We start from the raw sequence: 137,105 nt of genomic DNA, 5'->3' as shown, positions 1-137,105 counted from the left end.
TTGATTGAGCTTTACAAAATTGGACCCTTGATTTTTGCTTGATTTTTGCTCCAAAATGATTATGGTGTTGCATATATTATTATGGGGCAGGCTAAATGCACTACCAATCCAAAATGGAGGGCACAATTGTGTACTCCAAAAATATTGGAGTGTACAACACTTCACTCCATGAATTACTGGAGTAAGAGCATCTCCAACGGTCCGGGGGGCAGTTGGCCTGCGTTCCCCGGCCCGCGAGCACATGTCACAGCAGTCGCGGCTCAGCTCCAATTATGGACTGGCAGTTCAACCCGCAATCCGAGCAGCAGATCACTCCTCCAGCACCACCCACCACCCTCGTTCCGGTCATCAATACGAACTTAACTAAGCCCCCGTCCCCACTGCGGCTTGGCCGGGGAGAGATGTGAGCACTTTTGATCTCTCCGGTGTGGAGGGGACTTATGAATTATCGGCACATGTTGGTGTGAGAGCATTTACCATTTTTGGTGGTGAAGGATGTTATTCCACCACAGCGCTCACAGTTTGAACCAAGTTCATTTTTCCTCCTGGCCAGTGGTTCTTGAGTATAGTCTTGTGAATTTTGCCAACTCAGAATTTATCCACTCCCTCTCCATCATTCCCAATTGAGCTTTCCAAGCTTTGTATTTTGGTTTTTCAGCTGGTTGGCAGTGGTCAGTTACCTCAACTTTCTGCCAAATCCCTAGGTGCAAAAAGCAAAAAAATGGTAAAGGGCCTACAAGACTTGAAGAAGTCGTTGATTTCAAAAAAAGATAGAAAAAATACAAAAAGGGTTAGAGAGAAACTGAGCAGACAAAAGATAGCCGAGATGCCAGCGCTTAGCTGGTGTAGAGTAAAACCAAAGTACATATAAGGGTGAGGTGTGAGCTGGAAACCAAGAATCTTCACAGTTATTTTTGAGATTGCCTCATGCAAACTCTTTCCTTTTGGTCACAAGCCCTGCTTGCACCTACACGACCTGCGGTGCTTGCGGGCTTCTTTCTGGTCATCAGGATGCATGTACATCGATGACCAGAAAGATCTGGTCACCGGGACGCATGTATCTCGATGACCAGAATGTTCTGGTCATTGGGACGCATGTATATCAATGAACGGAGCAAACAAAGGCAATACTCCTCTTGATGACCCAAGCGGATCAGTCATTGAGAGGAGTTATCTCATATTATACACCTCTCAATGGCCGGAGAGAACCGTCCAGTCATTGAGCGGAGGTGTTTACTCCTCTCAATGACTGGAGAGGACCACCCACGTATCTTGATGACCGGAACGGGCCCAGTCAGAGGAGAGTGTTTACTCCTCTCAATGACCGGAGAGAACCGGTCAATGAGGTGATTGTTTGCTGCTCTCAATGACTGGCCGAGAGAGCCGGTAATTGAGAGGAGTATTTGCTCCTCTCAGTGACCGGACCCGGTTATCATTGCATACATTCTTTCTTGGCAACCTTTGAGTAGGAGGTGGTGCATGTGTTGATACCGTGTCGAGTGTCTTTGCCAATGAAGTTGAGTGGATGGAGGTGTGTCTGGTCAATTGCGGCTGGGAGGCAACCCACAGAAGTCAGCAGGTGATTGCGGGTTTGACTGCCCCCGGCAATGTTCCCAGGGTTGTTCTGCGGGTCCGTTAGCGCGCAAGAAAGGAACCCGGGCGGCCAAAGTTCGCCCCCAAGCACCCAGTCGCGGCTCCGTTAGAGATGCTCTAAACATATGGCTACTCCAAAATATGTTCAATTTTTGGAGTGTGTAATCCTTGCACTAATAATATTTTGGAGTGCACTATTGTGCACTCCTTTTTCAACCTTTTTTTTCTATTTTTTGCTCAGGGAAATGGAGTGCAACACAATGCACTCCTATACTAAACATAAGGTCAACCTCCAAGACCTTCCAGGGTTGCTTGAACTTGTTAAAAAATGGCCGGACTTGAGTCTATATGTATAATGATTTGGAGTCCCAAGTTTCTTGATCCCTTGTCTATTTTTTCTGTTTGGTTTCCTTATCCATACAGAATATTTATTTTTATTTATTTTATTTTTATTTTGGTTATTTTCTTGTTTTAGTTCTTAGTTGATTTGTCAAAGAAATTCATTTTCAAATTTTTCTGGATCTTATTTGATGAAATCCAAGTTCTTGAGATGCAAAGTTGTGCACTCCAAAAATTTTGGAGTGCACAGGATCAACATTGGAGTGCACAGGTGGTCCACTCCAAAATTTACCACATTTTTGGAGTAAAAATTGGTCCACTCCAATGATTTTGGAAGATGTTCACTCCAATGATTTTGGAGGATGTTCACTCCAAAATTATTGGAGTAGACTAATTTCCACTCCAATATTTTGAAGTACATATAGTAAAAGTTGGTAGTGCATTTAGCCTGCCCCTATTATTATACATATATTTATAGGGTCTTGGAAAAACGACTCCCAAGTTTTGGGAAAACGACTCCCATACGTCCGCGCGACTATTTTTCGACCAGCGCTGGACGTCGACCTAGACCCTTTTTTTGGGTACGGCTTTTTTGGGAGTCGTCGACCCAAAAAAATTATTTTTTGGGAGTCGTCCCCACTAATTTTTCGTATTATTTTTTATTATTTTTAACATGTATAACTTTTTTGTTCCAAGTACTAGAGCCATAAAAATTTGATAGCACAGAGAAAAATACACAAAAAGACAATACTGAAAGTTTCAGCAGTATTGTCCCATCAGAAAATGAGATATAAGGGATGTGCACCAAAATTAGTAGGAAAATAACTGCTGACTGTGTAACTTTTGTGTTACACACCCAAAATGTCCACAAATTTCAGGGATATCTTAAGACTGCATAAACTCTGTGATATAAAATTTCTGGCATTATTTTTCCATCAGAACATGACACATAAGGGGCGTGCCAAATGCTCAGTAGGAAATGACTGCTAACTGTTTAACTTTTGTGTTACACAACCAAACAGTCTAAAATTTTCAGGGATATTTCAAGACTGTAACTCCTCTGCGCTATAAGGTTTGTGGCATTAGTGTGCCATCAGAACATGAGATATGAGGGGTGCAGCTCCACAATAGACATGCTCCCTACCAGCGCACAATTTGTACCTCATGTTTGATGACACAAACTCTCAGAGCTGCCAGAAATAATGAGGAAAAGAAAATATAAAAAGTGTTTATTCAAAAAATACTAGAGAGGAATAATAACAATATTTATTCAAAAAAGACTAGAACAATCACCAATACATGAAAACTACAAATGGAAATACTAGTAAAATTTACCACTCTTATCAGGAAAGAGGAGCTTTCTTCCACCTGTTTGAGCAAAACAATCAGAGTATCTTGCCTCCCAACCTCGTGCCTCTGGGTTGGCATTTAGCTTCCAGCTCTTTTGTAGGGAAGGGGCAGGGAAGACGTCAGGGGAGGATAGTTCTAGAGCCACAAAGTGATCAAGTCACCGGATGAAAGCCAAGAAGATTGGGGGGTTTTGGTTAGGAGGGCAGAAGGAGGGAAGGAAAGTTTGAGACCACTCTTCAGTGAAATAAAAAACTGGCCGTTGGAAAGTGTTGGCCAGTGCTTCGCCATCCAATGAGCCATACCGCAACCTTTGGTACCAGAAAAGTTTATTCTGGCCAGAGTCGACTTGATGTTGTGAAAATGTCCCAACTTCACGTACCACTCGCCTCGTTTGCTGATTTCGTCGGCTAGAGCTTCTCAGACTGCACTCCAAGCGCCCTGACCATTCCCCAAGCACCATGCCACCGCGCGGAATCCACAATGGCCATCTGACTCGACATCAAGTATCCGCTTGACCGAGGATCTGATGATGACTGGGAGTTGATTGAGCCAATTCGGTCGGTCAACTGGTTCTTCGGATGGGGGTGGGGGGACAGGTGCTGTTGGTGGTGGAGGGACTGGAGCTGTTGGCGGTGGAGGGACTCGCGTGGCTCGCGCGGCTCGCGGCGGAGGTACCCGGCTAGATTTCGGCGGAGGGGCGGGGGAAGACGAGGTTGATTGAGCAGGAGCGGAAGGTGGGGCTGGCTTCTTAGCGGTGGCGCGGGTCGGACGTTGCGGCGGAGGCGCGGGGGCAGAAGAGGTTGATTGCAAAGGAGGGGAAGGGGAAGGCGGAGCTCGCATCTTCCCAGCGGCGCGGGACGTACGTTGCTGCGGAGGGGCGGCGGCAGACGAGGCGGAGTTCACAGGAGGGGAAGGGGAAGCTGGCTTCTTAGGTGCGACGCGGACCGGTTTGAAGCGCTTTGTTGGGACTTGGGCTTTCGGCGGCGGAGGAGGAGGAAGCGCAGGTGAGGAGGGTGGTGGTGATGGAGACGGCGACGGAGAAGGAGTTGGAGAAGGAGACTGAGCGACTTTCTTGGCGGTCTTTGACTTTCGTGCCGGGAGTTTCCTCTTCTTGGGCGCTGGTTTGTTCTTCTTCTCTTCTTGCTTCTTCTTCTTCTCCTCTTCTTTCTTCCTTTTTTGTTGCTCCTTCTCTTCTTTCTTCATTTGTTTCATTTCTTCCTTCTCCGCTAGCCTCTGTTTCTTGGACTTCATCATTGCTCCTTCTTCATTCTTCCTTTTATTTTCAACGTGTTCGAAGGCGGAGGGGTCCCTTTTCGTAGTTTTTGGTTTGTTTGGCGCGCCTTTTGGACGTCCACGGGTGGTCTGAGCTTGTGTTGGTTCCTGGATCGTCACGACGGTTCCAGAGCCTTCCAATAGGCTGTTGATAGCTTGTAACTGGGCCGCCATCTGTGCGGGATTCATCTGCAGGAGCCTTTCGCGGATCCGGTCGACTTGCTCGATTTGGGTGAGATCAGCGTTGGTGCCAAGAGCATGTAGATCCTGGGGGGAATGAAAAGACTCAAATTAGTAAGGGAATGGCGCAGGGGAGGTTTAAAATTGGAGGGAGGGGTGGCAGAGGGGCGGTGGCAATGGCCGGACGAATGGGAGTCGGCGGGAGTCGTTCTTCCAATCGAGGCTCCGCGGCTGGGGGATTTGGGAGTCGTTGGGAGTCGTTATCCCAATTGGCAAGCCGCACGGACGGAAAATGGGAGTCTTTCCTGTCCCTGGTGCGCGCAGGGGTAAAAGGGAGTCGTTGGAAAAAAATGGGAGTCGTCCGCCGAGAAATGGGAGTCGTCCGCTGAGAAACGGGAGTCGTCACAGGAAAAATGGGAGTCGTCCACAAATCCCGGCCATCCAAGGCCCCCCCACATGACAAAAAGATAAAAAAAGACCCAGATCTTACCTTCATGTGCCACTGGACATGAAAATCCTCGGGAAGTATCTTCTCGCCATCCATTGCGCGCTGCCGGAGTGTATGCTTACAAGGAATTCCCATCCGGTTTTCGTAACACCCGTTGCACCTGTGCCAATTCTCCAGGTCAACACTTGCTCTGAGATTATCCTGCGCCTTCCGGAGAGCAAAGTGGGTGATCCGGCCGTGACAGAGCAAGAAAATCTTCCCTATTGATCGAAGGCTTCTAATCTTCTCCTTGTGATGCGCCGCGGAGATTTTGTGGGATTGAGCTTCAAGCGCATTCGTGATTAACTTGATGACGGCGGCAAAAGAATTGTTGGGGCCCAGGAGATAAGATTTGATAAAAGCATGCGATGATTCAATTCGAGACGTCGTCCAATGGTCAAAATGAGGTATATCCTTTGTCCAAGCGTTAGCATACTTTTCACACACCGGAAGCCATGTCTCAATCATATAATCTCCAAAAGCTTCGCCGTATTTTGCGCAAAACCGACTGAAGCTTGAACGGAAATCGCCAGGACTAGTCATCTTGATTAAGTTGCTCCAGTGTTGAAGCATTTCGAACTCCTTCGCCTTGTTCTTGATGTGTTTCGCGCCATTGGAGACCAAGTTCTTCTGTATGTGCCAAGTGCAAAGCATGTGGGTCAAATCGGGAAAATTGGACTGGAGAGAGGAGATGAGAGCTTCTTCTCGGTCGGTCAGAACAACAGCAGGAAGGGGAATCTTGTTCGAGGTGAAAACAGTCAGGAGGGATTCGAGCGCCCAGTCGTAATAATCTTGTGTCTCTTTGGCAAGAAAGCAGAATGCCAAACTGAAAGACTTGTTGGCTCCAGTGACACCGGTGATGTGGAGGAGAGGCATCCGATACTTATTTGTCTTGTACGTACAGTCAAGGAAAAGGATCGAATGGTACTGATGGAGAAGCTTCACAGAGAGGGAATGGCAGAAAAAAAGGCCCTTGAGCTCGCCAGATTCGTCGACCTTCGTCAGAGTCGTGAAATTGGTTCCAGCCAAAATTTCATTCAGGTGAATGATGGGACTGATTCCTTGCAACATCTCTTGCGCAGCCCGCTTTCGTGCAGAGTAAATCGTATCAATTGTGGCCAGGATAGTCTCGTCAGGGTGCAGCTTCTTGAGGCATTCAAGTATTTGTGCCGGTCGCAATCCGGCCTCGCCAAGTCTTTTCATTTCTTCGTAGAGAGTGTCTCTGAGCTTACGGTGAACAGTGTGGGCAACAGCGGCGGTGGGGCGGTGATTATGAGTCGAGTTGGAGACTGTGAATTTCCAGTGGCCCTTCTTCTTCTGGTTGTATACGGCAGCGGCAAACGGACAGCCAATCAATCGAGATGATATATTTTCACGAGTATCACCTTTACGTTTGTTTTTCGCAGGATCACCTCCTCTGTATCATTTCAATGTGGATTTAATGTCAGTCAATACTAACAGAAGAATGAAAAAGAAGTGGGAAATAACAGACCTGACACATTTAAAATGGACACTCTTTCCAGGAACAGAGCGTTTGACCGATATCCCATAGCCATGCGCACGAGCAAATTCTTGGATGGCCTCCTTAACCGATTCAACGTCGTCATAATTTCCAGCTGGCGGCGCAGGAATGTTGCCGTAGATCGTCCTTTCTCCTTCTTCATTAACTGAGTCTTCATCATCCGGTTGATTCTTGTTCTCCAGCTCCATTTCTTCAAGCTCCTTCTCAGTTCTCTCTTCAGCAATTTTCTCGAGTATTTTCTCGATTTCTTCTGGGTTTTTTTCAGGTGGAACAGTCCCAGAGTTTGGATCATTGTTAGTAGTATTATCTTCATCTAATTCTAACATTACAATACAATCTTCAATAGTTTTCTCTTCTCTAGCTAGCTCTACATATTCCTCGAGTGTCTTCTTCTCTTCTGGATTATCTAAGCTATAATCTTCATCTTCTTCCTCAATTTCTTTGTGGATTTGATCTTCTAGTTTTTTTTTGGCGATTTCTTGAGTAAGTTGAAGGAGGAGGGGGTCTAGGGTGACGTCTTGAAGGGCTTCAGTGGTCTGAATGCAGGCTTCGACGGCGGCAATGGCCTGGGAGTCGGCGGCTGCGGTTTGGGAGTCGGCGGCGAAATGGGAGTCGGCGGCTGCGGGAGGCTGGGAGTCGGCGGCTGCGGGACGTTGGGTGTCGACGTGGTCACGGGAGTCGGCAGCGTAGGCGGGCCCTAGACCTTGAGCACCGGCTGCGGTTTGGGAGTCGGCGGCTGCGGGAGGCTGGGAGTTGGCGGCTGCGGGACGTTGAGTGTCGACGGGGTCACGGGAGTCGGCAGCGTAGGCGGGCGCTAGACCTTGAGCCCCGCTGGCTAGGACGGCTCCTTGGCGCTCTAGAGTGGCCAGGGTGGCTGCGTGGTCCTGGGCCGCAAGGCCTTCGGCGGCGTCTTGATTTGCACCTGGATCAGGGGCAGGAACAGGGTGTTGGGGGCTCAATGCCTCCAGTTTGGATGGGAGGGAGTCGGCAGGGGAGAGGGGGCTTACCTGGCCCTGCGGCTTGGGTTTCCTCGGCGTGCTCCTCGTGCTCGCCAGCCACTGGGGGCTTGGTGTGCTCGCCAGGCAATGAGGCCTTCGCGTACTTGATGGCGGCGACAGGGGGCTCGGCGTGGTCGACGGCGGCCATTGGGGGCTCAGCGTGCTCCATGGCGGCGACAGGGGCCTGGGATTCCTGGTCGTGGTCGACGGCGGCCATTGGGGGCTCGGCGTGCTCCATGGCGGCAACAGGGGCCTGGGATTCCTGGTCCTGGACGGCGGCGGGGGCGGCAGGGTTAAACATCTTCTCTGTTCGTTTGATCGATCGGGCGGTTGGGGTGGACGGGTGGGGGTGATCGGGCGGTTGGTGTGGCGGTTGTGGTGTCTGACTTGTGTGATGGGTGGGGGGCTCGAAGGGGAGTCGGCAAGGGGAGTCGTCACGACTCCCTGGGGGCTTCCGTGGCCCCTGCGGCCGACTCCCAAAATAACGCGGGGGGCACTCCTTTTGGGTGAACGACTCCCAAACCCCCTGGCAAGAAAATATTAAAAATATTCTGAAAAATTGGTGGGGACGACTCCCAAAAAATAATTTTTTTGGGACGACGACTCCCAAAACAGCCGTACCCAAAAAAAGGGTCTAGGTCGACGTCCAGCGCGGGTCGAAAAATAGTCGCGCGGACGTATGGGAGTCGTTTTCCCAAAACTTGGGAGTCGTTTTTCCAAGACCCTATTTATATACCTAACTTAACACCAGTACCCCCCCCCCCCCCCTTTTTTTAAAAAAAAAGCAAGTTTTACCTTTGACATTGCACAATATGAATATCATGATATCTACCTACAAGAATTTTTTTTATTTTTATGTTTGTAGTTTGTTCTTTCCAGTACTTGTTTCTATGGGGCCAAGTTCTGTAGAGGATGTGGTAATCTTAACAACTAGGGACAATGCGTTGTGATGTGGGTTTGTGGGGTGCAACCATTTTTCAGGTTGATTCAATTTGGGTAACAGGTATTGAAATTGAAGAGTTTTTATACATGTAAAGAGGACAATTAATAAGCGGGTTGAAGGTTGAATGGGTGGTGTGTGGTTGTCCAAGGGTGGAAGTGGTAGCAGCCAGGGGATGGGTCCACCGGCTGTAAGAGGAATGTACTATAATGATAAATGGATTTAAATGAGTGTTGTAACTAATGAAGACTGTAGGTTTTCTGTAAATCTTATATCCTTTATAACTATTGAACCATTGAAGATAAAGGGGTACTATGTGTGGTTGACTATAGGTGAAATGGGGCATAGAATCTAAATATGCAATAATAATGAAGTATTTGTGAAGGTTTATGGGGTAATGGCCGCAAATATAATGTTGAAGATATGTAAAAGAAGATACTAAAATAATACTTGTGGCTTGGGATGGAGCACCACACCAGCAGACTGGTGGTGGCTTGACCTAGGTCAGTCCGCCGTACATCTTGACCAAAAGAAGATTGGCGGACTGACCCTTGCAAGAGCCTGACAATGGGCTGCCCTGTATTCACACGGTAGCCCAACGTGTGCCCCTTTGGTGTTGGGTTGTCGGTCCAAGGGAGCCAAAATCACTCTTGTGGTGTATTTGAGAGTCAAAGATGGAGAGGTTTGAGTAGGGTTACATGGGATTGGCTCATTACTTTAAATCGACTGTTGCACAACATTATGCCACTTGAAAAGGCGGAGAGCATACTTCACAAGCAAGAACCATATTTCCAAGATTTTTATCTGCTTTACCTCCAGCAAGCGGTATTCAGGATCGTTGAATTCCTTTACAAGAACAACATGATCCCTCTCAAACATCTCAAGAAATTTTTAGAAGTCTATAAAAACATTTGCTAGAATCAATTTCGATGGAGCTGACAAAATAGTGAACAATGTGGCTGCTCAATGCCATTCCTGCTTGTGGCTCCTCACCCACTGAGATTCATTAATTGTTTTTTTTGTTGTTGATTGAGCTACAAAGTGATGCCCTTGATTTTTGCTCCAAAATGATTATGGTGTTGCATATTCTTAGTGTACCTTAAACCACAAAATGAGCCGCAGGGAAAGCGCAGACCACCCCGTGAGGACCATGGATCCCCACTCAATCTGCGCGGGGGAAAAACCTCAAGGGGGTGGCTTGAAAGCCCAATTCATACCTGCCTGAGGTCTCGCTGAAATTTTCTCACAAGCGTCGGGTATTCTCAGCATACACCGCCCCTTTGACTTGTGTTTTTGCCTCCATCCCTCCTGCTATTGTAAGCAGCATCAGCCCTTTGCCAACCCTTTGGCTATCCGGACACTATGAAAAAAAAAAAACTCAAGGAAGTGCTGTCAGTTGACATGCAGCATACTCAAGTTCATACCTAGTTCATACTAGGCTCATACAAATTAATCCCAGGTGGTACACCCTGGAGTGTCTAGAAGTTCCTCAGCTTTAGTTTACAGTGCACAACACACTAGACTGAGGTGCATATCCTTCCTGAGGGAAATGCTAAGCTGGGTGCTCTACACATCCTTGTCCCTCCTGCGCATCAAGGTCATCCATGCTGGCTTGTTGACCAGCCCCTGTGAAGAATGCCCCCTATGTCGGCAAGAATACACGTTCTTGTTGACTAGCAGGAATCCCCCCTGGTCGACTGCAAGGGCATACTTTTACGCGCGTCCCGGTCAACAACACAACAAACACAACCGTGTCGACCGGGAGGAAGTCCTCCGCATCATCAACACAATACAACCTGTCAGCCGGGAGGAAGCCTTCCCCGTCATCAACACACGTGTTGAGTGGGAGGAAGCCCTCCCGGTCAACAACACAACAAACACAACCGTGTCAACCGGGAGGAAGCCCTCCCGGTCATCAACACAATACAACCTGTCAACCGGTGTAGTGAGCAAAATGGTACAGATGGTCTACGGTTCAAGATCAAGATGAAGACTCAAGATTCAAGTGACCAGTTATCAAGACTTCAAGATTATCCATCTCAAATCTCAAGCTCAAGATTCAAGATGTTATGATTGATATTGATGATTGTTGTTGATTTTTCTCTCTGTTCTTTTTGATCCATTGCACCCATCCTCTTATGTTACTCTCCTCATTTTTCTATGTATGTGGTTGATCTTTTCTTTGTGTGTGTTTTGTTTTGTTTGTGTTGTGCAGAGCTTGTTTGTAGTTAGGGATGTGATGAACATGTCTGTGACATGTTCACTTCCTGGAGTCTGAGTTCAAATTTTGAACTCAGATGATGGGGAGGCATGGCAGTCTTCTGATCCACGAAATACACCATCAAGATTCTCAGATCCTTATCCTCATCCCCTCATCAGATCCTTATCAACCATCAAGATCCTCATCAGCATCCCTTTCCAGATCCTCAACCCCCAAACCCGCCAACAAGTCTCACTGACATTGTTGTTCAACCCCCTTTATCTGGTTTTTCTCAGATCTCATTCATCCTAGGACCTTACAGGAAGGCAGGCTCATCACCACTTTCCCTTCCAAGCACTGCCTACCGCCTGGCACGGTAGGAGTTCCACACTGGGAGGAGTCCCTCCCGGTTGACTGCTGTATATAGTTGTTGACCGGGAGGGAATCTCCCGGTTGACAGGTTTATATTGTGGTCAACCAGGAGGGACTCCTCCCGGTCAACAGTCACATATATCAGTCAATTGGGAGGAGTCCCTCCCGGTCGACCCCAACATAAACCAGCTGACCGGGAGGAGTCCCTCCCGGTCAACAGCGATATTGAGCAGTCGACCGGGAGGAGTCCCTCCCAGTCAACAACTATATACAGCAGTTGACCGGGGGGGAATCTCCCGGTTGACAGTTTTATATTGTGGTTGACTGGGAGGGACTCCTCCCGGTCAACAGTCACATATATCAGTCAATTGGGAGGAGTCCCTCCTGGTTGACCCCAACATAAACCAGCCAACCGGTGTGGTAGACGGAAAAGTGTAAAAATAAAAAGTTTTTCCTATGCCACATAATTACTCATACTAGGCCTCAAGATACCACCAAAATGGACCCCATAAATGGATTCCACGGCCAATTTCACCCTTAGTCACCACTGGAAGCACCCCTGAGCCCCCTCTAGTGTGGAAGTTACACCTCATGGACACCTATCACACGGCCAGCCCCAGTAACCCAGCTGTCACCTGCCTCAACCCAAGTTTCACAGTAGTACACTTACACATATCACAGGATACAAACATACATCTCCCTGTCAGGCTACACTCATTACATATTAACTACATACACTCCTTTATATACATAGGATGACATCATTTACACTGTTTCTGCAGCCTCAGACTTTGGTTATACACTAATTCCCCCTGTATGACAGCTCATGCAGTCTACTGTCACCTCATGCATGCGTTAGAATGTTCTTTTGTATATTCTGACATCATGTATGCACCCCTGGCATGTTTAGAATGTTCTGTTGTATATTCTGACACCATTCATGCGCCCCTGAGGGGTTATGACATCATTTGTATCTACTCCCACCAGCTAAAATCCCTCACCCTGCTGTCTAGATTAGCTGAAACCCTAACCCCCAAGCCCCTTTGGGGCTCCACTTTTGTCTATAAAAGGAGCTCTCTCCACCCCCAGTTCCTCACCCAGAACTCACAAGTCACCCCACACTCATCCACACTCAAATCCTAAAACCCTTATAACAATAAATCAACCCTTATAACAACAATTCAACCCTTATAACAAAGTAATTAAAACACTTACACGTTGCCAATCAAACAGATTTCATCTGTAACAGACCAGACCTATCACTTAATAAAACTTGCCAAGCTGAGCTTGGTGGGTCTTGTTGACTGATAACAGAAGGGCAGAGCTTGCAACTCCATCATACCCTTCACCGTTCAGCAAAAGGGTTTCATTACCACTTTTGAGTCTTACACTGGGAACATTCCCTCCTGGTCAACAGCCATGTCAAGCAGTTGACCGGGAGGAGTCCCTCCCGGTCAACAACTATATACAGCAGTCGACCGGGAGGGACTCTCCCGGTTGACAGCCATATCAAGCAGTCAACCAGGAGGGACTCAGCAGTGGGCCGGGAGGAGTCACAGCCATATTGAGCAGCCGACCGGGAGGTGTCCCTCCTGGTCAACAACTATATACAGCAGTTGACCGGGAGGGACTCTCCCGGTCGACAGCCATATTGAGCAGCCGACTGGGAGGGACTCCTCCTGGTCAACAGTCACATATATCAGTCAATTGGGAGGAGTCCCTCCTGGTCGACCCCAATATGAACCAGCCAACCGGGAGGAGGCCCTCCCGGTTGACAGCCATATCAAGCAGTCAACCGGGAGAGTCCCTCCCGGTTGACAACTATATACAGCAGTCAACCGTGAGAGACTCTCCCGATCAACTGATATACGTGACTGTCAACCGGGAGGGACTCCTCCCGGTTGACTGCTCGATATGGCTGTCGACCGGGAGAGTCCCTCCTGGTCGGCTGCTGTATATAGTTGTTGACTGGGAGGGACTCCTCCCGGTCAACCGCTCAATATGGCTGTTGACTGGGAGGGACTCCTCCCGGTCAACAGGTTGTATTGTATTGATGATGCGGAGGACTTCCTCCCGGTCAACACGGTTGTGTTTGTTGTGTTGTTGACCAAGAAGCGCGTGAAGGAAGTCAACCAGGGGGGATTCCTGCTATTCAACAAGGGCGTGTATTCTTGCTGACATAGGGGGCATTCTTCCCAGGGGCTTGTCGACAAGCCAGTATGGATTTGTGTGGATTTGTATGGATGACCAGTCAGCACCAGTACTGTGCAGGTGTTGAGGTGTATGGCTCAGGACACACTTAGCACATGCAAATACTGTGCCAAGTCCAAAGCTGAGCTACAGATATTCTTTTGACGCTGAGCTAACCTGTGATTAAACTTGGAATGACCATGGATGTACAGTGGGTCATCTAATGTTTTTGGCACCACATTTTTGAATGCAGAAGCTCAGGCCACAGCCGTTAAGTCATGAGATTGGCTACAGGGGTGGAAAATAAGTTCCTAAGAATGATTATGAAACAAAAAAAAGTAAAAATAAAAAAAATGAAAAAATGAAAAATGAAAAAATGAAAAATGAAAAATGTGGAAATTTTTCAATTTCTTGCAAATTTCTCAGAATGTTCATTACTGTTCAAACCAAGGGGGGGAAGTTAGAGAGCAAAGTATGGCATACAACAAGAATGATAAAAAATGAAAAATTTTGAAACCATTGCCAATGATTTTTATTGGATAAAATAAATTGAGTCAAATTAGTGGTGATTTGGGCTACAGTCCCTGAGTTCAAATGAAATTGGTTAATAACCCATCCACCCAAAAAATCATTGAAAATGGGTTCAAAAATTTTCATTTTTTATCATCCTTGTTGTATGCCATACTTTGCTCTCTAATTTTCCCCCCGTGGTTTGAACAGTAATGAACATTCTGAATTTGCAAGAAATTGAAAAATTTCCACATTTTTCATTCTTTTCTTTTTACTTTTTTTATTTCATAATCATTCTCAGGAAATTATTTTCCACCCCTGTAGCCAATATCATGACTTAAAGGCTGTGGCCTGAGCTTCTGCATTCAAAAATGTGGTGCCGAAAACATTAGATGACCCACTGTACTTGAAGTTTCAACCTGGAATGCGCATGTCAACTGACAGCACTTTCTTGAGTTTTTTTCATAGTGGGATTCAGCCTGTGGTTTCAACGGCTTGCAATTGCTATTGTGTGGCACACTACCAGAAATTCTCAATTCACCTGTGGCTTTTGTCATGGCTAGCACCTCTAGTGAATCCCCTCTGGCCTAAAGACTGGAATTGCATAGAGGCCTGTACAATAGTCCTGTTTTGCAACAGCTGAATCCCCCCGGCAATTAAATATTTCTCCTCCTTTGGGCGCTGCTTTTGCTCAGCTCCTCACATTTGGAAGGGGTTCACCTATTGCCCTGTTTCTGAACAACTTCTGTTTCCGTGCATCTACAAAGATACTACCACACCACCCCAAAGCTCATCTCCAAAAGTCCTTTCATCATGAGCATTCAACAATTGCGCTTCTGTTGAAGCACCTTCCACTTTTGTGCATTTGTACAAAACCTCCCAACCAATTGCAATGCTCCTGTCTGTTGCCCCCAACTGCCCACAATCCTCCTTCAACACTCCATTGCTACTCCAGTTGCAAAATTACTCTCAGCATTTCCTCAGCCTCTTTCATAAAGGCTCTTCTTAAAAATCAATTTGTCTCTCAAAAGTCTATTGGCAATGCCATTTACCAAACTAACCGTCTGCTCACTCACCTATGTTGCTGACAGTCCCCGGTTTGGTCAAAATAATTTATTCAAGATCCTCCCTGTTCTTGGGTGGGTTTTTTGTGATGGGGAACCACAACCTCATTACAATTTAAATTTCAATATTTATACTCCTGCCCCTATGGAGTCAGGTCCCAACCCTGTGTCTTGGCTTGTTTTTGAGGGACTGATCTTGCCACTTGGCATCACATAAACAGGCTAACATTAGTGTCACAACTCACGCCTCCAGTTTTCACCAATCAATTCCTGCCTCCTTTGCCAGTCACACTTACCCCCAGTTGACAGGTGTTCTGATTGTCTTCAACAATCATGGGACTGTCTGAGCCGTTGACCCTGACACTTATAAATTGTCTGTATTCATCTCAGGGGTCAATTGAACAACAGCTAGATAAATTATCCATTGGGGACTCATTCTGAGTGGCTGTGTGACGCCCGCGCCAAGTGCAGTGACGCGAGGTTCACACAACAGTGCTGGATGATTACATCAGCAACCACCACCGCGACCTTTTAGACTCAACACCTCCGCGCCTTCCTAGCTCAGTAGAGAATATATGATTCACCTCTACTGAGCTAGGTATGTTTTCCCATTTCCCTCTCTCTCTCATTTTCTCTCTCCTCTCTTCTTTCCCTATTTCATCCTTGTAGATAGAGAGAATAGTTGATTCACCTCTACTGAGCTAGATTGTGCAATTTATACTGCTGGGTTCTAGAAATTCTCTCCAAGACACAAGGTCTTGTCTAGCCCCAAAACCATCACTGGATACTTCTGGATCATACTCCACTGGACTGTAGTGAAGGACCTAACAGAGGTCCTTACAGGCTGCTGATGTTGAATCTTGGTTTGAATCTGTTATAAACATCAAGGTGAGTTTCTCATGATCTGTAAGATTTTCATATATCAAACAATTCTTCTCAACATCTTGAAATGTTTTGCAGTATCTGGAGATGGAAGTTTAATAATTTCTAGCTTTTGTGTAGTGTACAAAAAAGAGTATCAGTGTTGAGCCAATGATATAGTTTGGCTGCCATTTTTGCCTGCAACTTTGAAGCACAACTGTAGGAGCCCCTAGATAGCATTTTGTTAGGTGCAGCCTTGAGACAATACTGTTGCACAACAAATTCATATTGGCATAACAACCCTAACCTCATTCTTGAGGAGAGACTGCTGTGTACTTGTGTTCTCCCTCCATTTAAAGGGGTTTTTTGCACTGATTTGGCTCTTCTGTTGCAAGTTTTATGAAATTAGATGACTTTGAAGGATGCCCTATATAGAAATTGAATCTCCCCTGTAGCTGATGTTGCGCACCATCTGTTGATACACACATTTGATACAGTCCTGTACAGTAATGAAATCATCCCTTGACTCAGCTCTTAAGCACATTCTCAAGTGGAACGTGTTGTGGATTTGTGTTGCCCCTATTATCTGGTACCCAAAATAACACTGTTGCACAAGGGAGATTCTCATGTTAAAGTTTCATTTTATACACCAGGGGAGAAAGTGTGGCACTCTCTAGAGAGTGCCAGGCCTACTTACATGCAATAGTTTCCAATGAGTTATAAAAACAATCAAACAAAAGTTGTGGACTGACATTGAACTGACTTCAGACCATTTGAATGATAAAGGCTGGTCATTGGAGGGAGTAACAACTCCTCCAAAGGGCTGGTACACACCAGTCATCAGGAGGAGTTGTGAATCCTCTTGATGACCTCCTGTGCTGGTAATTGAGGGGAGTTACAACTCACCCCAACGACCGGTCACCCAGGGCAAACCAGGGTCATGACAGGCATACAGGTTGCACAGTCCTGCATGTCACATAAAAAATTCCCGCGCCCTGTGTCATGCATCATTTGCAGGACTGGCTTTCATGTATGTGAACTGTAGCTGACAGGTCTGTGAAAGCCTCTGCACAGTCACTGTGCATGTGACATGTTGGAGATGTGAGCTGCATGTCATGATCCAGACAGCTTGTCATGTATATGCGACAGGACCTGCATGACCTGACATGCATACAGGACCATGCAACCTGTACAGCTCTCATGACCCCAATTGCCCCGGGTGGGTACAGTTGGTCATCAAGAGGAATTGTTACCCCGCTTGATGACCAGTACAGGAGTTCATCAAGGGGAGTTACAACTCTTCCCAATGGCCGGTCATCAATCTAGAGAGTGCCACACTTTCTCTCCTGGTGATAGGTATCAATTTCCAGTTGCCTTAGCCTTTGCCATGAAAATAAACAAATGTCAGGGGCAAAGCATGAAGAAAGTGGTGTTGGTCTTGGCACTCTTGCGCAGTCAAGTTTTTGTGCATGGGCAGTTATACGTAGGACTTTCCGTGTACGTGATGTGTGTAACCTTTTAGTTGTACAGTCACTGGACAGATACATTGGTACCCCCAAAATCTCATTCCAGAAGGCCAACCCACAAAATTGAAGTCATGAGGATTCAAGAATGAGTGTGTAAAATGACTTCAGAAGAATGAATATAACAAAACAAAAAGTATTTGGGAAACCAAAAAATTTACAAAATTCCTTGCATCAAATGATGATTTTGGAAAATCTTCAATACTATTCCAAGAAAATAATGAACAATCAGAATCAATAGACTGAAATCTGAAATTAATGATAATAAATGAAAAAAATGAAGTCCAAAATTCAATTGGGATTTTGTGGGCAGTGGAAACCCACCAAAAAGTACAAAACTGCACTGCAGGCAACAAAAAACCAGTGTTGGATGTGTTTTCAGTGTTCACTGCCCACTGGCACAAAATCCCAATTGAATTTTGGACTTCATTTTTTTCATTTATTATCATTCATTTCACATGTCAGTCTATTGATTCTGATTGTTCATTATTTTTTTGGAATAGTATTGAAGATTTTCCAAAATCATCAAGGAATTTTGTAAATTTTTTAGTTTTCCAAATACTTTTTATTTTGTTACATTCATTCTTCTGAAGTCATTTTTGTTGAAATGTTGTAATCCTCAGTGGTCAAAATCAACACATCAGGCATGGACTTGGTAGCCTACACTACAGGCATGTAGCTGTCGCTGCGGGATGCAGCGTCACCCTGTTGTTGCAAGCCCGCGTGACTGCGCAGGTAGGCGCAGTCACTGCGGCCGCGACCCCAAATGCAACGTCAGGTGACGCTGCGGGCCGCAACGACACCTATTTGCCCGTAGTGCTAGTTGGTAAAGGCAGCACTTCTAGTATAGTGTCTTAGCTTCAAGCTAAGGTTGCTGGTTTGAATCCTGCCCAAGTCAATCATTTTCTGCTAAGCATCTGCAAAATGCATTGTTAGTTTTAACAATTTTACACATTTGTTCTTGAATCCTCATGTGTGTAAAATGACTTCAAGTTTGTGGGTTGGCCTTCTGGAATGAGATTTTGGGGGGTACCAATGTATCTGTCCAGTGAATGTACAAATAGGCAAAAGAGATGAATGACAAGTTCTAAATGTTGTAAAAAATAGTTTTTAGATAGGTATTTTTGTGGTAATGCATAAAATTCATAATGTCTTGAGGACCTTGGAGCGGGTGGCGTAGCCGCCCTGTGCTCTAGTACATATATATACCATCAGTTTTAATACTTTGGTTGACTTTCAATTCACGCCAATTTCTTATCTATGCAAATTGTCCAACTTGACCTCACCAGTTATGAACTGGAACATATAAAAACCGCGCAAAACTTGACCATCTGTATTCTTGTCTGATTTTTACGCATGCTGGTTTTTACCCCGCTCTCTCACATGTGAAAAGAACCCACTGATCAAATTCGTCTGTAGAACAGATTTGGACTTGGCAGCATCACCATTACTTAACGTTGTCATAGCATAGACGCTTAAAAATTGCTTCAACAGCGACATGTGATGGTTTGAGGGGAGGCAAAGGCGAGATCAGACGCAAACACGACCAGGAATTGAATGAATGAATTGGTTACACAACAAGAATCATTCCCCATAAGATCTTAGAATCAACTACCAATACAGCAATGGGGAAGCAGCAAAACAAGAAAAAATAACAACATTTCAGATTAGGAAGAAGTATTAACCTCAGATTGGAGTTGACAAGTGTAGCAGAGTATATGAGAAATCATAGTGTTGGAAAATAGAAGAGAAGATCTGATGAATCTGTTTCTTTTTTTGTGAAAACCCATGGGGGATTAACATACACTGCCAGGATGATTCTGCAATTTCCTCTCATGGACGAATCCATCTGTCATTGGTGAAATCTCTTCGGTCCTGTCAACATTTTCGTGGTGCTCGATGTGAGCCCCATTTTGGGAAAATCCTTTAGGATGCAGTTGTCTTGCTGATGCGATCGTGCTCATTGCTAATATTGTGCAGGTTGATGGAGTAATTGACTTTCAGTATTCTTGCTCGATCTCTTGGCGACTGAAAGATGAAACCAACTGACCACCACTAATAGACGGCGCGCCATTACGTGCTCTCAGTGCTGGACTCTGTGGCCTACTGGCACTGCTTCCGTAAGGTAATGGGTTGACGGGTGCGCAGACCTCATTCGTGTTACCGTGATATATCGAGGCAGGAAATGGCGCCGAAACCAGTCCAAAGTTTGCAGGCATAGGGTTCTGCGCCATGCCGATTGGATAGCCGAATTCGTTGGTTTTCTCGAACTGTGTATTGCGTCGACGCATTTTGACCTCGATGCCTTGTAGGTCCGGCGAGTCGTGTACTTGGTCGGAATCTTGCTTCGGGTTAAAAGTCTCGTAGTCGACGCTCTTCAAGCTATACCAGAGAAGTATTGTCAGTGGGTTTGGCACTTGGAAAATCTGAGGAGGCCATCTAAACTAACAAAAGATATATCATCGCAGCGACGATGGATCCAATCGAAGGCCCAATCCAGTAGACTGAAACGAAGAATCCCCGTTGGTTTGAAGCTAAAAATAATTTATTCAGAAGAACTGCTCACTCCAATGATAGGATTTGAATCCCGTGATCTAAATCCGGGCAATGAAATCATATTAAGTTTGCAGAAGAAGGGGTATAAGAACGTGATTGATGTGAGACTGACCACATCAGGCCCGAATGCACGTGCAGAATTCATCTGGATGGCAAGCGGATTTAGTTTCCTGCTTAAGAATGAAAACTGTGATCGATTTTGGTATACTGACAGCTGCACCAGTGAATATGACGCCGAACATGTGAGTGGCAAAGAGTACCAGGCCGATTGCCACCGGGGCGAATGGAGTAGCACGGTGCTTTTCGACGGCGACTGAATAACGAACCGAATTTAGCATTTGTCTGCAAGTGGGTGGAGGTAATGAGTGATTGAACTCACGAAATAAGACGGTAATGGTGAGGATACCAGTGAGAATTGCTTCAATCACCAAGCCTTGCCAAACTTTTGTTTCGACTCCCAGGCCGCACCCGACTGCCAAAGAGCCTGGTAGGATAGCATTCAAAATCGCAGATGCGGTGATGCCAGCTAAGATCTAAAACCAGGGCGTGGCGAGTTTAGCCTTTTAAGGTTTTCTGGATCAATAGAACTTCAAAGACGCTACCTCAGCAACCACGTAGAGGAAGAAACGGCTGTAAAGAATCGAGGTATTGATAAGCTTCAAGAGGTCCAATATTGCGACTGAGGAGCTGTCCTCATCTGCTGGAAAGTACTCCATTGACACTCACATTGGCTTCAGGGCTCCCGTCATAGCCAATGCAATCGCAACATTGGGGTTGAATACACTTCCACTGATCCGGAAAAATGTCCATGCTGAAGCCAGTAAAGCCAGTGCCATGCTATAACGCCCGAGAGTTTTTGGTTACTACTCTGTTAATATCTTTTCAAGCCTCAGGAAACCGGCAGGATGGATGCCTATTTGGGCTTACCTTGTTGAAATATAGAGCAATTGGCTGACACTTGCCACTTCGTTTATGATTGAACTCCTGCTGGCCTCTTTGGCAGCTTCGTTAGATGTTGCAGCCGCCTGGATACCTCCCATACCCATCAGCAGGAAAACGGTTGTCCCTGTTATTCGCCAACAAAACGAGGAATTTAAAATCCAAGTAAAGCTTAAGTGAAAATCTGAGAGATCATACCTATGTATTCGGCCACAGCCGCAAGTAGATCACCTATGTTTTTTCGGGATGTATGAATCAGTCAGAATTCAAATGACGTTTCGATAAAGTTTACACCCACGTTTTATTTCCACTAGAAAGGCTTCCATAGAGCCCGAGTTTTCTGCCATTGTGAGGATATGAAAGCTAGGGGAGCTGTTTTATGGGGAATGTAAGGTGATGTCTGTTGAGTAGGTCGGTGTCGAAGATGAAGAAGGTGTGATTTTTTGAAAATTTCGAAAAACGAATGGTTCAGCTTTATATTAGACACCAAATATAAACAGCTTTTGGGATTTTTTGGGAATGTGCAATAACGGATGGTGTAGCTTATTGAGCAGCAATTATAAACAGCTTTAAAATTTTGATAACAGGGACAGCGAGGTCATCGTTTTCCATGGACACAGCATGAAGCAACAGAGTCGTCCCCTGAAGACGTCAAGGCAACTGCAGATGAAGGGTTTTGGGTGGCTTTCTAGACCTCACTTACACGGAATCCGGATCAAGTCGGTATGATTGATTCTGTTGCTAAACCCTTGGATTGGAACTCGCCAGATTTCGGGGTGAGCGCAGGATAGTCTCGGCGTCCTTCAAATAATGACTGCAGAGGCGGTCAGGATGATTGATTGTTGGGACCAAAAGGTATGATAGTATACTGCCACTTGAACCCTTAATTAGGAGACCACGGAGGGTTTCCTTTACGGCAAGGATTTGGTGGGAAATACTTCTGTATCCTGATAATCGTGGCGCCTGGCAACGATCAAGAGGTGGCATCCAACAGCGGGAGCAAGTTGTAGTTCCGAAGGAAGCTTCGGACTTTCTCATCATGGGCTTGACTTTTGGGTAACCGGCCGGCTCGGGACATACATATTTTTAACCTGTATATTTGGCCACTTGGCTATCGTAGCTTGATTTGCGGTTTCGTTGCCTACGTCGTACGTAGTCCAACCTCTCACTTTCAATCATCCAGGCTACAACTGATTTAGGTTACCAAAGGTTCAGGGTTACCACGACTGAAATAGCGAGCCGCTGGGTCACCATCTCCATAATGATCTAAATATTGATGTACAAAAAAGTGCACAATGCCGGCATGGTAGCCAAGGGGTCTATGGGTGCTCAGCCTCTGATTGCAAAATTTCGAATTTTTGAACTCGCGAAGCGAGCAGGAGACTGGCTCAGCGAGCTCAAACTCCTCTCAATTTCGATGGATATGAGTTGATACTCAACTTTTTTGAACTACTTTCAAGTTTTATTGATGGAAAATGATTGGAGGTTCCCGTCGAGAACTGCAAGTCTCTCAGAAATGATTTTTAGAGACCCAAAAGCTAGATTTCCCCTGCAAAAATCTAGACTGATTGGGTCTAAAGCAACATCTGCAAGGGTTCCAGATTGCACTATGTAGAAGTCCTCCATTGGAGGACTTCCCGCCAATCTGGAAACCCAGATTTTCCCAGATTTCGCAGGGAAATCTGGGAAGATCTAGGATTTGGGAAGATCGAGCCCAGATTTCTCCGCAAAATCTGGAAAAATCTGGGTTCCCAGATTGACGGGAAGTCCTCCATTATTTGGTTTGTTACTTCAAAACTGACAAAACCTATTGGGAGATCATTCAATTCTGGGAGGTGATTGGGGCAATATGATGGGATTTTTGGTTGGAAAGAATATTAATGTTGGCCAAGAATACCTTCCATTGATCTAATAAATATTTTTAGGGGGTTGAGAAATTGACTCCCATAAATTAAAAAATCGACTCCCAAATGGAGTTTACGTCGCGCGGACCGCTTCGCGACGTCTCCCCCGGGTCATCATGACCGAATTTTGACCCGGGGGCGTTTTGGAAGTCGGAATTGTAATTCCGTGATCCCAAACGGGAGTCGGGATTTTAATTTGACAAAAAAACCCAGAAAATAGAGAAATTGTCATATCTCCTCACTGGGGCACCCAAATTTTACACCCATCTAGATACACTTTCTAGACAATATTTTTAGATTTACAGCAGTAGAAAACATCAGGAAAGCCTTGTGGAACAGGGGGTTAATTTGGCGGATATCCTTAATAGGAAATCCCCCAAAACCTTGGCTACAGTGCTCCAAACACTCCAAAAGTTTTTTTTTGCAATAATAATACACTCTCTAGAACACATTTTTAGCTTCACAGCATCAGCACACCTCAGGGACACCTTGTGTAGCCAGGGGGGTGATTTGGCGGATTTCCTACAAAGGCAATCCGCCAAAACCTTATCTATGGTGCTCCAAACTGCCCCAAATTTTTTCCGTCATGAGAATACACTTTTTAAAACATATTTTGAGCTTCACTGCATTATCACAACTCAGGGACACCTTGTGTAGCCAGGGGCTGATTTGGCGGATTTCCTACAAAGGCAATCCACCAAATCCTTAGCTACGGTGCTCCAAACACCCCCAGAGTTTTTTTACCATATGGATACACTCTCTATAAAATATGTTGAGCTCCAAGGAGGTATCACACATCAGGAACACCTTCTATAAGCGGGGAGCTAATTATAGTAGGAAATCAAATTAGCCCCCCGCTTATAGAAGGTGTTCCTGATGTGTAATACCTCTATGGAGCTCAAATTATTTTCTAAATGTTGTATTCATATGGCAAAAAAAACTGGGGGTGTTTGGAGCACCATAGATAAGGATTTGGTGGATTGCCTTTGTACAAAATCCGCCAAATCAGCCCCTGGCTACACAAGGTGTCCATGAGGTGTGCTAATTCTGTGAAGCTCAAAATATGTTTTAAAAAGTGTATTCTTATGGCGGAAAAAATTTGGGGCAGTTTGGAGCACCATAGATAAGGTTTTGGCGGATTGCCTTTGTAGGAAATCCGCCAAATCACCCCCCTGGCTACACAAGGTGTCCCTGAGGTGTGCTAATGCTGTGAAGCTAAAAATGTGTTCTAGAGAGTGCATTATTATTGCAAAAAAAACTTTTGGAGTGTTTGGAGCACTGTAGCTAAGGTTTTGGGGGATTTCCTATTAAGGATATCCACCAAATTAACCCCCTGTTCCACAAGGCTTTCCTGATGTTTTCAACTGCTGTAAATCTAAAAATATTGTCTAGAAAGTGTATCTAGATGGGTGTAAAATTTGGGTGCCCCAGTGAGGAGATATGACAATTTCTCTATTTTCTGGGTTTTTTTGTCAAATCAAAATCCCGACTCCCGTTTGGGATCACGGAATTACAATTCCGACTCCCAAAACACCCCCGGGTCAAAATTTTGTCATGATGTCCCGGGGGGGACGTCGCGAAGCGGTCCGCGCGACGTAAACTCCATTTGGGAGTCGATTTTTTAATTTATGGGAGTCGATTTCTCAACCCCCTATTTTTAATTGGGTCAAAATTTGATGGCGAAGGTACCTCACTTGTAAATTTCTCAAATGTGCAACGAGGGGATACTTTCCACCTCGTGGCTAGAGCATGACCTCAGAGACCCACTCAGAAAAAGTGCTGTGCGCATTTTTAATCGGCTTGATCTTATGCAACTGAGGTTAGATAACTAGTAGGTGCAAGTGACACGATTGCAAATGAAAGAACAAATATTCAAACTTCGGGACCAAGTCGTCCATCATCATATTCTTACACTTTCTCACAGAGAATCTTCCCGGTAGGCCCTGATGAACAGTTCTGATTTGATTGAAACCGGAAGACTTGCCACATTTTTTTCTCGCTGGCGAGATACGTGGGTTTTTGTTCTGTAAGCTTTCAAAATCAAGGCTTTATGTTCACCCAGACTGGCTGGTTGATTACCTCCAGACGTTGGTGGTAAAAGCAGACGTGGGCAAATGTTCAAGCCAGGAGAATGGAACTTGTTTGATAAGATGCCCGGTTTATTTGTTCAACACTCTGTGGGGTGATGCCCCATTATCATCTTGAGTCTTCCGCAGTGAAGTCTGATACCAGTGATTTTAGAAGTGAAATCAAACCCGTTCATCAACCGGTAGGTCTGTGTGTGAGCCGTTAGGAGTTCTGTTCCAAGCCCGAAAAATTGAAACAGAGGCCTTGGCGTAGTTTTTTAGGGAGGTTATCATAATCGACCCAAGAGGAGGAAGTAGAGGTGAGGTGGTCCTCGCTAAGATGGTGTGGCTTGGGATGGAAATTTTTGAACCCAACTCATAAATTTTAAGTACGATAAGGCAAGCTTAACAAGACATATTATCCTGCCTTACAATCAGTATCCTGGTGGTTCTTCATGTTGTGTAAGCTCACTTGCATGAAGTTAGATGGTATGCCTTGAGGATAGTTCTGCTCGGCTGGCTCATTATGATTGGTGCAGTCCTTTAGTCGATCTTGTGGCTATGGCATCAAGTGGCCCTCATCAACATGGTATCGGTCCGCGCGGCTCGGGAGGAAAGATGGCCAAGTAAAATCGTCAATCGGGGCTGAAGAAGTGAAGTGGGGGAGTATTTCAACAGCAATCACGCGAAATAGCAAGTATACTCGAGTATAATGACTGACCATATGTCTGCCCGTGGCTATAGCCGGAGTCGTGGCTGAGGTAGGAAGCTGATGAAGTCTCCCAAGCTAGATCGCAGTCATAAAATCAATTTCAAGAGAAAGAGCAGCATAAATATCCTTGAATGTTTTGACTTACCGGTGGTGTCCTGGTCCGCGGAAGATTCTGGCGGTGGATCCAGAACATGAGATGGTCTCCCCAGCCGTTGTTCTAAGACTTGATCAGAGCCTTGTGGCACACCATAGGCTTCAAATACGGTTGGCCGCAAGCGCGAGGTCGCATCCGAATGCTCGCTGCTTGAGCCAACCTGATGATTCGACGGAGAAGGAAGATGAGGTTCTGATCCTGGCAAAGTTAGGTGATGCCCCTTTGGAAATCCATCAACTCCTGCCGCGAGGTATGCGGTCTCGTACGAAACCGGGGAGGAAGAGTGCGATGACTGGCTGGGAGACGATGGGTCTATTGAAAGCTGATAGTCTGTAGCGCTCCGTTGCATTTTTTGTCGTTTTCCTACATTCACTACTAGTTTTTTGTCATAAGGAATGCCTGAGGGCATATTGTCAGTTGCCTCATTACCGCAATATTAGCATTGATAGAAATTCCGCATACCATTCTGCTCGCCATTCTGAGTGCTCGATCCAGTGTCGGCTTCCATAGTCGAGAGGTGTTCCGGTGGTTGTCGATTCTGGCCCGACAGTCGTTTTCGACTCAATCTTCCCTCTTGCAAGCTGGGACTCGGAGGTGCCTCTGGCCCAAGCAGACAATGGTTTCCTAAGCCTTCGACATGACTGTTTGAATCAAGGAGAAGGTGAATGGTGCCATCATTATTTTGTAAACCATCAAGGAACGGCCTGGCCAGAGCCTTGGAGCCGATTAGGAGCCACCCCACTTTAAGAAAGAGAGAGGCAAACATCGCCGGAAATTTTCTACTTCACTCTGCAAGAGTCTGCAACAGGATAAATATGTACCTTGGCCCGCTTGAAAGTATGGCGTATAGGAACCCACTGGCTTATATGTACCGAACTTAACACAAACACAAGTCTCCCTCGGAGGTCCCGCTCGGAGGTCCGAGGCGCGAAGCCTCCATACAGCCCTCCTGCGGAAGGGTCGCTCCGCCCGGCCGCCCGCCCCCTCTTCGCAGTACAGCCTGACGCCGGAAGGGGAGATATCTCGCCGCCTGAAGCCCCACCGTAAACACAAACATGAGAAGTTCTTCCTTTCAACTCCAGAAAACTCCAGCATAGATACAGATAGAACTCAGCCCACCACCCCCCAATACAGAACAACTATTACAGAAACAGTTCTTCAGAAGAATTTGGTTTTTTTTGAGGGTCTTCCCCAGAAGCTGGAAGGACTTTGGGGTTGTGCACCCTCATCCATTGACATGCAAGTGAAACCAACCGAAGTTACTGATCGATCAGGCAGTGTGACATAACCTGAGATAGGACCAACTGTTTTTGCTTGGATGGAAACTTTGAAACAGCTGAACTCATCTCGACATGTTGAAGAGGTAAACTTAAGGAACAAAATTATCTATTGAGAAAAAACCATGTAGCTTAGGCTATCATGAGATACGTTCAGTTCCAGAAGCAACGAAAAAGGTTACTATTTGAGAGGTTGCAATGTAAGAAACAGAGCAGAAAAAGAGTCTGAATGTTCAACGGGCCGAGTGATATTTCATTTGTCCATCATAATACTTTGCTCAGTCGGCCTTCCTTTATGACTGCGGATTCGCATGAAGGGACGGATTTGGTCGGACAGTCATTGTAGCTTTTGACACTGGCCACTCCCGCTGAATCGCTACATTTGATGACGCCAGGTTGACCACTTCCTCGACCAGAGCAAGTTACACTCCCGACAGTACATGCCACCACTTTATCTGCTACGATTCTACTTTTCCCCGGACAATTAGCAAAGACAACCACTTCAGACCCCACGCTAATGCAGTATCCAGCGAGCATGGAGTTCAAAACGACAAAAATTGTTACTGGGCGGAAGAAGTGAAATCGCATGGTGGTTGTGTTCGGTGGACTGGATGTAGAACTGCCGGTTCCTACGCTACCTAGATATTTGCTGAGCTGCTTCCAAAAGGTCAGCTGATCAACCAATACAAAGGAAGTAACAGTTAATTCATACCTGGTTGAGAACGAAGATAAACACGTTGGAGCCTCGAAGTTATATTAAAAATTGACAAGTCCTGACAACGCTTGTCTTAAGTTGGAGATGGCGGAATAAAAACGTAGACCTTGGTCAATAGTCCGAATGCTTTTTAATGAAGTTGAGCCAGACCGCTTGAAGGCCTTCTGGAGCCGACAGAGCAGGTGACAAAATTGACTTGTTCTATATATAGCTGTCGGGAAAGAGCGTTCCTTTTCAAGTAGGAGACCGAGTGAACTCAGAGTTCGGTTTGACGCTTGTTCCAGCGGTCGACGAATCTAAAATTGGTTTGCTTGGAGTCAGCCGACATTTGTAAGACTCCAAGAGAGTGCCCTGATGGTGATTGAAACAAGTTGTCGTCAGCTCGGCCTCACCTTAATCACGAGGGGCTAGACGACCGGACTACTCTTCCCCTGGAACGGTAGGACTTCGGGCCGGCCGGCGTGAAGTTGGAAGAATTAAACAAATTTTCCACCAGGGATAATCCCCCGCTGGGTTCAGTTTCAACTTTCAACCCCAGAAACTGGCCCCATGTTGCCCAGGCCATAGAGCATTGCCCGGCCCTCGGCTGCATTTGTCGCAGACAGGGTCTACTATCATGACACACTTGTCTCAAGACTCATGTTAGCGAAGATTGGTTCAAATTTTCTGGTTGTGACTCGAGCAATCCAGCGTTCGCTGCTCTGGCTGTGTTTAGCTTCGCTCGAGAGGGGATTTTTATTTCCCTCTTTCTCCATCTGGGTGGAAGTTGTTTTACTTTGTGTGCCTATTCGTGAACCTGGCCACAATCCTTTTGACATAGCCAGCCCACCAGCCGGGCATGACTTAGTCAATAGAATTTACAGCCCCAAAAGATTCTATCATGAGCGAACATTGGTATTCTGCCCTGTCGAAGTCGAAGGAGGCTGGCAGTGGGTGTTTATCAATGAGTGTGCCTGTAAGAGAAGGCAGGGTAGTGCGAGTGAGATGTGACCTGCCAGTCAAATAGACGATACGAGGAACAATTCAGCCATCTGATCAGTTTAGGACAGAATCCGGTTTGTCTGAAGAGAAATCGCTCTCTCTCCCGGAGCCCTGTCTTACTCGCACAAACGGGGTATAAATAAGACTCTCTTCAACCCCATTTCCATCCCTTTCCATCATCCACCCATCCTTCTCCAGGTCCCCTTGCTATCTCAAAGAACAAACAAAAGAGCAGTGCTCTCCATCGTTCAACCACCACCCAAAGTACTCCCTCTACTGGTACACTTGAGCGAAAAACCATTCCCTTCAAACTAATAACCTGAGCTTATTCCTTATCGCACTCGTGTCAACATCACTATCCAACCTAGTCATAAAATTTCCCGGCATACATCTCTCAAATCTATCCGCTTCTCATCATGAAGGTTTCTCAATCTTTCGTCGTTGTGTCTCTTTCTGTGGCTGCGCAAACTCAACTGAGCATGGCCACTCCGGTACCAGATGCCGGTGACCTGAGGTGAGCCTATCTCTATCTCGCTGTATGACTTCAGGCCGGATACAAAAAAAAAAAACTGACAGATATTACTTACTTACAGTTTTGATTGCAGTTTTGATTCGCCGCTCGTCAGCGAAGCTGTCCTTACCGAAGAACTTCCAACCCGCCTAGTTCCCAAAGGATTCGGCAAACGTGCCCACCCATCTTTGTTATCACTTAACCCTCGCGCGCGGGCAGTCTCCCTGAGTTTGAACTCCAATGGACGCGTGAATCAACGCGCCCACGCCCAGGCAGACCGCTCAAAGCTTCAAAATTCCATTCACATCGGTGATGGTAACATTCTCAACGCCAGCTTGGGCGCACATCGACCTCTCCATCCTCTCCTGTCATCCGACGAGCATGGTCTACGAACGAGCCTCCTGGATTTGTCTCTCAAAATGAAGCGGTCTGCTGGTATGCTCTCATTTGATCCCTCTATCTTCGTTTGAGTGGAAATATTGATATTCACTCTTCACACTCACTTTGATGGAACAGATGAGCCATCAATCCCGGGTATCATCCAGGTGGTAACTGGAGATGTTAACAAGCCAGTATCCGACACCTTATCGAACCTGCCCGGCGTGGTAAACGATTTGTCAGCATTGAAGAAAGTCCTGCCTGTGGAACCCGGGGTAACCAAGCAGCTTACAGGAATACTCGGTGCACGTGCTCTTCCGACGGAAGCCGCACCGGCCTTATCGGCCCTTCCGCTATCTAGCCTTCCGCTATCCAGCCTTCCACTATCCAGCCTTCCACTATCCAGCCTTCCACTATCCAGTCTTCCGCTTTCCGGTCTTCCGCTGTCCGGTCTCCCGCTTTCCAGCCTTCCCCTTGTCAGTGAGCTGTCTAAAAGCTTGCCTGCAGGCAGCCCTTTGTCTGCACTTCCTGTCGCCGCCCCCTCAACTGGACTTCCTATCGTGGGCTCCCTTCCTATCTTGGGCTCAATCCTCAGTGCTCGCTCCGAGCTAGCCGATCCTTCAATGGCCGTGCTTGGAGGATTGAGCCCGCCTGAGTCTCTTCCAACAAACCATTTCAACCCTGAGTGAGTAGTCTTTCTTTGAGATCACAGTTGTAATTTAAATCTGACACTTTGCGGACAAACCCAGTTTACTCAGCGCGTCGGATATCATGGCAGCCGGCGGGGCATTTCCCATCCAACCGTCGCACTCTCTCGACGGCCAGACGCTCCCGAACGAGCCGAGTATTCCGAATTTCTCCCAGCTGTTTGCGGATGCCCAGGCTATCCAATCCAGCGGTGGCGCGGTTTCCCCCGACGCCGTGCTTCGTAGTGTCAAAGCGCCCAAGAAGCACAAAGGCTCAAAAAGTCATCATGAAGACAAGACCGATGATGACAGCTCAAAGGATGAAAGCTCGAAAGGCAATCATGAAGACGCGGAAGATGAGGATAGCTCAAAGGCCCATCATGAAGACAAGGAAGTCACCGACAGCCCAAAGTCCCAAACTCAAGACAAGGAAGATGACGAGGCTGCCCTCATGAAGAAACTCCTTGAGAAGCTTAACGTCAAGGCTCTTGTCCCAGCACCCTCCGTCACAACCATCGAGGCTCAGGTGCCAGCCGTCCAGGCCGTCGATGCCAAGGCTACCGACCTCACATCCAACCAGCTCCCCGACACACTCTCCCCTCTCACCAAAAAAATCCCGAAGACTCTCAAGACCCCTCTAGATGACTCTCAGGAAGATGACATCGATTATATCCCCGGACCTAAACTCCATCGAACACGTACCGTCATCAACTTTCCTCATCGGAAATAATCCCCGCGCTTCGTAGTTAAAGGTTTACGAACCTTATCATGCCCCCCACACAAAACACCTAATTCTCTCCATAATATACTCGGTATCACATCATAATTTCTTGCGATATTTATGTCTTTCTATCTGTCTCTCTTCTTTCCTATCTGTTTAATTCTCTGTCTCTCTTCTCTCAATGCAAACTTCTACTCTCAAGAATGTAACAACTCTTCAAATCCAAAGAGAACCTATGATTGGTTCACTTCGCAAAAGTGCTATATGCCAAAAATTTCAAACGGACTTCTCTTGAATTGCCCTTGACTTGCTTTGTTTCAGAAAACACCTTACGTGTCCCCCAAAAAACACCTTGATTGATTCATGGCTACAATGTTCCACAAATGTTCTTCAAGGGCTCCACAATCTGTCTTCATCAGTTCTGTCTGTTGAATTATGTGAACTTTCTCATCTGTTCCTTTCTTGTTTTTTACAGCACAACTTTCTGCCTCATTAATCGGCGTGAACTGGTTCTTAAGCGGTAAGAAAATGAATCACTTGGATTGACGAAAGTGATAATGAAGATTGTGATTGTACATCTTCACGCTAATTAGATCAAAACAGCTTTTGTACCCAGAGAGAATGGATCAATTGACTTGATTATGACAGAAATTTTATTGTGACTTTTGATTATCATTATTTTTCAAAAAACAGAGGTATCATCGAAGGTCGTGTGTGTGGCGGAGCATCAAATGTTCTAATCAACCTGATACATCGCCGGCCCTTAGAAAACAGACAAAGATTCCGATGAGCTGTTTATATGGAAGACGTATTTGAAAAGCAGACTGACCAGCAACGATATGTTTATTGAGCGCGGTGATATTCGACGGCGTGACGTGCAGATCAGTCTGCGTGCGTTCGAAGAAAGGTAAGCACAAGGAAGCCCCAAAGATAATTTAGGAAACAGATCATGAGCTAAATGAAGAGAGACACGCACATCGGTGAGGAGGACGAAGACGGTGCCGTTGATCACCGGGTAGTCTACCTGGCCGGGGAAAAGCACGCCGTAAGGCTGCACGGTCGTCGCGGAGTCCTCATCTACCTGCTCCAGCTTTGAATACGTCACATTGTATTCTTCGGGTCGGGGTCACCAGGTCAGTGAAACACCAGGGTAAATTTGATACGCTGTTTGTTTGTTTTTTTTCTAATCACTCACGAGAAGTCCAAGCTGCAAACTGCAGAAATCATAATATATGCTTAGTGGGATGATTAGATTAAGGAGATATCAGACGGAGAAGTGGACAGAATGACGGACCTTAGGGCGAGCCGATTTAGAGTGAGTGAGGGTCTTGTAATCGCCGTTGGGACCGACGACCTTACCGGGCTTCTCGAATCTGAACCTGACCTGGCGGCCGGGGAGGGAGAGGGATGTGCGGTTATGGGTGATTGCCGGCGGGCGGGGGTCGATCTGGAAGGGGTCTGGGTTGTTGAGGATCTCGAGGCGGGGAAATATGTCGAACTCGATGTACGGGTTCGTCCGTGGACAGCTGACTAGATACGGGTGGAGTAGCGTCCTGCTCGGCGCGCCGGTCCACAGCCTCGCTCGTTAGAGCTACCGTATCTTTTTGCTCTTCTTTGGAAAACCAAGTTATTTATAATAGGCTTGCTCACCATGCCCAGCTCTGCGGGATGCCAGCCACGTGGTAGATTGGCATGGGGAAGAGGCCTTCAAACTGTCTAAAGATCTAGTCATACGATGATACCGGATGAAGATTGCTCAGCTCGATCGGGATTTTTTTTTTTTCCTTCTAAGACTTTCTAGTATCATGGGGATCTTTATCCTGCATACCATCTGTTGTCGCGCCTCGGTCACGATCGACTGCAATAAGATCTGGGCCGAGTTCGGGTTTTGCAAGAAAGACAAGAATCCATAGACCCCGGATTCTCCCCACCTTGTCAATCTGGAAGGACCACATTTTTTTTGTGTTTGGAAAAGAACACGGCAGATCCGGCAACGCCAGCAAGGATATGGTTTGTGTCAGGTCAACTTTTATATCCGTGCAAGAGCTTGGAGTCCGGATACAAACTTTTGACAGAAATCAAGGAACTCCTTGACCGTCTTGAAAGGGTATTTATACTGGCACGGTTTGGCGGCTCGGGCTATGATGGTTTGGGCGGTGAAGCAGGACAGTCAGATGATCAGGTAGGATTGCCGTAATCACAGAGTGTGGACTGACGGCCGAGCATGTTGGACAAGCTTAAAACAAGAGGCAGAGCATGAAAGAGTGATAAGCAACGGTGTCTGTGATTTGTGAATTATGTTGTTATACTCACACCGTCGCATGGGAGACTTCCTGGTCAGCCATGAACTGGATCAAGTACCGGTCCTCGGCGTTCAAGCCGGCCTGCTCGAACTCCTTGGCCGAGAACTTGGCCAGGCCGTATCGGAACCTGCGTGCTCCTCGAGGTCAGCGCACAGATCGATGGTAATGTATTCTGGATGTACTCACAAATCGAGCTCGATCCATTCTTGGTTCAAGGCCAGGTTGACCGATTGGAAGTCGAACCTGGCTTTGATTTGGTAGCTCGGAAGTTTGGATTGGAGGTACGAGGAAGGCTGGATGTGGGATTGGGAGTCAGCTTAACTGTTCTTGAGCCGAGAGGGAGACGGCTGACTTGGGTGATGTTGAAGAGGTGGCTGGATTGGGGCGCGGGGGTGTAAGGGGGTGGTCTCTGGCATGATTGGTGGCAGAGCAGGCCGACGAGGATGAGGATGGGGAGCAGCATTATTGGAATATGGGGACAGCCTGTTGGGAATGGATGGCTGTCCGGTCGTCTTATATAAAACGGCGGCCGGCCATGGCCATTGGGCTGTTCGAGTGGTACAGCAGTGGCGATGGTGGATGGCCAAGAGGCTCTCCCAGATCTCCTGCTGGCCAGAACCCACACAGCAGCAGCCATCGGCCATCCTGAGGCTTCCCCATGCCCCATCTTGTCTCGGATAGGCCCATTCCCAATCTGGATAGAGTCAGCCGACCCTCCAGCCCAGCCAAATCCTCGCATCGATCATCGTCAGAGCGATTTCAGTCCGCGACCACTATCAGAGATCCCCAGATAGCTTCGGGCATTGTCTATCACTCTTTTTGTATTGTAGAAGGAACGGCCACCGCCCACACCCATCTGGAAAAAGGGGCCAGCCAAGGAAGCTGGGTAGAGCTTTGGTCCGACTGCGCCGGCTCTCTGCTGCGGGATCTGACCCCTTCCGACTCTCGGACGAGTCACGAGGCGGTGCGTTGACCGGGATGGAATCATGCTTGGTGTTGGTAGAGGAGCTCGGTTGATAGGATTGCTTGATCCTAAAAATTTTGTAAATGTTTCTTGCCTGCTGTTGATCAGAGCATCCGATCGTCAGCACAGAAGACGAGAAAATGATACTGGCCCCGGGACATTGACCACCCTCCGTCCGGGCCAACAACACCCGCAACCACATTCCTAGTTGGCCTTGACTGCAACACCCTTCAGCCGACCCCGCCATGTCATTGTCGGTTGAGCAGACTGGGCTGGGGGCCATCCCGCCAGACTGGCACGTCCTGTGAGTAGCGATGCCCTCAGCAGTACTGCCCCTCCTCGCTTCTCGGAGATCAATCATCAGCAGCAGACTGACCAATATCGTAAATAAATATGTATCCAGTTCACTCGAGCTGCCCGTGCCGACGGAGCATCAAGCTCAGATGATCCTCAAATCGATCGCGCCCGACAAGCCGGTCAAGTCACCCCACTTCATCCGTCGCTCGATCTCCATCAAACCCCATCCACCAGCACCTGCAACCGCCCAGCACCCGCCCACAACCACCTTCATCCAAATCACTATTGCTGCACTAACACTCCGACAGGCACGTGTCTCCATCGACCATCTTCTCAACGACCTCGAGCTCGTCATCGAGACCATGGCTGCCTTCTCCCCCTCCCCCTAATGTGTTTGTTGCCTATTCCAATCCGCTGCATCGTATTTCATTTACCAATGAAGAGTCCCGGACTCCCTGCTGCCCTTAACATACCTACTCTCCCCTTATTCTGCACTAGTGATCATGAGTATCACTCCAATAAAAAATAAAAAAATAGAAACAAAATGTGTCTAACAAGCCACCCACCCGAGAATACAAGAGAGAAATATTCCTATGTAAGCAAGTTGGGACAAAATAGGGCAAGGAAGGAATGGTCGGATTGATTCTCAACTACTTAGAAACCCAAGAAGAGCATGCAAAAACAAAGTAAATCATTACCATGGTCATTATCATCAATCAATCAAAAAAAAAAAAAAAAAAAAGAGCTCTATGTATCCAGTCCGATTCGGTCGAAAAAGATGGGTAAAAGTCCACTGTTGTATAGAAACCAAGCAGGAATTGAAGTGACGAAAGCAAAAGAGAAAATGAAAATCAGTTCCAGCATTAGTAATCATTAGGAATGGATCGATGCTGACCTAGACAGCATTCCGATCCCAACATAAACGATCAATCTCATCAGGACATCGACATCGTAATGTTTGGAGGGCGGGGCTGGAGGCAGTTTGGAGTCAAGGGTAGAGGGCTTCTGAGCGTCGACCAGGGGGTCGATTTCGATGGCGTTGGGCGTGCGGTTGTGGAGGGCAGGATGGAGGGCTTGGGCGGGATGGGCGACGGGCGAATCGGCCGGAGGAGATTCAGGCGCGAACCTGTTCCTGAGCGTGCGCGTCATGTTGGGCAGGTCGACGACGGAGGGGATCAGTCTGGCACTCAGGCCCGTCCGTCGACCCCGCTCTCGGAGCTCATCTCGGTACCGGCCATAGTCCTTCGTCGGCGCATAATGCTTCCGAGGGAGCTCGAGAAGCGGCGCAAACAGTCTGAAGAGCGGCGGGAGAAGACGGGAGAGGAGCTCCTTCATCAGGAACCGCCAGCCGAAGATGACCGCCAAGCCCAAGAACAACTTGATCAACGCTTGGGGGAAGCGTAATCCGGATAGGGCTGGGTCTTTCATCTGATGGAGGATGAGATCGTTGGCGATCCGGTGTCCGATCATCACTCCCACCGAGACAGCAACGAAGGCCGTGCTGTCCTCAAAACAGGGACAATCGTCTACCGGTTGTGGATGGGCAGCCGTGAGGATCAGACCGCAGACAATCAAAACGAGGGGGACTGATGCTTGCGTGCTCGTCGCCCATCGTTCGACAACTTCACCAAAGACTCGATGGATCGTCCATGCGAAAACGCCGATCGTCCAGCCGCAGGCCACATCCTGGATCGAATGCATCCCGCAGTATACCCTCCCAAAGACCAACAAGAATCCATAGAGGATCAGGCCAAGAAAGAGAGCCAACTGCTGGACGATCGACTGGACATGAAGGGCGTATTGGAGTCCCATGAGAAACGTGGATGCAGAAATGGCAGAATGACTGGACGGGAATCCGTATTCGGAAGCGTGATTGCTGATAGCGAGTCTTTGGATCGGGGGCGAATAGGGGCGAGGAATACAGAACAGATCCTTGAGGATCCCGGTGAAGTAGACGGACATGCCGAGGATATATACTTGGGAGCGTCCGAAGTGGTGGTCGCCGAGCCAGAAGATCAGGGGTAAGGCGAGGATGAAGAACTGGTGAGAGCCGAGCCACGAGGAATGGACCATCAGTCGATCGAGCGGGCCGGAGCGGTAGCTACGCTGGATCGACTCTAGAATCGTCATCTCCTTGTTCAGTGTCACTAACAACGCCGACCGGATCTTGAACCGCCAGGGTGACAACTGAGAACGGTAGACGTGATCTGGCTGGAGGCCGACTGGGCCCGATGAGCTCGGTGGACTACTGACATGGGCGGGTTGGCTGCGGAGCTTGGTGGATGATGCTACTGAAGAAGAGCGATTGCCGGGGGATGGGCTGAGTGGACTGAGTGGGTTGTTAATTTAGATGAGTCGCAATGATGTCGAATGATGCCAAAAATGATGCACTCAAAAAAAAAATGAATAGGTACGCGGCTCAACTGACGAGTGTGATTGGTTGAGGCCGTCTTTAGACGAATCTGTCCGTTTCAATTGATCACCAGTAGCTAATTTTTCCTGGAAAAAAAAAACAGAAAAGGAGAAATCGACCATCAATAAGCAAGAAAAAAGAACCAAAATGATCAGCCACAAAAAAACTCGAGATGGTGAGTACACGGATGGTACGGACATTGATGATTGTCGAAGCCAGCTCTCCCGGGGGGCCAAGTGGGCCACCATGTTCAGAAGTTTTCACGTTGTTGATTGGTTGGCTTGAGGAGCGATTGGTTGGGTCTGGCATTTGATAGTTGTAGGCACATCCACGGGGTCCACGAGGCAACAATCCGACGTAATATTTCGCTGCTTGCTAGAAGTTTGCAGTCAAACGTGGTCGATTCCGGGTCGAAAACCTCTACTCGAAACACGCACGGATGAGGAGGGTAGTAATGCTGTTGGAGGTGATGGCTTTGGGAGGAAATTGGTGGGAGTCGGTGTACGCTGTATCTTGAGCACCTGGTGAAAATACGATACGAATCCTGTCAATCGGCAAACGGAGGACCACGTCACTTCATCAGTCCATACACATAATGTCACAAAAGAAAAACATGAACAACAAACACATGAAAGTTGAGATGATCGAGATTGGAGAGCTGGGCTGAGACGGCGATTGATCGAGGTGTTCACGCTGGTGGTTTGATCCGTATGTAACAGGTCTCCTCTCGTCCTGATATCCTTGTTGGGGTGAGTGTGTTGTGCTTCGAGTGTCTGCGTAGGTCTGCGTGGTCGTCTCTGGGGAGAGAACGTACACAGGGTCTCACTTCAGGGCTGGCTGTATGCGGCAGATTATTTAAGCCACACCCCGCACTCCGCGCTCTCAGATTGACCACGCGCGGGCAGTTGGGGATAGATTATGCTACACCACCGCTCAAATCTAAATTCAGATTTGTGTTGGCCCCGAACTTATATAACCAGTCCCTCCCCTGCCTGAGGCTTTGCCGGAGGGACTTGCACCGTATCAGGAATTCTTGGAGCAATATTTTGAGTTTTGGTGGTACTCAACTTTGAGTGCCCAGAACTGAACCTAGATGATTTGCTACCAATTCAAAAATATCTACATATAATAGGCCTACATCTTGTCTTTCTACTGATACAATTTGGGACCATTGCCTCCTGGTCTTCATGCTAATTTTATTTTTTGAAAACTTTGCAAAACATGATTTCCCAGGTTCGGAGCGGATCACAAAACAACCAAACCGGTGACGGTGTGTGTTTGCCAGATGTGATACAATGTGATATGAGCATGTGCACCCTTCTTTTTTCAGTTTCTCTCTGCCTCAATCAGTTCTCAGAATGGGTGAGGCTTTGGTGTTGAGGGGAACTTGGGTGACATGAAGACTAAGTGAGAGATGACAAGATGTCAAGGACATAGTCCAGGAGCATTGAGTCAATGTATAATGATCATTCAGTAAAGTGAAAGAGAAAAAAACTGAGACAGGGACTGGAATACATAAGATGGTACATGATATGGGCCAGCTTGTGGGTGTATGGAGTAGAAGCATACAACTCTGTAAGAATATGATACACTATCTTAAAATTTGGTGCTCTGTAACAAATGTGTCTGGGCCTATTGATCCCAGTGGTATGCTGGAGTTATTTTAATTTGATTGCAAATTTTCCAAATATTTTCATCACAAATTTTGAGTAGCAATGTAAATGATTCAAAAGAAATCAAAATTTGGGGAATGTGGAAGTGCTTCAGGAAAAATTGGTCTCAAGATTTCAGAGTGAGAGTTGCGTGAGTGATGACAAATATAATGAAATCCAGGGAAATATATCCAAAAGTCTCACACAGGAATTCCTGATAGGGCATAAGTCCCTCCTGCAAAGCCTCAGGCAGGACTTAGTTAAGTTTGCGTTGGCCTGGCTGTGAGGTCAAAAAGCAGTCTGGTTTGACCTGCCTGCCTGCCACAAGCTTGACTAGGCCTGCACAGATGGGGAGCCAGAGAAATCAGGGGAGCTGTCCATACCAGTGGAGGCCTATGTATTATTTTGATGTGAGCACGTGATGAGTTTTTGGATTTGAGCCAAAAACCTGTTTTTTTGACTTCATCCTCCTGTAACCGCTTTGTTGCTTTTATTGACTTATTTACTTTTCTTGGCCGTAAAGGCCTGCTTCTTGTCTTTCTTTTGATGTTCTTCAGTTTTTTTACCACTCCTCATTACTTTCATAATGATATTTGGAAAGTATGAATTTTCTGTTTGAGGACTTGTTTTTGGCATGCACAGGTTGCTCAAACCGCTCTTTTGAGCATAAAAAGGTTCAGAATTAGATATTAGAAGATCTGTATAAAATCAGAAGGTCATGTACTCACTCTGAGTTTGGGTTGGATCCACTTGGATTATGGTATTCAAAATTGCATATTTCACTATTTGCATAAAATCATAAAATCAATTTTGGCTGGGAGATGTCAGCGTGCATAAAACTTTAAGTGACATCTCCCAGCCAAAATTGCAGTTTATGATTTCATGTAAAAAAATCTTATGCAATTTTGAATACCATAGATGAACAGGAAGATACAGCTCTTTCAAAAACCCTGAGCAAACATCCTCAAAGTTTTGAGAAAACTGTGTGACTGCAAGGTGGAGTTTTCTGCCACCAAAAGGGTGGAACTTCATCAACCCAGTTTGCCGTCCTAAGGCAGAAGTCTCCCCTGTGGGGACTTTGCTTCACAAACAAACCAGCTACGCTTTGCTGGCTGGCGCCCCCTGCAGCAGCAGACTTGTGTTAAGTTTGCTCCTGCCACAAATTTGACTGAGGAGGCAGGTTAAAACCAGGGATTCAAACACTGCCAACAAATTGTGTTGGCATGAAAGTTGGGTCAGCTGAGTGTCATCAACGGTGCAACAAATACAATACATGTATTTCTTTATGGCATGTATGGTATTTTTTGCATAGCATATAAATTTTTTATCCAATACAATACAACATATTTATTGCATAATTTATTGCCCTCCCCAAATGTAATATCTTGCGGATTGGGATGGTCAATGCATTTTTTGTGGAATGTATTGTATTGCATTGGGTGTACAATGCAATATATATGCCTATACAATACATGTATTGCATTCTTTGCACTGTTGGTGTCATGGCCCACCCAGCTGGCCACATTGGGTCCTAGTTAATTTTAGCTACATTAATTCAAGCCTGTAGGAAACCTTGTACCATTTTAACTTTTTCTCTTCATTCAACAACTTGATTCTCATCATCATACTGATCAATGATATCTTGTGTATCAGGTTTGTCTTTCACTTTCTATCATCACATCTTTTTCCTCACTTCAACACTGGGTTGCTACGCTAACCATAGCGGTTAGCGTAGCGTAGCGCAGCGCAAATGCGCTATTTTTTAGCGTAGCGTTAGCGCAATTGCACGCATATGCGCTAACGCTACGCGCACGCGGTGCGCAGCTATTTTAGCTGATAGCGCAGCGTTAGCGCAGATGCGCGCAATTGCGCTAACGCTACGAATGCAGGGCGCAAAAGAGCGCGCGCTACGCTGCGCTACAGCGCCTTTAGCGGGAAAAAAGGGCTTTTTTTCCACTAAAAGCGCTGTAGCGCAGCGCAGCGTAGCGACTGTAGCGGCGCGCTAACGCTAACAAAGATTTGGCGCGCTGTTAGCGCCGCTGAAAATTAGCGCAGCGTAGCGGCGCTAACAGCGCGCTAACGCTATGCAAAATAGATGGGCGCTTTTTGCCGCTACGCTAACGCGTAGCGCTGAAATAGCGTAGCGTAGCGTAGCAACCCAGTGTTGCTCACTTGCAGTTTTTTTCTTAGTTTGGATCTTTGTTTTTCTTGCTTTTTGTAGTCCAAGATTTTTTGGCTCAAGTCACAAGACTACAAGTATTGCTTGTCTAAAAGGTGTGCTTGAAGTAATTGATTCAATTACTTGGTTCTAATCATGAGTTTTTCAGGTGGATATTTGTTTGCCTTGCTTTTTGTGCTTGATCTGTTGGCTCACAATTATTGCTTGTCTTAAAAGAAAAAATAAATTAAAATCTTGCTAGTCAAAGCCCAACGTGAACCGGGCTATTAAATATTTTCCAAAACTGTGATCATTTAATGAAATAAAATTTATAAATTTCTTGATTTTCCAAATACTTTTTATTTTGTGGTATTCATTATTCTACAGTCATTTTACCCACCCATGTCCAATCCGCATGACTTCAAGTCTGTTGGATGGGCTTATGGAAGGAGCTTTTGGGGGTTCAGAAATATCTGTCAAGTGACTGTACATAAGGGAGTTTTAAAATTGAAATTTGCCTTTCCCGGACCTTGTGCAGGTCCAATTTCAAGGAAATTTTTCACTTCCAAAAACATGGGGGCTCTATAAGTTTGAATTCCCCCAAATTGAAAAAAAAACTCCTGATCTTGCACTCAGGAGTTGCCAACATGGAGAATCTTGGGCAAGTCCAGACCCAACCAGCCATGAAGTGTTCAATGTTGTGTTACTCTAAGGCCAGTACAGACCCCACAGGCCATTGAGCTGATGACCCGTTCTGAGTGTGTTTACTGGCTCACACTTGATGACCAGTATGTGCCAACTTCAGTGCCGGCCCTTTGGGAGAGAAGTGTCAAACAGGTGTTCCATGTGTGATTGGGGATGGGTGAAAACACCTTTGAGGGAATTTTTCTGACCTTTTTCCTGCTCCTGGACCTTATCTGCTACTGCTGAAAGTAGCCGGTCACCACTTTTTATCCAACCCAAAAAGTGGTAGTGCAATGGGTGGGGCTAATTTCAGCGCAGCGCAGCGGCCACCAAAAGCGCAGCGCTGCACTTTCTGCAGGAAAGCAATTACTTCTATTAGAGCTCCATGCCCAAAACAGTGTAACCGCTGCACTTTGCTGAAAAAATCAGTCATTCAGCCCAGCACGGCAGGGGACCAGTATGCGGCCAGCCCAAATAGCGGTAGTGCCGCAGGACCACTACTGCGCTACTGCTGAAAGTAGTGGGTCCCTGCTTCTTCTCCAACCCAAAAAGCAGTAGCACAGCGGGTGGGGCCGCTACTTTGAGCGCAGCAAAGCAGACACCAAAACTGCTGCGCTGCACTTTCTGCAGCGCAGCGGTTGCACTTTTGGCACATACCATCTCAACCCCAATACTCCCCCTCTTACCTTGGGTACAGTATTCAAGCTCATGGGTACTACTCAGTCTAAGATTAAGTAAAAATTAGCCACACCTATTTAATAGAGATGGCATATGGCACCCGGGTGCGGGTACCCCCCTGTTTTTTTACAAATTCCTCACACCCGCACCCGCACCCGGCACCCGCCCTGGGAGGTACCTGGGTGCAGAGGGGGAGGTACCCGGGTGCCAGGCACAGGTACCTAGGTACCCGGGTATCACCTTTGATGGCCGGCTGACCGGTCATCAAGAGGTTTTATCCTCTTTGATGGCCGGCTGTCCGGTCATCAAGAGTTTTTATCCCTTTTGATGACCGGTCAGCTGGTCATCAAGAGGTTGTATCCCTTTCGATGATATTGAGGCACAGCTCGGAGCTGCGGACCTGGATCATCTAGGTTAGGGTTAGATGATGATACAGCAGAGATGTATATAGTTCAAACACTTCCGCCCCCACGTTGTTTTCTCCATTCATCTCATTACTCATATTATCATCCTCGTAACTCATTCCATTCTCACTCCGCGGTCCTCCAGGTATGCCTCATATATTCCTCTCATTGTCTTTCCTCACTTGTTTCTCACCACACTCCACTTGATTGTCCCTTAGGTGTGCCTCCACCATCTCCGCTGTCTCTGTTCGTCGTGTCACTCACACAGCATCGTCGCTGTTATAGGTTAGTATCGCTGCTTTGTTTTCTCCATTCATCTCATTACTCATATTATCATCCTTGTAACTCATTCCATTCTCACTCCGCGGTCCTCCAGGTGTGCCTCCACCATCTCCGCTGTCTCTGTTCGTCGTGTCACTCACACAGCATCGTCGCTGTTATAGGTGTGCCTCCACCATCTCCGCTGTCTCTGTTCGTCGTGTCACTCACACAGCATCGTCGCTGTTATAGGTTCCTCCAGGTCCCCCACTTTGGTGTCCATTAGATGAGTCATGACCGGTCAGCCGGTCATTGAGAGTGTAGCCTCTTCGATGACCGGCTGACCGGTCATTGAGAGGTTTTATCCTCCTTATGGCCGGTCAGCGGCTCATCAAGAGGTTGTATCCCTTTCAATGACCGGCAGTCGGTCATCAAGAGGTATTGAAGCAGGGCTCTTCAGATGACAGAGGCTCAGCGGAATAGACGCGCGCTCAGATGAGGAAAACTAGCTATGTCTAGGATTCCGACTAAAAAAAGGAACTGGGGAAGAAAACCCTACGACTAAAGAGAGGCCACTTTATATAGTGGCCTCGAGAATGAAACAAAATAACAACTGCCCTGAATACAGGGGCACAAAAAAAATCTACAGCCGTACAGGACAGACCCCTGCGGCTGTATCAAGATGGAAGGAAACGAGGTGCTTAGCCTATCTCCGGTCCTAGACCGAACTAGGCGAGGGAGGCGGGTGACGCCTCCTGCGTCTTGCCTCTGGAACGGGTGGTAACCCGTCCAACAACTGTAGCCCGGCTACAGTATCCTCTTCAATGACCGGCTGACTGGCGGGTACCCGTCCAGGTACCCGCCGTCCTTCCCACCAGAATTCTGGACACCGGCACCCGCCGGCGGGTACCTGTAGGGCCAAACGGGTACCCGGCAACGAGTAACCGTTTGCCATCTCTACTATTTAAGTGTGACAGCTTCTCATAGTACTCATCATTGTAACCAATCATTGATTCAGAGCACATTCCTCTGTTGACCACCCTGAAGGAGTCATCAAGAGAAACAGGTTCCCAGATCCTCTTTCAAAATTTCCTCCTCATCCTCCCTCAACCATGACAACTGTTCTGAAAATCTAACACCCCTCAGTTATGCAACCAACACTCATGGCCCCTGGGCAATCATATATTGTCAGCTACCTAACAGCGCCAGCACAGGCGGCGCAGTATCTGACAGAGCCGCGGGCAATTGCGGCTCATAGAGACCTTTCACTAGGTGATATGTATGTGGATCACCACTGCGCAACCGCAGCAGGTGATCGACAGATCTACGTAGTATAAGTAATGAGGAATCCTCCGAGTGCGGAGATTCCTCAGATTTAGATATACCACGCCCGCCGAGATTGTAGTCTTCGAAACCGTTCGAACACTGCGATTGGGGCTATTATCCATCTCGTTTCCTTTCATATTCATTCGACTTCAACTCCGCCGCTCGACCTCGCCGATACCGGGTAAGTCGAGCTCTCCCTTTTCTCTCTTCCTTCACTAGTTCCTCGGGAGTCTATCGAGACTCCGGTTGACAGGTAGTCAACAGCCCCTCCATAGGGAGGCGTGGTTTCAGTCCTCCCGCAGAGTCGGTCGAGTTGAGATCCGACGTGAGCGTCGTGACTGCTGTTTTCAGCTGAGTTTATTCAGAGCGTTGTCACTTAAGAGACACGCCCTGACATTTGGGGGCCTCATCGCGTGCTTACCCCGAGATAGTTTATCTCATTAAGTTCAACCTTATCGTTCCGCTATCTGCAGTATACAGGCAATTAACCCCTGCATACTATCTCACCTTCACCCCGGATTTTCTTGGGTGAAAATCTTACAGTGTTCCGACCGATCATAGCGGTACACTTCCTCAGTAGTCCATTCTACTTCCCTTTCTAACCATCTCTTCTCCTCAAGACACATACCGAACCTTAGTGAAGTCTGACGCCAATACCGTCTTTTGTCTGGTTACCTTCTAGGGTCGCACACAGGGCTCTAAGGACGAATACCGTTGCGAAAGTCGATCGGCCGATCTGATCAATAGGTTTATAAGCTAGTAAGCTGTTCCTTACAGCTATTTCTTCTGTATCGAATCTCTATTCCTTATATAAAGTCTCATTCCTCTCAAACTCTGATCCTCTTTTCCTTATACTTCTTGCTAGTGGCGTCCAGGCAGACATTGCTACACAGCTTTTTCCAGCCAGACCGCCCGAGCGTCCCTCAAACGTCTAGGACGGATCAAACTAGACGTAACTCAGCGCCTCCAGACAACGGAGTGGCGGACCTGTTCGACAGCCTGTTTCGTCGCACAGGAAATACAGCCAATAATCGTCCAGCTGCGACAGGTGCTACAGCCAGTACTAGCCCAGCCGTTCCAAATTGAGCGAAGCAGGCCGGCACATCCTCTGCCACGCTCATAGACCCGGCTCTAGCTAGTCCAAACATCAACTCAGCAATCGATCCGGTGTTATCCGGCCCCACTCGTAGGACTCACCCAGTAGTAGGCCGTCTGATCGCAGATATTAGGTCGAGAGATTCTGTGGCGAGCGAAGGAGCGTCAACAGTTGATATCCAACAACGTTTGACTAGACCGGGACCGTCTACGATTGGAGTGGAACGGATCCTGACTGGAGACGATAGAGCCGAGACCATTACCGGGGATAACAACTCGGTTCGTAGACCAGCCTCAGACTCTGGCTCTAGTATTGAGATCACAGGTACCGGTTAGTAGTCCGTATTTGTCATGACTCCTCCTAAGAAAACAGAACCTAAAATTGGTTCCCAATCTTCATCCACTAGGTCAGCAAAACCGCCGCTCGTTCCCCCTGGGGAATTTAAGTGCGGAGGAAATAAGACTAAACTTCAACCCGACGACAGCAATACTCCTGCAATCTCACCTGAATTTCAGGAGGGGATACTTGGAGGCGCAGGCGGGGAACAATCAAGAGGCGATGGCTCTCTTGTTGGATCAGGCGGTGGCGAGTCACAGCAGCCTCGAGAGGCTGATCGGCAGGGATCGTTTGTTGTCCATAGCGGAGGGATGGAACCCGCACACACTTCGACGTCCCCGCGCTCAACACCAGCCGCCGAACCGTCGCACAGCCAATCAACCCCGAGATCAACATCGGCACCAGGAGTACGAGCGACCGGCGGCGAATCAGCAGAGAACGCAAGCGGCGGCTCAAGAACCGGAGGAGCAAGGGCAGCCTGGTCGGAACAGAAGGATGCGGCGAAGCTCGAACTTCAGGCAATCGATTTACGACGAGGTCTTCCGAGTGGGCCGAACCCTCCAAGGGAGCTACCAGTCGATCGAGCAATCCAGATCGCGAAACCAAGGGAACTGGAACCGCTAACGCTAGCAGATGCCAGCAGACTTTTGAGCAAAATGTTCAGCGAGATCGAACAGGTAGTGGATGGTAATAGCAAACAAGCTATGTGTTGTACTGAGTCTTTCCGTGCGGCTCTTTCGAAGTATATGCAGAAGGACCTTACTACCCCTATGGCGAACAACTTTCATTTAATCAAAGATGTGCTGAATGAAAACTTTAAATCGGTTAAATTCTCATGATTGAACGGACTTTCCTCTATTTGTACTAACTTGCCTACCTCAGTTGGTAATATTAAGAAAGATATTGATCATTTAAATGATAAGTTGGTAAAATTGCAATTGCCTTCAAAGTTGGAGTCCCCAGTCAATCAAGATGAGATTGCAGCTTTAGAAAGCAGATTAAGAGAGTGCATACAAACCTCCTGCAATCTGTCTACGGCGAAAATTGTGAGCATGGACCATAGTGACCCCAAACTGATAAGCGAGGTGCAGGAGCTCAGCGCTCGAGTATTTCAGCTTGAGCAAAAGCTGTCCCAGCGAGTGGATCAGCAAAAGAGGAATACAGAAGCTGTTAATCCGGACATGATTGCAAAAGAGCTAGCCAATCAGTTGCAAGATCGGTTCGCAACTCTAGAGCTAAAACTGATCGGTGAGATCCGCAAATTGCGCACCTCTTCGGGTGAGTCACAAGCCAGCGGAGAAGTAGAGCAAAAGCTGGAGGAGCATAGCGAGAATCAAAGACTGGACTTTCTCAATCTTAACGACAAAATAGACCGTATGATGAGCCAATACCGAGCCGAAGGAGCCAGATTAAGGGAAGAGATTGCTGGGTTATCCGCAACGGTTCATACCCTTGGAAAGCGGGGAGAAGACTTTCCTCAAGCACCTCCACATAATTCTCCAGCCCATAGCCAGCGCACTGACTTCCCCCTCGGAGCAGGAGGCGCGGATTATGAGCTAAAAAAGCGGCTCAATAACGCCATAGCAAAAGCCGATTGGCCGACGTTCTCCGGCGACGGCAAATATGACCATTTGAAGTTTGTGAACTGGATTGACACGGCTAGGAAAGATGGCCAGGTTGACGACGAAGCTGTAGTATTGAAGCTTCTCAATATGTTCACAGGTTCAGCGCTTGGTTGGTACAAGACAATGAGGTTGACCAACAAAGGGCGAAATTGGGCGTTTTGGCGAGCAGAAATCTGTAAGAAGTTCGGCACGTCCGCTTGGAAGAGAAAGAAACAGACCGCATTTGACCTAGACAGATTTATACCGGGCGAGACTGCTCCGTCGCAGTGGGTTACACGTCAGTATCAACGGCTGAAGTGTTTCGCACCTGCAATAGATCAGGAATCTATTAACTTTAAGCTTCTGAGTCTGATGGACGGCGAAGTGGAGTACGCCGCGAAAAGCGCCATGAAGGGTCCGGAGGCAGACCTCAGTGAGTTTATCAATATCTTGGAGGACATCGTTGAGAAAACTCGCATTGGGAGGCGGCGAGTTCCGGCCAGAACAGGCGCACAAACAGGTGGGAAACCGTCTAATCACTCCACAGATAAGTCGAAGGAAGCCCCTGCGGAAATTAAGTGTTACACTTGTAAGCTTACTGGGCACACTTCCCGGACGTGCCCAAAGAATGTCAACGCAGTAGACAAAGACGATTCTCTTACAGAGGCCGGAAGTGAGCCTGATACTAGTGAGCCAATTATTGGAGCCATCACGGGTAGCTTGGACACTGTTCCAGCGCGTAATAATTTGGTCCGGATGAAATGCTGCGATGAAGACTGTTTAGTCCTGCTGGATAGCGGGGCGGTGAGGTCAGTGGTGGGCAAAGATTACTTGGCTAGATTTTGCCCGGGTTGGAAGAACTTTATCTTACCAATGAAACCAGGTAGGTTCAACAGCGCCTCAGGGACTCTGATTCCCCTGGGGGTGGTCAATATTAAGCTGTTTATGGATACGATTAAGCTGGTGATGAGGTTCGTTGTTATGGAAAACATGCCTGCAAAGTATTTTATAGTCGGAAATGACTATTTAGCTAAGTATCAGATCTCGTTGTTGAACGAAGACGCGCGCCGGTTCACGATAGGGAAGCGAATTTTCAACTTTGATGAGTCCATTAATGCGGTATCAATCCAAGACAACGGTCAGCTGCCTTTTAAGGATGAAGTTGGCCGTGACGCCAAGATTAACCCTTCCTTGCTGGCTGCGCAGGAAGCGGAGCTACTGCAGGTTTTGGGTGAGTTCAAGGGAGCGTTCGCAACGGCAGATCAGCCTTTTGGTGCAATTAGAGGGCACGAGGTGAAAATTACGCTGACAGTGGAAAAGCCATATCCGCCGGCTCTCCGCAAGCCGCCGTACCCGGCGAGTCCCAGGAACAGGGAAGCTATAGAGCAGCATATTTCAATGTTAATGAAAATGGGTATTTTACGGAAAGTTGGCTCGAATGAAGGGGTGGACATAACTACCCCAGTGATTATTGCTTGGAATAATGGCAAGTCCCGGTTGGTAGGGGACTTTCGAGCGCTTAACACGTACACCACGCCAGATCGGTACCCTATGCCAAAGATTACGGAGTCGCTGACCAAACTGCACGGAGCCAAGTTTATCACTTGTATGGACGTTTTAAAGGGCTTCCATCAGAACCAAGTGGAAAAAGAAAGCCGTCAGTTCCTCAGGATTATATCACATATGGGGATTCACGAATACCTTTGCATGCCATTTGGGATAAAGAATGCACCTTCGCATTTTCAACGGATGATGGACTCCGAGTTCAGGAGGGAACTGAGTGAGATGTGGTTGATCATCTACATCGATGATATTATTATATTCACCGAGACTTGGGAGGATCACGTACAGAAGCTAGGGATAGTCCTGGGTCGAGTCCAGCGGATGAATATGAAAATCTCACTGACCAAATGTTCCTTTGCGTTTTCGGAGCTCAAGGCGTTAGGGCACATTGTGAACGGGCTGTCCTTGGCGGTAGATCAAAACCGGGTAGCAGCCGTCTTGCTGAAGCCGATACCGAGTACCATCAAAGAACTCCAGTCCTTTTTGGGTTTTGCAGGGTACTATCGGTTGCACATCAAAGATTTTAATCTGATGGCCTCGTGTTTGTACAAGATATGCAGTCCAAATGTTGGCTTTGAAATGACTCAAGAGAGGGTTGAAGCGTACAAAGCGCTTAGGGTAGCTCTAACTACGGCGCCATTGTTGTTCCATCCAGACCCAAAGAGGCCCTTTAGGCTATATGTGGATGCGTGTATGGAAGGGTTAGGCGCTGCGCTACACCAGATCCAAATGATCAATGGGCAAGAGATAGAAGGTCCTATATGTTTTATATCGAGACAGCTGAAGGATTCCGAGAAAAAATACGGCGCTTCGCAGCTGGAGTGTCTATGCCTGGTGTGGGCGTTGGAAAAGCTCTATTATTACTTAGACGGTTGCGTGTTTGAAGTTATTACAGATTGTATAGCGTTGAAATCCTTGCTCAACATGAAGACGCCGAGCCATCACATGATGAGGTGGCAGATTTCCATACAGGAATGGAGGGGATCTATGACCATAGTGCATCGGGACGGCCTCATTCATAAAAATGCGGACGGGCTTTCCAGGTGGGCGTTGCCGAACGACCAGGACAATCCTGCGGCAGATGAGGAGGAGGTTGTGCGAGAGATACCTATCATGGCAATTACTATCGTTGGCCTAGCGGTTGAATTCTGGGACTCAGTGGAGGCGAGCTATGAGAGCAATAAGAACACAGCCGCCCTGATAGCAATCTTGCGCTCGAAACACGCACAACCCGACCTCATTAACCAGCTGGAGGAACCATGGAAGGCGAATTTTCTGGCTGGGCGATTTGTTCTACTGGACGGATTGTTGTACCACCGAGCAGCAAACCAATGCGCAATAGTTTTGGTCGACAACGATCATATTAACACTGTGCTGCACGAATGCCATGACAACGTCGCGGCCGGCCATTTCTCTAAAGAAAGAACCATTGAGCGCCTTCGTGTTCTGGCATGGTGGCCAGGATGGTCCTCTAGGGTGGAGGAGTATTGTGGCAGCTGCGATAGGTGTCAGAAAGCTAACCGGCCTACAGGAAAGCGGTTTGGACTGTTACAAACCATCGAAGAGCCAAAGGAACGTTGGGAAGTCGTCAATATGGACTTCGTAACAGCCTTGCCAACGGCCGGTAAGGATAGTTTCAATGCTGTGCTAGTGGTTGTCGACCGGTTTTCCAAAAGGGCTAGGTTCTTGCCCTGTTACAAGGAAAACACCGCGCTAGATGTTGCCTTGCTGTTTTGGAACTCGATAATCCACGACGTAGGTTGTCCACGAGTGATCATAACTGACCGCGACCCAAAATTCACGTCGGAGTTTTGGCAGAGTCTTTTTCAATTGTTAGGTTCAAAGCTGTCCTTCTCAACGGCGTACCACCCTCAAACCAATGGGTTGGCCGAGCGTATGATACAGACCTTGGAGGATATGATCAGGCAGTACTGCGCTTTCGGCCTTCAGTTTAAGGACGCGGAGGGCTATACGCATGATTGGGTGTCTCTGTTGCCCGCTTTGGAATATGCCTACAACTCTAGTATACATTCGACGACAGGAAAAACCCCTTTCGAGCTAGAGAGAGGTTGGATTCCGCACATGCCGAGGGACTTGCTACTAAGCAAAACGGTGACCTTGCACCCTTCAGCAGAGCGATTTCAGACTATGATGCTGAAAGCCGAGCAGCATGCGAGCAAGTGCCTGGAGGAAGCTGTGCAGTATAATAAAGAGAGGTGGGATAAGTCCCATCGTGACCACAACATAAAAGTAGGAGACCGAGTTCTAGTCTCCACGGTCAACTTTCAGAATCTCGGAGGAAACAAGAAACTTAAAGATGCTTTTGTAGGGCCATTCTTTGTGAAGGCGCTACATGGGCGGAACGCCGTGGAGGTCATTTTGACCGAAGGGTACGACCTCAAACACCCGACTTTCCCGGTGGGGCTTTTGAAAAAGTACGTCGCGCCCGGCGACCACCGCGAAGAGCCGGTACCAGAAGTCCCGAAGCTGGATTCCACCCTTTCAGAAGGTCTGATTGCTGCAAAAATCCTAGATGAGAAGTTGACGCGGGCTCAAGGGCAGGACTGCCGCCTATACCTTGTCCGCTTTAAAGGAAAGCCTGCGGACTATGATAAATGGCTGACGCGTGAGCAAATCCAAGAAGCCAATACTCTCTTGCGAAGGTATCGTGCATCAAAAAGGCACAGTGGAACGACTCAGATTCGAGCCGTCCTTTTTTGGGGTGGCGAGTGTCAGCTACCTAACAGCGCCAGCACAGGCGGCGCAGTATCTGACAGAGCCGCGGGCAATCGCGGCTCATAGAGACCTTTCACTAGGTGATATGTATGTGGATCACCACTGCGCAACCGCAGCAGGTGATTGACAGATCTACGTAGTATAAGTAATGAGGAATCCTCCGAGTGCGGAGATTCCTCAGATTTAGATATACCACGCCCGCCAAGATTGTAGTCTTCGAAACCGTTCGAACACTGCGATTGGGGCTATTATCCATCTCGTTTCCTTTCATATTCATTCGACTTCAACTCCGCCGCTCGACCTCGCCGATACCGGGTAAGTCGAGCTCTCCCTTTTCTCTCTTCCTTCACTAGTTCCTCGGGAGTCTATCGAGACTCCGGTTGACAGGTAGTCAACAGCCCCTCCATAGGGAGGCGTGGTTTCAGTCCTCCCGCAGAGTCGGTCGAGTTGAGATCCGACGTGAGCGTCGTGACTGCTGTTTTCAGCTGAGTTTATTCAGAGTGTTGTCACTTAAGAGACACGCCCTGACATATATATTCAACCTATCCCCTCTAGTACCATTTTTTTTCTTCGTCCAATCAATTTCCTACTCCTTCAGAACAACCATCCACAGTCACCCCAAGTCCACACAAGTAAACCAATCTAGCTAAAAAGGAAAATCAAGTATGGGACCTCCTCTTTCAATATTGGTACAGCTCAATTTCAATGATAAATCATCTGACACAAACAAAATCCTAGTTGCTCCAACTAGTTGCAGCAAGGACAGTGAAGGTCCCCAGTGGATTACCATTCCAAGCAGCTTCAATTACAAGAGTGAGGGTAAGTAAATTTTCATTTATTTGTGTAAGGATTTTGCGAGAAGACCGCAGCATGAATAAGGCACAGAGATGAGCCTTTGGGCTTGAGAGGGGACAGTGAGGGGAAGAATGCTCACCGGATTGGCTCAGATGGGAGGCGCGGAAAAATACAGGAAGAACCAATGAGTTGATTGCAGTGGACTAGGCTATGTATATATAGGCAACAAATTGTGGGTGAGATCAATAATGAATGTAGAAGAGAAATGAATAGAATAATCTAGAACTCTGAGACATATTTCACAAGGTACAATAACTGTCACCAGCAAAGAACGCGCACACATTGATATAAGCAGTAACAAGATGAAAGTGGAACACTAATCTAATCAGGGATCAAAGTCAACAAGATAGTAAGTGGGACACATGACCAATGATAACAGCAGAAACAATGTGAGGGGGAACATGAGTGTATGACTGTAATGATCAAGGAAAATGAGGCAGAGGGAAGATGAAAACCCAACAATTTGATTGTACTAAACACCATCTAACTTCCTCTGGTATGCAGTACCTCTTTATCCCCCTCCTGCTTAGTTCTTATTGGTAGAGTACCTTTCTAAGTTCTGTAAAACCTGGGCAATGAACCATGGATACACAGTGGCTAAAGCAAACTTGGCTCCATGATAAAACATGTTTACAATTAGGGATGGCAATCAGGCAAGCCCACCAATGGGCGGCCCAAACCCGGCCAGGTTTGGGCCAGGCATGAGCCGGCAATTTGGGTAAAATGAAATATTTGGCCCGGCCTGCCAGACCCGCAACAGAAATTGGGTGGGTCTGGGTAGCCCGATAGGTGCCCAATGGGCTACCCCCGTATCCCCGCTGTGGTGCTCCATTCCAAACCAAGCAGTATTTTAGTATCTTCTTTTTACATATATTCATCATTAAATTGCCCATTAACCCATAATCCTTCACAAATAATTCATTATTATTGCATATTTGGATTCTACACCTCATTTTACCTATAGTCACTTATACATAGTACCCCTTTATCTTTAATGGTTCAATAGTTATAAAGGATATAAGATTTACAGAAAACCTACAGTCTTCATTAGTTACAACACTCATTTCATTAGTAAATGACTTAAATCATTATAGTACTTTCCTCTTACAGTTATTTCTCACATATTAAACCCTTTATAGACATTGCTCATTATGTACTATCCCTATTTGTACACATTGCATGATTGGCTCTGTGCTCACCTCTTTCAGTAGTGCTCATCATTACAAGCTGTTACTATGTTCACATCACCTTCCCCATTTGTACAGTCTTTCTTCCCATAGCCAGAATTCCCATGTCTGTGCTCATCCTTGTAACCCCCTGTGGTTTCTTTCACTTATAAACTCCCCTCAGCTGCTGTACTTCCCCCTCATGCTGGTTTTATTTTGGATTGTCCCCTCCATAGTATAGCTCTCATCACTTGCATACTTTGCTCTTACCCTTCTCCTCAGATTTTACTCTTTACTAGACTATCATCACTTGCATATTTTGCTATCACATCCCATATTGAACTCAGAATTGAACCCCATTGCATACTTTGCTCTCAACCTCTCATCCTTTGCATATTTTGCTCATAACCCTCATTTCCCCTCACCTCATCCTCAAGCTTGTGATATTCCAACTAGACATTGATTGATATACATAAACTCCTTATTCTAGACCTCACTAAGGATTAGTAGAACTCAAGCCACACCCTTTTCTTTCTTCTTTTTCTTAGTGTAACTCTCACCAACGCAAGCATTAGATAGGAGGGCAGCCTCAACAGCACCCTTAGCTTCAACATAAATTATTACTAGTGTAGTTGTCTATTTCCCCTCCAAGCTCTATTCCGTTTGTTCAGTAGTTCCACACCGCCCACCAGGATCCCCCGGAGCAGATATACTAGAAATTCACTCCAATTGGCCGGATATCTGACTTTGTGCAACCGCCAAAAACCATAGAGTCTCCGACTATGGCGCTGCAACTTCTCAGAACAAAGAAGTCATTGAGGTTCCTCCTAGTACCAACCTGGAAAGAAATGAAGAAACACCTGAGCCTCAAACTCCAGCACCTAGCAAATCCCAAGACAATAATCCAACCAAGCAGCACAAACTTAACAGCAGGGTTTGGAATCATTTTAACAAGATTGTTGGTTAGTGATCATGTATTTGGACTGGTCCTTGACCCGCTGTGTTAGACGGAAAAGTGGAAAAATAAAACGTTTTTTCTATGCCACATAATTACTCATACTTGTAGGAATACAGACCAAAGCCCCGTCCAGGAAGCTCGCGCGGCCAGACAAAGGCGCAAGCCCAAGCCCAGCCGCAAAGAAAGGTTAGCCCTCCTTTGCGGTCCAGACATAAGCCCTAACCACGGCCAAAAGCTAACGCAAAGTATCGCCTTGCCAATTACAGAAGCGCAGACAGCGAGAACCTTGAAGGTCGAAGCACAAAGACAAGAACAGACAAGCTCAAGAACCTTGTACGTCCCAAGACTAAACGAGAAGTAGACTTAGCAATAAGACTGACCTGATCGTGTTCTTTCCACAGAACTCTCGCGGAACGACTTGGTCTCAAGAACCAAACAGACCTCCTAGCCAGACTATCGGAAGCTCCCGCTACCCGTAAGTAAAGATCAGCTCTTATAGAGTCCAAACCAAGACAAGCTAACTGGGATGAACTTTGTTCAATCAGTGCAAGACACGTCAGAACTCTTCAGACAAGAGAACACAAAGTTGATGCGTTGACACGGTTCATACTCGTGAGTAGAAAGACAAAACTAAAGACAAGAAACAGAGAGCACAGCCACTGAAGCCAAGACTACGGTCGACTGGCCAAATGAAGCTCGTACTGTAGATCGCACAACTAGCAAAGCCGTCGTAAGAGCCTTACATCCCCGCAATACTCCCACTCACTCAGAACAGACCCAGGGCATTTCCAGCCCTGCTTTCAGGTTCATCTCACTGCTATTGCTTGAACCCTTAAACTTGTAATTAGGAATATAATCTGATCTTAGCAATAAACTTTCAGTTGTCCAAATTCTTTTAATACTAGGCCTAAAGATACCATAGAATGGACCCCAGAAATGGATTCTACGGTCAATTTCACCCCTAGTCACCACTGGAAGCACCCCTGACCCCCCTCTAGTGTGGAAGTTACACCTCATGGACACCTATCACACGGCCAGCTCCAGTAACCCGGCTGTCAACTGCCTCAACCCAAGTGTCACAGTAGTACACTTATGCATATCACAGGATACAAACATACATCTCCCTGTCAGGCTACAATCATTACATACTAGCTAAATACACTCCTTTATATACATAGTATGACATCATTTACACTTTTTCGGCAGCCTCAGACTTTGTGTATACACTAATTACCCCTGTATGACAGCTCATGCAGTCTACTGTCACCTTATGCATGTGTTAGAATGTTTTGTTGTATATTCTGACATCATGTATGCACCCCTGAGGGGTTATGACATCATTTGTATCTACTCCCACCAGCTAAAATCTCTCACCCTGTTGTCTATTTTAGCTGAAAGCCTAACCCACAAGCCCCTCTGGGGCTCCACTTTTGTCTATAAAAGGAGCTCTCTCCACCCCCAGTGGTCTGCTCCCCAGTTCCTCAACCAGAACTTGCAAGTCACCCAACACTCATCCACACTCAAATCCTAAAACCCTTATAACAACCCTTATCACCAGGAGTTCTTTTGACGCACTCTCCAGAGAGTGCCATACCGTACCCTTTTTACAGAACTGTGCTGGATGCTTTTGGTGAAAGGAGTGTAAGAAATAATGAAAAATGCTTGAACTCATCCACAAATGTTCTGAAAATGATCATGGATTCATCCATAAATCATCAAGAAGTCATGCAGAACTCAACTGGAACTCAATCAGAACACAGTTGAAACCACTAAGACACAATGACCTCAATTAAATCATAACTCAATTTGACCTGTTTGTTGATTTGGATGATTTCTTGGGGTTCAATTCATATTATTCACATACATAAAGGTGTTCATTGTTTTCACTTTGCTAATTTTTCTCTCATGTGCGCTCATAAAAGGTTGTTCCAAATTGCAGGCTGGGCCTCTTTCAGATCAACAACAAGTACACACAGGTAAGAATGATGTGAAAGGCCCGCCTTAATTGTCATATTTCCATAAAAAAAGGCAGGTATCATCTATAATTGAGTCAAAAAAGGATGAAAATAGGGTGAAAGTATGTTTCAAGTGAAGCTTGGAGGTTTGTGGTACCAGATTTCAGCCAAACAGCTTGGCTTCTTAACACATATAAGCTTGTGAGTTGTTTTTATGGTTTTTTGTTTTGCAATGTCTCCATGCACATGCATGTGAGCTGTTTTGCATTTTGACAATGTCACCTTCGTGTACGCGCGTACATTGGGGTGACAGATCACCAGAGGGGACCTTCACAGCTCCATGACAAGTAAAAATGGTCAGAAAGCCATTGAAGCGCCAGCTAGTCACATTTATGTTGTGTGAAACCCCTTGCACATAGAGAAATTGATCAACATAGATTCACCAGCAATGATTGATAATTAGGCATTGAGTAAATATCATTTCATTCTAGGTTATAATTGAGTTATCCTTAAAGAATGAAACATTTCTATACAACATTGCATGAGGTCCTGTGATACTTCCTCATAAATTATGACAGACTTCCCATTGACTTCTGAATAATTTATCAATAATTTCCTAATACACATCTGGCTGACATCAGACCCAGAACAACATAAAATTAAAGTCAGGCACTCTCTGGAGAGTGCGTCAAATTCTCCCCTGGTGTATAATAAAGGAATTCAACCCTTATAACAAATTAATTAAAACACTTACATGTTGTCAGTCAAACAGATTTCATCTGGAACAGACCAGACCTATCACTTAATAAAACTTGCCAAGCTGAGCTTGGTGGGTCTTGTTGACTGATAACAGAAGGGCAGAGCTTGAAACTCCATCATACCCTTTGAAATTCAGCATGAGGTTTGATTACCACTTTTGAGTCTTACACTGCGCTACAAGGTGCACTACGTTTGCTACAACTTTGTATATTACTGTGATGCATATGGTGTAGACATCACTGCATCAACCCTTCCCCCTACCAAAATACAAGATTTTTTTAATATATCATTTCTGGCTGGGGCCCGTCGGCGGCCCACAGGCAAACCAATTCACAAACAGGATCAGATTGGGCAGCCATTTCAGCAAAAATGACCTGGCCCAAACCGCCCAATAATATTGTGGCCCAAGCCCGCCTGATTGCCATCCCTATCTAAAATTTTTATCTCAATATAAGGTCAGGTACAAAAATCTATGGAGGATTTGATCCTATCTACTTTCTTTTTGTCAATGATAACCATTAGGGTTCACCTTGTTTCAATGGTAAATGTGGGTTCAAACCAATCCCCCCCATCATACTTGAAAAAAAATTATCTTCTAAAGAAGCCAAATGCTGGTTGATATGTATACAGGACTTCCTTACGCTATACAAAAAGGCCCTTTTTGGAGGAATGGTTTGATCTCACTTATTTATTTAGTTTTCTTCCTTCTCCTTATTTTTTTGCTTTCTTTCTTGACTCACATTAATAAGAATTGATGTGATTAATTTTCCCTCCTTTTTTGATTGGTTTTGGAGTGGGTATTAGTGCAATCCAAAGTTTTGGGAGTAAACTTCTCTGCCCTCTGCAATCTTGGAGTCTGAATTTGTGCACTGGAACTTCTGATTTTGTCAAATGAAATGGTAGTGCCAGTGCACTCCAAGAATTCTTGGAGTGCACTATACTCCACAAAAAAGATTGGAGTGGCAAATCAGCAACTTCAGAGCAATGGTTTTTTGGAGTGGCCAACCAGACACTTCATTTTCCTTTAAATGGAGCACTGTGTAATTCAAGAACTCTTGGAGTGCACTACACTGCAAAAAAAAACTTGGTCAACTGCTTGCAGTTGACATGCAGGATACTCAAGCCAAGCTACCATTGTAACTCCACCTGAATGCACAAGTGCCTTTGTTGGCACAGTCACTGTGCAAGGTGCACAGTGACTGTGCATTGACGCTTTGGTTGAGTCAAACCTTGGGTAAGGCTGGTGTAACACCACAAGCTTCCTCAGAGTTACCGCATGTCAACTGCTCACAGTTGACACAGTTTTTTTTGCAGTGCTATGTTTTTGGAGTGCACATGGTAACTATTGGTAGCGCATAAAGAATTCCCCTAAAACAATGGGCTTTACCTAGTCATCTCATTCAAAAACTAGTAGGCACAAGAGAGAAGAGATATTTGAGAAATTTCTCTTAAGCACTGCATCCCATGCAATTTTGTGAAATAATCAACCCAAATATTCATGCTTGAAGAAGTACTGCCTGACTGCTAAATGTGATGATCTACATATCAGTTGCACTATATTTTCTTGATAAAAGTGATTTCAAAAGAATTTATTGATTAAACCACTAGAGCTGATTCAAAACACAATTTGTTAAAATCTCAGACCTGTTATTGGAACGGTGAGAGGCTGTGGAGGAATGTTGATCAAGGAGTGAAGAGAATGCCTTCTCTTGATGAAAATTGATGGTGGTAAAGAGAAGATAAACTCTGACTTGATGATTGATTACAAATGATGTCAGAGGAATATTAGAACTAGGATAAAATGTCACATCAGTGAAAGATAGATACAACTTGAGAACTGCACATCTCAGCCACAGAAAAATATTTTTGGGATCCTAATGTATAAAAATAAAAAGAAGAATGTGACTTTTTCTATGATAATCATGATGATATGAATTTGAGATTGGAGGTTTTCAGAAATCTAACACATCTGTTTCATGAATTTTCTACTTCACAATTGGTAATTTAATGGTTTCAATTGTCAGTATGTGTTTTCACAATAAATAGCTATTTTTCATTCCGTTCTGACATTCCACAATATCCCAAACGGTTAATCCATTAACATCCATACCTGATATTTCAAATTTACCAAGAGGTGTCGTGTTCAAACCCAGCCCTTGGATTAACTTCCTCTGTAACATCAGTCAACATGTGTCTCACCGCCCCCATGATACTCCTGTATCTCTCCAGCTTGTCAATGATGCTTACAGAACTGTCACAAAGGTCTGCAGGTTTTGAAAACCTCATCAAGCATTCTAATTCTGAGTGCTACGGCATATTGTCCTTGGATGCCCAATATGTACAATGCCAAGCCCTGGGCTGTGATGGAACTGTATACAACCTCATACATCGCTGCTCAAATTGCAACCAGCAACACATGGAACCATTAGAAAGTTGTACAAAATGCAATCTCCCTGAAATTGACAGCACACTGCATGAACCAGACTGTTCAGATGCCAATTATGTAATCTTCACACATGGTTCAAAGTGCACCCAATGTCAAAGCAGGCGCACATGTAATTTCAAGATGGAGTGCAGCACATGCAAATGTGTCAATGAAAGGATGACTGCTCGTAATGAAAAATGTGGTGATTGCTCCAAAAGGCCTGAGGAGCACATCTCCAGATGCTTCCGACCTGCAGTAAATAAAACATGGTTCAGGGTGCTTCTGGCATTATTCCAAGAAAGCTTCAGAATTCTGGAGGGGCGCTGGACAGTTCAATGATCTCCAACCTCCTCCAACTGGTTCAAAGAGATTTGGCAAGGTGTATTCAAATAATCTTACATCAAGGATCTTAGAAAACAGCAAAAAAAATAAGACAAAAAAACGGAAAAAAACAGTTAAAAACACTTTGAAAAACAAGAAAAATACAGAATAAACCAAACAGTAAAATGAAACTAAATTAGAGGGCTAAAAATTGAAAATTAAAAACACCTAATCATGTAAAAAATATGTAGGCACTGAACCACCACTTCTTCAAAAGAAAAAAAACTAGAAAATGTGTCAAATTAGCAAACCATTCATCAGAAAGAAGTGTTACTCCCTGAAATGACTTCTTTCTATGGCTGAATTGAAAAAAATCTGCTCTCTCCTAATGCCCAGTGCTGGCCATTCACAGAGTCATGTGGTGCTCTCCTGATGGCCAGTAAATTGGATGTATCTCAAATGGGACTTCTCAGCCTCCTCAAACTCAGTTGAGAGCAGTTGAGCATTGAAATAAGGAAGGTACACTGTGATAGCTAATCAAGTATGCATTTACACTGTTAGCTCAAATTCTACCAACACTTGTGAAGGGGGTCCTGTGGGTACACTCTCATGCTTTACTTCAGTTCAAGCTTTAGTATGCCTTAAGATATCACATGTCAACTTTGACCAGTTCAACCAGATTATTTGAAGTGAAGGGTTTCCCCCCTACAAATTCCAAAGAAAAAAACATTACAATAACTAGCCATGGCTATCAGGCAGGCTGGAACCTCCCACGGGCCATCCTGGCTTGGGCTGGATAACAATCAGGCAGGTTGGGCCGGGCCAGTTTGACTCAAATTGCCGCCCACCACAAACCCAATTAGCTCTCAGGCTGCCCGCAGGCCGCCTGCGGACTCAAGTCAGAGAATTAAAAAATCATTTCCTTTAAATTGGAGCATGGTTTAGGCTATTTTGAGACTAAAAAAACTTATGAGAACCTTCTAGAGGGGGTGGCTGGTCATAAGCAAAAGAAAAACAAAACTAAGAAGAATATCTGATTGATTCTAATGTTCTTCATGTAGTCTTGGGCGCAAATCAGGGACTTGACTTCTTGTTTGCTCAAGTGCACCCAATAATTGTCAAGAACACACCCACTCACAAGTTCCAGTTGGCCTTTAGATATTTGAACTACACATTTGCACTGGTTACCATTGGGGGACCAACAACAGGCAACCGGAGGGCTAACCGCACACGTCCAACTTCTTTCACGGGTCTGAAGGGCCGGGCCAAATTTGGGAATTCCCCCAAAAAGCCAACCCATGCCCAGCCCAAACCCCAACAAATAGCCATGCCTAACAAGAGCCACCAATAGAAAAACAACCCTTACCCAGCAGCCTGATGCACCGTGGCCCACTTTCCATCCCTGTCTATCAGGGTCAAAAACATTGAGAGGATAGCCCTCAGCTTGCCGCATATGCATTATGCAAAATCAGACTAAAAAGTATTGCCCCCCCAGACTGTGTGAATGCAACAGCAGAGGGGGAGGAGAACAACCAGCCAGCTGGAATTAAAGCTTGAGGGGTTGCATGAGGCTAGATTAGCACAATACCCTTGTCTCAGGGGCTGGCTGGGGACCTGGTGCACCAAATGCAACTTGCAAAGCATGCCTCTGAAAGAGGGGTTTTTGAGTTGAGTTCCTGTAGTGGCCTGAGAGATGTGGCTTTTTGTGCCAGAGGCTACATGAGATTACCCAGGACTACTAAACCACAGAGTGCCTTTCTGGAAAGGCGCTAAATCCCGCGGATGTTCCTGATTGAGAAGCATTCAGAGGATGCCCAGGGAACATCCAGTGGATGTAGGTGCGCTGAGAATCACTTGGACACTTGCAGGAGCGTCCAAGTGATACTTGGCACTCAAAAATGTCAACTGGACATCAAAAAACACCGTCCAGCAGACACTCCCAATTGAGAGTGTCCAATGGGCATTTTGACAGTCCTGAAAGTTCAGCATCCATCAGATACTCCAGCCAGAGTGTCCAAAGGATATTTGGGCCCAATTCTAGTGGATTAGGGTACTGTGCAGGGCCCTCCAGTATTGTTGTCATGGCATTCTGGTAAGCCCCCCGTTCTCCCTGAGCCCCTGCACACCTTGGAGGTTGTGTGTTTGACTTGCAGGCTGCTCACCCCCCCCCCCCCCCCCTGCTCCCCTGCACCTACCAAGACCATGCAACCTCAGGAGCCCTGCTGTGCACTGGCTGTGCTGACATTTTGCAATCCAAGAATGGTTTTAGATGTCCAATGGCTACTTACACACCACCCAGAGGATGCTTGAAGACCATCTGGTGGACGTTTAGTTGGGATACATCTGTATCTGTCATGAAGAGTAACATCCTGCGGATGTTTCCTGCCCTGCAAGAGCTGGATGTCCAGGGACATGTCCAAAAGTATGTCCCATGGACATCCAGCACGACCTGTGGAGTATATAAAGGGACTTGGAAAAACAACTCCCATGTTTTGGGAAAACGACTCCCATACCTCACTGCAACTGGCAATGGGAGTCGTGTTCCCAAATTGGTTTTTTTTGGGAGTTGTCAAAGACAATTTATTTATATTTTTTTTGTTCTTTTTTTCCAATAAATGGTAGTTGTCTGCCCAAAAGGCCCTTTGCAGAGTGCCTCTTTGGGAGTTGTCTGCGTGCAGGCACCGCAACCCCCCTATATTACGCGGCATGTAACCTGGGCACCACAACACCCATATAACATTGTTACATGACATGTAACCCGGGCACCGCAACACCCATATAACATTGTTACGTGGCATGTAACCCGGGCGCCGCAACCCCCATATAGCATTGTTATGCAACATGTAACCCCTGTACAACATATTTCTGCAACAGATAAACACCATGTAGATATTTCAGCAACAAGTAAGCCCATGGAACATTTACACCAAGTAAACAATGTATCAAGCTTGTGCAACATGTAACATGTTCCTGCAGGACACAATCCCCATGTAATATGTTTCTGCAACACACAACCCCCATGTAAAATTTTCCCACAACATGTAACCCCCAAGTACCCCACATGAATTTCCTGTACCATGTAACCCCCATGCAAGAAGTTTATAAACAGTGTGAACCAGGTATAACATGTAAAATTTACACACCACCCGTGACATGCACAAACACCATGTAAACTGTAAGCAACATGCACACACACCACATGAGACATGTACACATGCACTATTTGAAATGTGACATGTACACACCATGTAAAATTTACATGGCATGTAACATGTATACACTCAGGGTGTAAATGGGTTGGGCCGACCCAAAACTGACCCAAGATCCATTGGGTTTTGGGTTGGGTTCGGGAACGTTCTTAAAGAAAATGGCATGACCCAAACTCAACCTGACCCGTCTTGTAAAATTGTTGGGTAGGGTCTGGGCAGCCTATTTGCTAATTGGGTCAGCCTGCGACCCAACTATAGAGCCTCCAACAATCAAGTTGGGGGGTTTTGGTGCCTAATAGGTTGTGTTGACCCAAGACCCAAACCAACCCAACCCAAAAAAGTATGACATTGGGTCAGGTTTGGGCAGCATATTTTAAAATCTGCCCCCACCTGACCCAACCTGCGCCAAATGTTGGGTCAGGTTTGGGCGCTGTTTTTTGACCCGAACCCAACCCTTTTACATCCTGAGTATACACCATGTACCAATTTGGTATAGTCAGGTTTAACCGGGACCAGGTACCGCACCCAGCACCAGCTGGCGGGTACCATCACAAGCCAAGCAGTACCCACTGTGGAGTTCTGGCACTTACTCAGTATCAATACACCAGGATAAAGGCCTCAAGATCATCAAGACCTTCAATATCCAACGGCGCGGCGCACACCGCACCCTCAAGATGTTTTCAGGCTTCTCTTTCTTATTCTTTTCTTCCCTCTTTTCTATTTGTGATCTTGTTTTTTGTTTGATTCTTTTATTTTTTCTTTACACCTGTCCTTTCTTTTCTTTTTTCTTACATGTGCACGTTGGAAAGGGTTGGATTTTTCCTTTCACTCTTGTGTTTTTACTTGTGATGTGGCGTGGTGGTTGCTTCTTTTCTTTGTTTTGTTTCATCCTCTCATCTTAGTTGTACGGGCGCGGCAGGCACAAGGGCTTGTTGCGCGGCATGTTACAGGCCTGAATCCAAGTTCAGACAAATTTGGAGGAGGGATCCGCAAGGTATTCTGGTCTCCCCCCACAAAGGAAGAAGGATATCATCAAATTCTGAGTTGATTGATCCTGGATCTTGTTGATCTTGCCCCGCATTCTACTGAGTTTTGAGCATCTTTGAAGCTTTCTGAGTTCCTCTTCTGATCCCTCCCAATATTCCGGCGCACTTTTTGGCTTTCCCCTGAGTCTTTTATCCAACCAAACCCGCCAAGGGTATTTCATCCCCTCGTTCCTTCTCACAAAATCTCCCCCCCTACCGCTATCACATTTTTTTTCTTTTCAACCCGTACCCAATACTATTTGCAGGACCACCAACAAGGGCAGCACTCAAGCACCATCCCCTCACCCAACTGCCTCAGCTCAGACCTGACAGGAGTCCATACCGCCAGCTGGTGCCGGGTACTGCCAAACAGGTACCTCAAGGCCATCTCAACTACAGGCAACACCCCCTCTTAAATTACCAGCCAACAAGTATTGAACCCACCCTTTTCTGTCATTCAAGTAACTTTTTGGAACCCACTGAGCCCCCAACGCAGTGTAACCAACTCCGAACTTAACAAAATCCCTCGATGCTGCGAGCGTGGGACTCGCAAAGCAAGCCTCCAACAGCCCCCGGCAGGAGGGACTTATACCGTACCTCCCCATCCTGGCGCACGGGGAATGGGATTTTCACCCCTCTTTTTACTTTCCCCTTTGTACATCTCTCATACCACAACCTTTTTTTGTTTTTTTTTGCTCCAGGTCTGCCCAACATGCTACCGCTGAGACCTATATTTTTTTCCCTTTATGTACTGATACCAGTATGTCCTGAAAAATTAAACAAGACAAAAAAACCTCAAGCCTGTTACCGAGTCTGCAACCCAGAATTGCAGAAATTAATCACAGAACAAGAGCACGGACTCTCTGTTTAATACATAGCGTGTTTCACACGCAGCTAGCTTGAGGATGACCGGAATCAACCGGTCATCGAGGGGACTCGACCCTCTCAATGACCAGTATGTTCCGGTCATCGAGAGGATAAAGCCCTCTTGATGAAGGGCACAGTACCGGTCATCGAGAGGGTTGAGTCCTTCCAATGACCGGTCAATCCCGGTCATCGGGTGTGTCAAGTCCCCTCGATGACCGGCACAGACCGGTCATCGAGAGGGTTGTATACTCTCGATGGCCGATCTGTACTGGCCATTGAGAGGTTCTAAATATCCATTCGATGACCGGTCTGTACCGGTCATCCAGGGCGTTGTATATATCCCTCTCGATGACCGGTCTTTACCGGTCATCCAGAGGGCTATGCGGTCTTGATGTCGGGTCTGTGCCGGCGATCGAGGGCTCAGAGACTTGACTGTAAGTCGAAAAAAAAACTATATGTCCAAGTCATTGAGCACGGACCTCTTCTGCTACTTGGCTTCAGTAAAATCAATTTTTTTATTTACTTTGATAATTCATTTCTCTTTGAAGGAGTTGTGTGGCGTAACTCAGATTGTGTCTGATGACGCGCAAGAAGCAAGGCTTTGTGCAAAGCAAATATTTAAGGTTTTAAGTTTAGAGGGCCAGGAACTGTGATGGTTTGAAAAAACCACCCAGCCAAACTCAAATTCTAGGCTCTGCGAAAGTGGGTGATAGCGCGCAAGTCCCTCCTGCCGAGGGCTATCGGAGGCTTGCTTCGCAAGACCAGACGCCCGCAGCAGCGAGGGACTTGGGTTAAGTTCGAACCAACTCAATTGCAATATGCACCAGGAAAAATAAATTGTCACTGGACTACAGGTGACATCAGCCTAAGTCCACTGAGCTACCCACCAGTTGCACCGTTGGCTGCACATGTACAGCCCCCTGTAGGAAACAAAGGGGCCATTGTAGCCTAGTTGTGGTAGTGCCAGAGCTGGCAAAAAGTGACAGCCATTGTTGCTTGATGTCACCGGATGTCTGGTGACAATTGATTTTTCCTGGTGATGCTTGGTCACCAAAGAGCTCAACCCCAATCCCTGCCTTGACCATTTGTGGCCCCTTTCCCTACACACTTAGTAACCTCAACCCAGACGCAAATATTCCAACAATTTTTCTCAAATCCCATCACAACCCCACTATTTACTGGCTTCATCAACTCTTGACACATTACAATCATGCGCGTCTAATGTCAGCTCGTGCTGAAAGTTGGACTCCCACGGCCATTTTTAAGCTTTTTGAGCTTACTTTTTTATCAATCAGCAACACCAATTTTAGTCAGGGGCATAAAATGCCCCAACGTGAACTGGGCTAATACTATTCCAAAAAAAAAAACATGACTAATCTTTTTTGTCATGTTTTTAGACTGAAAGATGTGGATGATAATAAATGAAAAAGATGAATCCCAAAATCAATCCTAAATTTCAGTGGGCAGTGAAAAATCCTACCCAGATGAAATGATCTTCATTCAGCTGGTGGCTCTCACATCGCGCCGACTTTTTTTAACCCTGCCTTTTTATCCTATCTCAGCTATGTTGTCGGATGAGGATCATGACATAGACAAGGCGCCCACAAGGAAGCTAGGTAATTAAGGGGAGCCTCGAGGGAGTTGTCAGGAAAATTCTATGCAAGTTGCAAACAAAAGAACCCAGATCACTAGATGGACAGTGTGTTTTTCGGAGTCCGAAGTTCAATTACAACCTCGTCCCTTTGTGGCGAGCAACCCTGTCGACATGGCTCTCGCCAGCAAGTGCTCACGAAGATTTGTACTTAAGCTAAGAACTTCTTGCCCTGGGATGTCCTCCGATCGTCCTTATATGTTCTTATGCCGGAGATGGATTCTTGAGTTCGATGCATAAGATAGGGATATAAGCTCTCTCAATCGACTGCCACTGATCCGCTCTGGTTTTTACTATTGAGCCTGATGATGAGACAGAAATCGATTGGTGCTGTCACGGATGTGTATCCGATTCCCACCAGCTCAACTCCAGCCTCCACAGTCACCCGCGCCCGACATATCATTCCATCGATTGCCAAGAGAAGCATATTGGGGACGTTACTTGAAGCAACGCGGCTCGGCTATAGAAAACGTGTTTGATGGCCTGATGTTGGTCTGCGCTGTTTATATGTATTTATTTATTTATGATAGCTTTATCCAGCTTTATCCCTGACAGAATACTGCAAGCTTGTACCCCCAGCGTGTATGGATACGTAAAGATGGTACAATCCGATGTGATGATGAGCTTGATCCAGTTGAGGTTGCGATAGTTTATTGAAAACTTGTCAAACATGTTATATGGAGCCGAATTGATCATTATCGAGTTGCATCCGTAGTCAAATATCATCCACCTCCTTCGTAGCTTATACATAGACGGTCCTTTAAAAGCTCACGTGCGCAGCGATCCTTCTGCTGAGTGCTCTAGTGGCTCTAGTGGAACGATAAGATTAAGAAGAAGAGGGTGGACTCCGCCCTTGGATCCGCGACGAGCCGGCCACTTCATGGACATCGGCCGAGCTCATCGTCATGCAGTGTGTAGTCCACGCCGTGTCTCAACTCCTTAAGCGAACAGATTCTCTAACGTGGTCCTGATTACCGTGTATGTATATGACGAGGTCGGTCTTACATTATCATTCTTTACAGCTTTCAAGACCCGATATCGCCCAATTGCGCTTTATAAGGGAACGGTTCCGGATACAGCTCTTGAAGCAATTGGTCCCTTGGCAAGTGTCCGCTTTAATCCTGTGCCTGCGGCCTGGTCTATGTATCGAGCATCCGGGGCTCATGTGACTGGTGATGTATGTGTAGAGCTGAGGAGTAGACTGCCCATCAGCAGATAGAAATCGATGGAAACACTCGCAATGAGGACGCGGGGTAATCGGCCATCACGTTTCTCTTGCTCGCTTGGTGAGAAGTGGCCAGTTGCGATGTATCATTTTTCTTAACTTATAACTCTCCAATCATCATCTCTAGCCCTTTTCACAACCGGTCGAACTGGGACTTCTCAGAAAGTGTAGTCTATCGAGCCTCATTTTTATACTCTTCGAACGATCCCTTATCGCGGCGTGCTTTCATTCACTTCCTCTTCCAACTATTCCTATAGTCGATAGCCAGAAGGACTCCCTCTTTCAGGGCCCATAGAGACTCAACAAGCTCCCCAAATATCATAGTTGCACCGTCTCTTCTGAGCACATGATGTCTATCGAACTCTGGAGCTCTTTATTACTCCTCGCTTGATCTCGATGGTAACCATTGCGGCCGATTGCTACTCCCTAGAAAACCCCAACTGAGGCCTGCTTCAACAGAAGAGCCGATTGCAAGCTTAAACCGACATCCAGGCTCTCTCGGCCTTGATCACATCCCATCAAGCCGCCGCCACCACCACCAACACGATTTCTCAGCCGATTCCCACCCACAGTTCCTTGTGCATAAAGATATTTATTTAGATGCAGGTTTGTTCACATGTTAACTAGCAGGCACTAGTGACTATCTACACAAATAAAGAGGTGTATACCGAGCCATTTTGATCCCTAATAATCGTCAGCCTTTGTCTACGAAGATCTTAATATTCAGCACCTCGTCACTCTCTTCTCCAATATTGTATGTTGTAGCCGCTCAAAACATCTATAATCACAGTCCCAGCCTCCTTGCGCGCGCAAACTCGGCCCAACAAAAAAAAAAAAACCTTCTTGTTTAGCATTCTCTTGGCATCCATTCCGTCAATCGTCCCACATCACCTCGTCCATCTGCCACACGCACAAACATCCAGCCGCACACTCCTTCAACCCTCGTCCGCACGCCTTCATTCCGCCTTCCCAGCTCCCATCGCCTACCTCTGGTTTCACCCATTCTAACATTTGAAGTCCGGCGCCTTCTTTCCGTCGACATCATCCTCGGCTCGCAATCAAGCTCCATAGCAGATCGCAGCAAAGCCTTGACACATATATATAACCGCTTCAAAATCCTTGTTGATCGAAGAAGGATCTACCTCACAATCCAAACAGGTTCCCTGATCCGAGTAGCCGCTACGGTATTAATCAAGCCTGATAGTAGTACAACAAGTAGAATTTTAAACCAATGCACTTCAACAAGTGATCCCAAATCAGCCTCCCACGCCCAAAATCAGGAAAACGATTGTCCGCATCTCAATAGATACCAGTTACCATCACCCCCGCCAAGGAAGTAATGACTCGAAGCATCGGTTGCATCTAGTGGGCTTTCTCTCCCCCTCTGCGCGTGTACCAGGCGAGAACAGCCATCATCTCGATCAGCGAATCTGCATCCGTCTCCGAACTCAAGCATACATCCTCGTCCCCTGCCCGATTTGTAATCACCTTCGTAAAGCTCAACTCTCAGATCTGATACGCTTCAGGTCAAGCACACCAGTCTATCAATCCCTCGCTCCGGGCCGAACTACACATAGCTCTTTATACATTCCATCCAGACATAGTTCCTTTTTTTTTATAGTTTTTATTATTGTAACTGAGTATTGTTACCAAGACGGTCAAGGAGATTGATTCAATTGAAGCTCCGAACCACTACTACACTTAACAGGCTTAGAAGCAAATTGGTGAGTGTGATATCCATGTTCCTTTTCTGCAGATCTCAAGCTGCTCTCTGCATGAATGCACTTCCGGCCCCTCAAAAAGAAACACCCCATCATCTGTGTGTTTTACGATGCCTGTGCGCATCACCCTGGCAGTTTATCCTCTTTTAACTGCTCGGCCCTCGACCGGGGGAGAGGCTTCCAGCGTTATATGTCTGGCTTGTGGGGGAAGATCGTCGGGTGAATTGTTTCTGAAGGATTTCTTTATTTATATTGGGCAACCCACACTCCGGCATATGTATAGCTTGTGGTCCGTGCGATGGGGCCGGCGCTTCTTCTATTACGTCTGGCAATATGTTTGGCCGGGAGGATGTCCGGAATTCCAGCCCGCACCGGATGAGAGAGATTATTCTCGTGCATATTGTAGGACCGGTTAACTCGCTTCCAAGCAGGCCACTTTCCTCTTGGAGGATTCCCTCGGGGCTGGATCGATCATCTTCATCTGCACCCATCCCAGCGCTCTCCACAACTCTTGTGTCCCAGCAATTTCCTGGGCTCTCTTGGCCTGGCCGATCCACTTCTGCCGCGCCTTTTCTTTCCTGTTTTGAACCCAGAGACGATGCTGGTTGAATGTATGCTCGGCTCTGATGATCTTGGCTGCTGCTGCTGCTGCTGCTGCTGGGGGGGAGGATTACCCCCGGCTCGAAAAATGTCAAGACCAGAGACCAAGCCCTTTCCAGCCGACATCCATCCCGGCTGGTAAAAATAGCTGCAAGCCAACGTTTGCAGAGATCCCAGACTCAGCCGAGGCAACATCGAACCATCGAATCTTTTGTTTTGAATTATCGTCGACCCTGCCTGCCCGGACTGCACCATCCCTCGGCATCCCCTCCATCATAGCCTGTGTGACTGTTTGTTGCGAGCCGAGTTCGTTGGGACTCTGAGCATGCGCCTCTGGGCGTGATCGTTGGCGGATGAAGTAGGCTGTCCATCATATATAGTTCGTCCTTGGCTTCTGCCTTTTTCGGGCGTTCTTTCTCTGTCGAATCATGATCGCCGCTCTGTCCTCTCGGGACGAAGATTGCCTGATCCAATCCGCAACCCTTTCAACATATCTACGTGTTTGCCAAGACCCAGGGGCCAGGTTAATAAGGGAAAAACATTGATGATATGCATACATCATCCTATTTTATAAAAAAAAAAAGATGGAAGGGTTGGAAGAAGTTGGGGTGGATGATCTATTGACGATCTTCTCTCCTCCTCCTCCCACTGCCACCCCTCTTTCGGCCTATGCATATAAATCAACCAACGCCTGACCAGTGACGCAGCCTGGCCTCCTTGGGGCCTTACTTTTCCAGCAACGTTTCCTCTACTCTGCTGTGGAGAAAAGAAGCGGGCTGCGGGTGTGTGTTTGTGTGTGTGTGTATGTGTGCCGGCTGGAATCGCGGCTGACCCTGAACCCGCCCTCGATCACTGTGTGGCCTGACCTTGTGGGATCTCCTCCAGTGATCTATTAATAGTCATCATCAGCCGCGGCGAAGGAGCTGGAAAGAGCTTCTCCCCCCCCCCCCCCCCCCCCCCCCCCCTCAGACTTTTTATATTAAACCTTCAGGCAGTGTCACCTTCTCCTACCCTTAACTCTCAGCGTTTTATAATCTCTAGTTCCTTTGAAAAGTGATTTCCTTGATGCGTGATTGATGAGCTGGATTTTTATAGTTTCCTGACTAAAACACACACACACACACAACTTTCTTCGACAGACAGCGGCAGAATGCGACTCGCCAAGTCGACGATAGGACTCCGGGACGGGTATGGCGACCGGGGACGCGTGAAGCGGGAGAGGATGCTGCCGCGCCTGGAGACGGAGGGGCTGTTTGGGGAGGAGGGGTATCCGACGACGAGCTCCCGGAGCGAGCACACGAAGACTGCGGATGAGCCGCGGACGCCGAGTCCGTCGATGCGGGCGACTCCGGCGGTGCGGATCGTTGCGCCGGAGACTCCGGGCGAGGCCAGTCCGCCGCCGCTCCGCCGGCGCCGGCTCTCCCACAAGCTCTCGATCAGGTCCTTCCGCCAGTGGCTCAGCCTCCAGCGCCGGGCGCCCGCGAGCAGCACGGGCGCACCGCCCGAGCCCGAGCCCGCCCAGCTGCTCGCCAGGATCCCCGACAGCCCCCGCGCGAAGCCCAGGCCCAGGCCCAGGCCCAGCAGCAACACTGCCCCCAGCCTCAGCCCGACCATCCTCAGCAGCCGCTCCGCCGAATCCACCAAGCCCACGCCCAGCAACCACCCCCGCCAGAGCCTGGGCCCCAAGCAGTCCTTCGTCTGGTTCAGCCCTCCGCCGCCTGCCTCGACCTTCACGTAAGTAGAAAGCCCTTTCGCTGCACGGCAGTGTAAATAAATCGCAGATCCCCCCACCCCCCCCCTCTGAAAACCCGCAAGCCCCGATAAGAGAGACGTCATCGTTCCCGTGTCCTGATAAGTGTGTCGATGATCTGAGGCTGATGAGAACCTGTCTTCTTGTTCTGTCCATGGTGGTTGGCTGGGCTGCTCTTGACCATCTCCCTCGGATCTTCCTGGGCTGTGATGTGTGGTGTGATGTGTGATGTGATGTGATGCTGGGCTACTACATATAACACCACCAGCCCTCGTCAGCCGACCAAGCATCCCTCCCTCCCAGCACTCTCTGCGGCCCACCACCCCCTCCGCTCGCTGGCCTCGGTTCCCTACCTCAAGAGCACCAGCACGAACAGCCAGCAGCTGCTCAGCCTGCCCGTCTGCTCGACCCGCTTCGGCGTCCCCTGCCTCATCGACATGGCCTCCAGCCCCCCCTCCCCCCTCCCCCAAGCGCCCCCCGCCCTGGCCGACGTGCCCCCCCACCCACCCCCGCCCAAGCCGCCTTCCTCCCTCCCCGACGACATCGCCCCCACCCCACCACCCCCCGTCAGGCTGCCCGTGCCCGCCGAGAAGAAGAGCGTGTTCGGCAAGCTGTTCGAGCGCCGCAGTGATATTAGGTCGGTCGGCAACGGCGGCAGCACCAGCACCGAAGGCAGCGGCAACGAGAGCGAATCGGGCCCGGCTATGATGAACAACGGCAAAGTGAGTCGCAAGCCAAGCGGGAAAGCACCCAACAGCCACGAGCCTGCCCCAGCCACCGGCGGCCTCCATCCGCCCGAGAACATCTCGGCCCGGCTCATGGCTCTCCAGGGCTCGCTCGACTCGACACATCTCGACGGCAAGCAGAAAGCGACGAGCGAACGGAGCGGCGAGGAGAAGACCTTCGGCGGCTCGTCCAAGCTCCGGGAGATGGTCGGCGGCAAGCTCGGCCGGAAGCCCTCCTCCTCCAAGGGCGGGCGGAGCGAGGACGGGAAGAGCGAGGATGGCGAGAACCGGAGCCGGGCCGGCAGCCAGGCCACCACCTCCCTCCTCAAGAAGTACGGCGTCTGCGAGAAGGCGGCGATCGGCAAGGGCGCGACGGCCGTCGTCCGGCTCGCGCACAAGTGGGATCGTGGGACCGACAAGCTCTATGCGGTCAAGGAGTTCCGCAAACGGAGAAAGAACGAGAGTGAGAAGGAGTACGTCAAGAAGCTGACCAGCGAATTCTGTATCTCATCAACCCTGTATGTTTTTTTTTTTTTTTTCTTTCATTATGTGGGTGTATATGTACTGAATCCCCCCCCCCCCCCCCCCCATTTCCTTTGATATAACAGACACCATGAGAATATCGTGGAGACTGTCGATCTTGTCCAGGATGAGAACCAGCACTGGTGTGAGGTGATGGAGTACTGCCCCGGGGGGGACTTGTATGCGGCCATCAAGCGGGGCTCGATGAAGCAGCCGGAGATCAACTCGTACTTCAAGCAGATCCTCAACGGGATCGCCTATCTCCACCAGATGGGCGTCGCCCACCGGGACATCAAGCCCGAGAACCTGCTCCTCGACGGCAAGGGCCGGATCAAGATCACCGACTTTGGCGTGTCGGACGTCTTCCGGATGTGCTGGGAGAAGACGACGCATCTGAGCAAGGGGCTCTGCGGCTCGGAACCCTATCTGCGTAAGCTCAGTGTTGTTGTTGTTGTTGTTGTTGTTGTTACAGCCAGCTGATGATAGCGTGCGCCGCTCAGCCAAGGAGATCTTTGAGCGGAAGGAGTATGATGCCCGGCTGGTGGATGTGTGGTCGTGTGGGATCGTGTACTACTGCTGCTGCATCCAGGAGCTCCCGTGGCGGGTGGCGAAGAAGAGCGACCCGAGCTTCATGAGCTTCTTCGACTCCTACGACTCCTCGCTCACCCCCACCCCGCTCATCAACCTCATCAAGGACTCGCGGAAGATCATCAAGAAGATGCTCAAGCCCGAGCCCGAAGGCCGCGTGCAGATCGACGAGGTCCTGAACGACGACTGGGTCGCCGGGCTGCAGGTCTTGGCCGTCTAGCGCCCATCTCCCTCTTGTTTTTATTTTGATTTTGATTTGTAAATTGTTTTTGTTTGTTGTTCTTCCGTCCTTTCCTCCCTTTATACGATGCAAAATACATTATCAACATCATACACAGTCCACGCGCGCATACATTGAGCAGCACTTCGCTGGCTGTCTGCCCAGAAAGCCACCGGGAACCATGAAGAAGGCAGCACTGACCAGCAGACTGCTCAGCAAACCATCCATCGCCAAACCAACACTCACAACAACAACAACAACAACAACATCACCAACAACACCAACAACAACAATAACATCACCAACCCAACCAACTCAAACAACTCAAACAACTCAAACAACTCAAACAACTCAAACAACTCAACCACCTCAGCTAGCAATGCCCCAAGACGACAACAGGACAACCAGAACAACAGAATCATCCTCAGCCGACTCCTGGTCGACATGGCTATCCATCCAACCACCAGCGACCGAACCCACTCCCCATTATCTCACCCAGCTCGGTGCCTGGGCCTACTCCTGGCTACCTGCACAGCCACAGCTCGGAACCGTCGAGCGAACGGCGATCATCCCCCAGAACCCGATCAGCGACTCGATCCCAGCCAACAGCAAGGGCTGGACGGCCTACTTCTCCTCGCGCAGAGCACTGCCCATCCACAAGCTAAAAGAACACCCCCCGAGCATCGAAGCCATGTCCATCTCCACTCACTCCGACCACCACGAACCACCACCACCACCACCACCACCACCACCATCATCATCATCATCATCCAGACAGCAGCCGCACGCCATGCAACCACCCAGGAAAACCAGCCTCAAAAACAAGGGCCAGCACAAGCTCCCCAACCTCGTCCTGCCCACCTTCCACGACACCTTCCACCATCCGCCGCGCTCCTTCCTGCCCAAGCCATCCAAGCTGCAGCAGACCTTCGAGCTCGTACAAGCGCTCATCTTCTCCGCCCCGCCCGAGTTCCCCCAGACGGTCGCCACCGATGCGCTCCCGAGCCGCCGCGAGAGCTCGCGCCAGCGCCGCCAGGCCGCCGACATCCTCCACCACAACCAGCACATCAGCACCCGGCTGCCCAAGGCCCTCGACCTGCTCGGCGTCGACCGCCCCGCCAGGATCCGCAAGCTCAACCGCCTCGCCGTCATCGCCATCCACGGCTGGTTCCCCGGGCCCTGGCTCGAGTCCGTCCTCGGCAAGCCCACCGGCACCTCCGCCAAGTTCGCCTCCATGATGGACCACGCCCTGCGCATCTACCTCCGCCAGCAGACCGCCCCCCACGACGACGACGAGGACGACACCCAGCAAGAAGAACTCTTGAACTCGGACTTCACCACCCTCATCCCCCTCGAGGGCGAGGGCAAAGTAGACGACCGCGTCCGGCTCCTCTTCAACCAGCTCATCTCCCGCCAACACTGGCTCGAGGCCGTCCAGAACGCCGACGCCATCTTCGTCGTCAGCCACTCCCAGGGCTGCCTCGTCAGCTGCAAACTCATCGAGAAACTCATCGCCACCTTCGGCCTCAGAGGCGACCGCTTCCTGTCCCTGGCCATGTGCGGCATCTGGAACGGCCCCTATGTCGGCCTCAACAACAACTACGCCCTCCAACCCGTCCTCAAAGTGCGTCATTTCACACACACACACACACACACACACTTTCTATCTATCCATCTCTGAAGAAGAGATCTACTTTTTTATGTTCTAGTTCCTCGAAGGCCCGGCTGCCCATGAGCTCTTCGAGTTCCAGGACCCCCACAGTCCGGCATCCAAGGCGGTCTCGCAGAGGTAAATATGCCGATTTCAGAAAAGAAGAAGAGAGGACACACAAAGACTGACTGATGAAAAAGCCTGAGCAACTGTTTGAAGCACGGCGTGAAGCACCTCCTGATCGGGTCGATGAACGACCAAGTGGTCCCGCTGTACTCGGCGCTCAACAGCCCAGTCGACCACCCCTCGATCCTGCGCGCACTCTTCATCGACTCCGCCGTCTTCTACGCCACCGACTTCCTCACCAACCTCGTCGTCTTCTGTCTCCGGCTCCGCAACGCCGGCTTCTCTGACCACGGCCTCATCTTCCTCCTCAGCGACTACCTCGTCGGATCCTTGAACGGCGTCGGCCACTCCACTCTCTACGAGGACCCGCACGTCTTCGAGTCCGTTTCCCTCTATGCAGAAAGAAAAAAGAAAGAAAAAAAAAGAAAAAGAAAAAAAAACTTATATATGTTCTTATATATGTTCTCACAGGCTCGCCGTGCGCTACTTCTTCGAGAGCTCGTCGCCACTCGACCCGCCGACGAACGTCCCCGCCCAGCCAGGAGGAAAGACACGCCGGACAGGGTCTTCAGCAGAGGAGGATGGAGGGGGGCGGGACGAGCTACCGGGCGGACTGATGGTAGTGGACCAGAGCCTGAGCCCGAAAGACAAGCCCAATCCGTTCCTGCTCACCTGGAGCCTGCGCGGGCTCATCGAGGACCCGCGGATCCGGCTGATGTTCGCCGCCGAGCTGCGCTTCCTCAAGGCCTCGTTCCTCCACTGGACCCCCGCCGCGACCACCGTCCCCTCCTCCTCCTCCTCAACACCCTCTCCTTCCTCCCCCGAAAATACCCCGCAGCCACCCCCTCAATCGGCTCACTCTAACTCGAAAATCTTGAAGGACTTGAAGGTCAAGCTCGAGCCGTTCAAGGAAGTCCAGTCAGTCCCCCCTCCCTTCCCTCTACATTGTTCGAGGACTCCTCATCGTTGATCGGCTCTGTCCTTCCGGAAATTCCGCTCCAGATTAGATTGACCGACGCGGTGCTCCAGCATCACCATTTTTCGGCTTCTTCTTTGAATCCTATCAAGGCTTGCTGGGCTAAATTGTAATCTTAATTTTATATATACCTACTGTTACAAAGGTGTTGTTCTCTTCCTTCGTATAAGACCAGAGTGGTCGCCCCTCATCTGTTGTTGTATCCACACATCTTGTAAATTTCTCTTTTGGGTCCTTATAAATGTATAACATAGCTTCTGTATAGCTGTACAGCCAAGAGACGTGGTCAAGCGTTGTCAGGACTACGGGTTTCTGGATGGTTGAATAGCTGATTAATTCATTTTCTTTTGGCCAAAAATTACAAAACCACTCGGGAGTAAACGAGACAACAGAAGATATAAACTAAAAATAAATAAATCAAACTATATAGAAATGAAAAGAGTTCATCAGTTTTTTTCTTTCTTCTACTTTTGTTTAGAAAAGCCGTCGGCAGATGCCGAGGCAGAGCACGCGAGTGATAAACATGAAAGAGGGGCAAAGGAAAGACGATTAACGATGAAGCAAGGAGAGAGGCGATATCTATTTCGGTGGTTTTGGAGCCGGCCGGGAGCGTGGGCGGGAAGCGGTATGGATTAGGTGTGGATGGAGTGGCCAAGGTATATCAGACGTGTTCACGCGAGGGGACAGCTAATTAAAATGCAAAACGGCATCTCGAATCGGGACAAAATAACAATCAGTCGGAACAAGAATCCATAGAGACTTCCTTGTGCATTTGTATCTTCTCTGTCTCTGTCTCTCTCCTTTAGATATCGCTTCCTTCAATCCTGAACACTTGTGCATAATTGAAATACCCCTTGTAAACGAGCACACAATTATTGATCAGCGTTCTCTGCAAAATTGGATGGAGAAGCTTGGTCCTGAAGGCGGGGCTTACTTGCATGCACGTCTTCAAGATCGGCTGAGGCAAGTTCATCGACACCAAAGAATACGAGATTTTCGCCACGCCTTCTTGCCGCATTAGCTTATACAATTGGTGTGCAACGGCGGTCGGAAACTTGGACCCGCCCGGGAGAAAAAAGAAAAAAAAAAAAACGAAACGAAATTTGCGTCGTCGTTCGACGGGTTGGTAGAGGAAAGAAGTTGAGCGATCAAGTGTGCAGAGGCGGCAAAGGTCAAGAGAGCTGCTCACCGACATCTCCATGTACCAACGATGCTGGTAGGTGCTCAGCCTGATAGCCGCATTCAAACTCCGTTGAACGTCTCCCTCATCCGTGTAGAACTCTAAGAGTTTCATCCAAGCTTTGGCCGAGAACTTCGCCTCCAAACATCGCTGGAATGCGTCCTTTGCCTCTTCCTTATGGTGCAATCGGAACGCCAGATCCCCGAGAATCTCCCACTCCGTCCCCGTTTTCCTATACGGCATGTGCTGGGCCTTGAAGTGCGCTACCTCGGCCCTCCAAATCGTATAAACCCTCAGATCCTATACAAGCACAATAGAAAGAATTCATGTGAGCATTCGGCGCTCTCTTTACTTCTGTTGCTTGAAGCTCACCTCATAGAGCACCATAAACAAGTTATCCAACCACCTTTCACAGAGCCTCTTGTTCATGAAGGTATTTCGGGGGGCGGCTGTCGTGGCGGTTGCTGCATTTTCAGTCTGTTTGTCTGTTATGCCCGTCGATGGATGAGCTGCGATCGGTTTATCAACTCCACTCGCAGGGCCGGCCATTGGGCTTTTAGAAGGCTCATCTGGGTCGTCCGGAGAATCCGGGTTCGAGCCGTCATCCTCCCTGGAAGAGAGTTCGACCGGACCTGCCATCTCAGGCGGTCGAGGATCTTCTGAACCTGAGACGGTGATCGTTGGGATAGGGCTTGGGGGATTGTAGGCCGTGGAAGATTGTGGATCGGAGGAAGACTCTCTGTGCAAAGGCGCCTTTGCCCCATCGTCTGTCGCGTCCTTCGGACCTCCATTACTCGTAGCGGAAGTACTGAATCGCTTTGCACTTGACTGAAGCGATCCTTGCTGCTCAGTCTCCGATCGCTGTTGCCGATATTCTTCCTCCATCACAAAAACCTGACTCCGACATTTCAGCAGTTCGTCCCAACCAATCAGAATCACCAGCTTGGTTAATAGCGAATAGGCCTTCGAGAATGTCCCCCGAAGAGATGGCGCTGGTAGTCGTAACAATGCAATATCTGCTTCGTTATCACGGGCCGAATCTTCGTCAAGGATTTGGGACTCTGCGATAAATGTTTTGATGGGTAAGTGACTGCGTGAGGGCGTTGGCATCCGATGCAAATCTCGATCGTTGTAGGTAAACATCGGACAAGAATTCAGGGTGAGCAATGCCTGCAGAAAAAATAAACCAAACCAAGTAAGCAAGCCAGTAGAATTCAAGTGTGAGCTAAGAAAGCGTATCTTACATCGGAATAACGACCAAGTTCAATATAAACTTCCGTAAGCTTTGCCCAAGTGATGAATTCACTCGGCGCACAGTTGACCGCTTGTCTGGCTAGTTTGAGAGCCCATTCCGTGTACTAGATTGCTTGCCGTAGAGCAACAGTAAAACCGTGATGTGCAAGGTCAAGTTCCAGATGAGTGGTCAAGTCTCGAGAGATGAGAAGGGAGCAGACGTCAAGGAAAGAAAAGTTCTGACATACCTGTCCTCCTTTGGATCTGAGAAAGTCGCATTGGACATGAAGCAGAGCGTATGATTGGGGCATGTCCTCAAGTGCACGATGCAAGACCTGGACTGCTTTTACTTCCTCATCTGCGAAAGGGGTATACATCATTAGACCCGAACAGTAACTAGTGTAAAGGCGGCTGCAAGCTTACTCATTCCCAAATAAGCCTGAGCTAACAGAGCAGCTACCTCGACCTCCTTTACGGCTAGTTTCTCGAACAAATTGACTGCTGGTCCCCATCTGTGTCAAGCAATTTGATGTGAGCCCTCCCGAAAAACACGAATACCGGCATTGATATGTCATATTACACTTACCGAAAACCATCGCCAAAATATTTCATGATACCTGTTGTGAGGTGATTGGAGATCACAGTCGCCACTTGAATCTCCGGATCACTGCCTAGTTGCCATCCTTTGAAAAAGATCTCCTGGACAGCCCGTAAGAATCTTTGTTCGCCCTCGGGCGTCGTGATGGGATCGATTTTCCTGAAGCCGGCCAGCCTGTAATTCGGGTCGTCGGCGTATAGGATCGCTCTCAAGATAGCCGAGACGTATGTTTCAGTCCAGATCACCGGGGTGGGTTCATGTTTTTCGCCCCGTAAATCGATCAGATAGGCATCGACCCCTCCGGGGATCTTCACTTCCACTCGAACGTCCACTCTTGAAAACGCGTTAAAGCAACTTGACAAAAGAATCGTGATGCGCAAGTGTCATACCTTGCAGGCTCAGCTTGTGATGGTGTGAGGTGATTTGTGGAAAGCGTGCGTCAACTTACCAGTAACATCCACTCCTGATCCTCCAAGCGCCTTTGCCACCACCCCCACCCCAGCCACCCAGCCAACTTCCGCTTTCTTCGATCGAATACGTTAAAGAATTCCTGGAGGATTTAATTGTGGGGGGTTTTAAGCGTCCCGGGTTCAGACAAGAGAGATCCAAGGTTTCTTTCAATCTGAGGGTAATCTCAACCGATCAACGAAGAGCACTTACAAGTAAGCTGCCAAGCTGGCACTACTGCTAGCATCGGCCCCACTAACATAATGATAGCTCCCCAAATCACGCTCGACGCCATTGGTGGTTGTCGGCGGTTTTGAGCCAGGCTTGCTGGTGGTCTTGATGAGGTGACATAGATCTGGCGGGCCTAGTTCTCTGAAGGACGTCAAAAACTCGGTACGCGAAATTAAACTTTCTCCTAGTTCGACCTGTTTCAGCCCCGCCCAACAACAAAAAAACAAAACACGTCAGCCCTCCTCCGTCCTTCTTTTTGCTCTAGATCTTCTTGAGGTAAATCTCTGGGGGCTCTCGATCAGAAGAGGTTACGGAGAGGCTGACCTCGAAAAATTCGGGTACGTCCTTGAGGTGGTCGCTCATCTTCCAACAGGTGCCAGCGAGTCCGAGTGGGTTGGCGCAGCGAGGCTTCTATGTATGTCTCCTCAGTTGGTTTCGGGGTGTGGGTTGTTCTTGCGCCTTCAAATCTGCTGGATGCATCCGTTGGCTGGATGGCCGAGAGCTTGTTGCAGGCGGGCCAGGGCAATCTTGTAAGCCATGACGTGCTGGGCTGACTCATCCTTGTACTGAGTTTTCGCCCCCCGGCTCTCTCGGCCTCTCCTCCACCCCCGATACTGGCATAGGTAACATCAATCCCTCATCCAGACAGATCGTAAATAATCAAACAAATGTGAGTGGTTGTATTTGAAAAGCACCCTTGACAAGCAAGGTACCCTCCTACTTTCTGGTCAAGGGGATTGCTGATATCAATCCCATTCCCATGCTTCAACTTCAAAGAGGATTTGAATTCATCAGGGCATATCCTCACAATTCTGAACACTGCTCCCTTCAATTCAATCATAGCCGTTTCTGGTCAGGACAACACCAGTATATAGTGCGCATTGAATCTATGAACTAGAGATGGCAATTGGCACCCACTGGTAAGTTACCCACCACTCTTTAGAAGGCCCTTTGTGCCATTGCAAGTGCCAGCCAGTGGGTGTGGGATGTTAATTTTAGTAAAATGTCAAGCATATAGATGGGCAATTGGCAGGTAAATACCCTTCAGTAGGTATCTGTGTGCCCTTGCAGGTACCAATGCCGGGCAAGATTTTACTGAACAAATTCAAAAAGTAGCTCCACACCAGCCATGGGCACCACCTGCAAGGGCACACAGATACCTGCTGAAGGGTGGCGGGTACAAAAGTGCCATCTCTAGTGCACCTGCCATGGGTACCTGCAAGGGCAGATAGGTACCCGCTGAATTGTGACAGGCACCTGTCAGTGGATTCCAATAGCCATCTCTACAGTGGAAAGGTAGAAAGAAGTTTCAGTCTCTGACAGTCCAACACACACATAAAGGGATGTTGGAAATAGATGCAAGTGCATCCTATGTAGATTTTGCACACCAGGAAAAAATCAACTGCCACTAGAGTCTAGACTACAAGTGAAATCAGTTTAATTCCAATTTGCTACCCATCCATTGCACAGTTGGTCATAGAAATGGCATTTCACACCTGGGTACCCATGGCAGGCTTGGGTACCTGCCCAAAATATCAAGAATTCAGACACCCGGGTCCTGCACCCGCACCCAGCAACCTGCCATGCCAGACAGGTAGTAGGTACCCAGCCCCATCCCTACCCTGTAGGGACAGCAAATTGCACCCAGGTACCTGCCTCAAATTTTACCAAGATTAAACACTAGCACCAGAGCAAGAAGAAATTTGCAGCCATTATGGCTCAATTTAACCTGATGTACACTGAAAATGTGTTTTTCCTGGTGATATATATGCATATCAAATTTAAGATTGCATAAGCAGTTACTTACATAAAATCATAAAGCAAATTTTGGCTGGGAGATGGCTTTCACTGCAAAAAAAACTTGGTCAACTGCTTGCAGTTGACACACAGGTTACTTGAGTCAAGCTGCCATTGTAACTCCACCTTGATGCACAAGTGCCTTTGTTGGCACAGTCACTGTGCAAGGTGGTGCATTGAAGCTTGGGTTAATTCAAACCTTGAGTAAGGCTGGTGTAACACCACAAGCTTCCTCAGAGTTACCACATGTCAACTGCTCACAGTTGACACAGTTTTTTTTTGCAGTGTTTCATCCAACTTCAAATAACAGCTCCAAGCCAAACTTTTAATTTATGATTTCATGCAAAAGATTGCCCATGTAATTTTAAAGACCCTAATCCTGCAGAGGCTCATGCTCACACCTAACACATCAGTGGTCATTTCTCACTAGCCAGGTGATGACCCCAAGAAACTCGGCAACATTTCACTACAAGAACAATTGTGCAACTGCCACCAATTGCTATGCAAGGTAATCCTATGCAAATTCACTTGTAGCTCCACCCAAGCACACAACAGTATTTTGGCACAGTTATTGTGCATAATATTTGTTGGGGGTTGAAAAATTGGCTCCCAAAAATTACTTTTTGACTCCCAAACGTTGTAGATGTCCGGAAGACTGGATTTTGACGTCCTCACCGGGTCACCAGGACCCAAAATTTGTCCAAAGAGATTTTGGGAGTTGGAATACAAATTATGCTTTCAAGCATGGGAGTTGGAATTTTAATTTTACAAAAAATGCCAAAAATAAAGAAAAATTTATATCTCCCCACTGCGGCTCTCAAACCCCCCCAAATTTTAACTACCATCTTAAGGGAATATTTTGAGCTGTATGGCCTTAGATCACCACAGGAGATCTATGTGCTACTGTGGCTCTGATTTGGTGGATTTCCTACTAAGGAAAATCACCAAAACCTAAGCTACTGTGCCCCAAAATTTCACAGCACTGATTTAAATAACCTCTCTAAGAATGGTTATCCTCTAGGCAGTACCCCACCAACAGAAGTCAGTTTTGAGGGGGTGGCAGTAGGTACTATGACAACTGCACAAACCTTGTATCTCATTTTCTGACATGCAATATGGCCAAGAATTTCATGGTGCATATAATATGCATACTAATAAGTTACCTGAAGTTTTGATACTGATGGAACATACAAAAAAGAAGTTATACTGTAAGCAATCATTTTTACTAAGCCCTCCACGCACCCCTTACATCTTATGTTTTTATCACAGCCCATTGCTAGGAGTTTCATGGAATGAATAATATGGAGCATGAAACTATTTCTGAAGTTTTTAGACTGTTTTTGCGTGTGACCAAAAAGGTATACATTTAGAAGTCATTTTCCTACTAATCCCGCTGCGCACCCCTTATATCATATGTTCTGATGACACAATAAATCCTAAGAATTTCAAGTATTTCAGTTTATGCATAATTCTCTGTACTATCAACTTTTTATGCATGTAGCTCATGGGAAAAGAAATTCATGAATATGCTGGATAATAAGTACCTTAGTAGGAGATATGACCAAAAGCCGCCACCCCCTGTAAACTAACTTCTGTTGGTGGGGTACTGCCTAGAAGCTTACCATTCTTGAGAGATTATTCAAATCAGTGCTGTGAAATTGTGGGGCACTTTGGGGTACGTAGCTAAGGTTTTGGTAATTTTCCTTAGTAGGAAATCCACCAAATTAGAGCCACAGTAGCACACGGATTTCCTGGGTTAATCTAATTCCGTGCAGCCACCATATTCCCTTAAGAGGGTACTTTGCACACTGTTATTTATTTTTTATTTTTTATTTTTTTCTCTTGATAGCGGAATTTGTATTCCACCTCCCAAAATGGCCCCTGACCGATTTTGGGTCCTGGTGACCCGGTGAGGACATTGAAATTGGGTCTTTGGACGTCCCTGACATTTGGGAGTTGGAAAATTAATTTTTGAGAGTCAATTTTTCAACTCCCTATTTGTTATGGTCAAGTCTACAGGAGAAAACAAGAGAGGCTGGGGTTCTGAGGTTCTGGATCTTAAGTTGGTAGATTTCAAGATTTTCCTGCTATCTAGATCTCCAGTATCTTGAACTATGCGTGTGCAGACTGTAACTTGTATGTGACAGGCTAGATACATAGTAAAGTCCCTGCTATATAGTATAGCTCATAACAATGTTGAAATTTGGTCAAAGCAACCTTTAACAAAGGTTTGAGTAGCACCACAAAAGTTCTCATATTTCAACTGGTGGCAGTTGAGCAACTTTTTCTTGTGGTGCAACAAACTGGGTCTGGCCATGTAGGACCATGTCCTTAGTATCCAACACGCACCCAAAACTAAAACAAACCAAGAATAAACACTTGTGATCCACCAGCCCCACCAATCCATCAATCTTAAATCCCATACTTAGCCCTCCCTGTCCACCAAAAAAGATAATCACACAAGATGGACCCAAACCACATCAAAATATAACTCACTTTGTTTTCCCTTTTGGAAAAAAAATGTATTCTTGTATCATAGGGAGATAGGTACAGGTAAGTTAACAAAAAATCAAAAAATATAATGAGCGGAAGAAGTAGTTCAAGAAATGGAATACATAGTGACTTATGAACAAATTCTGATAATAATGATAATATATGATTATGTGTCATTGTTATTGTCAATACATCCCATGATGATGGCCACCAAGAGTGATAACAAAGATAATTTTGACTATCTACTTGTATGGACACTCCGTACTTATGGACACGCCCATGTTTATGGACACTCCCGCGTAAAACGACCAAAAAAACAAAGGCATATAGTTGATTAAGCAACAGCAACCAGACAACAACAAAAAACACTTTCGAGGAATTAAAGAAGGTTGATGGGTACATAAATGGAAAGTGGGCGGGGGCGGGCGAGGCAGGCAGAGATCAAGGATGGCAACAGACGACCGGAGCGTCCAGCACCACATCAGGTACTATGAAAAGACATGAGGAGTGAGAGAAGGGGGAGAACGATCGAGTGGGGATTTGAGTGAGTGAGGAAAGCCAAGAAAGAGGAGCGCGGTAATAGTATGTCCTATTTTTGGTAAGGAGAGCAGCGAAAGTTGAGACGAGAAGAAGACTTAGTACTCTAACCGCGGTTCGTCAGGGAACGACGAGCCAGGCGCATTCCCGTTACCATGAGGAAAATGGTGAATCGGTGGCCGCGGCGGATGAGGATGGTTAGGGTTATGGTGGAGCAGGTTAGGTGGACTGTGAGGATGATGAGGCTGATGGGGGAGATGGTGATTGTGGTTGTAAGGGTTGTTATTGGCGTTATTGTTATGGGGCGGAGGGGGCCCGAAGTCGGGCTTGTTATCCCAACGCTGGTTGAGATGTCCGTTCTGGCTCGGCCGTCCATTGTTATTGTTGTTGTTACTGTTGTTGGGTGGATGGTTGAAAGGGTGGATGGGGTTAGAGGTCGGTGTGGTCATCGGCTCGTTGGACGGGTACGAGAAGGAGGTGTATGGGTTCGCTCCGGGTACGACCCCAGGACCGACGCCTGGGGGGCCGTTCTGGGGACCATAGAACTGGTGGTTGGGGTTGCGAGGGGCAGGTGGACTGATGTTATACTGGTAGTTGTCCCGTCCCTCGTGTGGGCCGTTGCCGCCGGGGGGGCCGCCACCGCCATGGCGATCATGACGGTACCGTCGGTCACCTCCTCTACCTCCGTGTCGTCGATCTCCGCTCCGTCCGTTGGGGTAAGGGCTGATGCCGGCTGGCGGCGGCTTCGGCTCGGGGGTCCATCGGTCATGGTTCGATCTTAACCTGCCATCCGCCCTACCCCCGTCGCCACCTCGCCCTCGGAACCCTCCTCCGCCGCCGCCGTACCCGCCGTCTCTGATCGGCGGACCATTGGAAAGAGGGGCTGATGGGTCCATCTTTGGATACGGCTCTCCTCGCTGTCCTCGCTCGTCTGGTGGGCCATGCTCGGGTATCATTGGCGGTGGCGGGCCTAAAGGGTACGGCTCTGGATGGCCAGGAAGTCCATGGGGGTGTGAGTAAGGTGGTCCAGCTGGTATCCCCCCGATCGTCCCGTTCATCCCACCCATCATCGGCACCGGTGCCCCGGCGGGCTTCGACAGTCGCATCGGGTCGTACGCCCCCCTGTCGAAGCTTGACACGGGTCGAGAAGGCAGGGCGTGTCCATAGCTGGGGATCGGGGGTGCTGAGCTCCCGAGCGGCGGTCCTTGCCCCCCAGGATGGCCCGGCGGTGGGCCTTGATGGGGGTGGGAGCCCATCCCGCCGCCACCCATGGGCCCACCTCGATTCGGCTCTGGCCTTGTCCGGCGAGACGAGTGGTGGGATTGCTGCCGGTTATCTCCATCACCCCATCCCTCCTTATTGTTCATCATCCCACTCGACCCTTGAGAACTGTATGGATTCATGGCGTGGTTTGGACCGCCGCGATGGTACTGATTCGGTGGGCCCGGGTCGCCAGGCATTCGGTTTCCAGGGTTCGGGGGTCCAACTGGATGTTTAAATTGATCTGAAGAAAAGTGATTATCGTTCGAGAACGTTGGGGGAAGTTTTGAGTTGGATGAAGGCGGTGGAATTCGCTGGGGCTTCGGAGCTGGTTGGCCAACATTCATTTTGCCCGTGGATATCCCTTGGATCTCAGTGAAAGATGCAAGTTGATGCTGGTGAGTCCTTTTGGCCTGCTCTTGCTTTTTGCGCCGATCGTATTCATGAGATGGTTCGTAATGAGGCAGTCTATCATCCAGGGAATTGTACATATCTATCAAACACTGGGCAGGGGGAATAAGTGCCATTTGAGCAGACTCACTTGGCAGGGTCGATTGCCATTGGATCAGTCCAAAACCAGTCATGATCTAATGCTTCTTCGGCCGTCAATCGCCTCGAGTGATCAAGTACGAGTAGATGATCAAGCAGGTCTGCGAGCTCGGGAGATATGCGCTCATACTCTTCCCGGACCCTCCTAGGTTTATTAGCCCATGAGCGTACACCCTCACAGCCTGGAAGGCTTTCCCAACCTGGCATAGATTCTGGAGTGGGGCTGCCACAAAGCCTTCATAGTTTTGACGCGAATAGAAGAATGATGGGGAAATTCAGTAGCTGGGTAGGTTCCAATATCATCCAGTGTTATTACTAACCGAAAGATCAGCTCGCATTGGTTGACATCGGTAGACCCGGTCAAGATCGGCCCGCCTTTGAACATTTCCGCGATCACACATCCAACACCCCAGAGATCGACGGGAGTTCCGTACCTTCGATTACCGAGCAGAATTTCCGGGGGTCTGTACCATCTGGTGACCACGCAGTTAGTGTATTCGCGTTTCTTGTTATTATGTTGCTGTTCGATCGAGCGAGCCAAGCCGAAATCGGCAATCATCAGTTGGCCCTCGTTGGAGATCAGCAGATTGGCTGCCTTGAGATCTCGGTGAAGGATCTTGTTCTAGAGTTATCTCAATGTTCAGGTCATCGATGGTCCGGTCCAGCAAGAAAGAAGGAGAAAGCAGTTCAAAGTATTAAGCCACGTGACTGAGTTAGGGAAAAGAGAGAGAGAGAAAGAGAAGAAAGAAGCAAAACAACGGACCCGATGTAAATAAGCAGTTCCCAACAACAACTGTTTAGAATATAGCTTGATTTGACTGACGTTAAACGTGATCGACTTGTTTTCCATCAACCCAGCAAGATCATGATCGATGTAAGGGAAAACCATATACGTATTACCTCGCTTCAAGAGATTCTTGTCGCCTCCTGAGAAAGCCAAGTCGATCACTGGGACTATGTTAGGGTGGTCAAGAGACTTCAATATCCGGATCTCTCGGAGGGCAGTGATGGGTAGCTTGATTGAGAGAGAAGGGAGCAGAAGAAGTATTAGAGACCTCTGGTTGTTTCTGTTGACTCGGTGAATGTATAACTTGATATGAATGGTGTATTAGCTCACCCCATCCAGCTCATTATGAACAATGATCCTCTTCAACGCCACCACCATGCCAGACTTGACCTTGCTCTTCGTCTCAAAGATGCGATCTTCTGTCTCGGATTCATCATCGCAGGATTCCAGGCCATGATCGAGGGTATTCTTGGGTGATGCTTGTAGTTTTTGTTGTTGAGCGTAGAGCCGACCTCGATAGATGCCTTTAAAGACCTCTCCAAAGGTCCCTTCGCCCAGCTTCTCTATTAATTCGTACGATGCGATGCTCGATACGCCAACAAAGCATTTCTTTTCGGTTGCTCGATTACCGGCTGGCTCGGGTTCGGCTGATTTCGCGCGACCTGGATCCTGGCTTGGGGCTGCGTTTTCGGTATGAAGTGTCGATTTGGGATCAACGGAGGACTCTGGGGGGCGGTAGAAGAAGAATGTGGGCCGGTAGTTTTGGAAGGTATTCGTGGGATGGTTGAATATTTTGGAGGGTTTTGATGATGGATCGTGGTTATTGTGCTCGGCCCGAAGGCTGTTTGCTGATGATGAGGGCGAGATGAGGGTGTTGTGAGTCGGCCGAGTTTTGTTTGGGATGGATGGTGATTGGCATGGTCTGCTTCGGCTATCCTCCAGCTCGCCCTCCTCGACTTGAGCCATCCTCCGAAGCTTTGATGGTTCTGGTTCTGGTCAAGTTGGGTTTGTTTCCTGGTGTTTGTGTTTGTTTTTTTTGGCTGGTCAATGCCAAATGGTAGGGAGAGAAAATTGTTGGGGCGAGCTGCGGGGGTGAGAGCACGGGGGATGGCTGCAAGCCGGGGGGGGGATGTCCCCAGACTGTGACCCGTGGCGGAAAGACCCCAAAAGAAAGAAGATGACAAAATCAACCAAGTGATCGAACTATCTTACAGATACGACCAATGAAGAACGCGGAGTAAACCAACTGCCACCTTGCCCTAATATCCTGGACGATTCAGCAAGTCAAGGCCTTCAAGAATCAAATCATCCTTTCCTTGCTTATACTAGTGCACTATTTCTTTTTCCAAAGTGCGCGCTGTGAAAAGACTGGTTCCAACTGCAGCGGCTTCTGAGATGGTCCTTGTCCGGGAAGGGCCCCGAACAGGATACTTCCAATTCAGGCCCAGGGTGGAGGGTTTTTTCGCTCCAGAGTTGACATCGAGTAGCTTGGCGCAAGGGGTGAGACTTCAACAGCGAGGGAGGTTGAGGTCAATTACCGGTTGATTTTGGCTATGCAAGGTGCTTTTGAACGTCCATGGAAGGGTTTTCTTGTTTTGGAAGCGACGAGTGTACATGTCTCGAAAGGTGTACACATGACCAGTCCAAACCTTTAAGGCCACAGAGTTGTCAATTTCTCAAGCTCTCAAGTTTAACCAACATGACAGACTCGGCACACGTGGATCCCAAGTGCGAACAACCTGATCCAGCGCCGAATTCCACCAAGCAAAAACGATTTGAGATCAAGAAGGTCAGCCAACACGTCTCAATACCTCCATTTCGATTTGATCAACTCCCGGAGTCTTGAAGCCCAACAGCCGCACTGATGGATGGCATGCTATTTCGACGATCTACTGTTAAATACTTTTCCAGTGTAATGCAGTAGCCCAGTGGCGTTGGGATATCCTTGTTGATAACTGCGCGATTTGCAAGTACGTGATCACTTCGTCTTGATTTGAATCATGGATACCTTCTATACCGACTCGAGTTATGTTATTGACGTGTTTTGATAGGATTCTCATCATGGAGCCTTGTGAGGATCACATCGTGCGCCTTCATAGCATCGCAGCTATTGCCACTAACATCCACATCGGATCCCTCGTCTGACTCTAGGTAACGAATGTGAAGCTAATCAAACCGGCACGACAAACGAGGCATGTTCAGCCGCTTGGGGGACTTGCAATGTAAAATTTTATTTTCCTGGAACCCCTATGACCGCGCCCGACTCAAGATGACTGGACATATCTTTCCCTATCACACACAGCATGCGTACCATCTACATTGCATCTCCAAGTGGACGAAAACCAGTTCAGTGTGCCCCCTTTGTGGGGGAGAATGGGGTGAGCTACTTGTCGTTGGCCTGAACCATCGGAGAAAGATAGTCTGACCAGAGCTATTTTATGTAAATTATTCTCTCGCTTATAAATAATTCGCACAGAAATCGAGAAAATTGGTCAATGAACAGAACATGCGCCACAAGTCCCAAGTTTACCAACCATAGGCCCGACCAAACAATATATCATTCCACCTTTTTCCCCTAACTGAAAACAGCCTATGTATGGCATTTAATGTGACAATTTGCACCTTTCATCTTGAGTAATTGAAAAAGAAAGCAAAGGTATTTCATCAATCCAAATGTCCCAGAACAATCGACGGGGTGATGATAAGATTCAAGGGAATGTTGATTCAGACCCTGGTGCCAACTGGTACCTGGGTGCCCCCTCATTCTTAGGCCCAAATTAGGCACCTAGGACCATACCCAGCACCTCCTGGTGGGGGTACCACGGCTACCGCCAGCACTGTTTTTTGCCTACCTTTCATTAAAAAGGACTGCAGTGCGCACAAAACTACCAAATATACTGCAGCTTCATTTTGGCCAATCTAGGATCAACTACTCCCACAAAAGTACAGAGAATCACGTCGGCGGTGTTGAAGATCTGATGGTTGTATAATTGTGTTAGGGATTTATATCCGTACTCATCCGTGCTGCTCAATTCACCCCGTTCAACTTGGCGTTAAATGAACCTCTGGAGGTCAGAATGAGTATGTATGCATCGTTGTTGGGCAATTGTTGATGGGCAGGAGAGTGGGATATTGAACCAAGCTTTTGATTGCTTCCTACAGGTTTGACTTGGACTCTGATGCATTTGAGGCCGTTCAGGTGTTTTTTTTTTTCAGTCAACTGATCAACTGCCACATTCGAGGGCGCACAGACAGAAGCTGAGGTGAGGGCCCCGGGTCTTGCCCGTGGTGTCCCTAGTCTACACTCTTCACCGCAACAAATTGAGAATGATTGAGCTCAGCAGCAAGGCTCACAGCCTGATTAATCAATGGTGCTCACGCAAATCCTGCTCATCAGTCATTATAGACGGGGGCTAGGGGCTAGATGGAGCATTGATATGACCTTCTTTGCTGAGCACTTGATCTGTTTCTTCTTCTGGAGGATTCTCTTGGGTTGAAGAGGCAAAAGATGATCACGGTCTGGGTTTTTTGCGGGTGGAAGCCATTGTTTGAGGAGCGAGGATTGGGCGATGAGAACAAGTCGAATTTAAGCGAGGGAGGCCGATCGGCGATGATTGTTGATCGGCGGGAGGAGCGGTTGAGCAAGGAGAAGTTGAGTTGGAACATGTTTCTGATTAGTCACACGAGTGTCACGGTGAGCGTGGCACGGCAAAGTCTCAGCAGCATGACATGTCACAGTCTACCAGGTCGCGGAGCAATGATACTGTTGTGACATATGTCACCTAGCCTAATACTGTACAATATTAATCCTACTAGGGTTCGATCCATATGTCAATGTCACAAAACGACTGGACAGATTGCACCACACTCCCAAGTGCGACTCGCACAAGCAGTCTTCCCCAATTTGGCCGAATATGCCGGGATATTGGTTTGCATGAAGGTGTACTGTAATTGGGTACTGATGTAAGTCTCAAAATTTTGGCCAGGCAGGGGCCAATCCGTTGAATTCCAAAAATGGCCAGCGTTAGGCAGCGGTTATCTTTCATTGCCTTTTCCTCCTAGACACAGATAGACGCAGAAGCCCGAGACTTATTCAACAGGAGCACTGTCCATTTTCAGGTAAGCAGCTGGTCAACCCAATTGTGCATCATTGGGATTTGCCGGACCTGTCAAACCTTGTACCCAGGTGTAGCCCTTCTTATAGCGCCTTTGTTAGTTATTTTTGTGCCTTCTTATTGCAGGCTATGGGCCCAAGAATATACCAGCCCTGGTGAAGAGAGTGGTGGCAGCCTTTGCAAAAGGGTGAGGATGGGTGAATGAGGTGCGGATGAATATCCTATTCACAGGAAACTCTACAGTTCCCCAATTGGGCAGGAGATAGGGGGTGCCTTGAACCTAGTGTTTTAAGGCAAGTAGACATTAATAGAGCTAATAGAGCCCGGGTAAAGATAATTTGAGAAGAAGTACTCGTGATGTGGGATCTGAGCAACATTAACTAATCAGTGCCCAAAGGCAGATGATTTAGAGGACACAACAGATATGGAAAAGGCAATGAAAAGGAGCTCTCATTGGTTCTTTGGAAATATGGACAATACAAGCGGAAGAGGAAATTTTTTACAGTAGGCGTGTTGCAGTGAGGTTTGCGGCAAAAGTATAAAAGGAGGAGCGCTGTAGATGGTTGAAGGCATCGCTTGGCTCTTGCTTGGCGCCAATTGCTTAAAGAGCCAAGCGATCCAGGGCAGTATGTACCTGTAGTTTCATTAAATGGTACTGGGGGGCTGAAATGCTGCCCAAATCTTTTTTAGCAAGCACCCTTTGGTCCACTTAATGTTAAACCGTTAATCTACTGCTCACACTACAACAGGTTATGAGCCCTTATAGGTGTCTTACCCCTAAATACAAGCTAATAATATCAGAAGAAACCAATTCTACCAACTTGGTCATTAATGCCTTCACTTTACCTCCAAGGTTTTGTAAAATTCATGTGAGCACCCCAACAGAGATCAGTTCCAAAGTCAATGATTCACACTTGTTTTAGAGAACTTGCGTAGATTCAAGGCCTCTAGGCATTTGGCAGTTTCTGATGTTCATCACCACCTTAAAATGTGACCTGAAGTTCTGTGTACAGCTAGCCCAGAAGAGGTTGCGACTTTGGCCGCAAACTCTGAGATTTTGTGCCGCAGCGGCAAGAGTTTTCCGCAGCTGTTGGCAGCCGTGCGCGCGGACCGTTGTGATGAACAAAATTGGTCACTGCGTAGAAATTTCAGGACCTCGCCACTCCAAGATGATTCCCAGGTAAAGTCGGGGGATCTGGAGAAACTCCGCTCCAAAGCTCCGCCGCGCTGTAGGGCTCTGAGCGGGATAAATAAAGTAAAGCACGTAAAATAATCTAGCGCCGCAAAGTAAACAGTCAAATAAAGCTCCGCTGCATAAAAAAAAGATAACTCCACCACAAAACTCCGCAAAAACTGCAAGAAACAGCCGTAAAGCAAACACAAAAATCCGCAATGCACAACCGTAACACATAAAGCAAGTCCACAACGTATGCAAAGTAAAAGAAGCACAACAATCCGCAAAGTAAAGTAAACCATAAAAAGAGAGTCTGTGGGGAGTATGATGACACAGAATCCTCCCTCCACCACTGTGTTTTTATAGAGAAAAGTAAGAGAACTAAAATATATCCTCTGCCCGCCTCCCACGCATGCCATCCGCTAACTCCTTTCACACATGCACACTTGTCATCCGCCAAGCGCTATACACACATGCACACTTGTCATCCGCCAAGCGCTATACACACATGCACACTTGTCATCCGCCAAGCACTATACACACATGCATGTCATACGCCAAGCTCCGCTCTCATGCCAATTCCTGTTGTCTCCGCCGCTTGCCTTCGACCGCCGTCAAACTCCTCTCTCTAGCTTCCACGCCCCTGTCTAGCCTATGATGTCAGGATCCCACACGCAGCCCTTCTGGCTGCCACAGCTTCCCCCAATCACCACCTCCGCTATCCAGTCCGCGCTGGCCTGCTTGGTCTGAGTCCAGTTCCGCCGTTGAGCTCCGCGCGCTGCCATCTTCAGTTGTGCGCTCCGCTCTGCTCCACTCTGTTTCCGCACCGCTCCGCTCCGTTCCCGCACCGCCTGTGCGCCGCACTGATTGCTCTGTGGACAATTTGACACGATTTCCAGAACTGATCACCACACCGTGCTTGGGGGATCCCAGGGGAGCCCGCAGGAAGGCTGACAGCTCTGTTTATCAAGCTTAGGGCAAAACCCCATCAAAAATAAGGGTTTTAGGCCCTAGCACTATAACTGTGCTGATGTAAAGACTAGTAAGGTAAATTGCTAAACTTGTTACGTGGTAAATATGGCCACTACAAGGGTTTTAAACACTCTTTAAAAGAGGAGGATTTATTATGTAATTAATAATGTATAATTATTAATTACAGGGAATAAATTTGGCGTAAAAAGTAGGTGGTAAGCGCTTAAACTGATTGGCTGCTTGACAGAGGTGGAGTTCTTACAGCAACTACTTATAAGGATAAAGTTGTAAATATGCTAATAAGGTATTTTGGATATTTGAAAGGTTTAAATTTCCAGTGGATTTTGCGTGCTGGGGATGGTTTAAAGGGAAAAGGGGCTACAGTAGTAGCAGAGGAGAATATCCACGCCAAACTTACGGTTTATGGGCAGTGAATGATCTGGGGGATCTTTTCCTGGGGGCCAAATAGGCCTCTATTTTTAGAGGGGACTTCAGTGGACGCAACCACTAAGTCCTTTTCTCCCTATGAGAGTATCCTGAGGTGTAGCCGTGAACAAGGCTTGGCTGTGGGCAATTTATTTGTATTATAATAGACTAATTTCCCTGACTCTGTCACATGACATTTTTATAACCAATTGGCATGTGAAAGAGCTTCAGTAGAAGTCTACATAATACTTTCACGGGGTATTTTTTACACAAGTAATATTACTCTTTAATGTACAATAGTTTAATTTTATGTACTTTGTTTATTTTACTGATTTTTTGTATGTAATACCTTTTTTTGGGCGCTTTCTGGGGCCAATTCTTAATTATACAATTAGTACATGAAGGAACAGGAATAAGGGGTTACTTTGAGTGGGTGACCCCCCTTAATTTATGATGAGGAATCTGATTCTGCAAGAATAATTCACTAATTATTATTATTTACTAATTTATTGCAGTCTTTTGGATACTTGATGTATCTTTAAGGCTGACAAAGGCTGCCTCAGCCTGCCACCGATCCACATCAGAGCATCTCCACTGCGGGTGCTAAACTGCATTGCCAAATCTTTGAGTTTGGCGACTGGGGTGTGTAGAGACTGTAAAATGAAGATGTGTCTGGTGATCAGCTATGCTGAGACACATACTAGAGTGCTGCCTTTACCAACTAGGCTACAGACGCTTGTGGCTGCCAGCTGGGTGGTTGGTTGGTAGTGCTCATGGGTCGATCCAACAGCCCTCCATATTGTGGTGATACATCATGGTAGCAGACTAACAGACAACTCAACAGGGCGCAGTTTTAGCAACCTGCAGCGAGGCAGCTTTGCACTGCAAGTTGCCATGATTGGCAGCTTGCGGTTGTGAAATGTGTGGTTTTGTATTGCTGTCAAGGGAGAAGGTGAGAGTATCACATGAGAGATGCGTGATACTCGCAAGGGTGGCGCGAGGTTGGGGTGCTATCCTGTTTCCAAATTTGCGAACAGGATACACAGCTCCCGAGAGGCGAGTTGGCAGATTTGATGTGTGTTTGGCACCAAGTGGGTTTGGGGTGCTATATCTGGTTTAGCAACTGGGAACCCGGTTTAGCATCCGCGGTGGAGATGCTCTCAGTCTGTGTTAAGTTAGCATGAGACATGCGGCTTGCGCAGCAGACGCTCACTCCCGCGCGCGCAGCGATCAACGACAGAATGTTCCAAATATTCACGACTGGAAAACAGCAGCAGAAGGAGCAACCCACGCAATAATGTCAACTTCAGACTCAGTATTCTCACTCAAGGGTCAAAGTTTGAAATGCGATTCAGGTGACGCAATCGATCCGCACCTGAAACCCCTGATTGCCGATCAAGATGTCGAAGTCGTTATCTTTGGTGGTAATACGTTTGGAGTTGGTGCTTGCGAACAGATTGGAATCGTCTTGAAAGACAAGGCGAAGCTGAAGGTCTGTCGGCATTCTTCTGATTTCTATACCCTGACCGAAAGAAATCGATATTGACTTGAAGCACACTCTTTTGATCCCGGGGGTTCTGAAGGAGGCTGACCTGGCTGACATTTTTACCGGGAGGTTGATATCTGAAATCCCCCAATCGTTGGGCTCTCTATGCAACTCGCTCCTCAACCTTCAAAACCTAACGATCGTTGATTTGTCCGATAACGCCTTCGGCGGCCGATGTGTAGACGTGATGGTGCCGTTCTTGTCGTCCCATCTTCCCCTCGAAGAACTCCGACTCGCGAACAATGGTTTAGGACCAGCGGGCGCTACGGTGATTGCGGATGCGTTGCATCAACTTGGGGTGAAATCACAAGAAGCTGGCCAAACCAGTCGATTAAGAAAAATCGTATGTGGTCGAAATCGGTGCGAAAATGGCTCGACTAAAGCCTGGGGCAGGGCATTTCAAGTTCACCCAGAGTTGATCGAGGTTCGATTATTCCAAAATGACATCCGAAACAACGGTTGGGACCCCATCATGGCAGGCCTCTCTCATTGTTCGAAGTTACAAGTCTTGGATATGTGGGACAATACGGCTACCGAGAAAGGATCGAAGGCTGTTGCCAATGCGCTGCCCCATCTGAGCGCCTTACGCGAATTGAATTTGGGTGACTGTCTTTTAAAACCACGAGGTGGCGCGATGATTGCAAGAGCTCTCAAGCTAGGCAACAATCCTCAACTCGAACATCTCAAACTTTCCGGAAGTGAAATTGACGAAGAGGTTGTCGGTTTACTGGTCGACTACGTTAAGAAATTCGGTTCGAAACTGAAAAAGGTCGAGTTGAATGATAACTACGGAGACGCAGACGCCGCCGGTGAACTGTCGGGCATCTGGGGTGCTATGAAAGAAGCTCTGGACGCATGGGAGAACGGGGCTGAATTGGATGAACTTGATGAAATAATTGAAAGGGAATCTGATGGTGGGTTTGGAATTTCCATTTGCCTCTACTTTTGCGCGTGGATGCAAGCAGTGTTACTTTCGCGGAATTTCTTACAATTTTTTGCCTAAACAGATGAAGACGAAGGTTCTCAGGCGTCTGATGATGATGAGGAGGAGAGCGAGGTCGCCGAAAATTCTGTCACGGCAGAGGAGTCAGCAAACGATCCAGTAGCAACCACAGATGGAGAAGAAATCGCCACGAAGCCAAGCCCGCGGCCGGAAAGTTCATCTTCCCAGCAAAATGTACCTCAACCTACTTCAACATCCGTTCCTGCTACAAGTGCTGATCAAGATATACAGCCAGACATCATCGAGAAAGTTCCGGAGAGTAAAACTGAGGAGACAGACACCACCAGTACATCGTCCTCATCGAAAAAAGAGAAGCCGAGCAAAGAAGACGGTCTTTATGACTTATTAACTCAGACAATCGAAGCCTTGAAATTCACCTGATCTGGATTTCCTCCACTTCGAGTTTTTCTAGTATCCTTTTTGTTTAGAACGAGCTCGTTAACCTGATTGAACGACTGAAATGGATAGTTTGGTGTTTGCTCTTGAATTGTTTGCTTCAAATGGTCACTCAGTACCTTAGGCACAGCACAGCTTGCTTTGATTTTTTTTCTTTTTGTGTGGTTCGTCTTTCTGGGCTGTATTACATTCCGTGAGCTTTGATTCCGGACAAAATTTCTCCTGGCAAGTTATATAAGAGCAAGGTAGCAAACTGTGCATTTCCCCCAGATATAACCTCTTGCGGCGGCTTCTCACAACTGTGTAGAATGGGTGGGCAGAAAGATCCGTACCCTGAGCACTCTTGGTAATTGCCTTAGTGATGTGCGCTCAGTGGCACAGACAACATACAATTTGAAAGTTGTACTTTGAAGCACATCAAATATTAGGCCGACAAAGCGGTTACCGAGCCTAACAGCCCCGACGGGCCCGTTCCTCGCATCATACATATCGCTACTATGTATGGCCGAGTCGCTTGTCCTCGTCGATCCAACAATCCGGCTCTTGGCAACAGCTTTTCTCTCTGGGGGCCGGCCAGGGGGTCGGCTGGAGAAACTGGAGATGTCGCGACAAGACAGAGTACTTGCTTGTTACGTACAAAAGAGGTTATTGACTCTGGTCGTTCATCCACTGTGATTTTCCTTTCTTATTCATCTGACCAACATATTACATTCGTTTAAAAACAGGCCGTTTAAATACTTGACTTATTGCTACCAAGGATTTCCACAATTCGAAGGGCTTAACAAAAGTAGCCTGAAGCACAGTCCATCTTTGACCGACCTTACTCAACCCAGTCTTAGCATTTGCTTCCGAGAAGTTATTTATGTATCTTTGCAGCTTTACAACGGGTCTGATATTTGTTCTACTGTTCCAATCCACTGCCCCTAGAGTAGATCCACCGCTAAACCGGATCCCTTTTGGATTGAGGGAAGTAAGGGGGACAACCCCGAGTCCCGCTCAAGGCCGAATTGGTACTCTGGGAAGACAGTCACCATGGGCTAAGGCCGGTGCCTCAAGCTACCCGATGCCCGAAAGCCTGTGAGCCACACATTAAACATCAATCCATTATGAAAGTCTGACCCTTCAAAACTTGGTTTTCCAGGGCTCCGTATAGAAGATTGGTAAGCCACCTTAAGCCCCATCAAGTGTTCTGGACAGGTGTCCAGTAGTATCTTATTTAGCCTATTTAGTCCCATTCCCCCAGCTTGGATAGGGATGATGAACCTGTACCTCATTACGAGGCAGTCTACCAGAATCCTTCACAGGTGAAATCATCACAAACTCCCGAGGATTTAAAGATACTAGCTGAAAATACAGGTTTGTAATTTGGGCCAATTTTTCTTTCTCCAATACAACTTCGCCATCTGATCTTACTTCTCCTTTCTCTTTGGACAATCTCCGCTTAATCTAGTCAACATCGTGAATTCAGTTATTGAGCACTCAGAAAAAACCATACGGGGGGACGCAACCTTCAGAATAGTTCCTGACACTGATTTTTTGCTTCAACAGTTTCGCACGGAGTGGATCAAAAGCCTTCCTCCTGAGAAGCGAAAGGATTCAGCGCTGTTGGGGGAAATTGACCAAGTCCAAAGAAAATTAAAACCTATCCTCACAATGTCCAAATCAAAATTCCAAGCTGAAAAACAGCTCAAAGGTATTACAGGTGGATGGAAATTATTCCAAAACAAATTAGATCAGGGTCTGCACGATGCTGTGCAATTACACGTCAAGGAGGAAACAAATAAAGCCGTACGGTTGAAACTTGAAAATCATTTTCGTAATTGGAATTCAAGAGAAATCAAAATACTTGCAGAAGAGAGGGCAGGAGAATTGGAAGGAGAATTGGACGTTGGAATGGGGATCCGTGAAAAAATAAGGATTTTAGGGGTCAGAAAGGGATTGCGATTCAGAAGACACTTGGTTAAAAAGTTAACCTCAGTTCCTCAAAGCTCTGATGAAGAATTTCAGTTTATCTCTGAGCAGCTGATTAAAGATTCACCCTTACGGTCCGAGAGAAAGACTGATCTAGAATGGCTGAAAGAAACTCACACCAGCATCGCAAAAAGGTTCAAATTTGCTCAAGAAAAGATATTGGACTTCAAGCTGCAATTTCATTTGGCCCAGATAGTGAAACAGTTGGAACAGAGTATAAGGGATGACGCCCATGCCGAGCTAACCCACATGTTGGAGAGTCTTACTAAGAATACAGAAGTCATGGAAAATGCTTACCGAGTCAAAGTTGACGATCTCATTCACTCAGAACACAAAGACTTTCAAGTTCAGCTGTTCAAAGCCTACTTTGGCATCGAGAAATCTGCGCAGGAGATCTACAACACATTAAAAGAATTGACTCGCAAGTGGCAGGTCAATTTTACTACTTTTCGGAAAAAATTTCAACATAGACTTCCCCGTGATGAATACAATGGCTTGCTAAAAGCGGCATCCGTATCAAAAGAAGAATACACACATTTATTGGAATACATCAAGGAGCAACGAGGGATTAACCTCTTCAAGAAGTTGAAAGAAAAGCACTTGCCAATTGATAAAGACTCTATTAAACATTTCTTGGTTCGATTAAAAGAGAACAAAATTCTTAATGATAAGCGTTTTCTGGAATTGCATGCGAGGGTCATTACATCAAGCGAGGATCCTCTCGCATTCATGGAAAGCCTAGAACAAGAGCTAAAAGCACCAATCAAAGTATACGATGAGTTGGAGGCAGAATCTATCCCAATCATGATGTCATCGTTGACCCACACCTCAATTCAAAAATTCTTGGACGAGTTGACAGATGCCGAGAAGTCAAAACGAGCAGCTGAAGGGATACTTACACAAGAGGAGCGCAATTACTTTTATCCATATTGGGAAGCCGATCCAGTTAAAAGTTTTAGAGATAAAATGGATATAATTAATCTTCCAAAACTTTTTGAAGAACGGCTGCGCTTTCGAGCTCATAAACAATTTGCAGCTATATTGGAAGACAAATCAAAAGATAAATCATTTAGATCTTTAACCTTATCACACTATCTGGAAGATGTTATTGCTGAACACAAGGAAGACCTGGAGTATGAATTGAGGCAAGGAAACTATGCAAGTTTTTTGGAAAAACTACAATCAAAATCAATCAAAACCACAGCAAGAGATCATGCTACAGATGAACTTTGGGCTTCAAAATTTTGGAATGTTTATTTCACAAAAGAATTGCCAGCTAGGACTAGCATACTGAATGAGCTTAGGATAAAGAAGGAACAAAGGCAACCCATAGAGGAAAAGTTGGAACATCCAGAAAAGTTGAGGAATAAAGTTCTGGATGGGTTCTTTCCCAAGCAGAAGAATCCAGAATCAGAGAACTTTGGGGTCCCATGGAGTGAGTATATTTTTTCTTTTTTTTAAAAAAGGGGGATTCAATCAAGACCTGACAGGCTCCTGTTATCAATTGTTGGAATCTGCAGTGGTCGATGATGTTCCAGTACATCCTAAAATGAAAATAGAGATGGAGAAGATGATTGATAAGAAGCAATTCATCTTGATGCACAAGCCTCTGAAGCTGGATGACAACAGGTTGAAAGATATACCATTGAAGTATTTAAAAAAGGAAATAATTAATGAATGGAACAGTTCAGTTGAATATGTTTTTCACAATTGGAACAAAATTCACCAGCTGATGTCCCAAAGAGATAAAAGGGCCAACAATGTCAAAAGATCTCTTCAAGGAATGGATGATTATCATCAGATTATCAACAACATTTTTCATAGAATTCAGGATAATTTTTCCCTCCAGCAACGTCATAAGATGTATAGATTCAACTTACTACCTGGTAAACCTCCTGAATCTTTGACTGCTTAAGCTGGGTTTTTCTTCATTTAAGTTATCATTCTTCAATATTGACAATTTTGTCTGGGCATAAGAATCTTGCCAGCCATATTCTTCCCCAAATATTGGCCAGGTTCAACTTGATCCAAACTTTTGTAAATTCTTATGATATCCGGATTTCAATGGAATGCAAGATCAATCTGAACTTGATTATCTTCTGCTACTCTAGCTTATTCCAACATAGATCTGATGTGGACTCGATAAGTTGACTTACAGAAGTTCAAGTGGATCTGGAATGCCTGGCTTGAAGCATCAAAGTCTAAATCCCAAACTTCAGTTGGTGATGAAAGTTGATTGACCTTGACTGCTCACCAACACCAACACTTGAGAATTGGAATGCAGCATTAGAGGGGTTCCAATGGCAGGTCACCCATTGTTGGGCCACATCTGCTCATACTGAACCTCATTGCAATGTGTGCTATATCAACAATGAACCCAATCATGTACACGTTTTGGTATTTATCAATGTCAGATTGGTTTTGAGTCCAACACATAATTGTATTGGTTTGCCATACAATGCAATACTCTGTGTATTGCTGGGATCTTCACAGTATTGGGTTTTTTTCAATACAATGCCGTGTATCATATTGTTTTGTTAAGACATACGGTATTAAATTCTGATGTATTGAAAAAAACAACACACCCCACCATATCCGCCAATACCGGCATTGTGTTGGATTGTTTCACTGTTGGCTAGATCATCCGTGCACATTAATGACACCAATGCATGTAGATGAATCAATTAAGCAAGTTTGATTGCAGAAGAATGAGAGGTCCAAAGGTAGAAAAATAAAGGAAAACCTAAACAACAACAACAATTAATAATCGAAGTAAGCAAGAGAACTACTACAAACTGGTACTTTGATCAGGCAGGATGTGTGGTGGGTGGCTGGGCCGAGGCTGGGTGATCTCATGTCAGCAATAACACAAACAAAAGAATGAATACATATGTGTAAAAAGAGGTTCATATGAGATGGGAAGAAAATCCCCACCAAGAAAAAAAAAAACGCTGAAGAGAAAACGGCAGAAAACCCCGAGCCCGATAAACGATTTATAAGAAGGAGGGGGGGGAAAGGTTATGTACAAAAAAGGGGGGGGGGGTCGTGATAGACAGTTATTGTTTTTCGATGGGATCGCAAGTGGTGATTAGACTTGATTGTTGGATGATAGGTTTTTGTTCTTGGGGAAAGGAAGGTAGTCGGACGAGTTTGAAGCTTTTAGAGGAGGATGAAGGGACTAATGCGTATGATCTGCATTCGCAATTGTTCCACAACTGCAAAGAAAAAGTATGCAATTTGATGAGTAGGTCGTAGAAAAAGGGCAGATTGGAGAGAGAGAGAGAGAGAGAGACGCACGCCATGAGAGCCATATTCTTCTGTTAGGAATCTGAGAGCGGATCCATGAGATACGACGACGATTTCATCCTCGGGACGTTCGGCGAGCCATTTGCGAGTCCAAGCGGCCCTGGATTTGAGGGATTTAGGGTCGGGGGACCAGAAGCCGGTCTTGGAATTCCACTGCTTAACGAGTCTTCCGAAGTCAATGCCATCAAATTCCTCGATCTGTTCGAGGGCCTCTCTCGAGCTCCCCGTGTCCGCAGGCGACGACGAGTTCTCTTGCAGCTCCGGCAGCGCAATGATGGAGCTCGGCCCGCCCAGGCGGCGGATCAGCGTGGGCAGCCCTATCAGACTCGTCTGTAAGGTCCGTCGCAGGGGCGAGCTCACGAGCAGTTTTGCCGTCTGTTGGATGGTCTGCTCGGTCGACTGGTCCAGAACCGAACATTGTTGTTTCCCGAACGGCGTGAGGACTGCATCGGGGAACCTGTAATAATCTTGATCTACACTGGAGATTGAGGAAAGCAAGTCGAAATCCGGATTAGTATTCCTATAATTTCGCGTGAAATGATAGCGGGAAACATAAACAAGCAGACAGCTTACTTATGTTCGGCTTCCGCGTGCCTGATAATGTGAATTTTCTTGTAACCCATGTCGATGGTGATGGTGATGGTGATGGCTTTCCGGATGGAGGTTCTGAGCTGGGTGTGTCGTAGGAATCTGGAGTTGAGAGTGAGGAGGGGGGGGGGGGCAATAGTTTGTGGCGATGGTGGGGAACAGGAAGCTGGGGTCGAGAAGGGTGTAGGTGAAGCTGTACTGTGAGCTGTCTCGGTTGGCAAGGTGTCTTCGTTCAATGGACTCGGTTGGAGGCTGCCGGGGTGGTTCTTGGAAACTGATGGGCTGGGGGGTTCAATGGCAGACACTCAGGCAGCAGCTACATACATAAAAAGGGTTCAAAGAACCCCGGGGACTGTCGAGCGCTATGGACTTACGCCCAGCTGTACTGCACGCATAACCCCATACATACTTACATACCCGCCCTAAAATGTTCACTTTGGGTCCAGTTCAACTGTTGGGCAATCAGTCAAGCCTGCCGTGATGACCTTGGGCCGGTGATCCCAACTCCCGGGGTCACCCTGATGGCCATGAGATCACGTATTTTGCCTTCTTTATGGCGATTTACATACCCCGGTATGGCCATCGCTCTCTCAACTCCGATCAGCTGAGCACTGCGCCATATTCAAGTGGCAGTGCAACGAGGAGGATCAAGTGGGCCGTGCCTCCGCACCTCCCTCCGGAAGCTCTCAGTGTCAAGTAACTGGCGTGCTGCCCCCAGTAAACTAATGTTGGTGATCTGGACATTAATCAGCATCGACATCGCTCGACATCTATTCTCGGAGCATGCGCCAGACCGCTCATCAACACGTGACTCTCAGGTCCAACATATTTACCAAAATCAAAGATGGAATCCGGAGTGGGTAGGGTCGGCAGCATTCATTTGAACCTACTCGGAAGCTGGAACAGCTGCAACAGCTGATGACGGGAGTCAGTCAGAAGCAGGTTTGAAAGGATGGGTGAAAAAGGAATAGACAGGGAGTGCGGAGGAGGATCTTCAGGCGAGATCATGAGCGGCGCAGGATCATTTGGCCAAGCGGTATATATTCTTAGACAAACGACAGGGCTCAGGAAACCCTCTATATCAATGACCATAACGAAAATGTACGAGTTGATTCCTGGGGAAGGGAGGGCAGTAACGAAAATGTATATTTTTTGTGTTCACAAGGATGCCTCCAACAACCCTGATAATTTGGGGAGGGGGCAAGTAAAAACCCCTCTTTTGATGTATTTACCAAAAAAAAAAAAACTGGAAAAACCCTCTCCCTTCTTTTCTGTGCGCGAAGTAAATTTCAGCTTGCGCGCACAGCGGCGTCGACGTCAGGAGAGGGTCGATCCTGTGCGCCAATAGTTTTCCTCTGCGCGAAGTAGGTCTGAAGAAATATGATTATTGAACAATCCAATCAAAGAACAATAAAATCAAGCATAATGCACAACTAAGATAAGACCATCACGCATTGATATAACTCTCAGGATGGAGAAGAATTCCTTGCATTACTCTGAGCCGATCACGTGACTCGAGATTTGCGGTAGTGGCAAGATGTTCCAAAATGTTTTTGGTCATCTGTGCAAAAAGAGGAAGTTGAGGATAATATTTAAGAACGTTACGTTTTGTCTGAGCATCGATAGAAAGTCCGAAACGCCGAGCTGAGAATATCCAAGGCTGAGTGTCGATGATGTCCGTCAAGTAAATCATTGGGATAGATTTGTCGATTTCCCAAATCAGGTCTTGGTCTTGCATGCTCTCGCCATAATCAAGATAGATTGTTTTGAGTGTATCAGAGAATAGTATGATTGTTCTATCGAACTCTTCGAGCCATACAACATTCATCGATTCAGTTAGCTGAGGCAAAATCCTCCCCTCCTCCGTTGGACCTTCATAGATATGATATCGGGCCAAGAATCGCAGCATGCTGTGTAAGATTTTCAAGGACACGATCTTAATGCTCGGGTGCGATCTGTTGATCTTGCTGGATTGCATGCTGATGGGGTAGATCTGGTGCACCACGCTTGAAATCAAGGTCTTAATGTCCGCCTGGTAGTCCGGGTAATCTCGGTAATCCGTATCCAACCAGCCAGCTTTTGTGAGCTCCATGAATCGCGGTGGAAAACTATAAACCGGAGCCCTGATGACCTCCGGATCAAAGGAACGTTCGAACGCAGATAACTGGCTGCTTATGTGTAAGTGCTCTAGCCGGTGCCAGCCTGGACGATCGAAGTCTGATAAAGCAAAAAAAAGTAATTAAAGGGCGTTAAGTTAGGTTCCATTGACATTCTTGGTGGCACATCCCAACTTGCAGTCTGATGGGGATTGGTTATGTAGTGACTGGTCAAGGTGAACTTACATTCCAAGAGTTTTTTGAGCTCTGCAGTGAAAGGGCTTTCTTGAAGGGCTTTCTTAAAGTCAGTGATCAAATAAGCACTGGTGACATCGATGTGATCTCTCAGCCCTGGAAACCTGCGCGCGACGTAGTTGAATATGATTTCAACTCCTTTTTCCTTGTTTAATAGATCTTTTAGCCACTCTGGAGAAGCAAGGTTGTGCCTTTCAAAGATGATTAGAAATCTGACGAGGGCTTCGTTCAGATGGTCAAGTGCTAATATCTTGCGGGGAGCGCCCGCTTTGTCGATATGAAAAAATGTGCTTTTTGATGTCCGCAAGATTTCCATGACTGTTTCGGTCCTCTGCAAGAAATCTGAGGCTATCCGGGCACCTGGCAGGTTGGGGTTTGTGGGAGATCTCATATATTCTGTGATGAACTTATCGAGATAAGCGATATGAAGTGAAAGAGCTTCAGTAGCTTCTTGAGTGAAACCAGTGACTTCGTGGTTTGTGAGCATTTCTAATGGTTTCAATACTTCGTTTTCCAGGGCGCTAGGCACTGCGGATGCGTTGCGATCAAAAAAAAAAAGAAGGCCATGTTAGCTGGATAGGATGTGACACAGTGTTGGAATATCTTAAAGACTCACAGTCGGGCGCCAAAACTTTTGCGGAACAAATTACACCACGTCAGTAAAGCGGTAGATTCGTAAGTCCCATCTGAAAAATTGGCTAGGTTAACTCTTCCTTACTTGCTTCTGGCACTTGATGAATCTTACTTGGACCTCCATCGGGGCCAGCACGTTGGCCAGATATAGCTAATGTGTGGTCAATTATAATCAGTTTGTATCTTCTACAATTTAACGTGGTTGAAAATTGAGATAGACTCGACTCACTGCTACCCAATTGTTTCAGTGTCAAAGCACTCCAATGGTTTTCGTGTATCTCTGCTGCGGAAGGCAAAAACTTATTAGGTGAGCCATGTAACGAGAAGCTTGCAGGTAGCTGCTGATGTTCTTGATCAAATGAAAGGATGGGTTGGTCTTTGGCTACTCACACCCTACCCCCTCCGCGAGCGTTGGAGTGTGATGGATCTCTCCGAGCATTGGAAGACAGAAACATTGACCAATGATCAATCCCAACACAACTAAAACTGATGAATTGGGGGTGCGGTAGGCAGAAAGCGTCGAATTGATTACAACACGCATGCTGTTGGCCCAATCAGGGATTCGAGTGTAAATGTTCAATATCGCTTGGAAAGGGGGACACAAGACTGCACAGGCCCGATCAGCCTGCCTGGGGCATTGTGCCTTCACGGCAGGGATATAAATGGAGTTTCGAACTACAAGCTGGCCGGTTGTAAGAACATCAGGCCGATTACTTCAGCTGTCTGAAATGCTCCGGTTTCTGGTGCCGTATTCCGGAATCGCCGGGCATACATACCCTCCCTACGTCTTCACACTTTCCTGACACTCTTTACTACCTGCTTGACACTCTTCCAGACTCTTCCCTACCTCCTTGAAACTTTTCCCTATCTCCTTGACACTCTTCCCTACCAGAATCACCTTCACATGTGGTCTCCTGTGGTCGAGTTCTTCCTTCGGAGGCCGAGGCTGCCGTGCCAGCACGAACCCGTTTCTGAGACAGACACCCTGCGCGGCCCTCCTCCGGATGCTTGGCAATGCAAATATCTCCTCCCGATACCGGTGCCACCTGATTCCTCCTGACCTCCATCAGAATAGGGATGATACAGCGGAAATGATGTGCGAAGTAGGTAGGGAAAAGTGTCAAGGAGGTAGGGAAGAGTGTCAAAGAGGTAGGGAAGAGTGTCAAGGAGGTAGTGAAGAGTGTCAAGGAGGTAGGGAAGAGTTTCAAGGAACAATAACACGTCACAGTTCAGCTTGGGTACGCTCGGCATCATCTGATCAGTGAGGAAAGAAAGGAGCCGGTACAGAGGCGCGCTGGCGGGAAATCTAATGTACGCGGTTTGTCTGTCCCTATTTTGCCGCGGAGACGGCTCGACGCCGGGGATGAGTCAAGTCTGCGTTGGTCAGAAGCATTTGACAGCATCGACAAATAGCCTATGATACTGGATAGCGGGCACCTCATAGGCTCCCAGTTGGATGCTAAGGCACCAAATAGGTCGGAGCTGCACAGAAGGCGCCTATCTGCTGATATATCACAGCCCAATCAACCAGCTGAATGCAAGATCACGAACCACACAAGCTGCCTGATCGGACTGCTGGCGAATAATCTGCTCTGCTTGTGCATTCAAGGCCAGGGCGTTGGATTTCTTGTGGGCAAACAGCATTGAAGCCACGGGGGTGAGCAGATCGATATCGTTCAGGCTCAGCTGCACATTCCCCACATTCCCAGACGGAAGACCCGCGGTGCAGCACTGGCGCTCGGGGCAAAGCCGCCCCGCTTACAGATAAGGTGGGTGTTTTCGGAGAGGCTTTGGTGAGCTAAGCACTCTAAATGGGAGTCTAGACTCGATCTCCATGACCAAGCGGAGGCGCACCATCCCGGCCAGTCTCAGCTCTGAAACTTGATCCCGGTCTCGGTAGCGGTCGTTGCAGGCCGTCGGCTAGATGATTGTGATGGGAGTCTTCCCCGCCGCCCCAGCCAACTCGAGCGCCGCCTCCTACCTGGCCCTGGGCGAGTCGACTCGGGGCTTGGGGATCGTCCGGGCATCCCGTCCCATAATGTGAATATCGGACAGACAGGGCCAGTGTGTGAGTCGAATGACGGAACCGTTGGCGTGGTTTCGGAACTTTTTAATGAGCACACCGGGTAGGATGAGCTCTCTCGTCACTCGGACCACCACCACCATTAATGAAGTTTCTTCTTCTCACACCAGCGTATGACCCCCATCGCCTTCGTCTGCCAGCTCCGCGGCCTTCCCAAGAGGACCTTTGGCAATTCACTTTAAATAACCGACCATCTTGCCTCATTTGCCTTTTCCTCACCCTTCCCCAAGCCTGCTTCGCATCCCCACCTCCATCCACCCACCTTTTTCCTGTACATTTTCTGCTTTTGTCCGCTAGCGGCACTTGTGAATACCCTTTTATTGACTCCGCTCGAAACTTTGAAGTTTCTACCACTTGTTTGAAACAAGACTTTTCGTGAAAAGCGCTCAGCTCCATCAACCCGCTTGATCCGACCCACTGACTCAGACAGTCGCTGTATAAATACCACATCGGATCCTTAACAAACGCATCTCCAAGAAGATTAAATTACCTTACACCAAGTCTTTGTTGGTACTTTTTGCCTTCTTTTCCGCATTAACAGGCTTTTCCAGCAGCTGATCTCAAATGCTTTTGAAAATTAGATCACGAAGATGTTGAAGATGAACGTCAGCCTTATCATGATCATTAGCTTTGTGGCTTTGAGCATCGGAATCTCCGGCTCGCCGCTCAATGTCCTGGACATTCGGTCTACCAATAAAGCCCACGCCGCATCGCTCAAGTCACGTCGGACGACTTCAAGACAAATGATTGCAAAGCGACACGACTCCACCGACCCAAGCGCCTCAGCAGACGCAGCCAGCAACGCTTCAACTTCTGCAAACTTAGCCACCTCATCCGGAGGCGCTGGGAAAACCACTGACATCGTTGGACCCGTTCCGGCTGACGGCGCCGTCAAGGCTGGAGTTGGCGCGGGTCTCAAAGCTGGTTTAGGGGCTGGGCTGGGTGCTACTGCTGGCCTCGGGGGACATCTCGCAGGTCTTGGCGCGGATGTAGTGGGGGGGCTTACGGGTACTGTCGCCGGCGCAACGGGCAAAGCTGCTGATCTTGTAGGTACCGCCGGCGTGTTAGGACACGCAGGTCTCGACGCTGGGTTGAGTGCGGGCGCAAAAGTCGGGGCCGTCGCTGGCGCTGCAGGTCATGCCGGTCTTGATGCAGGACTGTTCGCTGGAGCCAACATCGGAGGCGCCCCTCGGGTGCAAGCAGGGTCCAATGCAGGAGCGAAAGGAGATGCCGGCGCCAACATTAGCGCTAGCGGCAAAGCAAGCGGATCGGCTTCTGGCTCGGTCAATTCTGAAACCGAATAAAGATCCTGTGTTGGCCAATCGTAGCTTTTCTTCAACTCTATTATCGCTTGTCACGGCCCCAGCCCAATTCCCACAGATTCCAATCTTGTACATGTAACGCTTGATCAGCAGCTCTGCTTCTTCATTGCTCCTCTGCCGATGTAGCTGATGATTGCACGTTGAACTACATTTATAGCATCTGGAGTAATGTGACCCCCCCTGAGCTAGAACTTTTACTGTTCCTTTCAACATTTCGCGTCAGTCCAGCGGCGCTTCGCAGAGACCTTTGCAAGCAGAGTGCTGCTTGAATCTCTGGGCCATGCGTATACGTATGGTTGGGTTACTTGGAAGTAAGTGAAGTAGGCCGCGCTAACTAAGTCAATGTGCCTGAGTACTGGCTTGCGGCTGAAAGCGCCATATTCCCAAGAGGTGTGGGTTTTTATGAAGAAGTGAAGCCCGGATCAGTTCGGATCGGTGGACATTGCATTTAGGCTCGAAAAGCATCAAGTTGTATTCACCTGAGATCCTGAGGGTGTACACAAATACACATTGAGACTCTGGCAAAAGGAAGAAAGAACCTGGAGAAGATGATCAGTTAATGTTGGAGAAGAAAAACATCAAACCTGTCATCTAAGTATATGTTAGGTGTCCTTTCTTGCCACTGCTGCGCATGGATAGATCTGGTACCTCACCGTGTTCATGTTTCACTCTGAATCAAACCCATGAAAAAATCAATTCCTGCTAGTGTGGAGCACAGAACTGTGAGCTCCAGCAGGAGGGCTAATTGGCCCCTTTTGGGGGGTCTAGATAGATTCCAAATAAAGGTGGTAAGAATATTCAGACATATCTTGGTCCTTGATACATCAGCTTACTGTGGTGAAATTTTCCAACTCAGTCAGAGATGACTCATACTGATTATTCCAATTAAAATGGGATGCAGTCAACCAATTGTAATTTGTACATCACCTGCCCCCTTCTGTGCCAAGCAAAATGCTTTCTTACACTCTCATGTCCTCTTATCAATAGTATATTCAATGACAAATTGTGCAAAAGAGGGTCTACATTGAGGAGCATCCCTTGCAAGCCTACAGCTCATGACATTCTTGACCCAACCTACCTTTAATTGACCTTGTATTGGTTGCTAAATGGGTTATGCCATTTGAACTGGGATAACCTCAGCCCAAATGATGGGCCAATATATCCATATATTGTGACACATTTGTAGTGATCAACTATGAGACATGTGAAAGATGATGTAGCTCAAGCATTGTTTGCAAATCATCCATCCTCCTGAGCTCTTAGTCAAACGTAATACATGCTAACAGGATTAGTGTATTGCTATTTTTCTGCAACATATAAAATACTTTTAATTACCTTTTTTTTTTCTTACTGGAGGACTTCCTGTCGATCTGGAAAGTCAGATCTGAGCCACCAGATACTAAATTTCGCAGGGAAATCTGGGTCCCCGAAGATCCCCGAACTGATCCAGAGTTCCAGATTCCAGATTTCCCTGCGAAATCTGAAATTCCAGATCTGTTCAAAAGTGATGGGAAGTCCTCCACTGTATCTGAAAGTTGTTTGGGTTGTATATCCCAGTTTTACAACTGCGTGTTATTAAGCTATGAGATTTGCTTATGTAATTAAGTGCGGAATGTTCTAGTCTTCCCAGCGGGATCATTAACTGTTCGACTGGCGATGGCCCCCGACTCCGAGCAGCATCATCCCAGCACCATGCGCCGAGCAGACTCGACCCGCTCGAATGCCTCCTCCAGGTCCCTCCGCCCCGCCGGCGACAGCAAGCAGCAGGAGGACCTCATCAACGCCCTCGAGGCCGAGGAGGAGCGCCTGGTCAACACGCTCACCCGCAAGCTCGAAAAGGTCTGTCTTGTCTGTTGACCGACCACTGTCCATCCACCGAACTGACCATCCTCTCTCCCCCTTAGCTCCGCGCCGAGAAGGCTGAGCTCGAAAACGTCCTCGAAGCCGAATCCGAGTCGCTCGTCCTGCGCCTCCAGCGACAGCTCTCCCTCCTCATCACCCAGCAGCAGCAGCAGCAGGCCGCCCAGCCAGGCTCAGCCGCCGCCCCCCCAAACTCAGCCACCGCCCCCAACTCGCCCTCCGCAACCATCGCCCCCAACCTCAATGCGCTCATCAACAACCCCCACCCCCTCAATCCGTCCCCAGCCACCCTGATCGAAGTCCTCAAATCAGAAAACTCCAGCCTCCGCAACCGACTCGTCGACACCGAGCGCGAATTCATCAAGACCTCCCGCCAGAATGAGGTGCCCCCCCCCCCCCCCCCCCCCTTCTCTCCAGTCTCTCCATGCTGGCCTAAACTGATACCTTCGTCAACAGATGTACCGCAGCGAGCTCATTGCGCTCAGACAACGTGCGGGCATGTCGATCGATGACCTGTAAGTGCTCCTCCTGCTGGTGCTGCACATGAACGCGTCGGAGGAGTATTGAGATGGGCTCTCGGACACAGAATTGGCGCGGCCCCAGCTGGCGAAGAGAACTATCCGTCGGCGCGAGCGGCCCGCCGGCGATCGCGGGGCACGAGCACCAGTGCGAACGGAATCCCGATCCCAGGGCTCACAGGGGCGGAGCACGTTGCCCGTCGGCCCCACCACGCCCCCTCCTTCTCCTCGGGGAGCGCCCAGCTCTCCTCCTTCGCCTCCTCGACCCCGATGACCCCGAACTCGCTCGCCGGCGACTCCGCCAACCTGGTCTCCGCCTCCCTCACCACCACCAACCTCACCACGCCCTCCACCTCCTACCCCGGCTTGCCCGTCCCCCATTCCACGCCCGCTGCCTCGCCCGCCAACGACCGCCAGCCCGAGCAGCCCCCTGCCCACTCCTCCCGCCCGCCCAGCTCCAGCGAGCACCCCCCACCACCCGAGCCCATCTCCTCGCCATCATCCACCCAGACCCTATCCAACCCAGAGCCGACCAACCCCCCCTCCCCCTCCTCCATAACAGCCCCGGAACCCTGCAACGCCTCCTCGGCTCACACCCACCTCCACAACGCAAGAGTCGCCGAGACCGGCATCCTCGCCAGGTCCGGCACCCGACACACGCCCCCCGCCAGTCTCAGCCCGCTCAGAGCCTCCGGCGGCGCACCCGGCGGGCCCGAGAACCGCCAACACTTCAACCTCCACCACCATCCTAACTAATCTTCCTCGCCACTCTTCCTTCTGGCTCTCTTGCCAAGCCAACCCAATCGATAACAATCCACACATAACTCTTATTCTCACTGGCCCACACATACCGATCTGTCCTGCTCTCTTTCTCCTTAGCTCATGACACACATACGCTTTATGACCCACCAAGCCAACTCATCCAACCACTACACAGTTGCTTGGATCGTCCCTGACTCTACCCTCTTTCTTATCCTCTCCCAACTGTATTTTTCCTTCATGTCTTACGTGTGCGTGTATGTGGTCGATATTTTTGGTCTCTCTCTTTCTCTCTCTCTCCCTGTTCTAGTTATAGTACACGAATACACGAAACAAATTAAAATGAATGCTGGCTGAAAACTTTATGGTAGTCTGGCCCGCGCGTCCAGGGTGTGGGGCTGGGATTTGCGCGAGCTGAGTTGTGCTTTTATGAGGGTGTGTCGGCCCAGCTCCATATTTATCAGATCCTGTGGGGATCACTGGAGACGTTCCCGTCGTCTGACATTCTTGATCTTGATCTGGAGGGCAAGGCTAAACCATAATCATACATTCAGTCACAAAAAGCGTGCAAGAAATCTACTCAGATTACTGCATCTCACTCCACAGCAATTCAAATCCCTCCCTTCAATGCTCACCATGCACAAAAGATGAACCGAATGTCAGCCACAATATTTTTGGTGGGGCATTCAATTTAAAGATATAGTAAATAGCACATTTTTCAACATTTTGAGGGCCAAAAGGGCAGAGAAGCACAACAAGAACTTGCAGGTATATCACACCATCAATCACACAAGAAAAGAAAAGATACATTCTCGTGATGGCGATGGTGATTAACAGTTGTTGGTAGTTTTGGGGCCCTCCAACAATATTCAATTGAGCAACACACTGTCACAATTTCGATCAGCATCAATTCGTGTGCTATGCGAATACAATAAAAGGGTTTGTTGCGCTTCAAACCCCGCTCTACTGCAGCTTGAACTAGCGATACCAGAGGATCAATACGGTTGAAGTGGGATCGGCACAGTACTGAGTATGTGCCTCTACAAAGCCATAACCTTGCTTGCCAGCCTTCAAACAGGAGCCATTTGCATCTCCTCGTTCTTGTCATGTCAATACCAGGAAAAATGTGGAATTTCTTCGAGTTTTGACATTTGTACTACGAGCCACCTGAGGCTGGAGCGCAGAGTTGTTTCCGACGAGCCGGCTGACGGACAGCTAGGTACCGAGATTTCGACTTGACCAAAAAGTCTTGCAGGTCATAAGCAATCGAGGTTTCCTGCAGTCGCTGGTAATCCAAACGAGTCGATCTGAGGTAGCACAGGGAATCATCTGATCTGTCTTCTCGGCTTCTTCACAATACATAAAAATGGCACAACCGTACTGGGGCCTTAGGGGCGATCGACTCCATCTCGCAGTGGCGACTCTTGCTGGTTTAGGATTCCTGTGAGCGTTGGCACGACATATCGGATCGGAGAATTCACCTATGCCTCCAATATGAATCGCATGAACATGGGTGCAGCTGACGAAGTAATGAATCCACTGATGATCCACCTCGTCCAGTCTTTTTGGGTATGACCAGGGAGTGATGGGCGGGCTTCTGACCCTGCCGACTTTCGTAGACACATTCCCGGCTATGGATACCACCTCCGGAAACCTCAGCGTCTCCCAGAAAAGGCACAACTCTAGCCTGCAAGGAACTGCCGTGTGAGCTGACTGTCTGCGTCTCGCTTTTGCTTCGCAGGCGGAGGCGGCTTGCAGAGATCATCTCGTTTGATCCATCTTGTGCAGGATGGATACGAATTAGATAGCTAAAAATCCTCCCTTCCCTTTGTTCCGCTCGAAAGAGGTCTGTATGAGATAGGTGAATAGTTTTTTTTCCAAATTTTTCATTAGCTTCTTTGCCCTGTTGAATTTCTTGCGGGACCGTTGTGCTCCGAAGGATGTATGCTTGGCGCGCTTTCCTGCCTATACCTCGGCGACAGATACGGCCGAAGAAAAGTGATATTTTACGGAGCCATCATCATGATCTGCGGCGCAACATTGCAGGCCACTGCTTTCCATCTGGTCCATTTCATCGTCGGTCGCATCCTCACAGGATACGGGAACGGGTTTATCACCGCCACTGTTCCGACATGGCAAGCGTATGTCCCTCGCAAACCTCTCTCATTGAAGATCTTAAATCAATCCCAACGGTTTGTTTGATTTTGATGCTTGAATTATCACAGCGAATGCTCCAAAGCGCATCAAAGAGGAAAACTTGTGATGATCGAGGGTGCATTGATTACTGGGGGTATTTGTCTCAGTTACTGGGTAGATGTGAGTCGGCTTGATTCAGATTTCTAGGCTGTACGGAGTTGGAATGAGAGGAAGGAAAAATAAATAAAGTTACTGTCAATGGAAGCTAGAAAACCAAACCTCTTGCTCTTGAGGGAACTCGCCAAACAGGTGGAAATCAAAATGGATTCTTCTGACTTCATCCATCCGTTTCCCAATATTTTGTTTTCATGACTATAGTTCGGAATGTACTTCGCACAGCAGAGCTCAGCGTCATGGAGATTCCCCATTGCCTTCCAGATCATATTTGCACTCATCATCAGTCTCACCGTTCTCAGCCTACCTGAATCACCCAGATGGTTAATCAAGCAAGGAAGGGTTTCTGAAGCGCGAGAAGTGTTCAAAGCTTTTCAAAATAGTAACAATATGGACAGCTTCTTGGTCCAGAAGGAGATAGCAGACGTCCAAAAGTCTCTGGCTTTGACCGGAACCTCTGGTCTTCAAGACCTTTTCAAGATGGGCCGCGGTAGAAACTTCCACAGGCTGGTGTTGGGGGCCGTTAATCAGTGTTTTCAACAGATCAGGTATTCAAGAGACCCTATCTTCACTCATCGTATCCTTCATTTTGAATAGCTTCATGCAGAAGATGCGTCTAACCAGCTAGGATGTTTGCCATTTTTATCTCTCATCAAGCGGAATCAACTTGATAAGTTTTGTGCGTGATTTTCATGCATTCTCCATCTGGATATGTCCCATCCGAATTGACATAACTTGGTTTGAAATTTCTCTTTGAACTGTTTGCTAGTATGCTGCGACCATTTACCAAAGTAAGCCCTCACAATCTCTCAATACTTCACTGCTTTTTGAGCATACTAAGAGAGTATCTGGTTTTGAATAATAAAGATTATCTAGGTCTGAGCCCCATGATGTCGCGAATCGTGGCCGCCTGTAATGGAACGGAATATTTCTTAGCATCATGGATAGCAGTATACACAATTGGTGAGCAGACATGATTGATCCCATACACATCGCAATGCGGAAATGGCGGTGCATCCTGTTTTCCTAAAAACAAAAACCTACCTTCTCAGAGAGTTTTGGGCGCCGGAAGTTGATGTTGCTAGGATCAGCCGGAATGGGAGTCAGTATGGTGGGGCTGGCAGTCGCAACTTGGGCTGCCGATCCGATCTCAGGGAAAGGGAGCTCGGGTGCTGCAATTGTGGCTGCATTTTTCATGTTTGTTTTCAACTCGTTTTTTGCCGTAGGATGGCTTGGTATGACGTAAGGCCCCCTATAATTCGTTGACCCAGTCTCCTGCAGGCGCGTAAAGACCCTGACAACAAACGTCTTTATCCCCATTCATTCAGGTGGCTGTACCCAGCAGGTAAGAGACTTCTGCTGCTATACACACTAGCTGCCTCATCGGCTGGGGGGAATCCCTCTTGACCGGCGGTGGACTGTAATCCGGTGCTAAATTTTCCTGAGGGATATCCACAGAAATCACCCCACTAGAAATTCGAGCCGGTAAGCAACCGAGTACTATGGAAAAATAGGCTAATACCCAGCAGTTTTTACACCAAACAATTGTGTCTTGTTTCTTTCAACAGCTTCCAATGGAATTAGCACAGCTTCCAGTGGGTCACACATCACAGGACGAAGAGGATATAGCCAATTGGAATTCACTGATTAATGGTTCTTTTACTTGCTTCAATTTTATGAAACAGATTGGATATTCAACTTCATCATTGTTCTTATCACTCCAATTGCATTCGAAAACATTGGTTACAAAACTTGTGAGACCAACAAGATACCTGCAAATGAGAGAAAACCACCGATCAGCTGATTTTGTTTTTTCCCCTTCTTTGGGATGGATTTCAATGCGACAGACATCATCTTCGCTGCCACAAATTTCTCCATCTTTCCGGTGGTTTATTTCTTCTTCCCAGAGACAGCCGGCAGGACATTGGAAGAGATCGATGAAATCTTTGAGCATTCCGGGTGGACCAATGTTGTTGAGCAATCAAGACTTTTGGGCAAAAGACCAAAAATCAGTAAACCTGAACCTGTTAATTGTACACCATCTTGACTTACCCATGTTTTTCATGTGAATCTGCCTGTGATTCTTGTGAATGGGGAATTATATGGGATTTTTTAGGTTTAATAATTTCCAAAAATTCTCAATTTTTTATTTTGGGAAAAATACAAGAAATCATGTAGATCTACAAAATGGTTCAACTTGGTCTCTGTGAAATTCATCATGTACTGTCTTTTTCAAAAACCTTGGTCACTTTTTTTTTGGTAGATCCTTGCAAATCCCATATTTTTCTCATATACTTCTTGACAGGTGTCAGATGCGGCCCAAGGCTAAATCTCACCCCAGAGCCATCATCATCCAGAAGAAAGGAAAGGAGTTGACTTCAGTGGAAAAGTGAGTTCATACTTGGAACCAGAGCCAAAATAATGCCCCTCCTGATGGTGCTGGACAGCTGCCCTCAGCCTGAACGGAGGGGCCAACAGAGCCCCGGATTGTTACACCAGCTGCAACAACAAGAGAGATGTGGGATAATTGAGCCCAAAGTTAATCTTGAAACTGAACATAAACCCATACAATGAAAAAAGTGACCAAGGTTTTTGAAAAAGACAATATGTACCATGTACTAATTCCCTTCTTACTACGGTGGACCTGTGTAACAAATACTGATTATAATTCTGACTTTTATTAGTTTTATATGGCTGACTTATCTTTTATTTAGATCAATTAACTTCAATCGCACATCAGAACTACTCTTAATTGAGATGATCTAATGCAACCTGTGTGGCAATGATTGCATCATTGGAGTTGTTGTTCTTTCTGGAGGTTATGTTTTCCTCTCTCCCGCAGTTTGTTTTGCCTCTTTCTCTCTTTTATCATTGAGATATTCTTTGTCATTAGGTTCTTCATATTATAAATCCAAGTAATTACAAATCTCTATACTTTATAAAACAAACTTATTATTGAGCCAAATCAATCTACTATTCAAGCACTCGACGAGTTGTCCTCTTGGATAAACTTCATAGCCTATACATAGCTAACCAAATAGTAGGCCAGTCCTCACAAATATATCTCAATCATCAAAAATAATCACTTGATCTTCAAAAATATTCACTTATCATACATTATTCACTTATCATACATTATTCACTTATCAAATGTAAAAACACAACATTTTTGCCTAAGAAGTTAGTTTATGTTTCAATCTTTCGTGGCTGTTTCCCCTATCACTCCAATTTGGAACTCTCCTTGTTTTACGCCTTCTTGTAAGAGCCAAAGCTCTTCGCTGGGATAGAGTGTTGGCACAGGGGAGACGAGGGTCTCAGGAGTTCTGATACCAACATGGGGCTTGTATTGCACGTCTAGCTCAGGAGAGATAGTCAGTCAGTCAAGGATCTCTCCCTATATACAATAAAAGGTGGAGGACAGGCCAAGATAAGAAAAGGGGAAACTTGGGCTTACCTAGCTCAGGAGAGATAGTCAGTCAGTCGAGGATCTCTACTGAGCTAGGCGGGGCGGGGAGTGCAGAGCTATATGGGGCTGATTTTGGGTCTTGCAACAGGTTTGTGAAATCCGCGGCGCCTACGGCGCGGGGGTTTTACAGTCTTCCCCCCTATATTGAGGAGAAAACATAGAAGACAGATTGGGGGCGGGTAATGGGAAGCCGGAAAGGGTGAAGGGTGACCGTGTTTCATTGGGATCGTAGAGCTTGACGGTTGTGAGTGTGAGACAGAAGGTGTAGAGGCAGTGTGGGAGTAGACAGAGAGGGGAGGGGGAGGCACTGCGGGGCCTTCCGTCGGGTTGGTTGAGCCGTTTTGCAAGGGTTCTTGTGTGTGTGCGGGTGATGCCGCAGTGCTTGGAAATGTCGTGCATATAAGAATAGTAGGGAGCGTTGAATGGAGTTGAATACCAAATTTTTTTTTTGTCGCTGTTAAGACCTGGTTCCCCACTCGCTCTTGAGGTTGCCGTCGCAAAGCTGCCGGTTTAAGCTTCCGAGCTTTAAGAACCGTGCCTTGTAAGCACCTGCCAGCGTGGAACTGGTGCAGGACCTTCTGGCAAGGTAAGTGATGGAGGACGTACCCGTCGTCAGCAGAATCATCCTCGGCAAACTCCGCTTGTAGTCCATTGAGCGACGTTGGGTCGAACTCCGGGTAAGTTCTGAGGAAATCTTCGCCGCTCAAGAAAGCCTGGCGCTCTGACTCGATGATTGCGTCCATTGTCACGGCTGCCACCGGTGTAAGACTCAAAAGTGGTAATGAAACCCTTTTGCTGAATGGTGAAGGGTATGGTGGAGTTGCAAGCTCTGCCCTTCTGTTATCAGTCAACAAGACCCACCAAGCTCAGCTTGGCAAGTTTTATTAAGTGATAGGTCTGGTCTGTTCCAGATGAAATCTGTTTGACTGGCAACGTGTAAGTGTTTCAATTACTTTGTTATAAGGGTTGAATGGTTGTTATAAGGGTTGATTTATTGTTATAAGGGTTTTAGGATTTGAGTGTGGATGAGTGTTGGGTGACTTGTGAGTTCTGGGTGAGAAACTGGGGAGCAGACCACTGGGGGTGGAGAGAGCTCCTTTTATAGACAAAAGTGGAGCCCCAAAGGGGCTTGTGGGTTAGGGTTTCAGCTAATCTAGACAACAGGGTGAGGGATTTTAGCTGGTGGGAGTAGATACAAATGATGTCATAACCCCTCAGGGGCGCATGGATGGTGTCAGAATATACAAAAGAACCTTCTAACACATGCATGAGGTGACAGTAGACTGCATGAGCTGTCATACAGGGGGAATTAGTGTATACACAAAGTCCGAGGCTGCAGAAACAGTGTAAATGATGTCATACTATGTATATAAAGGAGTGTATGTAGTTAATATGTAATGAGTGTAGCCTGATGGGGAGATGTATGTTTGTATCCTGTGATGTGTATATGTGTACTAATGTGAAACTTGGGTTGGGGCAGGTGACAGCTGGGTTACTGGGGCTGGCCGTGTGATAGGTGTTTGGTGGGGTCCACAGAGGTGTAACTTCTTATCCAGCGGGTTTGGAATGACCGTTCCAGTGGGGACTAGGGGTGAAATTGGGCGTAGAATCCATTTCTGGGGTCCATTTGGTGGTATCTTGGGGCCTAGTATGAGTACTTATGTGGTATAGAAAAAACTTTTTATTTTTCCACTTTTCCGTCTACCACACCGGGGCAAGGGGCAGGGAGGCCTCCCTGATTATGGTCTCGTCAGTGAGAGAGAGTTCAATGTTGTCCATCGTTGCAATCGCGGCCGCGTGATATTCCTCAAAGTCTGTGTTGTCGTCAATTACGGCCGACGCATCCAATGAAGGGTCGCTTTCATCTGCAATGGCTGCCACCCCTGCCGGTCTTCCCGTTGTGCGGCCCGGCTGTGGTACTCCTGCCCTTGCCCCACTCGCTTGTGATTTGTTCCAAGCCCTGTGTGCCACATAGTCGGCTGGTTTGGGGGGCACGATAAAAGTGGGGGGAACATCAACAGGGCCGCGGTAGACCGGTCCAGGGCAAGTGCCCGCCGCGTGGCCGCAGTGCTGCTTGCAATGGTGGCACTTGCCTACCGAGTCCAGGTAGGAGTGGATTCGCCATATGTACTCTTCACAAGGCATAGAACTGAGAGCCAATCCTTGCTGGGCTGTCGAGCCCGGTGTCCCGAAGCGGGAACGCGGGGTCTTCTTAGGCATTGCATCGTAGCAGTTCCCTACTCGTCTGATGAACTCTTTAAATTTGAACCCTTCAAGCTTAAGGATATCCAGCTTCTTGACCTTGTTCTCAAGTTCTTGAGGGAGTCCAAACGTCATCCCCTCCGCAAGTTGGAAGTCAGTGAGTGAGGGGCTGTCAAAGTTGATCATCCGTTGGAGAGTTCTTGCGCGGGTCGTGTATTGATTGAAGGACTCCGAGTCTGACATCTTCAGAAAACAGATGTCCCTCTGAAGATCTGTGAGCCATCGCAACGGGAGAGCCGCATCAAATAGGTCAGCTCTCACCTCGGGCCAAGATCGCCCGCTCATCTTTTGCGCCTCGGCCTGGAAGAAGGACAACAGATTGGTTTCCGAGATCAGGCGCCCGATGATGAGGACCTTGTCGCGGTCGTTGGTGACGTCCTTTGACGTGAAGAAGATCTCGACGGCGTTGATCCATAGCAAGAAGGGTTCAACCTCCATGTAGGGGCCGACGTACTTTGGCGCGTTGGCTGTGTTGAATCGACGGAGATCTACTCGGTCCCTTGGCACATCGGCGGTCCGTCCCGAGATCATAGAGCTTTTGAGCAGATTTGCAAACACTTCTTCTAGCTGTGCCGTCCGGACGGCGGCAGTCTCTTCAGCTTGTGGCAGGCGGGCTGCGTATTCTACCCGGTCCGCGTGAGCTTGGGTGATGCTGGCGTGTTGGGAGGACATCAGCAATTTCATGTAGTCCCTTGTCAAGAGATTGCTGGACGGTGGGGGGGGCTCGGTCGACACATTTGTCCTTGGGTCTGCCGGGTGGTCTATGTTGCTCGGCTTAGTCTCTGCTCCTGCGTTAGGGTCCCCTGGCGTGCCGGAAGTGGGCGGGTCTGCCGGTGCTTGTGGATTTGGGTCAACCGGAACAGGCGGGATCATCGGGGCTTGAGTGTTTGGGTGAGGCGGGTCTAGTGTGGGGACCAGTTGTAGTCCTGACGGAAGAGACGCCGGTGCGGAGCCAACTACCAGCGCCGAGATGGCGTGAGACGCAGCGGATTTGGTTTCGGCCGTTTCCAGGGGACTGTTGGGTAGGGCGGTTGATGCTGCTTGCTGGAGTCGCCTCTGCTCGGCTCTTGCCCGTCGTAGGATTTCCTCGCGGTCGGACGGGGGGAGGAGTTGATCGGACGAGGTAGTTCGTCTAGTGGACATAGGATGTCCACCAAGAAGCAATGGGAAGCGGGTGTTCGGCGATTTTTGAGGGAGTGCTGAAGAGGACGACGCTCGCGTTGAGAGCTCGTGAGTTCGGGGAGAGAAAAGGGAAAACGGAGAGTGCAGTTCGGGAGTTTGTGTAGTTCGTGGAGTCCACACAACGGAGTAGTCAAGATCCCGTCGTCAGTCGAGCGGGTCCGTCGTGATCAAGTTCGGAGAGAGTTTGAAAAAAAATCCTATCGTTGGGATCAGAAAAAAAAAGTGTAAGAGCCGAAGCTCTTCACTGGGCTAGAGTGTTGGCACAGGGGAGACGAGGGTCTCCACCTGTGGCCACTACATACTAGTATACTGTACCGGGGCATAGAGGGGCCTGTTAGTACACGCTAGAGGGTGTACTGGGCGTGTAAATTCAGTCCAAGCCGTCTCCGCCTGTTTCCTTCCTGCACACTTTTCCGGGCAGGACACCGTTGCGCAGGGGCAACGGGTTCCTGGCCGTAGATCCGGTGGTCCCCACTTCACGTGGGTTTTCACCGTGATTGGTGTTTGGGTCTCGGATGAGAGCTCCTACGAAACCCTCTTGGTTTTGTCAGAGACTAGGAGTGACCGGGCTACAAGCCGGTTGCTTGAGCCGGGGGCTAGTGATCCGGACGGAGTCTCCCCTCCAGGGGCAGGGAGGAATGTCAGGTTGTGGTTCTGCTACTCTTAGCTTTATCATACCTGCTGGTGTCACTCATTCATGACTTGTCATTTACAGGTCTTACCCTCAATTAGGGACCTTCATGTGACACCAGTGGATGTTCATTCACCCACCTGCAGCCATTCATATCCAAGCATCCTTAGTACAGTGGTTAGTACACTTGACATGGATATAAGAGACATGGGTTCAACTCCCATAGGACACATAATATTTTATGGAGTTTCACAAGGAAAACAAGGGTCCGCTGTGATAACAGCGGCAAGCTGGGGGTATAGTGCTGCACCACTAACTCAGGGAGAAGCCTGAGCCTACGCGAGCCCCCCAACTTCGACCCTTGCGTTTCCTAAGACCGCAAACACGAAGAGCTAAACAGAATAGAATACACTTTCACGATTTTCACAAAAACTTATGTAGCCACAGTGTTGGCGTATGTGTTAAATTACAAAAGTTACTTGCGCCAGAAAATCCATCAAATTGGCTGGGAGGTCAATTTGGACTTGGTGTTGTACCTCCTGGCCGGATCTTATCCCGCGAGACAAGGCGTCCGCGGTATTGTTTTTGGAAGAGACACGTCGAGCGACTAGATTCACATTTTCTTTAATGAGGATTGTCTGGATCTTCATCCACTCCTTGTTCGTCGGTATGTCACGCGAACGTTTGTTGTTTATGCCGTTCTCTGTGGTGGTGTTGTCAGTCCAGACCACCAAGGTTTTCCCCCGTTGCGACCTCAATCCCAAAAGCATCAACAAGCCTAGGCGCACCGCAACCGTTTCTAGGTACGAGATCCGTTGAGGGTGCCCTTGTGGGTCGTGCAGCTTGAAATGGGCCCAATGGCGGCCTATCAGTACCCCAATCCCAAACGAAGTCAACGCGTCACCTACCCAGCTGACGTCAATTGGCGGGCCATAATTGATGATGCGTGTGGGCTCAAAGTTCTCTAGAGTCGCTTTCCAGAGACCTAAATCCACCAGGACATCCTTTGGAGGGTGGCGTGTTGATTTCCGGTATTGCCACGACATTAACCATTGGTACAAAGAGTTGAGATGGCATTTCAGGTGCGGTAATATGTAAGAGACGTGGTTGAGTCTCCCCGCCAAGATTTCGACCTGCTTGTAACTGAATTTCTCCTTCTCATTGAGGAACGGTAACAGTTGTGATATTCGCTTGTCAATCTTGCCGTCCGGTAGGCGTACGGTTTTTTCAATTCTGTTCCAGACGAAGCCAATGAATTTCTGCTCTGCTGAGAATGCCAAGAACTTTTTCTCATTCGTGAGGACACCGAGTTCTTTGGACATTGCGACCACGTCTTTCATGTCTGTCGTGCTCTCCAGTGATCTGACAAAAAGGTTGTCGTTGACACACCTGAAAATAGTAATCAAGTCAAAATGAGACCTCATGATTTCTTTCCAAGCGTCTGCAGGTCGCCCAAAAGAGCCGCAGCCGGCCACTCCCCCAAACGTGATTCAAGTGTCCAGTAAAACTTTTCCGTGGAAGTCCTTAACCATCAGATACCTCCACTGTCTCATGTTGGTCATGTTGGTGGGAATCTGCCGGTACGCTTTTTCCCAGCCAAACAAGGCAAGTTTGACCGGGACTTTTACTTCTGCAAAAAACTTTGACACCATGTTAAAATCGTCCCAGGTTGTGTCAAAATCCTTTTTGTTCACGAAGGAATTCACAGATTTGATATTTGTGTCGTGTCTTGGGTAAGATAAATCGTTTATGGGCCTGATTGCCCCGTCGCTGTTTACTACTGCGCCTAATGGATTAGACCTAAAAAAGCCCCACTTAGCATGGACCTCTTCTTGAGTAAATGGACCAAACACGCGACCCGCAAGCAACTCCTTCGCAATTGACTCTTTGACTTTGCTTCTTACGTTTTCCAAGGAAGCATGATTGTCCGGGGTGAAAAAGGCCATCCCCCTCACAACGTGATCCGGTATTCCCTGGTTGAAGCCAAACTCAAACCCGGTCAAAACGTCTCCGTACTTCTCCATCAACCCGTATGCCAATAGGCAACGCCCCCACGCCTTCAGATTCATCTCACATGACACTTTTGTGGGCCATCTTTGAAACCTCATTCCCTGATCGGGGGTGACATTTCTTATCATAGTCGGGTCTTCATACAGCCTGTAAAGAGATGACACAATTTGTCCGGGAGAGAAATAACATAAAGTTTTAGAAATCATAACCGACTCGCTGGAAGAGTATAAAGAGCCACAAGTGAAGAGAGAGAGGAGGCAACATCATACTGAGCTCTCCGAATGATCACATGAGGAAGTTATTGTCATAGATCATGCCAAAAAATATATCGCGGAAAAGAGAAGAGGGACAGCGCCTACTGCATATCTTTTTCTTTTAAAGGGGCTTTGCCACCAGCATCCCTTTTGTTCATAAACCTGGAGGACCCTTGCTCTTTTTTGAAACCTCCTCGGCCTCTCCCAGACGAAGATCTATGAGAGCCCGAAAACTCGATGTCGTCCTCAAAACAATCACGGTTTCTTTTCCCGTATCCATCATCCTGTGCGTAGCGGCTGAAACCATCGAAGTCTTGTCTTTGATCTCCTCCGTAACAATCGCCAAAACCCCTCCCGCGGAAATTCCCACGACCTCGTCCTGAGGGTTTAGCATCGTACCTCCCCGAAGAATCCTCGTTCACCTTTGCTTTCAATTCTTTTGGCCTACCGGTTTTCAGATCGCAGCCAAATTTCTTCCCACCGTAAGCGTAAGGATTGTTGGTGAAATCCAATTCATTCAAATCCTTGGTCACGTTGTAGGCTCTGAGCCTAACGTCTTCTCTAAACACCGAGATATCGACCGCCGGATCAACACCGTCTTCAACTGGAACTTGATAGGAGAATGTGTTTTGCCTCACAATCATGTTGTACCAAAAACCCGTCAAAAACTTATGTTCTTCAATGATATAATCAACATTTGCCTTATGTTGTAAAATCCATTCTGTGAATTCCGGAAAATTGTAGAAATCCTTGTACGTCCTATAAAAATTACGATGATTCAACGTCCATTTTGCAAAAGACTGAGTCCACTCATTTGGATATTTGTACCCGGTATAATTGCCGTCCTTCTCATCAGATCTAGAGTGCTTATTTGTGTGAGCCTGTATCGCGTCCTCTTGCCAATCCTTGTTGAATATAGTTAAGGGTAGCAGTCCTCTGAATTCACGTATATTCTTGTCGAAATAAGGAGTAAATCCAACGTCAAAATGCTTCGGCAATGACCCTTTTATAAAAACTATAGTAGTTTTGTCTCTCTTAGCAACATTTGAAGATGGTGCATTTCCGTCTGTCGACTTCGATCTTATGATGTCGGGTTTATGTGCCTTCAAATGATTTGAATGATTGTTTGCGCTCCCAGCCGAATGAGTTCTCACTAACTCAACGGAAGCCGACATGTTGTTGTACATCTTATAGAAAAAGTCGGTGCTTTCTTTGTCGCCCTTCGCCACCGATTCTGCGACTTTATCCCACATCTTGTCCTTGTCTGACTTCACCAGTGAAGCATTAGTCACGACATCAGGATCCTTGACAATGATCGATGGGATTGCCGGTTCAATTCAATCTTTGTTCTTTGTAACCCGTACTTCAGATTCTCCGAGCTCAACTTGGGGAACGTTTGAAAGTATTGCTTTATATTTTGCGGCTATCTCAGCCGACTTATCAACGGTTTCTATTGGGCCAGGGATTTCTGATAACCACGATAATCACAGTGTAATAATTAGTCTCCAATATAATAATGCCACTCTTCAACACAGAGGGCCGACCTTTAAAAGCGTCGCTATCGTCGCTATCCAAGGCATCATTTCCAGCCTGTTGGATTGTATCACGAGCATCTCTATTAACACGCGTGTCTGTCATAAAGAACAAGACATCCGATACGTATATAAGCATTTTGCCAACAACTTAGGCTGATGATACATATTGTAAAGCCACTAACCCTTCGCAGATGGATCAAAAATTCCTCGATTATTAGTCAAATCGTTCTCGACATCACGTTCACTACGTTCTAATTGTGTATCTAAACGGGAACAAGATTCCGTTAGAAATCACGTAACATAACCAACAACTTAGGCTGTTATTGATAAGCAAGCCAACGACTTAGGCTGCTGAAAAATAGGCTAACCACTCGTAGTCCCACTTAACCCACCTAAATCTCCGGCCTCAGGTCCAGCAAGGTTTGAAGAACCTTTTTCCCCTGCCGTATTCTTCTGCGCTAATTGATGAGTTGCTCGCTTTACCATTTCGTCGACCATTCTGTAGCCAGAGTCTTTGTTTTAAAAGAAACGGTTTTGCTAGGACAAAAAAAGAAACGGTTTTGCTAGGAGTGGAAACTGGACGGCGGTAGGAGAGAGTTCGGTGTGGACTCTGGATGTGGGGGGGGGGAGAGGCTTAAGGTTAAGGCTTAAGCTGAGTCGACTCAGGGATAGTAAGCGCGGGTAGCTCACGGGCCTTCCTTCCCCTGTCTCACTCTCCTACACCCCCTGGTTTGGCCTGGTCTACAAGCTCGCGTGCTTGGACCTGGGCGACCTACCCTAGCGTTCCGGTCACCGTCTACGACTCTGGAATCCCCGGCCCTGTTCAAAACTCCAGAACTCCAGGCCCCTAAAATCCGTACAAGTCACTGGCCCTCCCGCCGGTCATATGATCCCCGTACTCCGACCCACCCGTAGCACATCACCCCCGCCATCGTGTTGACTTTCTCAACCACCATCCAACACTTCATTGGATCACCCGGATCAGCACCGCCAACGGCAACCACACACTGAAATCAAAACTTACAAGGTATGTGTGTCTTTTTCTTCCATCCTCATTGCTGGAATTTCATCACTGGATTATCTTTCTGCTTCAAGGAATCGAAGAAAAACGCCCGCAATCTCGAACTTGAAGACCGCTTCCATCGCAAATGGACATATTTGGACACCCTTCTCAATGCCCATCCTCGCTGTCTCTTGACGATCAGTTCAGGAGCTTAAATTCTTCTTACCAACAATACAAGGGCGTTGAAAATACCAATAATCAGTACCATAAAGACCCATACCAGCAACCAGACACTTACCTCAACCCACTTTTAACACCCCAGGCGCCAGGAGGACCGGCTTTTTCGACCCAAAACCACGAAATTTTAAGCTATCCCGGTCTACCTGCGCAGCCACAACAACCCGCACCCCGTTCACACAATCAGAACCCAGACCCCTCAAACTCGGCAAACTCCATAAACTCAGCAACCCATGAAACCCCGACAACCAACCAATCTGACTTGGCAGGCACTTCCCTACCGACTGACTGCTCGATCTCAGGTGCTGTGGAGCAAAACTCTCGCTCCAACCCCAAACTTACCAAACCAAAGCCCCCTCCACGCTCAAAGACTCCAGCCCAATTAGTTGAGAAAGCAAAGCATATGCAGCTCAACCAGCTTATCAGTCTAGTTGCCAAGCATGCTCAATATTTCCGCCTCACCGCCAAAGACGAGGTTGAGCTCAACGCAGCTTATAAGGAGTACCAACGCAAGCTGTACACCATAGCCTATAAGAACAAGCTCCAAATTGCGCCGTGCTTAAGATACGTTGGCAAAGGGGAAAATCCCAGAGGCTCGACTAGTTACAACAATTACTGCCGGTATGATCCAGTTGCTAGCAAGGTTTTTACTGATTGTGAGTGTTTTGCTTCCATTATTCATTGATCACATGTTTGCTTAGAGATTGTTTTTGTTACAGCAAAACTCCACCCAAACAATCAAAAGCGTGAATGTGGCAAACTCTGGAAAATGCTTGATTCCGACGATCAGACAAAGTGGAAAGATCCTGAATTTCTCGAGTCCATTTCAGTTCCGTGTAATTCGACCAATCAAGGCGATGAGAGCGAGAACAACCCCAACCCTTCACCAGGCACAATCAAGAAACGCAAAGCGCCTCATTTTGATTTCAATCACTGGGCTTGCAAGGTTGTTGCTGACGTGAGTCCTTCATTCCCTGCTGATATCCTCGTATGTTTGATCTAACGATCCATGTGAATTTCCTTCACATTCTTTGATGGTATGTGAATTTATTTTGTGTTCATCGTTGGTGTTGCCCAACAGTTGCGACAGTTAAGCCAACGGTGCGGCACCGAAGGCTTGTTGGTTGTTGGATTGCGGGGCCAAGACTCCACACTGAAGTTCACTGGGGGAAGTCATCTAGGTGAACACTTCCTGGATATGTACTCGACTGAGGATGATCCAGTTGTAAAATTTATTGATTTCCTCAAAGGCCAGACTGTTGTCAAGAAGCTGACCGGCAAAGATCCACCACCAATTTTAAAAAAGCAGGCATCACGCAAGCCCAAGTCAAGAGATATCTTCACAGAGCACGATAAGGGAGGGAAAAAACTAAATGTTGACTTTATCCGAGCAAAGTTGAACGATGCTATTGGTCAGTTTTCTTGCTATGGTATGTTGGGGAACAAAGGTTGACATCATCAACTCTACATTTGTATAGAAAAAGCAACGCATGGTAAATGGACACGTGGATGGCCTGGTACTCGCACTCAACAGAGTCTTGCTCAACTCAAAGTTGGCTTGCGAGTTAAAGACAATGATATTGGTGTTACTCCGCAACACTTCTGTAAGCGGCCGGGAGACATGGGAGATAAACATGCCCAACTCGTTGTTGCGGCATTGGAGGGAGATTGGGTCAAACTGATTGGTCCACCAGCCCCGGAAATAAGTGGTGTGGGATTCGAAATTGATGGAGAACCTCGTGAGGGCAACTCGCCACCGACTATAGTTTCTGTAGGTCAATGCAGCAGCGTCCTCAAGCAAACACAGAACCCAAAAGGGAACGGAAAATCATCTCATCCAAACAAGAAACGCAAACTTGACTCTTCATCTGCATCCAACTCGGACAAAAACAGTGAGGAAGAGGAGGAGGAGGAAGAAGGATAGGGAGGGTAAGTAGCTTTACTTTTTTTCCCTCAGAATTCTTCTCCCACCTTTGGCCAACACTCATCACTCTCATATTTTCCTAAATTAGATTTACACAAACAAGATCTGTCCAGCACCTTAATTGTTTTATTATACTTCTAATTTAATTCCAAATCCAAATCAGTAGCTTTGCATTTGTTTAACTCTCACTAGTACTCTCCCCTGATCCTCAGCCTTCATATGTGACACCCACTCATAGAACTCATATTTTATTTGCAGCACCCACACATAAAACTCAAATTTTATTGGATTAGATTCACTTACATAAGATCAATCCTGCACTTGAACTATTTTATTATACTTCTAATTTCCAGAGTTTCATTTCTTTTATTCTACTTCTAAGTTTCAAATTCTGAATGATCAGGAAGAAATTCAACAAAAAAATTTCCAAATGGACATCAGGGCCAGTACACAGTTTTGTTTTTAAAAAAACATAAGTCACTTGGTGCCTGTTGGTGATAAAGGCTAAAATATCTTTAATTCCTGATCCATACTCAGATTTTTTAAACTTTTTCTTAAATGAGATATCAAGAGCCAGAGTTTAACAATGTTTTATGTTGATTTTACAAAAAAATTGATGTTATTTCAGATGTAATATCAGATTTTAAAATGTACAACAGTGGAAGACTTTCCGTAGGATCTACGCCCCACGGACAGACTAGAATATCACAAATCGACCAGGGCCTGGTAAATCAGGCTGCTGTACCACCAACCAGGCAGCCCCGCCAGCAGCCGGCGTCTCCTCCCCAACGCACGTCAATAGCCAGCCCGGATGCCTCCTCAGCGTTCCCAGTCAGCCCCCCCCCCCGCCTTCCCCTAGCTTGAGTATGTTGCTGGGATGGCGGCGGCAGCGGATTTGCTCTGGGTCACTGTTGGCACCTCAAAGGAATCTGCGCCTCGTGGTGGTGGCGGGTGGTGGGGTGAATGGTGGGTGTTGGTGGCAGGGGCTGTAAATATATGTCTGTTGTATTTGTGTGCTTACGGACATACAGATCTGTCAGGTAATCTGTTGGGTGACAGATCTGTGAAATTCTATTCTGTCCAGGGGGCGTAGACCCTACGGGAAGTCCTCCAGTGCATCCAAATGGGGCCTAATCATAATGTTATCACATGTTGGTGAACTCATGGAAAATTGAGATACTTGTTTTGAACACATTGACTCCAAGTCCTCACAAGTTGGAAGAGAGATCAAGTAGAAGTGTTGATGGTTCCCAAGAACCTGCTGTTGGTTTAATTATATATATGCTCATGAAAAAATAATTCATGCCTTTGGAGCAAGAGTGGCCAACTTTGAGAACCCTGATTGAGCACTATCCAAAAATTCCACTATCAAAAATTCTGCCACATGTCCTTTGCAGCAAATGGAGAATTGTTGGAGCACTATCAAAAATTCTGCCACATGTTCCTTTCTGCAGCACATGGTTACTTGGGGTCAAGGTGTGTCAAAATAATAAATCCAAGTGACTATCACCAGGGATGCTTGGGGGGCACTCCCCAGGGAGTGCCTTACCTTGAATTTTTTTCATAACTCAGCGCAATGTCTACTACATCATATGTGTAATCAAACATGAAATGATATACAAGTATATATGAAGTATCCATAACTCAGCTGGAACTCTTCTGTAAATCAGTACTAACTAAACTGGACCACAGAACACAAATTGTCTGTAACCAAACTTTAACTCAAGTGCAAAGCACCAATCACACATTGTTTTTAACCAAGGGTGAAGTCAATCTGAATAGTGTTGGAACCATTTCATCATCCTGTACCCATTGCTGTGGCCTCAACAGAATGTGATTGGTGTGTGATTTGTCACCCTATTGTACGCGTGTACAATAGGGTGACAAGTCATATTCCATCAGGGCAGTTACACTAATTTTTTCTTAAATTTTACCCTCATTTACTCGGCAGAAGTCCCCCTCTGGTATGAAAAGTGCCTGATTTTTCACCCTATTGTACGCGCGTACAATAGGGTGACAAATCACACACTTTTCAGACCAAAGGTGAATTTTTGCCATTTCAATGAGGGTGACACAGTTTGGAAACAATTCAGCTGGAAATGTCCCTCCGGTCTGGAAAGTGTGTGACTTGCGTGTGATTTTTCAATCTATTGTACTAGGGTGACAAATCACACACTTTTCAGACCAGAGGGACATGTCCAGCTGAATTGTTTCCAAACCATGTCACCCTGATTTACTGGGCAAAAATTCCCCTCTGGTCTGAAAAGTTTGTGATTTGTCACCCTATTGTACGCGCGTACAATAGGGTGACAAATCAGGCACTTTTCATACCAGAGGGGGACTTCTGCCGAGTAAATGAGGGTAAAATTTAAGAAAAAAATAGTGTAACTGCCCTGATGGAATATGATTTATCACCCTATTGTACGCGCGTACAATAGGGTGACAAATCACACACCAATCACACATTTTTTAGAACAGAGGGGCATTTGCAGCTGATTGATTTATGAACTGTGTCACCCTTTTGTACCCAGCCAAAATACAGTTCTATTGCTCTTGTGCAAATATTAAAACATTTTGCACTTCTGAAATTTTCTTTATCCAAATCTAGGCAGTTGCTTTTCAGGTGTGATATATATTTGATGAAGGGAGTTCACTTCAATGTAAAAAAAATTGGATAAGCAAGAGCTACCTGATTTTGAAATGTAGAGCTGAAGTTAGGATTGACATGAACTTGACTTCAAGATGAATCCAACAGATTTGAATGATAGTTCATGTCCAACGTTTACATATCACTCCAAATTAGATTGGTCTATAGTTCTTCCCCAGTTATTGAACAATTAACCAACACATTGTAAGGACTTCTGCCCCGGTTCAGACAAAAACTAACCCCAAATTCAGCTGTGGCACTCCCTGGGGAGTGCCCCCAAAGCTTCCCTGGTGTATGTGGCATTTGTGCCATTTCACCAACATTCTTCCCTTTTTTTTGATTGAAAGGCATAAACTATTTGTGAATGAACATTGCAAACAACCAGTCCATTCTTGAAAACCATGAAACCTCAGGCTGGTATCATACTTCCCTTCCAGAACATTGTCACTTGGTTTCAATGTGTTCAAAAAAAGTAAATCAAATAGCCATCCACCATTCCACCAACATTCATTTTTTTTTTTCATTGCTTCCATAAATTAATGTTCAAGTTGAATAATTTCTATTCAACAGTTATTGAGTAAAACTTATATAGAGATTGTAAACTAAGTAAACTAACATCTTTAGGCTTGTTGCACAAAAAATAATTCTACTCTAGTCACTCAGCATAGCTATGTAACCTTTTGCAGAACAAAATTTTATCCAAATCATAAATCCTTTGAAACTATATCTATCACTTTGGCTGTGGAAATTTTGCAACTTGCAAATCTAGCAAGCTTCTCATATTTGTCAGAATTCACCAATGCTGAGTTTTGAAATATGATGAAAATTTGCAGTACATATTTAAGTGGCCAATGAATTTTGCCCAGGGACGTGCAGGACTTGTGTACTGCAAACGGTGTTGGCCTGTCTATTAGGGGGGTTCACAATAGGATAAAAATAAAACTTTAGAGCCAATTTTAAGCCCTTTATGGACAACGTTTTTACAAATGAAGAAGTGTGTCTGATTGTCAAGGGACACTCAATCCTGTACATCTTAACAAATTTCTAAAAAGTTGTTGATAAAGGCCTTAAAATTGGCTCTAAAGTTTTATTTTTATCCTATTGTGAACCCCCCTATTGCGCCATCACATTTTAACCTCCGGATTCTTGCCAACTGACTCTCTCGTTGTCAATTTGTCTCCGGTGGCCTCCTCAACTCATTCATCTGTTTCGTTGGTATCGCTATTGTTATCTGGTTTTGCACTCGGCTTCATCGGCATCGACACATCAACTGATTCAAAATCTCTTCACGCACCCAGCTTTCTATGTTTTCCGCTTGGAACACTGGTAAACAAAATGGCTAAACGCACAAAGTCAAAGAATCCACGCGAATCCCGTTCCCAACGACTGAGACGCGCGCAGAATGCCACCCTGAATGCAAGTGCTTGGAACTGACTCCGTCAAAGAGGAACTGTGGCTCCGCATGAAGCCGGGCAAACTGAAGATTTGGAAATTACCGATAATCCCTACGATCTGAATGAACAATTGCCGTTGCAGGATGAAGAACCCGATTCTCCCGATCATTTAGGAACTACACGGTATTTAACTATGCTTATAGAAGAAGAGCCGCATGAGAACATTGATCCAAGCACCCACTCCCTCCAAGAGGAATATCGACGACAAGCTAGGGATTTCAACTGGACAAGTGTAATGAGAGAACTGCACACCTAATACCTTACCCTCAAGTTACACACAAAGAATTGGACGGGCACGGACGCATACCAAGAACAACAGCCAGCTCATTCCTGCTTGTGCACCGCTAAACAGAAGAAGACACGCCCTGTTGACATGATTGACTTATATGGCAGGTGATTCCATCTTATTTTGATGAACAAACATGTATTCTAATCATTATCTCTCGATCGTTCCCTACAGAACAAAAGCGAACGTCGGTTGAATTTTGTAACTGCACATACGATGCTGTCCGTCTATTACGTCTCGGTTATCTAGCCGGATCTCCCCTGAAACCTCAAACAGCCTTCTTGCTCCCTCTGCTAATATTCCATAACTCATTGTGGAACAACTGCACTATTGGCATTTCACCTTTTACTACGGCACTTACGGAATTTCTTGAGCCGCATTCGGAGAGATTGTTTGTTAAGGGAAAAAACCATGTATGTTATGCTTAACATCAACAAAGAATATTTTAAACTAACATGTACCCTTCCTCAGGCCCGAGATATCAGAAAACCATTCTCGGCCGCAGTCGATCTTTTCCGATCTCTCGAGAATCAGTCAGATGACTTAATGGATCAAGCGCTTGGCCTGACAGAGAAGGAAAAATTGGCCAAAAAATCTTGTCCAGCGTGCTTTGGTCCCAAGCCACCCAACAATAGTGATTACCCCGAATCCACGCGAGATCGTCTCATTGTATGCTTGGACGGCAATTTTCAGCACAGACACCACTCCAAGGCAAGCCGAGATCACGAGACAATTCAGACACCCAATATTTTTCTCCCGGAAGGCGCAGTGGAAAGAATGACTCGAGAAATTCGTCACATGGAGGTTGTGAATAAACCTCCTGCTCAGGTGTGTCCGCGTGTTTACCTCTTGGTGAATTGCCATTCACCTGAATTGGTTTGACTTACAATCGTGATGTAATTAATAGGCAGATCGATGCACAGATGCACACAAGGCCGCTGACGACAAGAGAAACGAGTCTACTTGGAAGGGCTGTGATGATACGGGGTTCATGGCATGCTGCTGTCGACATGATGCAGCAATTTCCTTGGCCAACATTTACAAATCTGGCGAACTTAGGGCCCTTCCTTTGGCATTGCTTAAGGATTTACGTAGTCTGGATCCTGATCGACCCGTTGGAGTTCTATACGACATTGGATGCTCCCTTGACAAGTATATCAAGTTGGTAAGCTCGGATTATCACACGAAAAACTTGCGGCCATTGATCTTAGTTTTCAACAACATACAGTTCAGTCCCCGATTTACCCAGCTTTAGATTGAGGGCAGCGGAGACTGAGCACGACAATGTGGGGACGTTGGTAGCCATCTGCGCCAGGACGAGGGCTCGTACAGTCTGCACCTGCAGCTGCAACAGCGAGCCGAGTCGTGGTCGCAGGCGGGGATCGTGACGATCGTGTTTTGCTCAGACGACCATTGGCCGTACGCCTCGCTGAAGAAGAACGCCTCGCGGATGTCGGTCCTGACCGTCAAGGACCTCACCAAGCAGGAGGCCGTCCGCGCCATCCGCACCGAGCGCATGAAGCTCTGGCGCGAAGCCCGGCCCCCCAACGATCCCGAGATCGAAGCTCTGTGGGCGCTCGTCGGCGGCCGGATCGCTCATTTGAGTGGCTGCATGAAACATAAGGATATGCTTCACGCTGCTAAGCTTATCATCGAGAGGGAAAAACAATGGCTGCTATCTCGGATCGGCTTGATTGTGGTACGTATGAGCGACCTTTGTCTTTCATTTTCTTGCCGGTCTTCGTCCACACCCCAATCTTTGACGGACAACCATGAAGACTAAGAGTTCCTCCTCTTATTTTGCTAGGACTGTGACGATGGTGAGCATCAAGCGTTGATTTCTAGTTTTTTCGAAGATCTGATTGGGTTTTCTTCCCAAATGTCTACTTTGATGTGGACTGTCAGACGTCATGGATGAACAGAAATGGGCGTCCGCATCCTTTCTACTGATGCAGGCCTTGGTCAAGAATGCCGAAGAAACCGCTGCATCGCAGCCCGGCTCTGTAAACCACTCGCACTATCCGAAGGGCATACTCGGTGGCCCGGCAGGTGATGGTATGTATCTGAGTTGCACATCCTTCGAGCGTCTGTCTGCATATCAAGAGCTTCGAGACTGCCCAAGAAAAACTAAGATGCCTCGTGATGGGCCAGACTCGTACGGACTTCCTTTCACAATTAGACCACGAAGATATGATCTCTATCGACACTGATTATCAGTAAGATAAACACATATCATCATTTTTTCCCCCCGTTTGATAGAAAGGGAAAGAGATGGTTGAAATGTGTGTCTAATGGGCGATACGGGGAAGAAGTATCAAGCCCAACTCGATCGTGCTCTTGAACGTGATCAGGGAGCTCTGCAGCGAGCTGATGATGGGGAGGAGGTCGAAGCAGATATTGATCCTACACCCGAGAATGAGTAGGACACTACTACTCGTTCTTTTCAGATTCTTTCATCTCTCTTATTTATCTTTTTTGTTTGCTTTACATGTAATTGTATATCACATCAATTCAACATTTCGATGCATTATTTTATTGTTTTCATAGTAAGAATCCGGAACAAAGGAAATAAATAACATAAAACTTTACACAGTTGACAAAAAAATGTCGGAGACACAAATGACGGTGAAATGCAGTCTAGGGTGTGGTATTATTGGTTGGCCAATGTGATGTATAGATGCAACGGTGGATGATCGTATTTTGGATTAATCAATACATGTACACAAGGTGGGTGTGATGGTGGTGGTGATATGTTGGGGTGATGTGCTACGGGTGGGTCGGAGTACGGGGATCATATGACCGGCGGGAGGGCCAGTGACTTGTACGGATTTTAGGGGCCTGGAGTTCTGGAGTTTCGAACAGGGCCGGGGATTCCAGAGTCGCTGAATTTACACGCCCAGTACACCCTCTAGCGTGTACTAACAGGCCCCTCTATGCCCCGGTACAGTATACTAGTATGTAGTGGCCACAGGTGAGGGTCTCAGGAGTTCTGATACCAACG

General features: G+C 47.3%; 22 protein-coding genes across 22 annotated transcripts; 14 read left to right on the top strand and 8 right to left on the bottom strand.

Moving 5' to 3' along the window:
* Positions 1–19,197: 19,197 nt before the first annotated feature.
* PtA15_8A746 (uncharacterized protein) lies at positions 19,198–21,243 on the bottom strand (the record flags this gene model as incomplete). Its single annotated transcript, XM_053172207.1, has 12 exons — positions 19,198–19,367; positions 19,452–19,783; positions 19,851–19,905; positions 19,968–19,995; positions 20,070–20,102; positions 20,170–20,270; positions 20,337–20,490; positions 20,560–20,587; positions 20,684–20,794; positions 20,885–21,023; positions 21,095–21,127; positions 21,195–21,243. The coding sequence occupies 12 exons, from the start codon at positions 21,241–21,243 to the stop codon at positions 19,198–19,200; spliced, it is 1,233 nt and encodes a 410-aa protein (XP_053023394.1).
* Positions 21,244–25,425: 4,182 nt separating this feature from the next.
* PtA15_8A745 (uncharacterized protein) lies at positions 25,426–26,240 on the bottom strand (the record flags this gene model as incomplete). Its single annotated transcript, XM_053172206.1, has 5 exons — positions 25,426–25,511; positions 25,588–25,653; positions 25,724–25,892; positions 25,971–26,131; positions 26,195–26,240. 5 exons carry the CDS (start codon positions 26,238–26,240, stop codon positions 25,426–25,428), a joined length of 528 nt encoding a protein of 175 aa, XP_053023393.1.
* A 2,881-nt stretch (positions 26,241–29,121) lies between these two features.
* PtA15_8A744 (uncharacterized protein) lies at positions 29,122–31,010 on the top strand (the record flags this gene model as incomplete). Its single annotated transcript, XM_053172205.1, has 4 exons — positions 29,122–29,219; positions 29,311–29,651; positions 29,733–30,279; positions 30,344–31,010. 4 exons carry the CDS (start codon positions 29,122–29,124, stop codon positions 31,008–31,010), a joined length of 1,653 nt encoding a protein of 550 aa, XP_053023392.1.
* Positions 31,011–31,737: 727 nt separating this feature from the next.
* Positions 31,738–33,767, bottom strand: PtA15_8A743 (uncharacterized protein; the record flags this gene model as incomplete). Its single annotated transcript, XM_053172204.1, has 12 exons — positions 31,738–31,763; positions 31,831–31,888; positions 31,978–32,114; positions 32,197–32,215; positions 32,296–32,554; positions 32,652–32,725; positions 32,830–32,941; positions 33,068–33,140; positions 33,218–33,237; positions 33,315–33,431; positions 33,491–33,597; positions 33,657–33,767. 12 exons carry the CDS (start codon positions 33,765–33,767, stop codon positions 31,738–31,740), a joined length of 1,113 nt encoding a protein of 370 aa, XP_053023391.1.
* A 109-nt stretch (positions 33,768–33,876) lies between these two features.
* Positions 33,877–34,277, top strand: PtA15_8A742 (uncharacterized protein; the record flags this gene model as incomplete). Its single annotated transcript, XM_053172203.1, has 2 exons — positions 33,877–34,066; positions 34,135–34,277. 2 exons carry the CDS (start codon positions 33,877–33,879, stop codon positions 34,275–34,277), a joined length of 333 nt encoding a protein of 110 aa, XP_053023390.1.
* A 236-nt stretch (positions 34,278–34,513) lies between these two features.
* On the top strand, positions 34,514–34,954 carry PtA15_8A741 (uncharacterized protein; the record flags this gene model as incomplete). The annotated part of the gene is made up of 2 exons (XM_053172202.1): positions 34,514–34,572; positions 34,672–34,954. The coding sequence occupies 2 exons, from the start codon at positions 34,514–34,516 to the stop codon at positions 34,952–34,954; spliced, it is 342 nt and encodes a 113-aa protein (XP_053023389.1).
* A 358-nt stretch (positions 34,955–35,312) lies between these two features.
* On the bottom strand, positions 35,313–37,287 carry PtA15_8A740 (uncharacterized protein; the record flags this gene model as incomplete). The annotated part of the gene is made up of 4 exons (XM_053172201.1): positions 35,313–35,358; positions 35,461–36,894; positions 36,994–37,064; positions 37,177–37,287. 4 exons carry the CDS (start codon positions 37,285–37,287, stop codon positions 35,313–35,315), a joined length of 1,662 nt encoding a protein of 553 aa, XP_053023388.1.
* Positions 37,288–71,360: 34,073 nt separating this feature from the next.
* Positions 71,361–74,015, top strand: PtA15_8A739 (uncharacterized protein; the record flags this gene model as incomplete). Its single annotated transcript, XM_053172199.1, has 4 exons — positions 71,361–71,944; positions 72,229–73,158; positions 73,294–73,637; positions 73,708–74,015. The coding sequence occupies 4 exons, from the start codon at positions 71,361–71,363 to the stop codon at positions 74,013–74,015; spliced, it is 2,166 nt and encodes a 721-aa protein (XP_053023387.1).
* Positions 74,016–74,394: 379 nt separating this feature from the next.
* PtA15_8A738 (uncharacterized protein) lies at positions 74,395–76,804 on the top strand (the record flags this gene model as incomplete). The annotated part of the gene is made up of 8 exons (XM_053172198.1): positions 74,395–74,708; positions 74,820–74,865; positions 74,938–75,291; positions 75,373–75,474; positions 76,156–76,172; positions 76,264–76,564; positions 76,673–76,710; positions 76,795–76,804. 8 exons carry the CDS (start codon positions 74,395–74,397, stop codon positions 76,802–76,804), a joined length of 1,182 nt encoding a protein of 393 aa, XP_053023386.1.
* Positions 76,805–78,993: 2,189 nt separating this feature from the next.
* On the bottom strand, positions 78,994–80,820 carry PtA15_8A737 (uncharacterized protein; the record flags this gene model as incomplete). Its single annotated transcript, XM_053172197.1, has 7 exons — positions 78,994–79,118; positions 79,207–79,306; positions 79,430–79,539; positions 79,605–79,693; positions 79,768–80,112; positions 80,440–80,651; positions 80,782–80,820. 7 exons carry the CDS (start codon positions 80,818–80,820, stop codon positions 78,994–78,996), a joined length of 1,020 nt encoding a protein of 339 aa, XP_053023385.1.
* A 4,562-nt stretch (positions 80,821–85,382) lies between these two features.
* On the bottom strand, positions 85,383–88,846 carry PtA15_8A736 (uncharacterized protein; the record flags this gene model as incomplete). Its single annotated transcript, XM_053172196.1, has 5 exons — positions 85,383–87,012; positions 87,086–87,328; positions 87,414–87,715; positions 87,857–88,108; positions 88,211–88,846. The coding sequence occupies 5 exons, from the start codon at positions 88,844–88,846 to the stop codon at positions 85,383–85,385; spliced, it is 3,063 nt and encodes a 1,020-aa protein (XP_053023384.1).
* Positions 88,847–89,456: 610 nt separating this feature from the next.
* On the top strand, positions 89,457–90,379 carry PtA15_8A735 (uncharacterized protein; the record flags this gene model as incomplete). The annotated part of the gene is made up of 6 exons (XM_053172195.1): positions 89,457–89,669; positions 89,792–89,850; positions 89,932–89,951; positions 90,032–90,102; positions 90,183–90,258; positions 90,357–90,379. The coding sequence occupies 6 exons, from the start codon at positions 89,457–89,459 to the stop codon at positions 90,377–90,379; spliced, it is 462 nt and encodes a 153-aa protein (XP_053023383.1).
* A 5,368-nt stretch (positions 90,380–95,747) lies between these two features.
* PtA15_8A734 (uncharacterized protein) lies at positions 95,748–97,497 on the top strand (the record flags this gene model as incomplete). The annotated part of the gene is made up of 3 exons (XM_053172194.1): positions 95,748–96,059; positions 96,151–97,027; positions 97,121–97,497. The coding sequence occupies 3 exons, from the start codon at positions 95,748–95,750 to the stop codon at positions 97,495–97,497; spliced, it is 1,566 nt and encodes a 521-aa protein (XP_053023382.1).
* A 1,078-nt stretch (positions 97,498–98,575) lies between these two features.
* PtA15_8A733 (uncharacterized protein) lies at positions 98,576–101,216 on the top strand (the record flags this gene model as incomplete). Its single annotated transcript, XM_053172193.1, has 8 exons — positions 98,576–98,589; positions 98,654–98,672; positions 98,742–98,868; positions 98,963–98,979; positions 99,061–99,328; positions 99,437–100,918; positions 101,004–101,112; positions 101,213–101,216. 8 exons carry the CDS (start codon positions 98,576–98,578, stop codon positions 101,214–101,216), a joined length of 2,040 nt encoding a protein of 679 aa, XP_053023381.1.
* A 1,323-nt stretch (positions 101,217–102,539) lies between these two features.
* PtA15_8A732 (uncharacterized protein) lies at positions 102,540–103,412 on the bottom strand (the record flags this gene model as incomplete). The annotated part of the gene is made up of 3 exons (XM_053172192.1): positions 102,540–102,698; positions 102,781–103,267; positions 103,363–103,412. 3 exons carry the CDS (start codon positions 103,410–103,412, stop codon positions 102,540–102,542), a joined length of 696 nt encoding a protein of 231 aa, XP_053023380.1.
* A 1,412-nt stretch (positions 103,413–104,824) lies between these two features.
* Positions 104,825–106,902, bottom strand: PtA15_8A731 (uncharacterized protein; the record flags this gene model as incomplete). Its single annotated transcript, XM_053172191.1, has 6 exons — positions 104,825–105,594; positions 105,720–106,256; positions 106,345–106,359; positions 106,447–106,512; positions 106,591–106,644; positions 106,752–106,902. 6 exons carry the CDS (start codon positions 106,900–106,902, stop codon positions 104,825–104,827), a joined length of 1,593 nt encoding a protein of 530 aa, XP_053023379.1.
* A 2,132-nt stretch (positions 106,903–109,034) lies between these two features.
* PtA15_8A730 (uncharacterized protein) lies at positions 109,035–109,748 on the top strand (the record flags this gene model as incomplete). The annotated part of the gene is made up of 1 exon (XM_053172190.1): positions 109,035–109,748. The coding sequence occupies one exon, from the start codon at positions 109,035–109,037 to the stop codon at positions 109,746–109,748; it is 714 nt and encodes a 237-aa protein (XP_053023378.1).
* A 1,674-nt stretch (positions 109,749–111,422) lies between these two features.
* Positions 111,423–112,900, top strand: PtA15_8A729 (uncharacterized protein; the record flags this gene model as incomplete). Its single annotated transcript, XM_053172188.1, has 5 exons — positions 111,423–111,605; positions 111,671–112,009; positions 112,083–112,141; positions 112,213–112,453; positions 112,655–112,900. The coding sequence occupies 5 exons, from the start codon at positions 111,423–111,425 to the stop codon at positions 112,898–112,900; spliced, it is 1,068 nt and encodes a 355-aa protein (XP_053023377.1).
* Positions 112,901–114,269: 1,369 nt separating this feature from the next.
* Positions 114,270–114,677, top strand: PtA15_8A728 (uncharacterized protein; the record flags this gene model as incomplete). The annotated part of the gene is made up of 3 exons (XM_053172187.1): positions 114,270–114,346; positions 114,464–114,563; positions 114,645–114,677. 3 exons carry the CDS (start codon positions 114,270–114,272, stop codon positions 114,675–114,677), a joined length of 210 nt encoding a protein of 69 aa, XP_053023376.1.
* A 170-nt stretch (positions 114,678–114,847) lies between these two features.
* On the top strand, positions 114,848–116,620 carry PtA15_8A727 (uncharacterized protein; the record flags this gene model as incomplete). Its single annotated transcript, XM_053172186.1, has 8 exons — positions 114,848–115,044; positions 115,129–115,219; positions 115,418–115,761; positions 115,871–115,892; positions 115,983–116,004; positions 116,081–116,176; positions 116,266–116,455; positions 116,542–116,620. 8 exons carry the CDS (start codon positions 114,848–114,850, stop codon positions 116,618–116,620), a joined length of 1,041 nt encoding a protein of 346 aa, XP_053023375.1.
* Positions 116,621–127,701: 11,081 nt separating this feature from the next.
* On the top strand, positions 127,702–130,851 carry PtA15_8A726 (uncharacterized protein; the record flags this gene model as incomplete). Its single annotated transcript, XM_053172185.1, has 6 exons — positions 127,702–128,449; positions 128,513–128,751; positions 128,875–129,205; positions 129,272–129,564; positions 130,473–130,581; positions 130,802–130,851. 6 exons carry the CDS (start codon positions 127,702–127,704, stop codon positions 130,849–130,851), a joined length of 1,770 nt encoding a protein of 589 aa, XP_053023374.1.
* Positions 130,852–133,699: 2,848 nt separating this feature from the next.
* On the top strand, positions 133,700–136,324 carry PtA15_8A725 (uncharacterized protein; the record flags this gene model as incomplete). Its single annotated transcript, XM_053172184.1, has 6 exons — positions 133,700–133,739; positions 133,833–133,941; positions 135,407–135,803; positions 135,912–135,924; positions 136,010–136,159; positions 136,284–136,324. 6 exons carry the CDS (start codon positions 133,700–133,702, stop codon positions 136,322–136,324), a joined length of 750 nt encoding a protein of 249 aa, XP_053023373.1.
* Positions 136,325–137,105: the final 781 nt, after the last annotated feature.

This window comes from Puccinia triticina, chromosome 8A (genome assembly GCF_026914185.1).
Source record: "Puccinia triticina chromosome 8A, complete sequence".
Taxonomy (NCBI): Eukaryota; Fungi; Basidiomycota; class Pucciniomycetes; order Pucciniales; family Pucciniaceae; genus Puccinia; species Puccinia triticina.
Note: the sequence above shows the minus strand (reverse complement) of the source record. Positions and strands in the feature narration are given on the sequence as shown.